At 38.8% G+C, this 105,450-nt stretch overlaps 3 protein-coding genes across 3 annotated transcripts; 1 reads left to right on the top strand and 2 right to left on the bottom strand.

Annotated features, from left to right (window-relative positions):
- The first annotated feature begins 7,873 nt into the window (after positions 1–7,873).
- Positions 7,874–68,431, top strand: KIAA2026 (KIAA2026 ortholog). Its single transcript, XM_042877395.1, has 8 exons — positions 7,874–8,490; positions 12,789–12,989; positions 16,500–17,927; positions 35,220–35,295; positions 40,074–40,163; positions 56,655–56,770; positions 60,148–60,335; positions 64,230–68,431. The coding sequence occupies exons 1-8, from the start codon at positions 7,874–7,876 to the stop codon at positions 67,865–67,867; spliced, it is 6,354 nt and encodes a 2,117-aa protein (XP_042733329.1). The 3' UTR covers positions 67,868–68,431.
- A 6,519-nt stretch (positions 68,432–74,950) lies between these two features.
- MLANA (melan-A) lies at positions 74,951–79,062 on the bottom strand. Its single transcript, XM_042877564.1, has 4 exons — positions 78,989–79,062; positions 77,328–77,424; positions 75,891–75,992; positions 74,951–75,019 (listed from the first exon to the last, which is right to left on the bottom strand). The coding sequence occupies exons 1-4, from the start codon at positions 79,060–79,062 to the stop codon at positions 74,951–74,953; spliced, it is 342 nt and encodes a 113-aa protein (XP_042733498.1).
- A 5,808-nt stretch (positions 79,063–84,870) lies between these two features.
- LOC122183413 (monocarboxylate transporter 13-like) lies at positions 84,871–88,925 on the bottom strand. Its single transcript, XM_042877312.1, is given in 4 exon segments — positions 84,871–85,097; positions 86,800–87,600; positions 88,537–88,906; positions 88,908–88,925. Coding segments are annotated over 4 exon segments (1,416 nt in total).
- Positions 88,926–105,450: the final 16,525 nt, after the last annotated feature.

The raw sequence follows: 105,450 nt of genomic DNA, 5'->3' as shown, positions 1-105,450 counted from the left end.
AAACCTTATCTGTTTCCCTCCCCGGGGTGACGTTTAACACGATCTGAGTGGAGAGCTGAGTACAACAGGCATGTATGCTTAGCATGTTCTTAAAGCTCATTGTAATTCTAAGAGTTAAATTTTAATACTAATTTCGAGGTTAACGAAGCAAAACTCTGGCACTGTGGCCTTAGCGACTCTTTGTTGAAACTGTTTATCTCCTTATTCCTGCAAGCTTTTGCCTAACTAGGATTGTCTTGCCACTGCTGGACTCCCTGCATTTGGCTGTTTTTCACACCAGCCTTTCCATTTCCATTTCATGGTTTATGAAAGAAATAAGCAGGCTCCTGCATTTTATTGCCTTATGTGAAAATCTCACGTCTATAGAAATTGTGGATGCTTTCATACTCAGCCTAAAATATTCTATTCAGATCCCTGAATTTGACCTGCTAGGTTTCACTTTACCCAGAAGTCAGAGGCAGGGAATACTGGTCATGTCTGATAGGTGCCTTTTATCCTCTATCCTTTGTGAACTGCAACTACAGTTTACAGTGTTTGTTTGTTTGTTTGTTTTTAAATATTTTGTTTCTTTTCATTTGCTTGTTTGTTTAACTAGAAGAATATTCCTCCCAAAGCATAACTCACATTTCTCCCGTATGGCAAACCTTTATCCATGTGATATTTGAACTTTCCCCTAAAACTTCACGTGTTGTGGATAACAGAAAAATTTCCTGCCATTTTCTTCTGATTCCTTAAGGGTGAGTTCATCCCGTGTAACATTCTGTCTTTCAGAGGAGATCATGCAGACTCACATTTTCAATTTCTTTTTAATCGTTAAAATGATACAAATCTGTACAATGGCATTTTACAAAACTTGCACATCTAATTTCTATTTTATTTTATTTTTGGAAACAAACCAGTGTATATTTGCTTCAAGCATTAAATTCAGCAATTATGTTTATACATTTATTCTTAACTATGTTTCTTCTGGTAGGTGAGTGATAGCTCACACAGTTAATACCTGATGTGGCAAAACACAAATCTTTTTTGTTACATGTCTTCTGCAGTCCGTTTGCTTTTGCTGGCAATGGGGTTCCAAGTCTAACTGAAAGTAGGACATGATTATAATGCCACAGTGCACTCCTGTGGCAAGACTTTCAAGTACAATGATGGACTATTTTGGGATTGGTCAAAGTGAAATATTTTTTCTTTTTCAGTCTAGAAGGCAAAATAACACATTAAGATCGCTATAGTTAGATACTGTATTCTGTTTTCTAGTATAATTCATTTTAGATACTTTTTTTTTCTACTCTTTTATCCTAATTTGAGTGCTTACCTTGAAAAATTTATCTTTTAAACACTCTCTGTGATAAAAGTGTCAATTCCCAATAAGGGTAATTGTCTTTTCTTGCAATCTTCTTCCTTAATCCAGCCCCATTCTTTACTGTAAATTTAATTCCAGAATATAATCTTGATATTTATATTTCACTCACCACCACAGACTGAACATGTTTTCTAAGAAAGTTGCCTGTAGCTGAGATGCTATCACACCACAAACTGGGGACATCAATTTTTATGGTGTCTTGGGTATTTATTCATGAATTGTATGTGAAAATCTGACAAAAATTCTCACAGTCTGAACACAGGGATAGATATTAGCTAGGAGCATTAACTTTTATTAGGCTACTTCATATTACTGGAGAACGTATAAATGAAATTTCAGGCAAAGAGGCCCTTCTTCAAATTAAAATAAAAATAAAAATTAAACAACCCTACAAAGTTGAATATGCTAGATATCATGAAGAAATTCTTTACTGTGAAAGTGGTGAGACACTGGAATAGGTTGCCCAGTGAGGTTGTGGATGCCCACTTCCTCGAAGCACTCAAGGCCAGGCTAAATGGGACTTTAAGCAACCTGCTGTAGAGGGAGGTGTGCCTGCCTACCCCACGGGATCTGGAACTAGATGGTCCCTTCCAACACAAATCATTCTATGATTCTATTTTGTCTCAGTCCTTTTCCCAGGTGAGACCTACAAAACACTTAAAGAATATAAGCATAGAATTAAAACACACATATAACTTGTTGGAATACATAAAAAAGGTGAAAAACAGACACAAGCTATGTAGTTCGTTACAATTCCTCCCCCATCACAAAAACGCATATTTGAGAGCTCACAAATTCTATTTTTGGTTTTCATTAAGAAAACACCCACCTTAAAGAAACCGTGATAGGCACCTGCACGTTGAGAGCCTTTAGGTGGCTGGAAAGATGATAATAGATTACATGATTCAAGTTGAAAGAACTTTTTTGTTGACATTAAGAATCTTTGTGATGTAGTGTTTCTAGTGTTTCCGGAAGAGGCCTTTGGAGTACATGTGCCATACATGGCAATTGTAAGAGGGTGTAGATTGATGTATGTCAGTGAGCAGCTTCACAGCAGACAGATGGCCAGGAGCAAAGAGACACAAGGCACACAGGGCAGAGTCCAAACAAGTCACGGCTACACCACACTAACAAGAGAAACACGAGACATATGATCACAAAAAGTTAGATAATCTAGTTCTAGCCACTCTGCCATGGGCAGGGCTGCCGCCCACCAGCTCAGGCTGCCCAGAGCCCCATCCAACCTGGCCTTGAACACCTCCAGAGATGGGACATCCACAGCTTGTCTGGGCAGCTGAGCCAGCACCTCACTGACCTCATTGTGAAGGATTCCCTCCGAACATCTAATCTACATCACCCCTCATCTACTGTAAAAACGTTCTCCCTTGTTCATCTCGTGGCCCTCCTCTGAACTTGCTCCAACAGCCTTCTTGTGTTGGGCCTCCAAACCTGGATGGCGTAGAGCAGAGGAGAGGAGCATCTGAGGAGGATAAACATCCCTTGCCCTGCTGGCCACTTCATACGTCTCTGCCCTGATGCTAAGAAGCGTCACGGGCTAACTGAGATAGAAATAATTCACCCTTAGTATGCCAGTCCAGATCCACCTGGCACTGGTGAGGATCCACCTGGAGAACTGTGTTCACTTTTCAGCCCCTCAATACAAGAAAAACATTGAGGCCTTGGAGCACGTCCAAAGAAGGGCATCAAAGCTGCTGAAGGGTCTCAAGCACAAGTCTTATGAAGAGAGGCTGAGGGAACTGGGATTATTTAGTTCAGAGAAGAGGAGGCTCAGGAGAGACCTTGTTGCCCTTGATAACTGCCTGAAAGGAGGTTGTGGTGAGGTACCTCTCCTCACTGGTAAACAGTGATAGGACTAGAGGTAATGGCCTTAAGTTGCACCAGGGGAGGTTCAGATTGGATATTAAGAAGTTCATATCAGAAAAAGTGGTAATGCATTGGAACAGGCTGCATTCCATCCCTGGAGGTTTTCAAGAAAAGGATAGACGTTGCACTTACAGACACAGTGTAGTGGGCACGGTGGTGACAGGCTGATGACTGGTCTACATTGTCTTAGTAGTCTTTTCCTAAATTAATGATATTAAGATTTCATTATTGAGTCTTAGCAACCTGATCCACGTGGTGTAGTCAGGTGTTTTTCTGATGTTTTTCAGTGGTATAACTCTTGGGTACTTGGGCATCTGCTTGACGTACTTCTACAACCCATGCAGTGTTTCTATTTGTTGCCCAAATAGGTTTGCATTTGCACTACCAACTGCTGTAACAAATGGGGCACCTGACACTACCATGAGTAGAGGTAGAACACAGGCCACACAGGACTGTTAAAAGGTGAATTAACTCTTGCTGATCAAAATCAGCTTATGTATGGGGATCAGCTTATGTATGGGGATCGGGGAGTCTCAGCACCACCAGTGCACTGTGGTAGTGATCAGCACTTCCAGTTCTATTCTTAGCAACCCCACACAGAAGGGTTCTCTAAGAGATCAGGCAAAGTAGACAGCTGTCTGATGTTCTCCATCTCCAAGGCAGCTATACTAAGAGGGTTCACAGTGGTACTCTTTTGGGCCCTTGAAGAATCCACTCCTGAGGTAATCTATACCAAGGATGCACAGAGCCTCTGGGACAGTCACAGTAGTTTACTTCTGCCACTCATTCCCAATTAGGCTCAATTCAGCTTCCAACAGCTGTTGAGATCCCTCTGTCAGTCCAGAACTAGAGATGTGTTCTGCCCCTTTGTATCTTCATGACACTAGGGTACACTGTATGTCAATGCCCGCTAGACCCTTATACTCCTGTACAAGGCCATCAAATCCACACAGTCCAATAAATTCGATTGTGTCTTTCCTTCACCTGGCTGGAGGCAGGACCTCTCTAATCCTAGTCATTGTATTCATTACTCACTTCATGTGGATGCAAACCAAAAAGTTTGTTATCAAGCTCAGAAATAAGATCAGTCCATCATCTGTGTCTTGGAGACTGCTCACTGGAAACTGGAGTGGCCATTTTCCTGGAATAATCTCCTTTTACAGTTGTTCTTCCTTGCAGCTCATGTTCCCATGCCTCTAGGATTTTCCGTCCTACTTCATATTTTCTCCATGTTCACAAGGTAAAACTATGTGGTGGCACTTGGTGTGTACCCACTGTATCTTCTCAACTGAACTGAAAAATGCTTGCTTCTGCTAACTGAGATGCTGGTATGTGCAGGTGGGGAGAAAGATATATTCCATATGAGTTGCAGAATCTCCTGGGACACCTTATCCACAACTGAAATGCAGACCCATTTGAAAGAAGAGAGATTTTCTTTGTATTGTCAGAGTTGGTCACCAATTCCTTCCCTGTTTGTTCGTCTCTATCTTTCCAGGTCATTACTGCCAGTGAGTTGGCATTAAGCAATGGTGAACTCTGTACAAACTTCCACCACACAGTCTGCATGCACCAGATGCTACCTGAATTTGAGGATAATTGATAGTTGTTCAGGTCAACATTATATACCATCCTCAGCACAGCTAATTCCCTCAGATACTGGATGTTGCTTTCCATAGTGACCAAGTTGCCTGGCTGACATGTAATATTGTCCCTGCAGGAGTATCTTCTTTCTCAGCTGACAAGAGTTGTATCAAGAGGAGGAGAAATCTTTCATATTTTGCAAACACTCTGTCAATGTCCCCTTCCCTAAAAAGGAATCCCAGCTGCCTGGCTTCCATGCTCACTAAGTCCATGTTATTATCCCTGCTGTCCCAGCATCAGAGCAGCCAAGTGACAATGTACTTGCCTGGATAACAGTGAAATCTTCCTGCATATCTCACAGCTCACCTAGGGACAGGAATCGAAGTTACTGACTCAACTATAACTTCTGCCTCTTCCTTCAATTTTCATGATGAACCTGCTATGGATTAGCCTTCCTCATTCTCCCTTCCATAGTAATGAGTTGATTTTCACATCCATTGTTTCTTCTTGTGGTCAGGGGTGATGGATGCTGGCACAGGTTGGTTCTCTGGTTCGACCGCAGAGCCTGTCATGGGGATCAAGTCAGATCCAAAGGGATTTTTTTCCTTTTGAGGATGCAGAATAGTGTTGAACAGTGTTTGGAAGGTGCAGGCCAGAGCCCCTACACAGTGCAGGTAGCTATAAATCTTTGGCATTGAAAAGCTCAGGACATTCATTTTTAAAACATTCTGTCAGCTTTTTAGGATTCTGCACTGGCCTTTTTAATCCTTTTTAGGATTCTGGCCTTTTGGGATGCAAGTGCAGACTGCTGGCTTGTGTCTAGCTTTTCATTCACCAGAAGTTCCAAATCTTTCTCACCAGAGCTGCTCTCAGTGCATTCTTCTGTTTGTATACTCTTCTCTGGAACTGACCTAACCCCAGTGCAAAACCTTGCACATGACCTTATCGAACCTCACATGGTCCCAGTTTGAAGCTTGTCCAGGTATCTTTGGATAGACCCATTTAAGCTCCATATGTCTTGCAGGAAGAACACCACTTCAAAAGGTAACCTTGCATACCGTAGCATCAAATGGGCCCTCAATTAGGACATTATCATACCATGCAAACCCTGTCTGTGGAAGTGCTATTCCACATTTAGTTATTCAAGCTATTACAAGATTTTCTTACAACACTAACAAAGAAACAAAGAATAAATTCCCTAATAGTCACTTCTACTGTCAAACAGAATACTAACATGAGAACTTACTGCTGCAGATTTAGATAAAGGCAACACCAAGCAGATAGCATAATTACTTGCACAACATAAGTGGAAGCCAAGCGTTATGTGTCTCTATGGTATGCCCTCGGACTATGGGATACGCATAGGACAAGCACCATGCAAAATGCACATGGTTACACTCAGGTCAACTGTTCTATGGATTCCTAATTACTTGATGCACAATGGTCTTCCAGTGAGGATCACAGTGTCACCCTCCAGTGTGGAGGTATGCTACTTTCTCTGCTCTACTATCAGAACAAATTTTGTGATGTCTGATTTCATTTGAGCTCTTAATTCAAGAGGAGGTTTTGGAGGAATAACCTGGATAGTTATAATATCAGCAACCAAAAGTGATCTGAAGAGATAGGATCTAGATGAAATAACCTTGTTGGTTATAGTCAGAGACTAAGGTTAGGGAAAACAAGGCTATAGGGGCCTTCTGCCAATCTTCATGTTCTCAGAATCCTGACCTGTATCCAAAAAATATCCAAAACCTGCCTGGGAAGAGCAGCACTGTGAGCTCGGTACTGAGTACCACAGACTCTGCTCTTCTAGGAACATAGCTTGAGAGAAGCATCTATGAAAGCTGGCTGTGACCAAGCATGGGTGAACAGAGGGAGATTTCATGGTGTCCGTAAAGAGTGCAGTAAGGACAGGGATAGTTCTGCAATACTTTGCCACAAAGCTTGTTTTGCTCCTGCCAGGACGGTGTCATGTTTGTTTTCTGCAGCGACCACGCAGAATGAACGATGGTGACCTGAGGGAGGAGCAGAGGACTGCTCAAGTAGAACGTTTCTGGTGTTGTTTCTTTTTGTACATTCGTTGTCTATCGCATAGCAAGGTACTCTATGTTCATGCAGGTTCAACGCTGCGAGCACCAACACATTTCCCAGATATTTAATACTGCCGTGTCCAAGTGACGTTCCCCAGTTCGCTGCTGCCTGTCACAGCGCAGTGGCACTGGAGAGTGTCCACGCGTTCACAGAATACGAGCACCTTCAGGACGGCTCAGAGCTGGCAACCACCGGTCCCGATCCCCCCCGTGCCTAAAGCAACCCCCCGCCCCAGCCCACGGCCGGCACTTTCCCCGCGCCAAACAACCGCGACTTCGCCTGTGCCAACGGCAGCCGCGCGCGGGCGCTCCGAGCGCGTCGCCCCCTGATGACGCCAGCTCACCTGGCGCCCAAAACACCCATCCCCCGCTCGAGCGCATGCGTTCTACGTGAGACGCCGCGTCTCTTTCTCTCGCGCCTCTCCGCGGCCGCAGCGCCCCCTTCCCCCCTCCCCCGGCGCGTCGCCAACGGTCAGCAACGGCTGCCGCCAGCCGTCGCTGTGGGGTGGGCCGCACCGTGAGGCGAGGAGGCGGGAAGGGGAGGTGCTGACGCGAGGGCCGCCCGGCGCCGTGAGCGCTGGCGCCTCGCCCGCCTCCCTTCTTCCCGTCGCTCGCGGGGGATCGGCGGGGGGCTCGGGGCGGGGTATGCGCCGTGCCCGTCGCCGGGGGCGGCCCCTGAAGGCGAGGGCGCGGCTGAGTGGCGGGCGGGGCCGTGCGCGCGGGTCCGGGCACGCCAGGCGAAGGCCGGGGAGAGGCGGGCCCAGCCGGCTGCCGGCCGCCGCCGCTTCCTTCTCGTTCTCCTCTTCCTCGGTGGCCGCCGTCCTCCCCTCGGTGGCGGGGGGCAGGGCTGGGGCCGCCGCTAGGGAGAGCGGCGAGGGCTGAACCGCGTCTCTCTGCCTAGGTGAGCCCGATGTGGATCCCGCGGCCGGGCTCGGGGCAGCGCGGCCCCTAGCTGATGCTGAAGAGCCTGCCCGCGGCTGGCGGCGCCCCTGCAGCCGCCGAGGACCTGTGCGCGCGCGGGGCGGCAGACATGGACTCGGCGCGGCCTGCCGACGTCGCGGAGCGGACAGCGGGGCTCGCCGCGGGCGGAGACCTTTCGACGGAGCGGGCCTCGGTCGGCCGTCCTCGGCGCCGGGAGGAGCGGCGGGACGAGGATGGAAGCGTCGCGGGAGGGGAGAGCGGCGGCTGCTCCTGGGAACAGAGCCTGAGCCCCGAGCTGCAGCAGGGATACCGCATCCTGCGCGAGTTCCTGCTAGAGAAGTACCGGCCTCTGACAGCGCCGTTTTTAAAGCCGCTCACGGATCAGGAATGCGTGAGGGAAGAAGGAGGAGCTGGCTCCCTCTCGGGTCATAATAGCAGCCGCTCTGCTCAGCAGTCACCAACTGGAATGTGGCTGCTGAAAATGGAAGAGAAATTTTCCAGCGGGCAGTACGCAGGGATAGCAGATTTCGTGGGTGACTTCCGGCAGATGCTGGAGACGTGTTACCGGTTGCACGGAGTGGATCACTGGCTGTCCAAACAGGCTCAGAAGCTGGAGATGATGCTGGAACAGAAGCTGGCGTTGCTGTCCCGGTAAGTGTGGAAAAACTGTCGAGGATCTGGCATATGCCGTTTACATAAAGTAGATTATGCAGATGTATTTCTTTTTGGAAAGTAACCTTCTGTTCCTCTTCACATTCAAAACAAACAAACAAACAAAAAACAAAAACAAAATAACCCAGAAACCTGAACTCCAGAACCACGAATGGTTTTAAAAAAACATGTGAGTGATTCCCAGTAGGATCAAACCTTCAAACTCTCAGTACTACCACAAAGAGGAATGGTGCCTACTGGCACCAATTAGGTCTTAATTCAAAATGTTTTGGAGTTTCTGAAGCTTGACATACTAAAATGCAAAGTAGGGCTTAGCATTTCCTGACTAAGATTTTGCATCTGAAAGAAGCCTTTTAGGAACATGGAGACTCAGTTGTTTGGACAAGATGTCAAATGCTCCTTTCTTTATTTTTTGCTGGCAGAAACAAGTGCTGCCCGTGTATGACTGCCTCTGTATGACCGTCTATTTAAAATTAATACCAATCTCAGTTAAAAATACATGATGATTTTTACGCAATTTTTGTGGTCTGCGAAATTTGTAATGCCTTTAAGTAGGAATAAAATGTTGGGCCAAAGTACCTGCTTTGAAATGGATAATTTAGTGTCCCTATTTTTGGAAATAAGGAAATGGAAAATAACACCTAGCATTTATAAACACAGATTTAAATAACAAAATACAAATTGTGATATGTTTAAGCATAAATTCCTTCCTTGGTTTTAAGCCAAAGCAGCTGAGTGTGGAAACATTTCAAGCCATATAGTACAAAGTCCAATCTAAATCAAACTGAAATATGTTTTCCCTTCAGTTTGACACAGGCCAGTCACATTAAAGCTGTGGTGTCTTTTTACCCTGAAATTTCTACTGGTTTTCTGTATGACTTTAGTGTTTTACATGTTAAAATTCCCAAAAGATTTTTGGGAGAGGCTGAAGGTGAACAAGAAGGAACGGTATTAGCAGATATGTAAAGCTGTTCATGTCCATCAAGCTTAAACTTGCTAGTGACACAGGGTATTAGTGCCAGCTGGTAAGAAAAACCTGTCTTGGGTAGTGGGAACACTTGAGGAGTATGGGGAAGAGCTCAACTGAATAAGTGACTGTGAGTATGAACTGTGTTGGTGTATCAGCACTACACGTTTGAAACGGTTGTGCCTAACAGCAGTTAGGAGTAGAATGAAGTAGCTGTGCATAATAGAGTGTGATTGGCTCAAGAAAACCAACTATATTGATTAAAAAAAAAAAGAATCGTGTCTTAAAACTATTAACCCTGGAAAATAGATACCTAATCCAACAGGATTTGAAAGGTTTATTCTAGATTAATCTCTGTATGTAGTATGACACAACATCTCAGCAATATTGAGCACAGGAGTGTTTTGTGGAAGCCTCTGCTGAATTATGTTACTCTCATTGGACTTGATAGGATGTGAGAGAGCTCAGTGCTTTTTATTCGAGATTACATAAGAAAGCAAAGGCAAATTGTGCACAGTGCCATCATATAGTCATACTTATGTTTACTAAAAAATGCAGTTGCTGTTGTCATTCTTTCAGAAATGCAAATGCTTTGGTTCAAATACAAAATATTGAACAGGCTAAAACTTATTCTAGCCTTATCTGTAGGGTATACTACAGATGTACTACTGTGTTAGTGTACTCTTATACTAACACATCAGAGATTTATAAGGATACATCTTTAAAGTTTCTATGTGCGTGGTAAAAGTCATTGGCAGGGCTGCTGCCCACCAGCTGAGGCTCCCCAGGGCCCCATCCAACCTGGCCTTAAATGCTTCAGGGGATGAGGCATCCACAGCTTCTGTGCCAGTGCTACACCGTCTTCTGTGTAAAAATTTTACTCTCAACATCTAACCTTAATCTTTTAGTTTAAAACCATTCTCCCTTGTCCTGTCACTATCAGTCCATGTGAAAAGTTGATTTCCCTCATGGTTGTAAGATCTCTTTAAGTACTGGAAGGCCACAGTGAGGACTTCCTGGAGCCTTCTCCAGATGGTACAAGCCCAGATCCTTCAGCCTTTCTTTGTAGGAGTGCTGCTCCAGCACTCTGATAATTTTTGTGGCCCTGCTTTGGATCTTCTCGAAGAGCTCCATATTTTTAATGTCTTGGGGACACCAGGCTTGGATGCAGTGCTCCAGTTGGGTCCATATGAGATCAGAGCAGAGGAGGACAATTGCCTCCCTGGCCTGCTGACCACCCGTGTCCTGATGCAGCTTGGGATACTGTTGGTACACACTGTTGACTCTCATTGTGCTTTTCAACCACCAGAACCCCTAAGTCTTTCTTGCCATGCTGCTCTCAGTGAATTGGCTGTGGATGCTCTGTCTCTGGAGGTATTCAAGGCCAGATTGGATAGAGCCCTGGGCAACTTGGCCTAGTGCCAGATCTGGAGCTTGATGTCCCTGCTGGTGGTAGGGATGTTGGAATTTAATGATTCTTGAGGACTTTCAACCCGAGCCATTCTATGATGCTTTGAGTTTTCCCCACCTGTATACATATCTGGGATTGCCCTCCTTTAAGTGCGACACCTTGCACTTGGCTTGTTGAATCTCTCTGGGTTTGTGTGGGCCCACTTTTCAAGCTTGTCCAGGTCCTTTGGGTGGCATCCTTTCCCTTTTTAGTATCAACTGCATCACTCAGTATCATTAGCAAACTTGCTGAGAATGCACTCAAACCTTTTTTCTAGATCATTGATTAAGATGTTGAGGAGCTCCTGTCCCAAGGCAGACCCCTGGGGACGCCACTCTTGACTTCCTTCACGTGGACAGAGAGACATTTACTATAACCTTCTGGCTGCAACAATACAGTCAATTCCTTATCCACTGTATAGTCCACCCTTCATATCTCTTCAAGCTGGGGATAAGGATGTGGAGTCAGAGGCCTCCAGGCAGGCAATGTCATTTGAGCTTCCTCTTCCTACTGATGTTGTCAGTCCATTGTAGTCCAGGTTGGTCAGGCACAACCTGCCCTTGGTGGAGCCATGCTGGCAGTTGCAGGTCTCCTCCTTGTCTTGCACGTGCTTTAACACAGCCTCCAGGAGGATCTTTTCTGTGATCTCCTCGTGCACGTTTGTGAGGTTCACTGGTCTGTTACTCCATGCTTCCTTGCACTGTCCCATTCTTAAAAAATAGTAGTGATGTTTCCCTTTTCTCCAGTCACTGAGGGCTTCACCTGACAGCCATGACTTTTTGATTTATGGTGAAGAATAGCTTGGCAACCACATCAGCCTGTTCTTTCAGGACCCTGGGATGCATATCATTGGGACCCATAAGCATGTTTACTCTCATCAAGGTGGTTTTGAGCTTGCTTTTTCCTTACTGCGGGAGTGATTTTGTTCTCCCAAAGTCCACCTAGAGGTTCAGGGGTGGGAGAGTGGTGGGAGGACTGATTTGCAATGAAGGGTAAGGCAAAGGCCTTGTTCAATACTTCAGTTTTCTACACATATTTTGTTGCCATTTCCCTTTTTGTTTGTGTTATATTCTTATCAGTGTACCTGTGGAATCTCTTGATATTTTGACATCCCATGCCAAGTTCAGTTCCTTTGGTGCATGGGCTTTCCCTATCCCAGTTGGCTTCACGGTGATATTTATTCAGTCTTCTTCATCAAGTAGTTCAGGTGCAGCAATGTTGAATGTATGATTTTCAGTTACTACAAACTAAAGAGTATTACCTCAAAGTAGGGAGTAATTTTAAGAGGAGGTTGGATTTTGTTTTCTTCCCTCTTGTTTTCAGAGTATGTGATAAATGTCGCTTAGAGCATTTTCACTGCATTACTTTGAAATACAGCATAGTATGAAATGTTACTGCTCAACCACCTATGCTGTGCTGTTTTACAACTTCTTTTAAAAAATATTTAATAGTAATAAGCTGCTGTTTGAAGAAAGTGACAACAAAAAAAAAACATTTTTTCAGTATTTTTAGATATCTTCTAAAAAGTGTGATTTCTTAAGTATTGCAGAAGTATTTTCTTTCCAAATATTTATCTAATTCTATGACTTAAGGATTAAAAAATGGATTTAAGCCTCCAAATAGTACTTGATTCCTTGAGATAACTACCCATCATTTTTAAGAGACATGAACATATATGTATGTTAGTCTATTAGTCTTAAATTATACAATTTTGCAAAGGTATTTCTGAAGGCAGTCCTAGTGATACCAAGAGAAGAAGTCCTGACTAAATATTCTTGACCTATGGGTGGTGGTGTAGGCATTGTAGTGCAGTAGTAAAGGAAAATTATAATTGTGGATTGACTTTGTTTTCCTTTCTAGGCATTTAAGAGAGAAGACATCAATAGCAGTAACATCTAGAGGATCCTATGGTCTAGAAGATGAGAAAGGAACACCGTGCACTTCAACACGACGTCGTTCCACACCTCGCAATTTAGTAGGCTTGTCAACGGGCATGTTCGAGTCTGTGATGGTTCAGGTTCTAAGGCAAGAGGAACAGCTCAGAGCAAAAGAAGAGAAGAGGTAAAAGGAAAAACTGTGTTTTGGTAAAATAATCATGCCATCTTAATACTTGAGACTCCTTTGCATCACTAAACTTGGTAGTATTATTTGTCTTTAGTAAATGAATGAAGCCAGCCTTCAGTATAGTGTATCCATGGAGAAAGGAATTAGTTTTTAATTTATCACCTTCTTGGAAAAAATACTAAAGCATTATAATCTTTGTAAGTAATTTAAGGCTGCTGTTGTTTTTGAACTGTAAAATTTTTAATAGTAACTGAAAGCATCTACAGCCCAGTCATGGTTTATCCTACTTCTTAATGGTCTTTTTCCTATACAAAAAGCCAAACTAACAAAAAAACAACTACCAATATGGTCACAGAAATAGACTGTAATTACGCTTGTTTGTACTTACCTCACTGATGGCCAGAGGCAAACTTCTTCTGCAAGTGCCATTCCTATTATCTCACCAGTTTGGCATTTTACCTTTTTCGTTAGGTAAAAAATTTACAGTTTGTGTGTAGTTAACTCTGAGGGATTTTGCAGTTACCAAATGTGATAAACATGGAGGGTAGTGATAAGAACTTAGCTTTAGGAGATGAAATGCTTCTAAATTTTTTCAAATCTAAAGGTTTTAGAGATTTTTCCCGTATGTAATGAAAGCATTCTCAGTTTGCAGGTAAAAATTTTTAACAGATCTGAAGCCATACAGTTTGGGCTGTGTTGCATGCTAACCAGTACTTCTTCCCTAGATATGATTGAGTCTTTCTTGTGATTCAACTCATTTTCAACTTCAAAAAAGTAAAGATTAGTAGAGATTTTATTTCTCTGGTGAATTCCCTTGAGCAGTGTTCAACTTTGCATTCCATTTCTCTGAACTTGATGTACTTTTTTTATGAAAAGGTTATGGAAATTGAAAAGGCCTGTCAAATTAGCAATACATTATTAATGGAGATCCATATAATATTGATATCATGTGTATTTTTCACAGTATTTTTATCTATAAATACGCATACTTGAAACACTACGTTGACATACCATTTTTCTTCAAAAGTATATTACAAATTCCTGTGCTTACGTTGGATTATTGATAAAATATAGATGATGTTGTGTATATTCCATCTGTTATGAAAAAAATAGCTGTTCACCTTCTTTTTCCAGAAATCTGATACCCCAAGTTGCTACAGAGTATATACTTACCAAAAGGAGATATAAAACTTCTGCCTTGGGTGGTTTATTGCAGCTTACAGTGCCTTACTTTTAGTAAAGCCATTGAAGTGTTCCTTAGAGCTACAAACTTGATCCACTGGCAAATACGCATTTTACTGAATTTGCCTTTCACTCGTTCTTCATTTTTTGTAATCATGTTGAAGTTTGTTCACCTGAAATTGCATTTAAATCTATTTAAAGCTTGTACTGAATTGATTGGGAAAATTCAGTTAAAATATGGGTTAGCAAACAATTATCCATGTTTTTCAGGCCTAATTGTCGTGGTGTATTTTTGTTAAATTTGTGGTATTAACTCTAGTCTCAGAACTAAAGCACTACCTTAGTAGATACAAATTAATCATTTGAGTCTTATTACTATTACAAAAAAAAAAGCATCCAAATCTGTTGCTGTAATACTGGCTATTCTGTGTCTAATTGTGAGTGGGTAAAGTATTTAAGATTTTAATTTCCACTGTATCAAACTGTGCCTTCCTCCCAGTCTTGCTATACTACTGATTTTTCCCATGAAATGGTGTGCAGTTCAACAGCGTAACTTGCTTGTGTGCTGTCAAATCAGTTTTGAGCCGCTGTTTACCTAGCTTGCAAGTGAGTGGTCTGCTGAATAAAAACATATTCCTTTTCTGGCAGTGCATCCAGTGAGTCAGCATGCATTCTTTCTAGTTATCAAGCATATTAGTTGAGTCTCTTGAACTGCTTGAGTTACTAACTTGCAGCGCTAGGATAGGTGAAGTTGCTGATGCTGGCGCCTTGCTAGAAAACACCCTCATACCTAAAGAAATTGGCTGCTGAAATCCAAGTTAATGTCTAAATCTTTGTTCTAGGTACTTAGCTAGTCTTACAAGACGCAGGCATTTTATGAAATGGATTTTTTTTTTTTTTTAGATCATAGAATCATTAAGGTCAGAAAAGACCTCTAAGATCATGAAGTCCAACCGTCAACCCATCACCACCATGCCCACTAAACCATGTTCAAGATTTTCTTAAGCTGCATATTTTGGAAGACTGAAACACTTTTTTTTTTTTCTTTTCTGTAGTTAATTTTGTGGAATTCCTACTCTGTCTATTCATTATCTTTTTATGGGTATAGTTTGTAGATAATTTTCTTCCTTGTTGTCTATTCATGCCTTGTACAATCTATTTTATCTATCAATTGATGGTTCCTTTTATAACCTCACCTAAGTCATACATTAATTGAGGTAAACTTGATTTAGAACATGCCTTTGCAGCTATTAGTTTTATGTGGCAGCAAAAGACTTTTTTTTTTTCCTCTCCTCCCAAGCGTACTTACAAAAACAACCTTTGGAGAAAAAACGATGAGAAGCTTGGGAATAGCTCTGTAAAAAATTTCCTACAAGTATGGTTGTATCCTAGTTCTAACGGTTGGAATCTGGTCATGGTATGAAGCAAAAATGTGTCTTTACCATTAAAACTTAAATTCTTCTTACTATTAACAGCTGTTGGTGCTGATATGATTAATGATGATGTCCTGTTAGTTACTCTAGAACTAAATTAACATGTCTTGTGATCTAGTAAATTAGGTAGTAAGGTAATGGCTATCTGAAGTGGAAGCATTTCTTCCTCTTCAACTTGTTGCTTTTGACTGTCATGATAAATTTACAAGTAAGAGGAAATTGTTCTGTATATTGTGGTCATGTTTTTCTCTTGCTAATGTTTTGTATGGAGTCTGAAATTTTAAAGGAGTTTAACAGGACTCGTATTGCCAATAACCTCTTCCTCTGAATACCCACTATTTCTGCTCTATCCTTTTCTTAGATAGGGGACCAGAACTGAATACAATTTTTCAGGTGAGGGCAAACCACTTATTAATGTAATGACATCTTATTTCTAATGTCTTTTTCCATCACATTCTTCATATAATGTAATATATTTCCTTTTTGACCACTGTTGTACACAAGCTAATAAACAAGCCTCTACATGGGAGGGATTTTCACATTCCTGCATGTGAATGAAGCACTTAAGTTAGACAGAAACAAGGAGATTACAAGTTAGGTGACACAAGCCACATGACAATTTGGAATTAAGTTACCTAGCATTTATATTAAGAGATGTTTATATGGGTGGATGACAAGTAAAATACTGTTAATTGGAAATACTGAAACACAGCAAAAATAAGGGATTTGAGAACTAAAGAGGGATATGTTTTATAAATAACCAAATATTGGTATGTATTGTGTTCCTTATTCCTTCAAGATGTGTATATCATACTGGAGTTATGATTTTTTTTTCTCCTGTTTCTTTTAATTCAACTGATACCTGTTTTTTTTGTGGACTTTCTCCTAATAGGATGAGAGAGCAAGAAAGAAAAGAAGCAGAAGAAGCTAGTCAGAAGGAAATAGAAGAATGGGAAAAGTCACTTTTAGCTCAAGCAGCACCTACGAGGATGGAGACGATGTGGGAGATTCCAGCTATTGGTCATTTCCTTTGTTTAGCACAACAGATTTTAAACTTACCTGAGATAGTGTTCTATGAATTGGAACGCTGTCTTCTCATGCCTCAGTGTAATGCTTTTTTATCTAAAATAATGACTTCTTTGTTAAGTCCTCCACATCGCAGATCTACATTACATCGTAGGCCAACACTTTCTTACAGGGCTTGGGAAGCAGCACTAAGACAGAAAGTCCAACACTGGTATAATGTTGTAGGGCAGACTGACAATCCTAATAGCTCTGCAGAAAAACTTGGATTGTGTCCACAGTTTTTTAAAGTCCTTGGAGAAGTTAATCCCTTACAGGAAAAACCGTTTCATGAACTACCATTCTACCAAAAAGTGTGGCTGCTTAAAGGTCTCTGTGATTTTGTCTATGAAACACAAAAGGATGTTCAAGACGCTGTTCTGGGTCAACCTATTCATGAATGCAGAGAAGTAATTCTTGGTTATGACTACTTAGAAAATGCATATGTTCATTTTCCACAGTTTTGTGGTGCAGATGTTCGTATTTACAAACAGAAACCTTTTCAGGCTCCTGAGTTTCCATCTCCTCCCATCAAAGTAAAAAAAGTGCCACGTACAAAGGTAGAGAAGGTAAAACATGAGTATGTAAGCAAAAGTAATGGAGCTGTCAGCTCTGGCAATAGAGGAGATCTGCTACCTCGTTCCAAGTCAGAAGTAGGGAAAAGTATGGGTTCCATTGCTGGCTGCCCAGAAAAAGATACACGTTTAGATAGCTTTAGTGTCACTACAGAGATTAAGATTAACTGTGAAATGAAGACCTCAGGAGTCTGTGATATTAAAAAAACTTGTTATAAAGAGAACTTGAGGCATTTAATTAGTTCAGGAGAGATTGTGAGCATGGCTGATCACTTTAGTTCAGGAGAGAGAAAGCCTGCAGAGAACGGACAGGGTTGCGCAGAAATGGCCAGAGTAAAAGTTGAGATCAGTCCATTCAAAGAGAACACACTGAAAGCTTGTCAAGTGCTTGTCAATGGCACTCATAATGACAACCAAGACACAGACTACAACAAATCTGCTAAAGAAATAACGCTGGAGAACTCACTTCGAAGTAATAACAATAAACTAATTAAGTTGCGGGCAAAGAAGAAGAAAAAGAAAAAAAAGAAATTGAAGGATATTTTAAATGAAAATCTGCAGAAAAAACTTGATGACTTGCAAAGACGACGTGAGGTTCATCTTTATCCATTCAAATCTTACAAATCTGAGATCCAGAGCAAGTTATTCAAAAAGAAAGCGAAACACAAGAAACACAAGTCAGGTGAGTTGACATTTTTACCTATAGTAAAAACTAATGAAATACTGATTTTTTTTTTTGTTTGTTTTGAAATTTGCTTAGCTGATCATTCTGCATTTTGATTCTCGAAACTGGACAGCATTATTGCTTTACCTTGTTCAGATACCAACTTTTTGGTGAGAGTTTCCCTTTCAGTTACGCAGGCATATATTACAGGCTTGCAAGGTGATTGAACTGTGATTAATTTACGTAATATGTCTAGAGAGAGTGTAACTTGTAAGAATTTGTGTGTTACAAATAAAATTTAGGTGAGTAAATCTGATTGATTAGCTTCAGAGAGATCAAACAAGCTTGAACTTGTTTTTTGCTATGCTATCTCACAGCAATATTACCCCTTTCTGGTAATATTACTTTATTTGTGTTCAGAAGAATACAGAGTAAATGTGTGATATGATGATTCTAAAATCATCACTCCTAGAGATATACAGTGTTAGGTTTGGTTTGTACAGGTATTGGTTTGACTGGGCATTAATCATGCTTCTGCTTAATCAAGCAAATAGGATTGAGAATTTTTGCAGTTGACATTTTTGTCATGTATGTGGACACCACGTAGTTAAATGCTGGAGGATTTCAGTTAACTCACTGAAAAACTTAAAAACAATTTTAAATTAGTGAAGGTACACAGTTGTTGCATCACTTCAAATTATTGGGTGGCTGCTGTATTTTTTTGTGAGCTACTATAAAGCAGTTTTGAGTCATGAGCTTAGCTGTGAATGTAAGATTTTAGCAGGCTGCTTCAAACACTGCAGCAGGCCTAGTTTCAGAACAGTGTCAACTTGCAGGTAAATACTCATTTTCAGCCATAAAGTTAAGCAACAAAAGATCTGTGTTTAGCCTAACAGCTTGTGAAGGACAAGTGCATTCAGAAAATTGTTGCCAGTGTAGTTTAGTTAGAGCTTGCATGGAAATTTAAATCTAAGAAGACAGGTAACTTTTTTAGATCCTCAGTATCTGTGCAGAATATTCAAAACAACTGTCTTACTATATCAATCAGTCATAAACCCCTCCCTCCAAAAAACTTCAGTGAACATAAATTTCATCTGAACATGAATTTTAATAGTTGCAGTTCAGTTTCATATACGTAGTGTTTAGCAGCAATAATGTATTTTGCATTGTTAGCTTTCCAAATGTGTTACTGTTTTCATTTACTTTAAAAACAAACAACAAAATTAATAACAACCTAAATTGTAGGTGAGGGTTTTTAATTTAGATAACTATTGTTTAAAAGTTCCAGGCTGGATGTGGCTCTGGGCAGCTTGGTCTAGTGGTTGGCATCCCTGCCCATGGCAGGGGGGTTGAAACTACATGATCTTTATGGTTCTTTTCAGCCCAGGCCATTCTATGATTCTATGATTTTATGAAAAGTAAATAAATAAACAGATTTCTGTGACTGTATTTAAGTTACATTGCAGTTTTTGCTGTAGATGTTATTTTACAATGCATACTTTAAAATCTTCTTTCTATGAATCGTTGTTTTGAATGACAATCGCCATTAGCAAAACATTATAAAATGTGTGGAAGTAGCTTTTGAAACTGCTTTATAGAGGTGATGTTTATTGTGCTAACTGCTTTTCTTATATGCCATTTATAAAAAGAAGGCTTCAAAAATGCATGTTTGCCTCAGTTTTGATATTAGATATACTTAGTGGCATGTTAGCAGAATTTTTTTATACTTACAAATCATTTTATTAAAACTGAGAAGAGGAGAAAAAACTGAAGTGGTGTTAAATGAGATGTAAATATCTCTAAGTTGCTTTTTAAGAAGGGCATTACTAGCAGCTCTCACAGAATAATTGTATTTATAAGAAAAATACATTGTAAAATAATTGGAGCACTGGTGAAGTCATCTGTGGAGACTCAGCTGAACACCTACCTGGGTTACATGTTGTAGGGTACTTGCTTTAGCAGAGGATTGGACTCAGTGATCTCTTGAGATCCCTTACAACCCCTGTAATGTGCTTTTTTTTTTTTTTTTTTTAATTTCTGGTTTCTGGTCTGTAATGTTAAAGAATTCTTGCTCCTGCGTAGATCAAAAGCTTAATCCTGCCCTGGAAGTAGAAACAGATGTGGTGAACAGCAATTTTAAAATATTTTATATGTACACAATTATTATATGTAATATATATATATAATTCCTGTCCTTCAGTTGATATTCTCTCAAGAACAAACTGTCTTCCAGTGAGTTTTTGAGTCTAACATATAGTTATGAATAATGAATGAAATAATGAATAATAATGAATGAAAATAATGAAAGTAATGAATAGTGAAAATGAAGGTAGACATGCCTGGCTTTTCATTACTTAGTTATCTTATTTATGATAACCAATACAGCTATAACTTCATTTGTTTTCTGAAGTGTTAAAAAAAAGTTTGGATTTTGTTTGGATCTTTTTTCCAAAGACTTTGCTATTACAAGACTTTATTGCAAGATTTACCTAATATTGCTTTGATACTGGAATATAACTGAGATTATTTACACAGGCATCATACTTTGTGCTTTATGCTGAAGTTCTTTAGAATGTATTTTAGGACACAAATATGTTTCACAACCTAGCACTCTATGCCACTAAACACAGGGGAGCTAAAACTATTATTCTTTCAATGCTGTGTGTGTTTGTCCATGACCTGAACAGTAAATTCAGCTGTAGGATGCTGGGTACTTCTGTTTTTCCAGTTCCTTGTTGTATTGTAAGGAATTTAATATTGTCAAAAGTTGTTTAATGCAAATAATAGTGTAAAAAAAAAAAAAAAAAAATTGTTAGGAGTGAGTTTCTGTAACAGTAGACCAGTATATATGGAGAAATAATACCATCAGTTATCTGAACTTAGGTTTTAATTATACATACTTTTGTTTTTGGGAACGCTGTGGATTTATAGTTACTTACTTTCATTATCAGTTCAGACAGGCGGAGAATTGTCGTAGAAGGAAATCCAGAAGAGATGACCAAAGCTTTCTGCTACATGTTCTAATGGTGTTTGCACAGAGCTCATGTTTGTCTGTTGAATGAGAAACAACAGAAATGCCTCTTATCTACTTTCACTTTTCTTGTCTCTACTATTTAGTCTAATTTATGCTGAGGTGGGGAGAGTAAGACAACGTTCAGACATTCCTCATCTGTAAATAAGAGGCATTCCTAAGCATGTTATGAAGAGTCTTACCTCATTTGATGTTTTCTTCTTTCTCTCTCAAACTTCGGGGAATTTCCCGCATTATTCTGACCTTGCTGGAGAAAAAATTTCCTAGGTGATTAAATATTATGTGATAGAGCTTATGTTCCTTTGCCTATGAAGTACACATATGTACTCAGCTGAAATGGATAAGGAAGAATTGGATTACAGGAATGAACTCACACTAGTACCATGCTACAGAAATTGCTATTCACTGTTTTGTCACTTTTTAGTTTAAATAGCATTCCTCAAAGTTCTTCTGAAATTTGTTCTTTTCTTGAGGATGTCATTACAGCGTACAGTAAAAGAGACTTAGTATAGCCACTCTGAATTCACAAAAAACATTAATTTAAATATGATCATAGCAATCACTGTTCTTCACTATGTTCCTTTGTATAATCAATGAATATAAAGATGTTACAGTTATGAAATAAACAAGAGAGTTAGACAAAGCAGGTCATAATAACAAAAAGAGAATAGATAGGACACTTACCCCTATCCTGGGCTCACTTGTGAAACTCCAGCAGAGCAGATCTCCAGAAGAGATCCTTCCCCACTGGTAGCCAGCTCTTAAATGGGTCTAGGAGAAGTGGAGCCAGGCTCTGCCCCTTCTTGGCAGCACAACTGAATTCCCTTCACCTGTGCTGCCATGGCTGACCCAGTGCTCGCCTCAGGTGATCAATCAGAGGTTCAGGCCATGATTCAGCAGTTCCCATAGATCCTCAAAAGTAGTGTGTAGAACAGATAATGATAAATGGAAAGTTTGCTTTAGCAAGATGCATTTTTTACATATAGATGGATTGGGTTGTTTTTAGCTGAAAGCTTCACGCAATCACAAAGTCTTACAGGTTGGAAAGAATCTAGATATCATCTAGTCCCGCTCAACTGCTAAAGAAGTTTCCCTAGGGTAGTGTGCACAGGAAAAGGAATATTTTTAATATCTCCAGAGAAGGAAACTTCACAATACCTCTGGGCAGCATTTTCCAGTGCTCTGTCTCCTTTAAAAGAAAAAAATCTTTTCCCCATGTTCAGATGGAAGTTGCTCTGTTCTAGTTTGTGCCTGCTGACCCTTGTCCTGTCGCTGGGCACCATTGAAAGGAGGTGAATGTCATTGTCTTGGCACTCACCCTTCAGCTATTTATAAGCTTGCATAAGATTCCCTCTTGGTCTTCTTCTGGTTGAACAGTCCCAGGTCTCCCAGCCTTTCCTCATGAGAGTGATTCTCCCAGATCCTAATCTGCTTTGTAGCCTTCCCCTTGACTCTCAGGTAGTTCCCTATCTTTCTCTAACTGCGGAGCAGAGACCTGGATGCAGTATTCCAGATGTGACCACTCCAGAATAGAATAGAGGGGGAGGATCCACCTTCTGCTGGCCACACTCTGTAATGCAACCCAGCATATCATGGCCTTCTTGGCATCATGGGCACATTGCTTGCTAATGTCCTGGTGTCAACCAGGACACCTAGCTCCCTGTCTGCTGAGCTCTCTTCCAGCAGCTCAGTCCTTAACCTGTACTGATGATGCAGTTATTCCTGCCCAAGTGTAGGACTCTGCACTTGTCCTTGTTGAATCTCCTAAGTTTCCTCCGTAATCAGCTCTCCGACCTGTGCAGGTCTTGCTGAATGGCAGCACAGCTTTCTGGTGTGTCAGCCACTCCTCCCAGCTTTCTATCATCAGCAAACTTGCTGAGAGTGCACTTTCCATAACTACTGTGAGGAAAACTACTGGAAAATGCAACCATATTGTAAGCATTACAATAAGTAAGGAACTTCTTTATAAGTTATGAAAAGAAGAACGTAATCACTTTATTGAGTCTTTGCAACGTGGTAACTGTGTCAATATTACTGATAGAATAGTACTGAATATGATTGTATGTGTAATCAAGATCTAAGCTTGAACTAGATCAGTGTTTAGTGCTCTGAAGTAAGAATTTCACTTCCCAACATTTTTACATTCGCAAGTATTAACATTCTTCTGGGCTTAATCAATTTTTGTCTTGCTGTACATAGAGACTAGATGTGAAATGGCATCTAAACTACAAACAACCTCATGTTTCAAGATAATGAATTCTGAGTGGTTGACAAGTGAATGTCTTCCTTCCTTGACAGGGAATAGACTCTTTAGCAGAATCTGTTGTGATAGGGCAAGAGGAAATAGTTTCAAACTAAAAGAGTGGAAATTTAAATTGGATATAAGGAATAAATTTTTTACTATAAGGGTGGTAAGGCACTTGAACAGGTTTCCCAGAGATGCAGTGGATGCTCCGTCTGTGGAGACATACAAGATTAGTCTGGATGGGGCTCTGAACAACCTGAGCTAGCTGTAGATGTTTCTCTTCATTGCAGGAGAGTTGGACTAGGTGATTTTTTAAGGTCCCATCCAACTCAAATGATTCAATGATTCTGTAATTCTTGGCTTTCCTGTTCCTATCTCTGCTTGTCTGGACAGCATTCCTATATTCTTCCTGAGCCATGTATCCCTGCTTCAGTTACCTGTGTGCTTCCTTTTTATCCCTCTGCTTGACCAGCAGGTTGTTTTTCCAGCTATATTGATTTCCCGCTCTTCCTGCTTTGTTTCGAGCACTGGGGGATCTACAACTCTTGTGCTCTTAGAAAGGCATCATTAAGCTCTGCTCTGTTCCTTTGTCCCTAAAGAGCTTCCCAGGCAATCTTATCCAATAATTCCTTAACCAGCTGGAAGTTAATTTATTTGAAGTTTGGTGTCTTGACGTAGCTCTTTACCAGGCCCATATTCCTCGAGATCACAAACGCCTCTAGGACATCATTTCTACATCCCAGTCCACCTCCAGTCTTAACCTCTTTAATGAGTTTGTCTGTATTGGTGAATAGCAGGTCCATAGCACTTCTCCTCTGATTGGTTTATCTAGTACCTGGAGCAGGAAGTTACCCTCATTGCACTCCAGGAGTCTCTTGGATTGCTTGCAGCCTGCTGAGTTGCTTTCCCAGGAAGTACTTAGTGGTGGAAATGTCCCATAGAGATGAGAGACTATGTGCACAGTGACTCTTGTAGCTAAGCAAAAAGGCCTTGTCACCAAGCTCCTCTAGGGCCTGTAGTAGATCCTACCACCAGGTGTCCTTTATTGGTCTTGTCCTTAATTTTTACCCATAAGCTCTTAATATATTCGTGACTGTTTCTCAGAGGTAGCTCTTTGCAATCTATCAGTTGGTTAACATGTAGGGCAACTCAACTGCCCCTATTTCTAAAAAGCTTGTATCCCATTGATGCCTTGTATCCCTACAAATAGTGTTCTGGTCGTGTAGTTTGTAGAATAGCTTGTGTTGGAAAGGACTTTAAAGACCATCTACCCCATTGTGGGCAGGATTGGCAACCTCCACATTTCTAAGAGCAATTAGGACATAGTTTTCTAATTACACTATGGTTTCCAACTCCTCCTGCTTATTTCCCATGCTGTATACGTTGGTGTAGTGGCATTTCAGCTGGCCTATGGGGAGTGCTACCTTCTTGGAGGAGCCCTCCCTAATGGCTTTGGAACAAATCTGAGGTTTTTTTTTCCTCCTGCTTCCTTAAGTGACAGAGTTCCCTGGTTCTTTTTTGTAACTCATTTTTTGTAACTAAAGAGGTACATTCCCTTTTCCCATCAAACCTAGTTTAAAGGTTTGCTAATTCAGTGCAGTCAGATTCCTGCCTATCTGGTCAGTTGTGTCCCATCTGACATCATGTCCTGGTCTATCCAAGATGCATCCACTATCACAGAAGTCAAAGCCCTTTGTGTGGCACCATCCATGCACCCAGATGTACCTGTTAAGACAGTGAGGCACATCAAGCATTGTAGTGCAAGGCACAATATAACAACATAGGAATTTTGACTTTGCTTGGAATGCAGACTGGGTGAAACTGAACATGTGCACAGGGGTGATAAAAAAGAAAGGATGAGAGTCTGACTGAAGTAACTCCAGGTGCCTGAAGCAGAGGTTGAAGTAAGTGTGAGTTCAATCATCTCTTTAATGATTAATAATTCAATTTGTGTAGAGAACACCTTTATAGCATACATTTGCTGTAACCACAGTGATTTGTTGAAATGTTATCCTTTAGAAGAACTTCAGTGTAAATACTGTACCTGTGGTTTAAAAGATTCATAGCTATTTATCTTCTTAAACTTTATTTCACAGTATATTTTATTTCTTTGAAGTATCGTTAAGTTTTGTGTGCAAAGTCAACATTTGCTTGAGTGAGAAGGAATGAATTTAACAGCCTGGCAGCTGTTTTGTAGTAGCTGGTATGTTTTTGTCTTCAGAATAGTAAAGACTTCGTTGTAGGTGTCTGACTTCTTTGTGTGGAACAACCTGTTAACAGTGTTTAAAATAGTACATGTGGTTTCTTTTCTTTTGTAAGTCGCAACCAGATTCTCAGTGCATCAAGCTGTAGTGCCAGTCAAGTTTAGTAATTCTGGACACGTGCCTCTGTTGTGGGTTTATTTGCATTGTTCTTTAAATCACCATAATTAATGCATTTGTTCAGATCTGCTTTGCCATTGTAACTTTATAAAAACATTCTCTATGCCAACATGGAAGATCTAAAAAGTCTGTAGTAATGCTTCATTTTCTAGATAATTGCATGTGATATTTTCTAGAAGGGGGAGCTGTTGGGATCAACATTGAAGATGAGTACCGCAAAGTCGGGACATGCTCAGTTTTGCCAAACCTTTCAAATGTGTGAAAATGTATCTTAAGTGTTTGTGAAGAGGAAAACTCTTGCGAGTTTTTCCATTTTAGATCAGTGGAGTTGCATATAGAATGGGATGAGCAAGCAGGAATTTTTTTTGACTTTATCATGGTGAGTATTGGTGATGTAGGGTAAAATACCAGCTTTTTTGTCCCCAGGGAGATTGCTGCTGTGTTGCATATGCTGCAAAAATTGCATTACTGCTGTATGATGATGTCACTTCGTAATTTGTAGCACAGATTGTTACCTTCAAACAAGAGCCACAAGATCTCACAAGAAGTTTTACTAGCTCTTTAGATATGTTCCTCTTTTCAAGTAAAAATGATTTATGTTTGCTAACTAATAAATGGTCTGTATTACTCTTGATGAAGTGATTTAAGACTGTCAAGAGCATTTCTAAGAATTTTCTTAGTGTTGCTGGGGGAGCTGTTAGCTAATAAGGTTGATTTCCAGTAAGTCTTTGAACAGAAGTATTTAAACAGCATTGTTATTTAAAGTGAGTAAATGCTGGAAGATCTGTAAATGTGAACTTTTTTTTTTTTTTTTTTAAACTTTTTCACTCCTAGCTATCACTTTGATTAGCAAAAGGCTTGATCACAAACCATAATTACATAGAATCACAGAATGTTAGAGCTTGGAAAGCACCCATGGAAGTCATCTTGTCCAACCCCTGGATACGAACAGGGCCACCTTGAGCAGGTTGCAAGTAGTCACCTACACAGTAAAAATAAAAATTCTACTGATATTCAGACAGGGAATTTTTTGTTTCCCTTTGTGCCCATTGCCTCTTGTCATGTCTCTGGGAATCATTGAATTGGACTTGGTTGTTTTCTTTGCAAGTGCCATTCTGGTACTTACATACATTAATGAGATCCCTCCTACCCTTCTCTAGGCTGAGCAGTCTCAAGTTTCTCAGCCTGTCTTTATAGTAATGATGCTCTAGTCCCTTCATCATTTTCATGGCTCTTTTGTTGCACTCTGATGTACCCTCATCTGTCTTTTACTGGGGAACCACAGTGTTCCAGCTGTAGTCTCGTTAGCCCCCAAAGAGAGGAGAAGGGCCACCTCCCTTGACCTTACTGTCCATACTTTGTCTAACGTAGTCCAGGATACCATTAGCCTTCTTTGCTACAAAGGTATATAGTTGGCGTGTGTTCAAGCAGCTGCTTTCCTTTGAGGTAGCCCCCAGCACTGTCTGGTGCTTGGGATTGTTCTTAACAAAGTGCAGGTCTTTGTACATCCCCCCCTTGCTGAACTTCCCTTGTTTCCTGTCAGCACATTTCTCCAGACAGTCCAAATCCCTTTGGATACGAGCATGATGCTCTGCCCTATCAGCTCCACCTCCCCATTTTGTGTCATCTGCACATTTACTGTGTGTACACTTCACCCTATCATCCAGATCGTGAATTATCATACAGAACAGTATTGCTGACTGCAAGGTTCACCACCAGTTACTGGCCTCCACACAGACTTCATTCCACTAACTACCACTCTTTGGGCCTGGCCACTTAGCCAGTTTTCAACCCATCTCACTGTGTGGCCATCCACCTCATAAAACAATATCTTTTCTTTGCAGACCTTATGGGAGGCAGGGTCAAAGGCCCTACAGAAATTCCCTGCTTTTCCCACAATTAGCAGGCTGATCACTTCATCATAGAAGTCTGTCACACTGATTGAACATGATTTCTCCTTCGTGAATTCCTGCCGGCTATGAGGAAAGAAGCGATGAAGGAAAATAAGTAACAATCAGCACTTAATTGTCTATCAAAAGTATAACATTATTATACGTTGGAATTGAGATTTGAATGAACAAATTCATTCAAGACAGAATGAATTCGTGGAAGTCATATTTCTTCGGCTTCACTTACTATGATGATTCTTCACTATTAATTGAGAATTAACAAAACAGCAATGTAAAACTATTCAGTTTTTAATTATATTACTAATTTATTTTGGTTTAGTTTTATGTTTGTTATATAAAATACTGTCTTTGGCTGAGGAGCCAGGTATACATCAAACCTGGAATAAATTGTTTCAAGCAGCATCTCAGTCATACAAAGAACATTAACCTCCTTTGAAATCAACTTTTCTAGAGAACAGTGTTTATTTAATATTCATTTTAGTGCTTTCAGCTATCTCTTTTTCTCATTATACAATGCACAAATTTCCTTCTTCATAATCCTTCAAAAACCAAGCCATGACAAGAGGACAGGAGAGTATCCAAGTTAAACATTACTTGCATGTGCTCAGCATACATGTGCTCTGGCCCCTTCTGCAGGTGAGTAGGGGTATGCTCTGTGGGTGTATAATCAACAAATATAAAGATGCTATAATCGTGAAATAAACAAGAGAGTTAGACAAAGCAGGTCATAATAACAAAAAGAGAATAGATAGGACACTTACCCCTATCCTGGGCTCACTTGTGAAACTCCAGCAGAGCAGATCTCCAGAAGAGATCCTTTCCCACTGGTAGCCAGCTCTTAAATGGGTCTAGGAGAAGTGGAGCCAGGCTCTGCCCCTTCCAGCAGCACAACTGAATTGATCAATCAGAGGTTCAGGCCGTTATTCAGCAGTTCCCGTACAGTGGGAAGGCCTGTATTTACTGCATTCCTGATGCAAGATGGAGTTTGTTTTCATTCAGAAAAGCAAACAAGGAAATGATAGATGAAGTGTTACTCAACTGTACAGCCCTTATTGCCGATTGTGTGCATTTTGACAGGAGGTTTGTGTTAACAGGTAAAGTCAGGTAGTATACAAATCAAGCTTTTCTACTGTGATGCTGCCAGGTCTAGGTGTAGATTTGCATCTTTTATTTATGAGAAATACTATCTACTATTAATAAAATTTTTGTTTTATATCCATACATACCTGGACTATAGTTTCATTTAGGGTAACGTGTTGTAGTTTACTTGAAGATTAAGGCAAAGTGTTTTCCCTGTATTCTCTGGTGGAGAGTTAAAAGAGTCCTTCTGTGCTAAATGAACAGGGCTCTTGCCTTAAATGTTTGTAGTTTTTACCTCTCTAACCTCAGGAATGTCTTAATTCTGTCTGTTTTGGGAGTGGTATAAAAAAGAATTGATTCTCTCCTGCACTATCGGAGGGAGAAAAGAGATGAGAAAAGCTGCTTTTGTCCGGGGTAAGATGTCTTATATCCACTTCTCTGAACTGAAACCCCAGTGAGATGTGAAGCCTGCTGGAAGAAGCATTGTGGAGACATTAGTAATTGTGGCCCATGTTAGTGGGTGAATAAAAGATTAGGCAGGAATAATGCCGGCTGACATTTCCTAGTTTCACAATTCTTTTATTGTAGCAAAGTAGAATTTTATTAATATAGTTTTGATAAGTGTATATTTGAAAACAAGTCAGTTTCCTTTGTTTAGTAATATTGTATAATTTTGATAAAAGGCAAAAAGTTTTTTTTTCTTTTTAAAGAAATATTGTCATATTTGAAATTAAACTTTATATAAAAAGTAAAATTTTAATCTTATTAGGAGTATTGCCATGTGGTGCTAGCAAAAGCGAGGATAAATCAGTATTTACTTATTCATCTTTATAAAGATTAATCTTTATAAAGATTGAGGTTCTGGAGCAGATGCAAAGAAGAGCATCAAGGCTTGTGAAGGGCTTGTAGGGTATGTCCTATGAGGAGAGACTGAAGGATCTGCAGCTGTTTAGTCTGGGAAAGAGGAGGCTGAGGGGAGACCTTATTGCTCTCTTCAATATCTGAAAGGTGATTATAGTGGGAGTGGGGTTGGTCTCTTCTCACTGGTGATAGGTGACAGGATGAGGGGAATGAGGGAGGTGGTTGAGTCGCCATCCCTGGATGTGTTTATAAACTGTTTGGATGTGGTGCTCAGGGACATGATTTAGCAGAGGGTTGTTAGTTAGGGTAGTATGGCTAGGTTGTGGTTGGACTCGATGATCTTGAAGGTCTTTTCCAACCTGAGCGATTCTATGATTCTATAAAACATTTATCAAATACTTGTAAGTATTTCTCTGCTGTGCAAAAAAAAAAAAAAATAATCTGTTGTAGCTGTTGGATTGGGAGACCATTGGGAGACCACTGTTAATTCTTCAAGATAGTAGTAGCAACAGCCTTTGTGAAGTTGCAACTGTTGAGGAGAAGACCTCTTCAGAAGTTTCTAGATCATTATTTTACATGGACTTCTTGTTGTAGTTTGGGTAATAATTTATTTTGAAGGGAAACTATTTCATGTTTTTATCTTTTCATTCTTAACATGATTGGAGAAGACAACTGTGAAACTGGACAAAACATTTTCTGATTTATCTTCCATCTGCGCATTGCACTCTAGCACTATTGATTGCTATGTGTTTGTTATAGCATGTGTATTTTCTACAAGGCAGTCTTTTATAAGCAGCACAGTGATAGAAAAGTTGGTTGGAAGGAATTTCTGGAGGCCACATAGTTTGGCTCCTTGTTGGAAGCAGCACTTTTAAAAATGGTCACGTTGGCTGCGACTTGTCTACCTATTTCTTGAAGACATCTAAAGGTAGAAGTCTATCTATTGAGTCACCTCATCCCTTTATGAGAATGTTTCTACCGAAATGACTGCACATTCACTGACACTGGCTACCCAGAAGTCGTGGAATCTGCTTCTTGGGGACGTTCAGAAGATGCCTGAATGTGGAACTGGGCACCCTGCTCTCATGTTTCTACTTGAAAAGGACTTCAAACAGATGGAACCAAAAGTCCCTGCCAACTTCAGTCATTCTGTGATTCTATGATTATTTCTTTAGTCTGTGTGTTGAATTATTGCTAAATGGCTTCTAAATCACATCTAGTAAAAGCGAGAGACTGAGAACTGGGAGATAGGGAGGTCACATTGAATCACTATAGGTAATTTAATGAAACAATGTGTATCAACTTTTTCATTAGATGTTTTTTTCCTTCTTTATTTTTCATATTTGTTTTTCCAGCTGTGATTGCTTAAATATATTTGTACATTGAGCGTGGTCTAAAGGGTACAGTGTGCTATGACTCAAAATACACTTAGCATCTCTCAGTAGCATTACTTCTATCTTTGAAGTGAGTAATTTAAACTATTTTAAACAGTCTCTTTAGCTAAGATCACGGGCAAAGGAGCTCTAGCAGATGATACTGGAGTAGTTTGAGAAATTGCTACTCACAATAGTAATCTGTTCAACCCTTTACTGATTTTACTGTCCATACAGAATCTATGCCCACCTCAGCCTGGCAGTTCAAGACAAGCAGCTATGCTTTGTGGTGGCATGACTTCAGTATTAGCGTGACTATTTTTGTATGTGACAGGGCCAATATGAAGCAGCTGGTAGGGGCAGCCATATCTTACAATCGCTGTTGTCTATGCAGAACATACTTGTTTATCAGTTCGTAGTTTCAGATTGTGTGGATTGTGTGGATTTATTCTGTGGAAGACTAATTTTTCATAACTTCAGAAGATTTTCACTTCAAAATATTCAAATTCACTTACACTAAGGTACCGAAGGTAGTCCGGAAAAAGGGCACATGAGTAAGTGCAGCTGCATTGTCTCAGGAAGTACTGAAGAAAAGTTCCTTTAAATGCTTATTTTATCATGTTTTGTTTGTTTGTTTTTTATTTTTTTGACAAGCTATTAGAGCAAAAATTTCCTTTGTAACTTAGTGACTAAGGAATGCTTTTTTTTTTTTTTTTGAAAACCGGAGATTACTCTTAACCAAAAAAAAAAAAATATATCATTATTGCAACAATAGCTTCTTTCTATCAAATTTGAAATTGTTATTTTATAAGGATGTTATTAAAATAGACAATGACTTTCCCAAAGTTAGTTTGTTATACATAATGATTTTCTAACATAGTGCAAATATTTGTTCAGTTTTCTTTTTCGGTGCTGGCACCACAGGACGTCTGGTGTTTATAGTCTCCAAATGGTAAAGAGAGTATGGTGCTGTGCAGTACAAATATCTTACTAATTCGCAGAGTTATGTCAGCTTGTTAAATAATTATTAGTCTTATGTATGTATATTTTATTAGACAGCCATTGATCACCCTTATGTCAGACTTTTCTTTCTTTAGCAAAAAGAAAGAAAATGAAATTTTTAACCCTGATTCAGATTAAAAGCAGGTAAGAGGTAATCTTCAAAATGTTTGTAATCAAATTTTCAATTCTTGCTTTATTTGCTATCCCAATCTTTTCAATTTCAGATGTTTCTGAAAATAATAAATATTTACTTGGTCTTTTGGTATTTAATTATAAATCTTCCTAATTATTTTTGCCCTTTTTTTGGAAGTCAGTACTGGTGCTAAGAGAGAATATATTTCTGTTACCACTTACTTTTTCAAAGTATGCTGCATCATACAATATCTCATGTTGAAAATATTCAAGCAAATATTAATTAAAAAACGTTATGTTGAAAATATTCAAAACTAGATGTTTCTTTTTGACCATTCAGAACTATCTTTATATAAAGAAAGATAATGTAGGATTGCCTGGCAGCCTCATGTTTTTATCCCTTCATGCTCGTGCCAGATAACATTCTTTTACAGCATTAGGTAACCACTGTGTGTCCAGACATCTTCAGAGTTTGTCACAAAACTTGTATTAGATGTCTGCTTTAACTCATTTAATGAACAGCACTGTTTTCAATCATACCAAGTATGTTTTTAATGCATCTGAATCCCTAAAATGTGTACTAAAAATGTTGATATTTTGGATTTTTTTTTCATGTTTTCAACATGTGTAGGTCATTGTTTTAATAAAGATGCACCTATACCTTCATCACTCTTCTCTAATGTTAAGTCTTTGAGTGTTGACTTTTGGTAGCTGAGGACTCTTTAAATTTTCATGCATTTTATTAAGTGGATTTTCAGGTCTAGGTTTATAGCAGCAGTCTGTCCAATCCTGTACCCTGCCCTAGCGCTGTTCTGTGTCAGATTCAGCTAGAGTGTTTTGGAAATCACATAGAATAGTAAACTAAAAATAAAATTTTGATTTTTCTGTTCCCATTGTTTTGGTTAATGATTGATAGAGTGTCTTGAGATATGATCAGTATCTCAATGTATTCTGTTTAAATTGCCTCTATACCTACGTTGGTCACTGTGAAAGTAAAGCCTCCTATTTATTTCCATGGGAACTACAACAGATATAAAGAGCACGATAATACTATTCAGTAGAGCTACAAAATGCTGTTTTTCAACAAAGGCACTACCATTAGCTGTGCATTTTGTGAACAACAGCCTAAATACCATGCTTGTAAAAATTGGCTCCAGCAGAGGTGACCCACTGTTTCTTAGCAACTCGTTGCTAAGAAGATGTTGCCGTCATCTTTCATCAGAAAAATAGATGGAAGTGAGAAGGCATCAAATCTGGACTGTGCAGGAGGTGTGAATAGGACAGTTTAGGCAAGGTTCGCATTGTGCTTCATGGTCTTCAGATTACTATAGGGCCTGGTGTTAGTTACTGTATTGCATGAGAAAGGTAGTCTTCTCTGGAAGTTCAAGCCTTTAGCTTAGTCAGGGCTGTGGTCTAGTGATCAGAGTTCATTTGTCTAAGTTCCAGGATATCCAGAAGGATATCCCTTTCCTATCCCAAAAGAGATAGTGCACATCACTACCCACACAGGACTGTGTTCTGAACATGTTCTGTGTTGGGGAATGTAGTTGTTCACTCCATGGTTTGCTGTTTTGACTGCAGCTCGTAGTGGTGACATCACATGTCATCATCAGTTATGATGCAATCCACAAAACTGCCATCTTCAGCCTTATATCGGTTCAGTAGGACCTGACAAACTTGAATATAATGTTATTTCTGTTACCATGTGAGCATTCATGGGACCACTTGGCACAAACTTTGCAATATTCAAATTTTGTCACCATTGTTTCCAACGCACTGAAGCTCATACTGAGCTTTGTATAGTTCCCTTATCATAAGCTGCTGATTGTACAGGTGAGCTGATTGAGAAGCTCTTCCTTTGGTGATGCGACAGCTATGCATGGCTGTCAGGAACGTGGCTTACTTTTCATGCCACTGTCATTACAGCTGAAGCACACTACTGACCACCTCAACCATTCTCACATTTGCTGTTTGATCTCCACAAACATTTGTCAAATGTTAGTGAAAGTCCATGGGTGCCATTTGTTCCACATGGAGGACACACCTTTGCTTTACACGCATTTCCATGTCAGATGCCATTTTGTCAGACTGCCCCTCTGCTGCCATCTGTTGCACAGCAATAACATAGCAGAATGTTGGTGGAAAAGTTTAGCCTTCAGAGCCATACTACTGACAAAAACTTGTGTCATGGGTCAATATAATAAAATATGAGGCATTACTGTTGGAGTTGTTTTCATATAACTTCATGTGTGTATTTGCACATACATGTATTAGGAAAAAAAACACCACAATTCTGGACAGTATTTTCAAAATTAAAAAATTAGTTTTTTTTTTTTTTTTTTTTTTAAACCAGGTACCATGTGATGACTACGTCTAACAATAAATTCAGCATATGTCATGTGACTCTTTAGGTTTCTAGATGATGTTTAGAATGTGAGCATGGTGGTAATCTTACAGTGGTGGTTTTAGTTTAAATGAACTTGTCAGAAGAGGACTTGTTGCAGTTTACCGTATAAATGTAGGAATAAGGAAGTCACTTACATGAAGCATACATAATTCTGGGTGATGCAACTGCTTGATGTGAGAAGTGTTCACGAACTATCAATCCTGATACTTCAGGCATTACACCACTTGTGTTGCCTAAAGGAAAGTTAATTGTTATATCTGTATTACAATATGGCACAATTGTGTGGTGAGAACAGGAGGTTTCTTCTAAAATATTATGCTTTGCCACTGCCAGAATAACCCTGTGAGTATTCTGATTTCACTGAGAACTTCACTATATCCATTTGGCAATTTCTATATATTGTTTGTTCTTTGAGGATGTTTTTTAGTGTAACATGTAGATGTCGCAGACCCTAATGTATGATTCACTTTGCAGTGTCAGAGAACATACCTTGCAGGTGAGATACTGTATTTCTTAAGTTTGTGGCATAAATTCTGGATTTTGCTCCTTTCAGAACAGTGATGTGAACATTTCTTCTATGACTTAAATAATTTCTTGCAGGGTTCTCGTAATTTTTAGGTGGCATATTATGAGCACTGTAATGAGTTTGTTCTTTTCTCTTTTTTTTTCGTGTGTGTGTGTGTGTGTGTGTGAAAGAACTGCCCCACAGATACGTGTAGTTTAATGTTTGCTCTTGCTGAGTCTAGCTCTGATTCGTTGTGTTTACATGACGCACTCGTTAGCAATCTGGTAGTTACAGTTTAACTTTAAAGTCTGTATGTAATTTGGTTTTATTAATGAAGTACAACAAACAGCATTATGAAGCTTTTCTCTTTTAATCTTAAAAGGAAAAAAAATCGGTTTCTAAAAAAGCAATCACAAAGAAGAGGAAAGGTGTCACAAAGTCTGCCATACCAGAATTTCAGGTAAGTGATTTTAATTCTTGTTCTAAGTTCTTGAAACCTGAATACCTGTCCCTCAAATTAAGTCCCTCATTGTCTGACATAGGTCTTGTAAATCCTAGTCGAGAGATGGATTTTCCTTTTCTCGATTAAAAGGTGTGCTTCCAGTAGTGTTTTTAAACACACACTTCACATTTTCTTGGTAGAGAATGTTTTAGCATTTTTTATTATATGCATCTTATATAGTACATAAAAAGTTTTAAGATCTCAGGTAAGTATGATGCAGGACCAAACCTGGAAAACAGAAGTTGATGATGTAATTTGTAAGATACAATCTAGGATAAAATTACTAGTGTTTTTACTGGTTTGGTTTGGTACGGTTTAATGATATGTTTCACTGTGCCCCTTGAATTGAAATCTAGCTTAATTTATTCAAGAACTTGGAAAAAATCTGTACCTTCACATGTTCATCTTGTCTGTAACTGTTACCTCTTATCTGCGCATGAACTTTAGACCAGAAAGCACAAAGAAGAGAGTGGTGGTTATAACAATGTATTTTTTATGGTGCTGTAACAGAAGTATGAAAGCATTTAAGTTGTAAGTCACAGTTTATATATCCATACCTACTTGAATTAAATGTCTCTTTTGGTGGCATTTTTTAAGAAAAACTTATTTTTGAGATAGCAGTCTGTGCTATTCTAAGCAGTCAAACCTCATAAAACTACAACTGTCGTGTAGACAGTGTCTAAAAAAGTGTGTTTTTCTCAATGCATTCCCTGCATGCTGTGAGTATATGTAGTTTAGTTACAAATTGTCTAAAATGTTGTCTAAAGCTTGGCCTAATTTTATATCTAACCAAAGTAAACTGTTTGTTTATGTATCCATTTAAAAGCTAAATTAACATTTTATGCTTACCTATATAAAATGTTAATTAAAATGTAACTGAGTAATTTCAGCTCTTTTGATAAAAACTAGGCTTTAAATCTGTTTTAGATGAAGGTAAGATATATCGTCAGTGTGGGCAGTTTAATCTTTTTAGGGAACTTTTTAATTATTTATCTGCTTTTTTTAGGAGGATAGATAGGGCTAGTATGACTGTGTTTCAAATGTTTTCATATTTTATACCATATTTGCAGATGTGAAACTTCTAAAGCAGTGTAAAAGGTGTCTTGATATTCTTTTCCACATGCATGAATTGCCAGATACAACGTAATTATTTAAAGTAGAGAATATGTTTTAAAATATTTAATGAAACAAGTTTATACAGTGAGATATGCAAGGGAGGGTACAACTGCAAAAATATTGCTATTCATATGTAAATAGCAGCTGTTTTAGGAAGAAGCAAATAATTGAAACCTTTTCAAAAATTTATAATTTCTTTTATATGCCTTCAGTGTACAAATGTAAGAAAGAAAGTAATAAAATAAAAATAGCCACAATGGATCTTATTGCCTAGGAGTAGATCCTATGCTTCAGTATAAATGTGGAAATTTTTTTAAGATCAAAATGCAGCATTAATGCTGAGAAAATTTATTACGTATTTTAATATTTTCAATCACAGAGAACAAATGACAAACTGTGCATTAAAACCAGTTACTAACAAAAAAAAAAAACAAAAAACCAAAAAAAAAAAAAAACAACCAAAAAAAAAACCAAACCGAAACAAAATCAACAGCAGAATATATATAAGTATGCTAACTAATCCTAATATTCACAATGCCAGTTTTAAATATCTTTTTGAGGAAATAAATCATGTGAGTTTTCTGTTCACTTTCGTAGTTCAAATGTCATGGCAAGACGTAAAAAGCACAGATCAGTGCCATTTTCAAGGCATTTTCAGACCTTATACTGAGTTCTTAACTGAAAGCTGTTTAAAAATAATAATAAAAAAAGAAGCAGATGTAAATTAAATTATTTTTTTTACCAAATAAAAGCACAAAAAAGTGCTGTTTTTAATATTATGGAAATTATTTTAAAAAGTGAGTTGACAGCTCATGAGTTTGTAAGTTGGGTTCTACAGTTTTTTCTTTTAATAGAAATTCTCATTTCCAAGTTTATACTAATGTTTCCTGTTAATGTTTAAAAAAAAAAAAGACAATAATTATACTTCTGTACTAAAAGGTTACTAAGTTGGTGTTGTTGTTTCTCTTCCTGACCCATGTCTACTAATGTATTGTTCTAAGTGCTTTCTCTCATTCTTTCCTTCTTTTCCTGTGCACATATATACGTGCAGCTACATAGACTTACATGTATCATAACCAAAGAAGGAACACGCATTGTAAGGAGCTGGGCTAATGTTTTGGCTTTTCTGTGACCGTGTTTAACAGTCTTAACTTTCATCAGCTGTGGTCTGCAATAAATACAGATCTCAAATGGAGAATATCTGGATATTTTCCACTATGAAATGGTTTCAGTAAAAGAACAGTTTAGTGAGAAGTTAAAGTATAACTTAAAATCATTATGCAGACAACCTGAAGTTGGGAGCAAAACTGCACTAAAGTGCATTATGTTTAAAAAGGTTGGCTGAAGTTCCAGCTGGTTAAAGAGAACCAAGGATGAGGCATCCATAATCCAGGGGTGTACACAAGGTGTATATTTACAAACAGATTTACAGATTGCACTTCTAAAAGAATGATAAAAGTTTCATTCGTAAACTCTGAGAGATCACTCAGAATGGTAGTAAGTTAGAATGGTACTCAGATTTCCTTGCAAAAATCTGGAGAGATGTTTTATTCTTGCCATTCCTCCTTGAAGATCCAATGAGATTCTTGGGGAGATTACTAAGATCTGAGATTGTATCTAGTGGGAAAGGTTCAACACTGAATTTGAACATGTACTGGAAAACAGAATTTCTGAAGTTTCCTTTATATTCAACTGAAAAACAGAATACTTATTTCCTGCGAAAATGCAGTCCTGTGCTTGATCTGAAAATGCCTGTGTCAAAGTGAGCATGTACATGATCAGTGTGCAGGACATGTACATTAACGGAAATGCTAGCACCCCGGAAAGTTAGGATACTGCGTAGTATTTTAGAGAATAGGGACTAACTTTTCACTACCTTCAAGTAATAAGCATGTATTTCTCTTTAAGATTATTTTTCTCATGATGCGTAATTAGAACGCATGTTCTCCGAGAGAGATAGGAAGATTAGATTGTAACTTTAGTATGTTTCTTATTATGATCACATAACTCACTTGTAAAAACATACAAACCAATTCAGAATATCAGTGTTCCTTGCTGGAAGTTGAATTGCTGCATTCTGGCAGTTAACAGCCACGAGCAAAGAGCAGTGAAACATCAGCGTGTCACACTGTGAGACACAATAATGTCACATTATGAGACACAACAGGAAATACCTGCTGTCGTGTAGGAGCTCTGTTGTAAAGATACAGTATTTCACCAACACAGTTGGTATTTTCAGGACAGCGTTCAACTGATAACATCCTTAAAATCTTAAGAGGAAATCATCCTTAAAAGGAAATCATCCTTAAAAACTCTTGCCTTACTATATATAAATCTCTAAGCAGAGAGTTGGATTAATGATATCTTCCTTTGGTTCGTAGTTCTGCTTTGTCTTTGGTCATTGACTCATAATACAGTGGGAGAACACAAAAGGCAATGATGCAATTTGAAAAATGAATTCCAAAGGAATGGATTAAAATTGTGTAAGGGAATTCTCTGTGTATGTCTTTCTTTACTTACCAGGGATGTGACAAACTTGTAGATTTTTGCATAATTACAATGTATCATAGATTTGCTTGCCAGCTAGGTGGAAGAAGAAAAATCATTAATTTGCCTTCTGCTTTGCAGTTACGTAATTGGAACTTCCTTCCATGCAGCACGTGTCTGTTCTATGTTATAGTAATGAAAGAACCTGATGTGCTTTTTTAAATGAACTTGTTCCAAATCTAGAAATTATAGTATTTAATGTATAATTGAAGTTAAGATGTATTGTTGTGAATCACTAATAGGGGGTAAAAATTGTATCATGGTAGCATATTGGTGGTTCTTTTTCCTATTTGGATTTGACTTTTCTTATGTTATTTCAAAGATTTTTTTCAATTCTAATGAAAACACTTCTACATAGAGATGTTCAGAAATAAGCAAGTCCTAACTTACAGTGACCTGAATGAACCTGACAGCTTAATAATTTCCAGTTTAGTAAGTCTGTAATTGCTGTAAGTGACAGTAAGCCAAAACTTAAAGATCATTATTGTTTCTTTGAAAATTTGTTAAAGTAAATAACAGACATTTTGTTACAGGAAGAATGTAAAAAGCTGTTTTTTAAGGACAGAAATAAGAAGAAATTTGAGAGCACTAGATATACTGCTTTTACTGAAAGAGATAGATTTTATAGTTTATAGGTTATGAATTCTGCACGTAAAATAGATGAGGTTCTGTTCAGGTGAAAGTTGTAACAAGAGCAGCAACATTATAAGAACAGCATAGTGCAAAGCTAGTACACTTAATTCTGCAGGCTTTTGTTTGATACTCAAACCTGTTCCAGCTCACTGCTGTACTTGAGACAAATCTGGTAACTTGTTTCATTCACTGCAGCTTGGAGGAAAAACCTACACTGTGAAAAGGAGGCTCATATACAGAGATATATGGTTTGTATCTGAAGTGTGTTCATTTCAATAAGATCTTTAAAAAAAAAAATAATGCTCTAAGAAAATAAAAACCAAATGGTTGGCACTGTATAATAACATGAGCTTTTAGATTTTATTTAACTTCATTGTGTATTTTTCAAGTCCTACATTACCAAGTGTTTGTGTTCATTTTTTTTTTGTTTTTTTTTTTAGCTTATTTGCACTAATCTTGATGAACTCAGGGAATTAATCACAAAGATTGAGAATGAACTCAAAGATCTGGAGGACATTAAAAAGAAATCGGTATGTGACATAAGTTTTCTCTTGTATGAATGTGAAACTGTGCCAGTCAGCTGAAGATTTTTTGCCTTCTCATTGATTGCATGAAGCCTCAGTATGGTTGGTGCCTGTATACTCTAATCTTAATCTTTTCTGTATGTATTGTTCTGTTCGCAATTTTCTTAAAAGGGAATTCATTAACTATATTTTAACACTTCTCACTGCCAGAAAAAAAATTGCAAGCAGTTGTGATACCTTAGAAGAAGCAGTCTATTTCTATTAAATGTGTGCCCTCTTCCCTTAAGACAAACTCTTACCAGCAAGTAATTACAAGGCAGAGTTCTCAAATCTATCAGATCTTCCCTGAAACCTCTAAGATGCATATTAGGATTCCTAACCCTGTTTATTTTTTTGAATAAGCTATTAAAATAGGCTTTGCTGAAGTGTTCCAGCAACTCAATATCTTTTTTTGCAATGAGAGGCCCAAAACTGGGCACAGTATTCAAGATGTATTCTCATCAGTGCTGAGTGCAGAAGGAAAAGTCACTTCCATGGTCCTGCTGACATCGGTATTCCTGATGCGGGTTAGGATGCCATTTACATTTTTAAGCCACTTGGGCATACTGCTGTAATCATGTTCAGCCAGCTGCCAGCCAGCACCCTTTGGTCATTTTCTGCCAGGCAGCTTTCCAGCCAATCTTCCACAAACTGATGTTTGTCTGGAGAAGAGAATGCTCATTGTTCTCGACAACTACCTGAAAGGAGGTTGCAGTGAAGATGTGACAAGTGACAGGATGCAAGAAAGCATCCTCAAATTGCTCTAGCAGAGCTTTACATTGAACATAGGAAGAATTTGTTCATGGAAAGGCTGGCAAAGCTCTCAAATTGGCTGCTTAGGGAAGTGGTGAAGTCACTATCCCTGGAGGTGTTTAAGCATGTTTATGCATGGATTTGTTTTTTAGGGATGTAATTTGGAGGTGAACTTGATAGTGTTAGATTGACCTTTGGCTTTGTGGTCTTCAGGGGCTTTTCTAACTTAAATGATTCTATGATTCTGTGTTTTGTATGGAAATAGGTTGAATAGGAGAGTATATCTAATTTAAATGGTCCCCTACAGCCAATTCTTTCTAATACTGATTTTTTTTTTTCTATTAAACTTTTGGGAGAAGTTTCTGTGACATTTCTATGGATAGTAGTGGTTAAAAATTTTGCTTTTTCTGTACCTTGGATATTTCGTCACTAAGTTGTGTGAATGCCCTTAGTCTGGATCAGAAGTAACTTATATTTTTAATTATATGAGTATTGGAGAGATGGTAGAGGAGTATAAGTGTAATAGCTGTTACAATATCTAAAGGAATAAAGATAGATGACACTTGAAGTTAAAGTTGCTAAATTGCAAATTTGTTTTAATGTAGGATTGTCCAGTGATTGTCAAACAGACTGTGTCAACCATAGAAGAAAAAGACAAAAATGAGAGTACACATTAGCATACTAATAATACTATTATAGATGAGACTTCTCCTACTGGTAGAATTATACCAACAAGACTTCTTCAAGGGTATACAAATGCTAAATATGTCATAATCGCTCTTTGAACTGAAATCTGATAATGTCATTATGTAAATAAGTTGCATGACTTCAGCAGGAATACTATGTTTAGTTCTAATCACACCATCTTAGACAACCAACAAGCTCTTAAATACAGGGTTACGATACAACTCATTCAGTGGTCAGAAGTTGTGAGGTAAGAACAATTTTTCTGTGTGCTCACACATTTCTGTGTTTTGAGTCTTTAAACATCTATGGTGTTAGAAATATTATGTGAAGAAATAAGAGTAGGATTAATTGCTGAAGAATTGATTAAAAAGGAACAGTGAAATGTTGATTTTAAAAATCATTCAGATTGCATACTTTAAAAAAATACAAAGATTTTAAGTTAGGTGAGTAGTCAGCAAACTTGGCTAGACATTTTGCAAGGGAGGTTATTAAAGTTGCATTTTGTATGTCAATAACACCATGCATAATTAAGTTAGGTAACTTCAAATCTGGAGGAGATGCAGATTTTCTTTATTCATCTTTGATGTAATTGACAGTGGCATCCATAACAGAGTTTCTTGCAGGTTTTCTGAAGTTCCTAATGTTTTTCGTAAAACATAGCTCTCTCATAATGCAAATTTGGCTTAATGTGAAAATGTATTTTAATATGATATATTATGATAATTTTGAGGCTTTCATGGCCTTTTTTCTTTTTTGGACCTGAAGATGATGAAAATGGTGGTGGTCTCACTGTATTACTGCTTCGTAGTAGTTGTTTTGATGACATAAAAGAAATCTCTACTCCAGAACGTGGAAGTATTGGAGGCTGTAACAGAGGAGCTGAGCTGTAAGACTTCTTTAACATGAGTAAACATGCTGTTTGCTGGCAATTTTTGTACATAGTTGGACTGGTGGTATCTGACACTTCTCAGAAATGAGCTTGGAATGACATGAGATTCTTAGTTCAAACAAGTTTTGTTTGGCAGAAGGAGCACAAATTAGATCAAGGTTTTGTAATGGAAGGATATGGATAATTGTAGATGTGAGCATTACTACCAATTCCTCCCACAGCAGTGAAATAATAAACCTGTTTGAAATGATGTTCACTGTTTGGCTGATTAAAACAGTTCAATTCTGTACTCACTTGAACATCTCCAATGCTTTTTGAATTAACTGTAATACAACATTTAAAAAGTTTACATTTCTGTTTGATTGCTGATGAGTTCATTATAACAACTATAAGATTTGCATTACTACAAGCTTGAAGTAACTGTTTAGAGAAGAAAATGAGGTTTGACCTCAACTCTTCAACATTAAGCTGAGTCTTAGTTTTAGCTCTTTCCAGGCTACTTCACTCTTGAACTCTAGCCACAGCTCTGACATGAGGCTGCAATTTCACATATGCCTTCAACTGACATAAGCAAAAACTGCTGCCAAAAAACAGTTCCTATTCTCCATGTCTCTGGCAGCTTCTGTTTTCTCTACCACCCTGTAAGGGAGTGTAGAAAAATTCTTTGTTCAACTGCATGAGAGTCTGTTAGTATCCTTGAGCAGTTTATCCTGGAGTTGCACAAATAACCACTTGTGTCCTGCCACAGCTCAAAGGATCATTCTGAGGACAGAACTGAGCATCTGCAGGCAAAAAGAAGTCAAACTGCCTTTTGCAGAAGTGCTTTTCTGTGGCAGTTGTAGTAGTTACTGATATTACAGTCTGAGCCACGGGTATTCTGAAGTTCTCAATCCCTTCAGCTACTAAACAGTTCAACTCCTTACCACCTAATAAATTTCAGGATGGAGAGAAGAAACTAAGTTAAGCTGATTTATTATTTATTTGACTTCCTTGATGGAAAAAAGTAAGCTGAAGATGCAGAAGGAGGACTTACTTGACTTGAATCAAATGGAAGAAGTATAAGTTCTGAGCATCATCTAGTAAAACGATGGAGGATTGCTTTACAAAGAGTGTGTAAGATACAGTGTCTTACAGCTTTGGTGCTTTGCTGCTTGTCATAAGTAATGTGTTCTGTTACATCTGTTGTGTGAGGAGCACTGTAAGGGAAAACAAAGGGAAAATGGCATATTAGAACTTGAGAGAATACTTCAGGAGTTGCCCTGTGGAAAGGTTCCATCTCTTACATAATTGGTAGAACTTTTCCAAGGGCATCTCCTGAAGTCTAGGCAAAGGATCTGCCCACACTGTATTCTGAAATGATATGATATGTCATTGCAATTGTAAAGAATTTGTTTTGAGTAGTGAAGATCTAAGTTTTTAGTCTACCTTTACAGGAAAGTACACAATACTGGATCTTACTTTTCCATTTCCTTATTCTTATGATTCTCTTAGAATGTCTTAAAGTTTTCATCAGGTCAAATGTAGCATGCAGTGTGGAGGCGTGTCACAAATGAGTGCCAGCACTGAAATAGTAGAGCTTTTTGTCTCTGCCTCTATTTAGTAGCCTTGCTCACTGCTAAAATGCAATTATATTTTGGGTCTCTAGTGCATCTATTACACTCAGTTATCATTGAGTGCTAGGTTTCATTGGGATAGTATCTTAGATGATGGCTTTTAAACTGTTCTCTCATGCCACTGCTTGGCATGGTGGAGCACAACAAGTTTTTTAACCGGGGAGTTACAGTCAGTCAGACCTTGGTCAATTGCCTTAAAACTGTTGATGTAAGCTAAATTTCTGGTAGTTTTAATTTTGCTGCGTAGAAAATGTTTTATATTTAAAGGAAATGTAAAACTGTACCCTAGTGCTTTTTATTTCCCCTGAGGTGTGCTAATTTGTTAAGAAGCCATTTGTCAATTGCTGTGTTTTTTATTTGGTTTTGTTTGTTTCCTGTAGTTTATCTGAAAAGTTAGGAAATAAGGAACTGTTTTAAATGAGGAACTTGCATTTTTAAAAAATTAGAAAGTGTTATTTATTTTTGTGGGCTTTGTGTGTGTGCATGCTGGTGTAAATGCCACATATTTTTAAAAAATTCATCTTGCTGTGCTTTTTCTGTGTTACATTTGATAATTAACATCCTTTCATTTTAAAGCAGTGTGAATAAAAAGTAGCATAAAAATTGAATGGATAGGGAAATAAATTACAAGAGAAAAATCAGATTCAAATAAAAACTTTCTGCTATGTTGCTAATACTGTGGTGGTTAACATGCAGTGGAAGTTACCACTAGTCAGTAGACAGCCATAACTGAAGTAGAGTGTGCTGGCTAGAGACATTTCCCTGGAGATTGTACACTGTTTTTACCTTGAGTTTGCTGAAAATTTGGACTGTACATATAAACACGACAGTTCATTTGAATTTAGACATTTAGACAGTTAGGCATTTAGACATGTGCTGTACGTAGCAAATGAATTAAGAAATGCAAAACAGCACTTTCTGTCCTGATAAGTACACAAGATAACTATTGTTTTTTGACATTTTGAATCCTTTTTTTTTTTTTTTTAGTATATTTTCTGATTTGTCAGGTAAAATCAGATGAAGGTGCGAATGGAAATTTCTTTGCTGCCATTCAGATAATTCAAATAATAACTTCTTTAGACATCTGGAGTCACTGGAGTTTGCTTGTGTGAAAATGTTAAGATGCTCTGTAAATCAGTTCTGTGTATTTAACTGTTTTATATTACAGCACGATTTAAATAATCTTTATGATTTCTTGCTATTGTTTAATATGAAACTGTGACAAGTATCAAGTAGTGAACTTTTTTTTTTTTTTTTAAGATGTTATTTTGAACCTAACTTTATGGTTAACATGTTTGTAGTAAAATGAACAGGGCTGTGACAATGTTAGTCAATTCTAGACACTGCTCTATGTTTATGTTAGAACACAGATCACCTGGAGGAAGCATAAACACTTACAGATTCTGTGTTTCCTGAAATGCAAAACTGTATTTTAGTAGCACCATTGGATTTGAATCATTACTTGCAAGCCTGATGGTAAGTGTCTTTTGAGGGTGAAGAGAAGCTGGAGCCCAGGATTCCCATGGTTAAGTACATAAAGTTAAAACGATAAAAGGCAGGGTTTCCCAGAGTAGAAGGCACCAGACTGTCCCTGCAGGAAACATCAGACAAAGGTGAGAGGAAGGATAGAGAGTCAAGTTCACGATTAACTAGGGTTTGTAGCAAAAAGACTGGAAGTTGTATTATTTTGCAGAGATGTGTAACAAGCTTGTGTTCTTGACTTCATAGTAAAAAAAAAGATAAAAACCTCCTTTATGAAGGTTTTGGGTTTTTTCTTTTTTTCTAATGTTGTTCATCAAGGTTTCAGTTAGTCAGCTGTACTGCCCATCACAGATGAACATCTTTATCTGTACTTTCAAACAGTGAATATCTTTTAAGTAGATGAGTCTTGGAAGTGCAGAATGCACACTTAGGCTCTGTGCAGCCCTTAAATCCATACCAGCTATGGAAATCTGTATTTGGGAGTGCATCTGAAGATTCAAAAACCCACTCATTCAGATCAGAAGTTTCTAGAACTTCAGACATGAAATAGTTTGTGAGGTCACAGAGGAATCCCACAGGAATACGTTGGGCCAGGGTAGAACAGTATCTTCTCTGTCTGCTGATGGTTTGCTTTTTTTTGAAATTTGAAACAGGCTGTTGTTAAATTTGCTCATAGGAAACGCAAGTATCCAAAGTAAGGGAAGAGTATTTTCTTTTTTCACTGATTTGCATCATATTACTTTAAAAATACAATGGCAAAAATAATGCAAATTGGCTAATTTACTAAATGAGTTTTTAAAACGTTCTCTCTGTGTAAAAAAATAGGAAATATTACCGTCTGTTGGTGGTAGAGGCACTGTGTTACTACAAGGTTGCGCAGGGATTTTACTGGGTTAAATTTTCTTCAGTTTCTAGCTTGATTTAAGCTTCTTTTCCATATTCTTTTCCCTTCTCATTCCTTCCTTCTTATTCCTTCGCCAGTGAAATATGAGGGCTGCTCCAAAAGTAATACTCCTATTTTATTATATTGTCCCACAATATCATAGGCAGGTGTTGGTGGTACAGCAGTAGAGCTTGCACCTTTCCTCCAGTATTCCATTACGTGTTGTTGCCCTGTGACAGATGTCAGCAGAGGGGCACTCTGACAAAATGGCGTCTGGCATGGATGCGCTTACAGAGCAAAGTTGTGGAATTGAATTTCTCCATGCATTGATATTCATTCGTTCAGTACTCATTGATATTCATAGACACTTGCTGAATGCTTATGGAGATGAAGCAGTGGATGTGAGCACAGTGAGGTAGCGTGTGGTGCATTTCAGCAATGGTGACAGCACAACTAGGTCACTTCCATTAGTGCAGATTTTTATGAGCACGACATGCAGCCTCCTGTTAATCACTGCCAAAGATGCATACCTATTGGTGTTGACTGTGTTGAAATCCAGTATTTTGTAGCTGAGAATTTGCTATATCAAATAATTTTATTGTACTGTGTTGTGGTTTCCATGGAAATAAACAGGAGGCATTATTTTTTGGAGCAACCTATGCATATACTGTACTTGAAAATTTTGAATGTAAGGAGCCTCTGCTATACTTGTTTGCATTATATTACTTTATTAATGTACATGCAAACAAATAATATAGTATGAGAAATCTGTGTTTGCTATTAGTTTAAACTTTAGATTAAGAGATCTTTGTTGCAAGTCTTTATGGAAATAACATAGTTTTAATAGACCTGCTTGTAGTCTTGCACCTCAAACAAACTGTTTTAATTTCAGCCTATGTTCTGTATTGCTATGCAGCTTCTATTGTAATGGATCTAATTCTCATTTTCCAGCCTTTCTCCTAAAAACTTGATTTGTATTTTAATCACTTCCATAATAGTTTCTTATTACTTCTTTCTGATTTGCTTGCCTCTTTAAAGGACTCATAGGAGTCCAAAATGTTGAATTTGGAGTCTGAAATAAGATTTTTCAATTCACTTTTACATTCACACAGTTCTGCATATTTCTGAGGAGAAATTGAGATGTACAGTTTTTGAAAAACCAGTTGGCTAATTAGTTGCACACTTTGAAGGAATATAACGAATTTTAGGCTTCAGATTTTTAAAGCTTTCCACAGAATTACTCCCCTGCTATTTCTATCTTCTACATATCATTTCCACACTTTTGTCTTATTCTTCAGTTTTTCTTAGCTCCTTCAGTACCTCTTCAGCGCTACCTGTAGTAAGTGTATTTTTTTTCACAATTGCTTTATCTTCACACAATTTTTTATGCCTTTCCTGGTATATAGATTAGTCTGCAAATAAATGTTTGCTAATATTCTTCACCTAGGCCACTTCTATCACATATATTTCACAATTCTAGATGTGTAGATACGAATTCTGCCAAACATAAGAGTAGGTAGTCATGCATTTAATGTGAACATTTTCATCATAGAGATACTGCCGTGTATTCAGAATATTTTGTAGTGCTTTGGATTTCGATCAACCAGAATATTTTGAAATATCAGGTAAGACCTGTCAGCACGCACGGGTAGTTAAAACAGCTGGCTTTAACATGGTCTGCTGAAGAATACTGAAATGTTTGTATATCTACAGTTAAGAAAGATGAAATTAGTGATAAACAGTTAATAATTAATAGCTTAAAAGAGAAAGTGGCTTTTTTGTAAACAAGATGTTGTATGCATACAGTTTCCTGATGCATTATGGAAGTATAGGTTAGTATATATAAGCTCTCATACTTAAGAGTGAAATGTGATAGTTCAGTGGTGCTTAATTTCAGCGTTCTGAGTTAGTTTGGAAAAAGCAGTGAAATCATGCTGGTAATGAATTTTAAATTTGGGAGATGATCAATGCAGTGATAATCTAGTAGTAATTTTGCCCAAATGACTAAATGTCTGTCTAATGAGCATTTCATAGAGTTGTTTGAGTTGGAAAGGACCCTTAAAAATCATCTATTCCAACTCCCCTCCAAATAAACAGGGACATAGTAATGAAGTAAATAATGAGATGAGGACATGCCAATTAGCAAGAATTATTATTTTTTCTTAGGATATTGTATGTTTATTTTCTCATTTATTTGCAATATTTGACAAGAGAGTCTGGGATACCATTCCAGGATATACTTTGGTTGGATTCCTGTAATGGAAGTGCAAGCTGAAGTCTTGCAAAATAGCAACAAAAAATTTGCGTGCTGACGTAAGATGTTCACCAGTCTCTTTGTTGGTTATAGATAAATGCTCAAAGATATAATTGATAAAGAGGTGTCATGAATGATTTTGTTTTGTGCTTTTCCGCCAGCCATTCTTCCTTACTGTTCCATCACAGTCTTCTAATAATGCCAGAGGCTAGCTGTTGGTAGATAAAATGCTCAGAAGGACTTGCCAAGGGTAAATACAAGTCTTTGACTTGAAGGAAGTTGAACTTTAAAAAGTAACACTTAAACTTTTTCAAAATGAAAACATACTGTATTACAGATGTGGTTGCATAGTGTGAGTGATGTCATTTATTCCTTTTTTTTCATCAAAGTTGTCACTGAAGTTCTGAAATACCACAATATGGCCTATAAATTGATTAAGAGGAGCATTCAGTATCAACCAATCTTTGAATTGAAGAAAGTTATTAATCTCTTTTCTTTAGGTATCTGATGTCCAAAGCAGCTGCAGATCAACTCCCTCTCCATGTGACATCACTAGAAAACGCTAGACTGGTGATGTCACATATACCACAGAACCCCGCTGCAGAATGGAGCAGGCCTATTAAGGGTAAGGTAAGTTTTCTCCCTCCACCACCACCCCTTTTCAACAATATTGCATGGTTTTATAAGATTTCTAATTTTCTTAATTTTATATCCGCAGGATATAAAGTAAAGACTAAAGAAAATCTTATAAAACTGCATAATATTGTGGTTGTGTGTGTGTGTGTTTATTTAAACAACAACAACAACAAAAAACAAAACAAAACAAAACAAAAAAACCTCCCCTATAAAGTTCAGTCCTTACCCCATATATCAGTATCCTGGCTCCAGTCTGCTTTGGGGTTCCATGATGAGTATGCCAGAATAGTGTATGTTGGGACATCACGGAGAGTGGAGTCAGCATTCCCTGGCTGCTCTGGATGTCAGAAACCTAATTTTAAAAGGTAAGTTTTCAGTTCAAAATGTGTTGAATGTCTCTGTGTGCACATATGGAAACATTCAGCACATTTCTTCAATTTTTTTTGTATTTGTGTTTTAAAATTTTAGTTGTAGAACGGGGTACGAGTTACATCTTGTCCTCTGTCTAGGCCATTGTTGTTTTGTACTCAATGCCATGCGTTGTATTTCTGGAGGAAAGTACACGGTTTTGCTCATCACTATTTGAAAGAAAATAGTAATTAGCAGTTCAGATTAATGTATAGAAGCAGTGCTATTGGGAATGTAAATTACAAGCCACACAAGAGCATAATTCTGCACACATCCAAGTTAGTACTGGATATTTCTGCTTACATATTTGGCTTGGAATGTAGACTGTTCAAGCTTAACGAAACTTAAAATTAGTTCCAGTACACTGAAGAGGAACAGTTTCTTCACACATATTAAAAGCAATATCTTCATTGACAGAGAACTTTTTCCAGCAAAGACTATCTTGGGTTGATGTGATTGAGTATTTTTATTTCATGTCTACTAATAAAGCCCTATTGGATTTCATAGACAAGTAAGGTAGTGCATCCAGATCTGCAGATCTGCATGCCAACCATTTATGAGAGAACTGAATTGTGAAGCTGTAATAGCTATTTAATTGTATAAAATCTTCTGTTCCACTACTTCACTCATTGTTGAATTTCATATGCAACTACATTTTTATGTCTTTGAGTAGAAAGTTCTTTGCTGTTCTGTGCTGGTAAGTACCTTTCGTACCCTGAGGTGTTGCATTCTATTTATTTGTTAATCTCGTTACCACATCAAGTCATATTCAGAGGCTTTGTCTTTCATCTGAAGGAATCCACTAGAGAGGGACCACTGCAGGTCTCCCTACCTTGAGAAAGCACTATTACTGTTTATGCAGCAGGTCAGCCAAGGCCTGATAAGCTGAAATCTGAAAGCAAAATGAAATGGAAACTCAGCAGCTTTTCTGGGGCAAGCTGTTCTAACGCTGTAGGTTTCTGATGAAAGTATGTCTTCTAAATTCCAACCTAAACCTTACCTAAGTTTCAGTTTGTGGATGTTTTCCTGCACTTACATCATTTACTGTAACTGAGAAGAGTCTGCAACATATCTATTTGTAAAGGAACGTTTATGTTCTGTAGAAAGTAAGCTGATATGTATTACTGAAGTGAGAGTTAAGTTGCAGCTTCATCAGTCATTGATTAGCTTTTTACCTGGAGAAACACTGGGCTATGTGTTGTGGTTTAACCCAGTAGGAAGTGAAGCACCACACAGCCCTTTGCTCCCTCCCTCCACACAAGTGGAATAGGGGAGAGAATAAAGGTAGAGAGGAATGTAAAACGTATGGGTTGAAATAAGGACAGTTCTACCAGAAAGAGAACAGAAAATAAAAGGATGTGCAAAAAAAGTGATAACACAGTGTGACTGCTCACCAACACTGACCAAAGCACAGCCAGTCCATGAATAATGGTACTCTCTGCCCTCAGTGAGCTCCCCACAGTTTCATTCTGAGCACTGCCCTTACTGCTTCTGAGTAAAGGGTATTATAATTTGTGTGTTGTGTGTATGCCAGAGTAATAAAGTAATAGTAAGAAGTGAGTAGTTAAGATACAGGAAAATAATTAATTTTTAAAAAGTTATTGTGTTGGTACATAACTGCATTAAAAAGGTTTGGAAGCATATGTGGAATTCCAGATTTAAGATTACACTTAACATTTGCTACAGTTTTCAGGAAAAGCCTATCCATAGCATTGTGTTTCTGTCTTTTTATTTTTCAAGTAAGGAGAAAAGTAGCCTGTAGTAACAGCCTTTTTTGAAGTGATAATGAAGGCAGTAACATTTTAAGACTCGTTGTTGACTAAGCCCTATGCTTGTGTCAGGCTATTCAATGCATGATACTGTTATCATTTCAAAGCTTACTCAATGATTCAGCTGGTATTTATCAGGCTCATAAATGCTCCCTTTTCTCTTCTTAAACCAAGATCTTACTTTCATTTAAAAATAAATTAGCTTCTCAGAAATTGACTATTTCCTGTGAACTCTGTAGTTGTTCTTAGTGTAACTGTTCTTGTTATATACTGCGTTTTAATACGTACCATTCTTTGCTTTATTGGATGCAGGTACAGCATTTCCACACCTTGACAGTAGTGGCATCATTCATATTTTGCTTTGGCAAAAGTGTGAAAATTAATTCATTTTACAACTTCCTGTAAAATGTTTTTTATATATCACAGGAAAAATAAATCTGTGCACTAATTCTCTCACACATTTAATTCTCTCATAGCAATTAATTGTATTTACTTCTGGTATTAAGAAATTATAACAAATGCCTTTTGTAAGCTGCAGTATGCACAAGAACGGTTTTCTGTTGCAGTGCTCAGTGGCAAGTTTTATGCTGCACTGTGTTGTTTGTGCAAATCTGACTGGCCAGAAATTGAAGAAAGTAGAACGCAGTTTCCTAGCTTGTCTGTGGGCTCAGCACTAAGTGTTACGTTGTAATGTGGCATAATTTCGTACTTAAAACCTTTTGATTTTTTTTTATTTTAATTGGAGAATGAAAGAAGAGCTGTTCATTTTGTAATGTAACATGTAAATTATTACCCATAAAAATAACAAAGATACCTGATCTCCAAAGCATTCAACCTGATTCATTTTGCTGCACTTTGGAGAGATCAGCTGAAATTGATAGAAAGGAATTATTCCGTAGTCCATAGAGATGTCATTATTGCAGACTGCTGAAAGGCAGTTAAGTTGACATTTATGTTGTCTTTCCTGCCATAGGTTTCTTTCTATGCTGGACCGCAGGAAGCCGTTAAAGATAAGAGTTCTATCAAAAGGAAAATATATGTATAAAAGAAATAACTTCCCAAGTGTTACTTCTTTTTCATGCTGAACCATAATCTATTTACTGTCTTAACATTTTCTCAGACAAGTCAAGAGAGAAAATCCTCATTTATGTAAAATGCACAAAATTTGTAGAGTGGCAGAAGAACTGACGAATACCACATCCCTTTTTATAGCTGCTTGTATGTCACAGAATCATAGAATATCCCAATTTGGACGGGACTACCCAGAATTCAAATCATATTTCTGAGAGTGCTGTCCAGACACTTTCTGAACTCCTGAAGTCTTGGTGTTGTAATCTCTGCCATTCCTGGGCCATTTCTGACCACCCTCATGGTAAAAAAAAACTTGCCTAATACCTAACCTGACCCTTCCCTGTTGCATCTCCGTGCCATTCCCTCAGGTCCTGTCTCTCTTACCAGAGAGCAGAGGTCAATGGCTGCCCTTCCATTCCCCTTGTGAGTAGGCTGCCATGAGGCTTCCCTCAGTCTCTACTTAACTGAACTAACCTAGGGACATCAGCTGCTGCTTATATGTCTTCTCCTTTAAACATTCCACTATCCTTGTTGCCTGCACTAGTTTTATGACTTCATATTTTGGCACCCAAAATGCCATATAGTTCTTAAGTTGAGGCTGCAGCAGTGCAGAGTAGTGTTACATTCACTTGTCTTGACCAGCTAGCAGTGCTGAGCCAAATGCATCCTAGGATATAGTTGGTCCTTTTGGCTTCCAGGGCACGTCGAGTCATGTTCATCTTGCCATCAGCTAAAATCCCCAGATCCATTCCTGTGGGGTCGCTTTCCAGCCTTTTTTACCCCAGCCTTTGCTGGGATTGTCCCATCTCAAATGCAGAATCTACCACTTGCTCCTGTTAAGTTTCACACAGTTGGTGATTGCCCATCTCTCTAAACTGTATTGTCAAGGGATTCAGCAGCTCCTTATTTAGTTTCGTCTGTAGACTAATGCAGTATACATTCAACTCCTGCATCCAGGTTGTTTATAAAAATGCACAGGAGAACTAGCCCTAAAACGAAGTCCTGTGGAACTCCACCAGTGACTGGCCATCAGCATGATGAAGTCCTCTTTAACCCTTTCAACCTGACCCATCAGCCTATTGCCCACCCACTGCATTACATATTTGTCTAATTGTATGCTGGACCTTTTATCTAGTACAATATTGGAGAAAGAGTATCAAAAGATTTTCTTAAATCAAAAAAGATTACATCAACTGTCATCCCTGAGTCTGCTATGTGTGTAACCTTGTCATGAAAAGATATTAAGTTTGTTAAATAGAACTCTCCCTTCCACGAGCCTGTCTTGGCTATGACCAATAACTGCATTGTCTTTCAGGTGTTTTTCAGAACCTTCAGAATAATCTTCTTCATAATTTTAACAGATGCTGAAGTGAGACTGACAAACCTGCAGTTACCAGGGTCTTCTTTGTAATTCTACTTGAAAACCGTGACATTTGTCAGCTTCCAGTTTACTGGGACTTCTTTTACTGGGACTTCTCCAGATTGCCAAGATCACTGACAAGTGATTGAGGTCTTGTGGTGACATTGGCCAGCAATTTGAGGATCCTGGGATGAATTCCATTGTTCTCCATAGACTTGTACACATATGGTCAGAGCAGAAATTTCCAACAAATGCAGGGTTGACTGGGAGTTTATCATTACTGCAGTAATCATCCTCTACCTCAGAGCCCATCATCCGTGCCGAAGGCAGAGGTGAAAAATACATTAATTGTCCCTGCTTTATCTGTGTCCTTATTTATGAGATGACCATCCTCATCGTGTAATAGACTGATGTTACGTCTGGCCCTCCAGTCCTGTTTTTGCTTACATATTTTAAATACCCTTTTTGTTTTGTCTTATAGTACCAGCCAACTTCAGCTCTCAGTGATGTTTGGCTGCATTGATTTTTTCCATGCAGTGGCAAACAGCAGCTCTGTAGCTCACCTTATCACCTGATGTTACTTCCAGTGTCCATACATTTTCCTTTTCTGTCAGAGCTTGAGAAGAAAATTCCTGCTGAGTCAATCCAGACATTTATCTTACTTTAAATGACTTCTGATATTTGGAATTACCTCCTGCCCTCTTAGAAGATGGTTGTTAAAAAGCAATCAGCACCGTTAAATCCCTGTACCTTCAGAAGCATATGTCCAGAGGACCTGGTTAACTAGTTCTTTAAGCAACCGTAGCCTACTCTCTCCATATCCAGCACCGAAATTTTGCTGGAAAAATTCAGTCCTTTGTGTAATAAAGTTAGAGAATTATTGGGAAAAATTCTTAGGAAAGAGTATGGATTTAATGCTGTTTAGAAAGGTGTTTGGCACTATTACAAATACTGTGTTTCCTTCTCTTGCATTTTCCCTATTTAAGTGAATTACAAGAGAAAATAGAATCATAGAATGTCACAGAATCATAAAACAGAAAAAGTCCCAAGCTGGAAGGGACCTCGTGGATGATAGAATCATGTGTTGGTCACTCTGAAAGTAATGTCTTCTGTTTATTTCCATGGAAACTACAAAAGGTAACAAAGAGCACAGTAACACTGTTTGAAAGAGAAAACTTTCAGCTATGAAACAGTCAAAACAGAGTCGCCACTATTAGCAAAGTGTTTTTACCAGTGATAAATAAGAGCCTTCATGCCACAGTTGTAAAAATCTGCACGGCCATCTGGAACATGGCTTGTCTTTAACATTGCTGTCTTTAACACTGCTGAAATGGACGATCCGCCACCTCACTGTACTCACATCTACTGTTTGATCTCCACAAACATTCTCAGCAAATGTCAATGAATGTCAGTGGGTGGAATTTTTTCTGCGTGGAGGAACTGGATTCCACACCTCAGCTTCATACGCACTTCCATGTCAGACGTCATTTTGTCAGACTGTCCCTCTGCTGCATGAGTTGCACAGCAACAAAATGTAATGGAATATTGGTGGGATCATTCAACCTCTACTGCCATATCACCATCTGCCTCTAATGTGGTGGGCCAACAAAGCCAAACAGGAGACATTAATTTTGGAACAGCTCTCATAGGATGGCTTGGGTTGGAAGAATCCTGCAGGAGTCATCAAGTCAACTCCTGGCTTCACATGGGACTACAGGACTACCTGAAATGAGGCCATATTTCTTGCTGTCCAAATATTTCTTGAACTCCAGCAGCATGAGGCTGTGACCACAGCCATGGGCAGCTTGATGCATGCCCACCATTCTGTGGTGGACAACCTTTTCTAACCCCCACCTGACCCACCCCTCTCAGCTCTGTGCCATTCGCTGGGGTCCAGTCACTGTCAGAGAGCAGAACTCAGCACTGCCCCTCTGCTCCCCTCATGAGGAGCTATAGCTGCCACGAGGCCTCCTGTCAGCCTCCTCTGCTTTTGGCTGAACAAACCCAGGGTCCTCAGCTGATCCCCCTGCATCTTGCAAAAATATATTTTTCCCTGAATATGTTTTATCCTCATTCAGCCTTTCCAGACTGATCAAACATGAAGATGGAAGATGGAAGATGATAAGAATACTGAATGAAATACAAAAATATAATGCAAAAACTGTTTTCTCCCTGAGAACTATAGTAAATTATTTTTGCAAGTAAAAATATAAATGATATCGTTTAAGTTAAATGAATTTATTGTAAGCTTTACTGTATAAATTTAATAATTGAAAGTGTAATTATATGGTTGGCTTCCCCGACTGGAGTGGACAACTATACATGTCAGTTACCAACATAAGTAGTTTTAAATACGTAGTGTGTTTGTAGGGTTCTGTTTCAATTTTAATTTTAGCTGTAAAAAAATGAACATTGTTATTATATTACTTTTTTAAGTAGGATGTTATCTCTCTGTAATACAGAAAATACAGAAATACTCTTTTGTCTTACATACACTAAGGGTAGAAAAAGCTGTGGAACTTATTAATGTTTTTTTTCAGGTTACTTTCTTTCAATACTGCATTAACATGTACCAGGATTATTGTAGGACTGATGCACAATAACAAGATTCAGATTTAATGCAATGATAAATAGATTATATTTATGTTTGCAGGGAAGATGGTACCACCGAAAACAAGCAGTAAAGGAGTTGCATGGTACGTTGATACGACTGCTTAATGAACTGTTGCCATGGGAACCAAAGCTAATGAAAGCATTTCAGAGGAACAGGTAATCAGCTACTCTTTTTTTTGTTAACAATGGTGCATGTAATAAAAACAGGACAAAATTCACCTTTTGAAAATAATATTAGTTGACCTCTCAAAGAAACTGAAGAGAAAACAGGGAGGCATAGTCAGTGCTTTGGTTCAAAGGTTTTTTTGTATTCCAGATCTAGTGTCTCTTAAGCAAAATTAAAGTTAACCCCAAATATTTTTTTCTCTAAAATGTTCTAAAATCCTTAATCATGCATAACTTGGTAGTTATAACACTACGAAGTAGGACTTGTATTGCTGTTTATTTGATACATCAATGAATGAGGACTTACTGTGGCACTTTGTGTCTGACTACATACTGTATTAACCTATCTAAATGAGTTGCTGATGAATTCTCTGCAAAGCAATTCAAAGCAATTATTAAAACATCTTTATAGAGCTGCAAGTTTAGAATTCATCTAGAATGAGATATAACTGAGAAATATCAGACAAGTAAGGAAAATTGTTAGCAGCAGTTAAGATAGATGTGTAGCATCTAAATTCTAAGCCCTGGGGAGACTTGATAGTGATTTTATGTGGTCATTTTATCTTGAATTGTGGTGCCACTGTTGTCTGTTAGGTGTATAGTTGTTGCTAAAATCACATATCTGTTTTATCACATAGACACAGAAAGAGTAGATAATGATTTAGAAGCGTGTGTCAAATGATTGGGAAAGTTGGGCTGCTGCTAATATGTTAAATGTGAAGGAAACAACTTAAATAGTTACATGGTGCAGAACTAATTCTGAAAATGTAATAGGTATTACATTAGAAAAAAACCAAAGCAACACAGAGACAGTAAGAGTTGGTTCCTTAGTAGCTCAGTTCATGGGCATCACACATGAACGAAGATCCTTATTTGAAATCTAGGATGTTGTTAAACATTTTACTTTATATAATAGTCCGAAGTGCAAGTTTTGCTCTTTCCTATTCTTTTTGAGTTTCTATTCATTTTTCTTAGCTGTTCTTTTCTGCTTGTGTGTAGCAATTCAGACTCCTTCAGAAATGTGCCAGGTGTATTATTAAAAGAATTCCATTTTCCAGAGTACGGGCTCTCTTTTATTCCCTCATGCAAATTATCCTTCAGGTAAATTCTATTGTGGAATAGGTTTTGTTTATCAACTGTGGTGCTCAAGTGAGCGGCCACATAATGTGGAAGCAGAACTATCATTTGTAAGGTGTATTCATAGGAGTACTGTATATGAGTAGGTCTGACCAGTTTTTATAAGTGATCTGGATGGCTAAAGTCTAGCATATGTATGTGCTGGTAGCTAAGGAAACATGCATTTCATGTAGAGAATTGTTTCTCAAATGAACTTAACTCATCTTCCTCAATGTGGTTTAGGCTGAAACCCAAATTTCTTCATCTAGCCTAGTCATTTCTGAGACAGAACTATTTGGACGGAGACATAGCGTACTTTTGAAAAGCTTGAAAAACAATCTTTACAAATTGAGAGGAGAGAGAGATGGATTGGGGAAGGCTAATTCAGTGTCCTGTTTCATTATGCAGCTGCTAGGCAACAGTGTAGTGCAAATGACAAGTGGTGAAAAAAGGTATCCTGAAAGAGAGAGCTCAACTGAATAAAGGTTGCTTATGCTAGTATAAGCAGCAGCACCATTACAACTCTAGCTGCAGTTGCATTGTGTCATCCAGTTAACTCTGCTAATTACATGACAGTCTTGGCCTTCTTGGTTGCTGAGGGCTGTGCAGAACTCCTTCCATCATTGCAAGACCTCCATGTGGATTAAAAGTTCGGAGTTTTACCTCTTCTTCTTTGTAGTCTTGAAATAGTAGAAGTACTCTTTATGGCTGAAATCCATTTTTAAATTTTAATACAATAGTTGTTAACTTGGATCATTCTGTAGTTCCCTAGTGTACTTCTGCATCTGGACTTAAAGTTTGAAGTCCTAATGACAGAGCTGATGAAGTATCTCACCCTCACTACATCTTACATAATCTTCAAGGTTGTCTTATCAGTGAGAGTGTGAAAGCTACGATATATTTATAGGTCTTTCTAGGTCATATTACATGCCATGGGCCCAGAACCCCAATTTCAATTCATTCTGCAGCCTTTAACCTCTACCATAGGAATGCTAGTTTCCTGCTCAACTACAGCAGTGCCCCTGCTTGGCCATGGGTCTTGCTGATCTGGCCTGACTTCAGCCTGACCTCAGACCTGCATCATCAACTTGGGCCTGCTCAACAATCACAGGACTAAGTAGCCATCACTGGATCCAGTCCTGACCAAAAACAGTGAATTGACTTCCCAGCTTAACCTCAGACCCACCTCATCACCAAGAACTTATCTGTAGATTTGAGCTCTTGATTGAAACCAGCTACCATCTCCAGGACTGCCTTGTACCCTCACTTAGACACAGTGGGATGATGTTTTGACCTGTGAGTTTTCTGCTCTATCAGCTGTAATACTCTGTTTAGCTCTTCCTCCCAACCCCCACCTCTTAGGGAGCAGCTAGACATTGCTGCACTCAATGCAAAGAATTGCAATTTTAACCCGTAAAAATGGGTAAAATTAAGATCTTAATATCACAGAGACTGACTTTAGGTGCAAACAGGAGTCTAGATTCTCTTCCACACAGAATACTAATTGCTATCATCTCTTTATTCTTTTGCTGATTAATCCTCCTGGATATTGTGTTGGTTACCACCAGCTGAATCATGCAGTTCACTGTATTTGTACGCTAAAATATCCCTAGATCTCATCTAAACAATGGCGTAGAAGAAGGGACAATGGAAATACGCAGCAGTTTAGGAGTATCAAGATAAGTGTGCTATAAAGTGGATGTGTTTCTGAAGAGTGTTCAAGTGAGTAAAGCAGCTATGTAATTCCATCATATGTACATTCTTAGCGGAGTGTGAGCCTGTGAAAATGACAGTGGCAGCTGTTCAGTTGACCCAGAAAATAAAAGGTTGTCTTAAAGGAGCAAGTTACATTATGGTCCCATAGCCGAGCCAAAAGCATGATGCTTTCAAGAAAACAAGGTTTACCTAATTTGTCTAGTTGAAGCTGTTTTCAGAGGCAAGATTAGTCTTGTTGCATTTAATACTCAATATTCTTGTCACAGTGCAAGATGAATTAAGAAACAGAAAATAAATGCAGTTTAACAGTGATGGTCATATTTGACTCAGTCTTTTTTGCTTATTGTTTAAGGATTTAATGGCATACAATTCAATTTTGGCAAGGAAAGGGATGTTACTGTCACTTTACATTTTCTGGGTTTTAGAGACTTGCAGAGCTACCCTGAAAATTTCTTCTTCTGTGGCAGCAAATGCAATTAAGAGAATTTTAAAAGAGAGTAATATTTTTTTGTAAAGTTAGTTTTGTTACTTTCAAGGTCTAGATTGAAGAAGGACTACGATGAATTTAAAAGACATCCAGACCATGATAAATTTACCAGAGAATTGTGGAGTAATGATGAAAGTGAGGTTGATGCTGGCAAAGATTGTTTTGCAATAGTAAGCAGTAAATCTTCAGAGTCTGCAGAATATGTGGAAATTCCCAGAAAAGATCACCCAGACAATGGTAAGCATTTACTGGAATTTGATAGCCTGAACTTGATCCAGGAGCTGAACGAAATTGACTAAGGAGCTGAATTTTTCCATCTGGGCTTACGTTATATTTTTTTCCTTAGCTACCATTGTGATAATACTGAAATATATTTTGATTTATGTCTGACAGGTGTGAAATAGGAGGGTGCAGACATGATCGAGATGAAAATTTTGATTCGTGGAAAGTTACTATTTTATTGTTTAACTATTTATGTGATCACGTAATGTATCTGTTCAAAATTTACCTTTATGGTGGGATGACTCCAGCAGCCCACCCAGCCACTCTCTCACTCCCTGTTCTCAGTAAGACAGGGTAGAAGATAAGATGGGAGATCTTATGGGTCAAACTAAAGAGAAGAATAGACTAAACATGTAGAAGATCAACTGATTTCCAGTTGGAGAAGGATGGTCAGAAACAAAGATAAAACCTTGACCATGTCCATCCCTAACTGAGCTTTTTTAATTCCCACATACTCCTTCCCTGCACTGAGTGGCACAGTGGTGATGGAGAATGGCGGTTACAGTCAGTTCATAGTAGTTTGTCTTTCCTTGCTCCACCTTTATTCAGCTCTAGTACAGGTTGTTCTCATGGGCTGCAGCTCATTGAATTGCAGGATGGTCTGGGATTGAAGGGACTTAAAAGCCCATGCAGTTCCAGCCCCAGTGCCTTGGCCAGGGTTGTCATCCACTAGATCAAGTTGCTTTAAGTCCCATCCAAACTGTCCTTGAAAACCTCCAGAGATGGACACCCACAACTTCTCTGGTTAACCAGGTCCTGGTACCTCACCACCCTCTCAGTAAAAAATTTCTTCCTAACATCTAACCTAAATCTTTCCTCTTACAGTTTAAAACCATTCCACCTTGTCCTGTCATTATCAGACTTTATAAGAAGTTGGTCACCCTCCTATTTCATAAGCACCCTTAAGTACTGGAAGGCTGCAGTGAAGTCTCTCCAAGTCTCCTCCAGCCCAACTCCTCAATCTTTCTTCATAAGAGAGATGCTTCAACCTTTAGATCACCTTCATGGCTCTCCTCTGGACCAACAGCTGTGGGCCCAGGCTTGGATGTGGTACTCCGAGTGGGACCTCACCGGAGCAGAACAGAATGGAACAATCACCTCTTTCACCCTGCTGACTACCCCTTTTTTAATGCAGCCTAGGATACAGTTGGCCTTCTAGGCAACAAGTGAACACCACTGGCTCATGTCAAGCTTTTCATCCACCAGAACTTCCAAGGTCTTCTCTGCAGGGCTGTCATCAAGGAGTTTTTTTCCCGGTCTTCAGTCATGTCTTGGATTGCCCCAACCTGAGGTCCACAACACCTTGCATTTGGCCATGTTGAACCTCATTAGGTTCACTTTTCAAATTTGTCCAGGTCCCACTGGATAGCATCCCCTCCTATTGTATCAACTGCTCCACTCAGTCTCATCAGCAAACATGACTGAGGGTGCACTCAGTTCCACTGTCAAGGTCATTAATACAGAAGAGCACTGGTCTCAAAGCAGACCTCTTGGATACACCCCTTGTCACCAGCCTGGAAATAGAACTGTTGACCACAACCCTCTGGCTATGACCATCCAATTTCTTATCGACTGAAACTCCATCTTCCAAATCCATATCTTTCTAATGTAGAGATGAGAAGTTCTTCAAGAGCTGTTACAGTATGAGTCCACAGGTTACTATCTTTCGGAATAAGAATGCTCCAAAATCAGTCTTATTCTTCATGGGTCCCAAAATGTATGAGGAGCCTAATCCAGTGTGAGCACTCCAAGGGCTGCTATTTCCTTCAGGCCATCTGAACCTGCTGCAGTGTGGGATCTTCCATGGACTACATGGTCCCAGCTGTATTTGGCACAGGGGCAGCTCTTGCCTGTTCTCTGTGAGGCCAGTCCTGCAGCTTCCCCACTACCAAAACCTTATTATGTGAAACTGGTACATCACTGAACTGGAAACAACAGTCATCACCTCAGAAACTGTTCTTCATAGTTATCGTGGCAAATGCTCATTTGGTTGTTAGGAGCACATCTGCCTCCTCCAGCAACCCAACCCAGGAGTCACTTGTGTTGGGCCACTGAAGCCAGTCCAGTTCACCCAGGGACTCCTGGTCTCTGGTCAGGCTGAGAGGTGCAACTACTAGTGTCCTGTTTGCAAGTTGAACCAGTGGCAAAGTTGAGCATGCATCCCAGAGAGGGAGATGCATATGCACACAACAGTGACACAGCCGGTCATGCAGACTGCCACAGACAAGATGCAACTTTGTTAGGGACTCAGATAGAACATAAGCAGACATCTGCTTTTTAGTTGGTAGATGCTTACTGATGAAAACACATACATGAAATGCTCTAGGTTAACAAATACACGTTTGCCGATTCCCTCAGTGCTGGCGTATCCCCCTCTGTCCACATGCCTGAATCCTGGGTCCCTTTAGTCACCTCACGCTTTCCCCCTGCTCTGTAACTGGTCCAGCTTGATACTTGCTCCAAACACTTAGCACTCATATACATTTGTTTTGCAGGTACTCTACACTTGTTAGTTTCCCTGGATATACAGCACAAACCTTTCACCCACCTGATACCATAGGCTGGACCTTAACCTCCTTCAGATCCAGCCTGAAGTTTGCTGTGAATTAGCAGTGCATATCCCTGTGCACATCCTGTTTGGGGAAGATGAAGATGCTTGGGCCTTCTTTCACAGTGGTTGTTAGCAGGCACATGGGCTGTGATGTGTGGAGCAGTGTGGACCCCTAACTCACACCAGTTTCCTCAGTCATTGATTTTCAGGACACACACACCGTTCCCACCCACTGGCCACACTTACTCCAGTATCTGACACTGCAGGCTTAAGATATGTACACCAACAGTCTGACTCCAGTAGTTAACTTCAAATCCACTCACATTGGTATTCCCAGTAGCTGGCACTCTGGGACACAAATTCTGCAGGATCCTCTCTAGATCCATGTGTCTATGGCCCCTCCAGCTAGTTATGCTAGGAGCCCTGCTCCCCCAGTCAGCGTTGCCTACTGCCATGGTCTAAGATCTCATTCACAAATACGTCTCACTGCTAGGTGTCAGTTGGTCCTTGCAGCATAGACACACACGGATGGGAGTGAGATTATACAAAGAGATAGTTACGAAAGGATTTAACAAAAAGATCTAAGAAGGTAGGACTGTCTGTGGCGATCAGACACAGCACTCAGTCAAATGAGAGTACGGACCACATTTTAGACATGCTGACCTCTTCTATTCACTTTCCTGCCCAGCCTCACATCCCCTACCTTGTTCCCTATCGTTCCTATCAGCCCCTTCTCCAGAATGCTTCTTTCATGGACTTGTCCAGCTCAATTTCCTCACTCCAGCATTATGTCCGTGATTTTACCAGTCGCAGAGTCCAGACTGGTCTCTCTCAAAGTGGCACATTCTTGAGAGCCCAGGGGATCAGTGAGATTGTTTCTGGTCATTGTCCCTTTGTTTTGTTTGGTCTGTGTATATTTTATTTCTGGTTTTCTAGTTTTCCCTACCTGTCCCAACTGACCAGGTCCCCAGTCGGATAACCTTCCTGGAAGAAACATTCTCACATTTTCACAGGCCTTCACCAATTAATACAAAGTTTGATTTTCCTCAGTTTCCCCAGTGCTGGTCAGGTTGTGTCTCTGTATGTTATTCCTTACAGCTTCCTCCTTTTCTTGTTATCCTCATTTTGCACTGGAAAAAGTCCTTGACCAGATGCCTTTAAAGGAGCAGACAGTTATCCTGCCCCTATCCTTACACTTAAACTAGAATTTTGCCTTCAGTTAAACACTATTAATTTCGTGTATAGAGATACCATTTGCAAACTTGTAAAATGTGATTTCTGATTTAATATCCTTGCAGGTGAAATGAAGCTATTAGAGATGAATTTACCTGCTGGGAAAAGTAAACTTCTGAAAAAAGAATCAACTTCTAAAGAAATACACAGGACACTGCTCAAATCTGTTAAACGGCAGTCCAAGCAAAACAGTTGTCTGGATCAAAACACTAATGAGCTTTCACCAAGAAAGAAAGCTAAGCTGAGCACTAGTGAGGATGCAGTACAGAGTTCAGAAAGTAGCCTACAGACAGACAGTTGTTCGACTGATCTGAAGCAACTTGAAGAATCATCTCCAGAATCATTGTCTTTGGCAGATCCTGCAACATCAGTATCAAGCTTTCTGAAAGGGACCAAACCCATTCAGGCCTTGCTTGCCAAGAATATTGGGAACAAAGTGACCTTAACAAATCAACTGTCACCTCCACCAGGTGTAAATGTATCTACTTCTGAAAAGCCAGTTTTATCACCTGTTGAATCATCACTGATAAAACCAGCATTGCCGTGTCAGACAGGTTCAAAGACTCCTTTACAGATGGTATACAAAATGCCAAATGGACACTGTGTACCAGTAGACCTTCACAACAGCTCCGTGAAAATTCAAATGCAACCTGTGGTTGACCCTAAAACTGGAGAAAAAGTTATGCAACAAATTCTTATCTTACCTAAGAATTTTCTTTTGCAGCAGAAAGAAGGAAAAGTCATGTCCAAGGATAGTAATTTACTCCAGCAGAACTCTTCTGAACTGCACTCTGCAACTTTGCCGGAATTAACAAATGTCAACGTATCTTTAACATCTGTCCTGGTAACAACACCTGCAAATGTTACCTCTCACTCAACAAGTACAGTTTTTAACAAGAGTATTAGCAACGTGTCACAAGGGACTGGTTCCACCAGCAGTACACAAACGTTGCCTGCTACCACAAGTAACTTGGTATCACCAACAGTGAAGGGGTGCCAAACTGAACATGTCCGGCGTGGGACTGAAGTTTCAACTGCCACATTCCCAGTGTTTTTGTCTTCACCTAGTATTTCCTCAGCTGCTCAGTCTCTGATATCAGCAACAGCATTAAGTGCATCTACAAACACTGCTACTGCCTTTCATTGTCTTGCATCACAGCAAGCAACTGAATCCTTTGAAACTAGGCAAGAGTTGAAAACCGTGTGTATAAGAGAGTCACAATCTATTCTTGTCACAACACGAGGTGGAAACACGGGAATTGTTAAAGTACAGACAAACCCAGACCAAATTTCACCTACTAGTATATCTTCTAGTTCAGTTTTGACATATGCATCTCAATTTAAGGCTTTTTTGGTGCCAAAAACCACAGCATTATCAACTTCTACGCTTCCATCTGTAGCAGCAGCCACATCTAGTCTCCCACATTTTGGACAATCATGTATTTCTGGATTTGCCCCCTCAGCAGGTTCGTCTTTTAACACTCAATCTTTCCCAGCTGATTTTAACAAGGCAATGGATAAAAGTATCAAATTCACATTACAGCAGCCAACTATTGGAAGCACTTTGGGTCAAGTAGGAGAGAACACCTGCCAGGTGTCCTGTCCTTCTTCATCCTGCATTTCGTCAGCTAGTAGCTCAATACCTGGAACTCCAAACAGTCCCATTAGAGTGACTAGCACTGGACAAAACAACACAGTTGTAACTGCAAATTCTTCTGTACAGCAGCAGTGTGATACTAAAACTAAAACAAATTCTGTTATTCAGTCGGAGTCTAGTTCAGTAATAAATGGAGATTTTATCAGTGGTACTCCAGTACAGAAACTTACTTTAGTCACAAATCCACCTATTTTATCCCCCTGTGGTGCATCAGGAGTCAGTGTTATACCATCTCTAGCATCTACTGGTGTTAGTGCTCAGAAGTTAGTTTTCATTAACACGCCAATTCCCAATGGACCTTCAGCCACTAGCCTTGTAGCAGAGTCTCTGAAACATAACCTTCCTTCTATAAGCAAAACCTTTGTTAGCACCACAGAGCAACCGCAATTGGTTCTGATTCCATCTACAAAGGGAGCACCAATAAGAATAAATTCATCACCAACCATTGCTCAGGTAAAAGATGTGAAAATCGGACTCAATATCGGTCAAACTATTGTAAATACTAAAGGTAATGCACAGCAGACTCCACCAGTTAGTATATTGCACTCTGCGATTTCTAAAGGAGAAGACAAAAAAAACATAGGCTTGGCTTTATCGTTGACAAGTACTAGTAGTTTTGTTCCCGTGTGTTCAAGTTTTATGAGTCAGAGTGCTGTGTCAATTAATGAATCTCTGTGTATTGCAGCAAAGGCTACGAATTCTTTTTCAGTTCCAACAGCAAATGCATGTCCAGAGTCTGTTTCAGTAGCACCAAGTGGGACTTCTGGGACACGGCCTACTGTCTTGAGTGGTGGAAGTGATCCCTCAAGAGTAAGGCCAGTTCTGGGTAATCGACTGTGTACAGCAACCATTGGGAATACTGTAGGTATATCAACTGTGAAAACAGGACATCTTGCTTCATCTGTGCTAATTTCAACAACTCAGCCAATGGTATCTTCTCAGAACTTAACATCTGCCTTGCCGTTTCCAGTCATTAGCTTGTCTGGATCTGTAGCCACCCCACGCAAAATGTTACATACAGTTCCTCAGTTGGCAGCAGTTCCAGCTCCTTCTCCGATACCAAAAAGCCAGCTGCCCACACTGATGCAGTTTCAGTCATCCGGAGTTACAGTTGCTGGGCCAAGTAATGCAGGTACTCAGAAACCTCAAAGTTTGTTGACCCCTGCCTCACCAAACACAGGCAAAGTCGTTAGTTTCCCAAGTTTTTCATCACTGCAATGCCAGCAGGTGCCTCCCAGTCTAGAGAAACAAAATCCTGCCCACACTGTTGCGTCTACCGTTCAGATGTGTGCGGCTTCACCAGCTATAACAAGCAAGACAGGAGGTCAACTGAACGAACCTTGCATTCAACAGAAGATAGTCATCAACACTTGTATGCCTTTGGCACCTGGAACTCAGATAATGATTAATGGTACTTGCTTTGTTGTTCCACCACAAGGCCTTGGAGCTGGCAGCCATGTCCTTCTTCTCTCTTACAACACGAAACAGACTCCTCCTTTAAACATTAACCATGGCCCAGAGGCTCAAGGTGTACCAGCGGTTAATCCAATGACCTCAAAAATCATTCTAGCACCAAGTAATTCACTAAGTTGGCAAACATCACAACGACTTTTGAAAAACTCTACAAAAATTGTGAACTCTTTTGGGTCTGCAGATGCACTACCCATTGTACATGCAACACCACAGATACTTAGCACTCCATCTAGCTCGTGTACTCCGCTACCTGCAGCAACTCTGTCTATGTCTTCAGTGATAAAACCTCCTGCTAATGTTCCAACTACATCTTCTGTGGTTTCTGCTGTTCATCCTTCAAACTCTCATTTACCCAGCAACACTTCAGTGTTTCAGTTGGACACTTCTATCAAGAAACTGTTGGTCAGTCCAGAAGGAGCCATTCTGAATGCTATAAATACTCCAGCGTCAAAAGTTTCTTCGCTGTCTTCATCACTGCCTCCTGTTGTTGTGTCCACAAGCAAAATTTCTACTGCTGCCTTCCCTATATCTCAGTCATCTTGCCTTGATAAGCCTGATAACGCTGCATCCTGAATTTAGAGCAAATGAGCCACTTGGAAATTGTGGCACATTCTTTTGACTCTAGAAGTTACAAGTGTTGAATGATTTCTTACAAACAGTTGATTTGCTCAAAAGTACTTAAGATTACACTTTCCAGTTTACCTATGGGGATAAGAAATAAAAATATATTTAGTTTGTCGGAGAGTTGTTTAGTAAAAAGGTCAGAAATGACCAATGAGTTCATTAAACAGTTTTGAAAAATCTAGCTTTTTGCACATATTCCATCTTACAATATGGACTTTTTGGCAGTGTGTCTATGACAGTGTGTGTCTCCTTTTTATTTGTCAAATTTATTTTTGATTTGTTTCTGTAAAAAAATATTTATGCATTGTTAAAATGCAGTCTATCGTATAGAACTGTAAATATTCATGAATTCCTAACAATCTGTACTAAACTATATGTACAAAGAACTATGCTGTCTTATTTATGTTTTGTTTACATAATGTATAGTTTTTTAAGTATTTTAGTAACTTTGGACCAGTGTACTGTTTAGCAACAATGCAAAAGAATCTGCATATAATAAATCAAGTTGCTGTACTCTGTGGTGTTGCGTGTAGTTTAAAGATACGTGTATCTGTTATGATGGCAGAATACATATATATACACATCAGAATGCAGGGTTTTTTTAATATAGTCAAATGAAATTAGTATCTTCTGCTTCTCAACATGGCTTACATTTCACATGGTATGCTCAGAGTTGGAGAGAGGACATTCTTATTGAATCCTTCTGACACAGAGAGGGGTAACCGCTGGTTAATTGCCTGACATCTTCTATGAAAGGGTAAGACTGGAAATGGTTTCCCAAACACCATTCTAAATCACACTGATTGCTGTTCAGGACTACCAAATTTTGTCATAAAGCTTTTAGCTATCTTGAAAATTCATTACTGTCTTTCTTTTGCAGGTATATGCATTTCCATGTGTGTGGTAACAGTAACGAGGTGGCTCTTTAATCTCCTGTATAGTGAGATTAAGCTATGCTCTTTTTTTTTTTTTTTTTTTTTTTTTTTTCCAGTCATGCTTTCTAGATATGTATTTTTTTCTTTAATTTTTGATTGGTCCAAGTCTTTATGAAAGGATAATGCTAAAACATCACCTCATATTAAAGGGAACATTGTTACTATTGCATACATTTCTTTTCTACGAACGGTATTCAGTATTTTATGTTGTAGGTTCAGCATTTGGTGTCATAAAACCATTTCATTTCCAGCAGCTCAGCTACATTCATAAGTGCCTGCTGCAGTGCACATGGAAATGGAGAAGTTTTTTATTACCTTTTAAGATTTTTATGTGTCTTCTAGCATACAAAAAAAGGATTCCTTAGGCCAAATAACTTTGTACATGCAGAGTGTTGTTTTTATTCATTTGTTTTAAGAATAATGTAGAGCAGAGGATTTAAATACTTGTGAATGTCAGTTATCTTTTTAATAGTACTGACTTCTAAATGGAAGTAAAACTTGGATATCTTCCTCTAGCACTATTCTTGGGCTGATCTTTTTCAAAGACAAGGCCTAAGCTTTTCTTCCTCATCTTCTCCAGTTTTCTCCTTCTCCTCTTCATTTACTGCTCACAGTTTGCTTCCCATTTTGGTATGAAGAATAAACCCACAGATTCCTATGTGTCAACTGCACTTCATTCTATTCTGGAAAGTAATTTGGTAATTGGTCAACTAGAGTTCTGGGGAAGTACTGGCAAGAAAATCTTATACGTTCCATAGATACCTTCCCTTTCTTCACTAATAAATATATATATTTGGAAATAGCCATTTTCTTTATCTGCAATATCTATCTTATTTGAGGGTTGAAAAAGAGAAATTGTTGTTTTGGGGAGTGTGAGGATGTTTGCTTTCATTTCAGAAACAGTGATCTAGTACTCCTCACCTATTAGTCATTAAAGGCTTATAATCTCTTTTGAAGGTTCCTATTAGAAGAAGATGCCTGCATGCTGGACTTTGCAGTACTGAGGCTGTTTTAAACTAATTGCATTGTGCAGTTGAATGTGATAGGTGACTTCTTTTTATGCAGAGGAAAGTGGCAGAGGATGGCACCTTGGGTACTATGAAAGTATATATTGCAGCAACGCATTTTATTGACATTTCAGTGATGGAAGGGACCAATCTTCATGGATTTCTCTTTCCTCCTAGAATGTTTGTTTTCCTCTTATTTTTGCATTAGAATCAGTATCTGTGTTACTTAGAACACAAAAGAGTAGTTGGTAGGAGAAACAGATCTTGCCTGATGTTTTTGTTTGCCAATAATGTAGAAGGATACACAATATTATTCATTCTAATGAAGAGCGAATTAGAAAAAGCTTTACTGCAGAACTCAGAAGTCAAGTTATTTACGTAAATGATTTGTTAGATTTTTTTATGATTTTTTTATAAACACTTTATAATTTGACAAGTATAACCCTGTGCAAAGTTTGCTTCAGTCTGTTTGGAATTCTAATGAACTTTTATGCTCTACTGCACACATATTCAGATCCCAAATACTATTGGAGAAAGGCTGGATACTACTATGCAATAACTTTGAATGACTTTATTTTGTAGAAAAAAATTTTTTGCTCATTTTTGTAAATGGAATTCATCTTCCCATCACCTTTCCCTGATATATTGGTCAGAGGAAAGCTTTCTTTCAAAGAAAAGTGAATTTCCATCAGAAGTTTGGAATGTCCCACTTCTTCTTTGTACCGAATACTTCATATTTACACAAATAATACACAAAAATTGAAGAAAAAAACAAAACATTGTATTTGATGGGAAATGTAAAAGCCCTTTTAAATGAAGTTTTAAAGAAATGTGATCACATATGTGACCTTATAAGCTACGTACAAATCAATCTGTGAAGAGAACATGTTCAAAGCTTGTAAAATGCCTTGCATTTAAACCATCTCATCACTCCCTACAGCTGCCTGAAAGGAGGCTGCAGTGAGGAGGGTGTCGATCTCTCCTCAGGCTACGTGTTATAGGATGCAAGGAAATAGCCTCCAGGAGAAAGCTTAGATTGAGCACCAGGAAGAGTTTCTTCACAGAAAGGCTGGCAAGGCATTGGAAGTGGCCACCCAGGGAAGTGGTGAAGTTGCCATCCCTGGAGGTGTTCAAGAGGCGTGTGGGTGTGGGTCTAGGGACGTGGTTTAGTGATGGAACTTCATAGGTCAGGTTGACAGCTGAGCAAGATGAACTGAATGGTCTTTTATTTTGTTGTTCTCTACTGAAACATAGCAGCTAATCACCCTAAGCAAACAGGTGGTTTTGTGACTCCCACTGAGTGCTGGATCCAAATAGTAAGTGCTGGATCGAGTAAAGGTCCATCTTTTTTAGTATCGTGCCTTGGAGCCATACACAGCAGTGATTCAAATCCGTGTAAGAAGGAAAATAGCTGCTGACACATTTCTGAACACTCCGATAGTATCCAGTAATCTGAACCAGCATTTCTTTCAACAAATTTATTATCGTTGTAATTGTTTGTTTTGGTTGTGGATGGTTTTTGTTCATTTTGTCCTAGGGTTTTGTATTTTTTGTTATTTTGTATTTATTTAAGAGACGTTAAAGTGCTTTTGATGATGAAATTGATCAACCTCTTAAATTCTTGTGGAGTTTTACCATCCCCAGCATCCTGCGATGAAGAGTTTTTCACATAGTATGCATATTATCACTTTTTTTTCTGAACATGGTAACTGCTTATTTCACACTCAGAGTATTAATAGTGGGACTCTGTATTCATTTCTCCATGCAGCTGATGTGGACCTTTGCCATGTTGGTTGTCTCTTTTTTCGAATGAAGAGACGTGGTCAGTTCAGCTATTTCCTTCATGGGAGTGATCTGTTACTGCCATTTTCAATTTTACTATATCCTTGAGACGTGGGAACAGAATTCACAGTTCTAAAGACAAAGGAGCACTGTGACTCTGTTCTGTACAAATCTTTTCACAGGATTATCAACTACAAACCCAACATTTCACTGCCAAAAAAAGATACATCTCCTCCTACTCAAAAATTGCATGATTTTAAAGGAATGACATTTAAAGGAGATTACTGAAACCAGTGCAAGTCTGTCACTCCTCTCTGCAGTCCCTGCTAGTGTTGGTTTTAGCATCTTCACTGTGGTGACCAATAGGGAACAGTGGTGGAAAGAAGAAAAGTTAATTTCCAGGAGAGTTGAGAGAACTCAGCCAGGAAATCAGGGTCAAGGAAAAAAGGTGAGCAGTAATCTGGAGAAGCGGAGCAGAAATAACTGGGCATAAAAACAGAAACTATTCTTTCATCTGCAGAAATGATGAGAGAGGTATATGAATGACTGCTAAAAAAACTCACGTTTTATGCAAGGATTTGACCATGAGACATTGTCGTGATCCTCCCTATTGGTGAGGCCAAACACTGTATGTGTAGAGCGCATGGACAGCATATGCAGGGGTGTCCCAAGGTTGTAAGAACCACAGCCTTAAATCTGTGTTGACTCTAGAAATGTTCAGGAAGTAGTTTCCAGAGATGCTGATGTAGGAGTAACATACTGCAATTCACAGATGGGGCATCTTCCAGCCTTTGCTAGGATGTCTTTCCAGGAGGTTAATATTCAGAAGTATTCACACATGCCATACGATTCTGTTGTTTTGGCAAATATTCTGAAGAGATTCAAAAGTTCTGAAAGCACAGTTAACAGACAAACAACAAGCCTAAAGTTCCTACTGCAAATAACTGCAGACAGTAGATCCAGCACTGAGCAGTGTTAGCCTAGACTTGAGTGAGGCCTTTGACACTGTCCTCCGTAACACCGTCATAGACAAGATGGGGCTGGACAAGAAGAGAGTGAGATGGACTGAAAACTGACTGAGATTCTGTATCTAAAATGGGGGCTGTTTTTCTCCTGAGTGTCAGTAAAGAGTTACTTGGGGCATAAGTGATGGCATAGAAAAAGAAATAAATTGCCTCTAACAAGGTAATTGCCAATTACCAATTGCCTCTAATTGGTAAAAGGCGAACTGGCAGATGTTGAAAGATTAAACCTTTTTCTTAGAAAAAACTCTCCAGAAAATATGAGTCTGTTCCTTTCCCAAATAGCTGCAAGAATGAAGATAATGATAACAAGGATAATTCAGATACGAACCAGGAGGAGGAAGGCTGGTTTTCTGTATAAGCGGAGAATACTGTGAGCACAATGTGCAGCACAGGAGTCTGTTCCTTCCATCCAGAAATGAGAGTGAGCTGAGCTGAACAGTCCTGACAAAATCAGTAGTGAAAGACTAAATTATTCATATTAGACAATCACTTTTGGTCCTGTTCTGATCTGTACTTCGCTCACACAGGGAAAGTACAAAAGCAGCATGTGGTTCAGTCATGTGATCAGTACCATAGCAATAAAATGGTTTGGAAATGTGGAAGGACATCTGCTGCTCAAGCACTGCTGCAGTGCTTGGGTTCTGTGAGCCCAGCAAGAGTGGAGTGCAGCACTGTCAGCAAGCAAGAATTTTGTGGAGGAACTGGAGAAGGCACTAACTATATTTTGCAGCTTAGATGTTTAAGATGTTAAGAGTTGGATTCTGTGTTCTGCTCTTTTTCTCTGGTGAAACAGGGGTCAGTAATCTGTATCTGCCTTTTGATGAGGAAATTTGAGAGAGTTCAGCCTTGCCTGTCCCTCATATTCTCATATTCAGCGGGGAAACCGCTGCCCCAGCATCTTTTGCAACTTCTTTTGCATTGGCCCAAGAGTGAAGCACACAGGGACAAAATTTACTGAAGAACTGTAGTTGTGCATTTGGAGAAGCAGTTCATTCTGTTTATCCAAACCTTCTCTCAGATTGGACTTTCTAGTGCTGTGTTTGATAGGACAAACCCTTGGATAGGAAACAGCAGATTACAGAGCCGCAAAAAAACCATCAGCTTCAAGCTTGCCAGTTCTGCAAAAAATGTATGGAGCACATTCTGTTCTACATCTGGTGCCTACCAGCTCCAAGCTGGCATTTGGCATGTTTTCCTGTGCGTTCTTCTTCCTGTCACTAAGCAAGTCCACAGAATTTTTTCCTGCACAGAGTCACAGAATGGCCAGGGTTGGAAGAGACCTCAAGGATCATGAATCTCCAACCCCTTGCTTCATGCAGGGCCACCAACCTCCCCATTTAATACTAGACCAGGCTGCCCAGGGAGTGTGCTGAAAATGACAACTTTAAGACAACATTTTGAGTTTAAGTACTTCTCTACATTTCTAAATACATATATCAAATCACTATAAAAATAAATAACTTTAAACTTTCACAGAATTCACAGATATTTATTACCTTTGAACAAGTATCTGCCTAATGAGTATACCTTAATCTAGATGTATTGCCGTTCTTTGTTTTCTGTGACTGCTCTGCTTTCTTACCAGTAGGTCACGAAATGTGATTGCTGTTATATGCACTGACAAGTATGAAAGAACATGGATTATAAGCAGAAATTCTCAAGTTACGTGGATAAAACTTTGTTATTTCATGAGGGATTGGTTAATTACAGATACATAAACAAGTGCTGTGAGGTATATGGCTGCTGTAAAATACAGTCTCCTTTTGCAGATTAATTTTTAGGGTGGCAGGGAAAATGGTTATTTTTCATATCAGCACATGTAATCAAATATTTCCGCCCACATTATTCTTACAGATTCTTGTACATTGCCTTCTATGGAATAGATTGTTTCTCTCTCTCTTTTTTTTTTTTTAAATAAAGGGAGAGAAAATGTGGAAGATGAATGTGCAGCTGCCTACACTTGTCAATCCAGTTGATACCCAGTGGTGTGTTCTTAATACTGGTACTTCTGTGAAGCATGCAAGAAGCCAAAACCCGAACAAAATGTCTTAATCCGAACACAATAAATGGAGAACATAAAACAGAAGCACAGTCAGCTTTATTATAGTGTTTCATGAACTACTTTAAATTGAGCAAGAGTAATTTTCAGCAATTGCTTATGAAAGCATGTTAGTTAATTTTTTATTGCAGTTTTAGCTTTCAGAAAGTTAAGAATGTATAGGAAATAAAGAGGGAGCATGAAGAAATTGAATGGATGTGCTCAGAGTTTGAGACTTATTGCTATCATGGTGAATAAGGAGGTGGTGACTGCTCTGCAGCAATTTTGTCATAGGCTGGTGGAGCATCAGGTACCTGTGGTAAGAAAATCAGTGTGAAAGACTGAAAAGACAATTGAGAAGCCATGAAATGACATGAGATATGCAAGGAGTTATCTGCTTTCATATCAGACGTGGCACTGCAGCTTAAAATAGCTGAGCTGATTCACAGCGTCTTCACATTGTTTTCATTTTTCTTAACATGTTTCCAGGTCTTGCATCAGATTAATTTATATGTATGTGTATGTATGTATAATTCATTGTACAGGAATTTTAAACAGAAGATATTTTACCTACTGAGATTTCAACTCCATCTAGAACTTCAGGAGTCTTGATGAATGCTTATTTCCAGTGACAACAATTAGGGTGGCTTATTTACAATTGTAAGTTACCCTTTTCCCTATTTTCAGTCTGTTTAAACACAACTGTATCTTGATCTATATATTTTTCAAGCAAGCTATTTTAAGTTTTTAAAATAATTATGGTTCCATAGTGTTTAGAGGGTCTACAACCCTGAAGTTTTGTGGTGCTCCCAGACACAATCTATTTGTCATCTACAAGAATGGTAGGGTATCTGTTAGAGCTGCATATATTTCAGCATTACCTCATACGTTACCTTAAGAATAATGATGATACAATTTCAGAATAAAGGTGGGTGAAAGTACAGGGATTTTTTTTAGAAGTATTGGGGTTATATTTAATTAAAAACAAAACAAAACAAAACAAAAAAAAACCCCACACCTTCTCAGAGTTAAAAATGTGCAAAACTATTTTTAAGAGTTAGAGTTATTGCAGACTCAGCCTCGAGAGCACGAACCAAGAAAGAAACCATCAAGTGAATATTTACCAAGATTATCTCACCATGTCTTATTGTATTTAAAGTAAATGAAGCTCAAGCTTTAACTTACCACAGAACTAAAGTTCCTGTACTCTTGCAGAGCCGTTTTGCAGTCTGGTGTTGCTCCCTCACCTACCGCAGTTCGTATGGTGCCCATACTGATGCCTTTGCTCTGTGAGAGATCATAAAAAAATAAGAAGTCAAAGTAAAACTGAACATGAACATGAATCTGGGGCGCACTTCATATAAGTATGACTTAGTATTTATGCAGCATTTGTTAGGATGTGGGATTAGGACTGGGCACAACAGCAATAACTAAGAAGAGCAATCTACCCATTGCTTTTTGCTGTCTCTCCTGAAACATGCTCTCCCTCCTGTATCATGCATTGCGTTGTCAGCAAAAATGAGGATTGCATTTATTTTTTCTGGCCTGCAGTTACTTCTTGGACACCTTCTTTGCTATAAGAAGGTCACCTCCTTTTCTTTTTCCCATTCCTTTTCTTAATCTCAAACTCCTTTCTTTACCATTTCCCACTTCTTTTTGTACACCCTGCACTAGTTCTCCTCCTTCCAAAAAGCCTAACAAATTGTGAGGTTTTCAAAACCACAAAACGTCAGCTGTTAGATGGAATTGGAAAGGAAGTTGTGCTGTGCACAAAGAAAGCATTAAAGATGTGATGGTGTATGTATTGGATCTGTCAGTGGGAAGGTAGCAGGGCAGTTATCAGAACAGCGAGGAAAGGGATTTGCTGGTGAGTTACAGCTTTTAATTCAAAACAGTCACATCTTTTTGGAAAGGTTAGAAAAGCTAATATTGGGAAACCGGGTTTCCAAAAAGCCTTCACTTTGCATGGTTAAAAACTGCCTCCATTTCACAGCAAGAATGCTCTTCAGTGCCAAAGATGAAGATTTGAATGTTCCAACACCACAGTGTTGTGGGACAGACCTAATTTGATTTTTCAAACATTTCTGAAGAGGGCAAGAAATAGCATTTTTAAGCAGTAATTTTTAGAAAGTAAACCTCAAAATCTGTCTTGCTTTTTTTGCAAATAATGTTTAACTTTTATAAGAAAGTATTCTTGGTCAAAGTATTCACTAGCACAAGTGTCACATTTACTAAATTAATTGTAACAGCTGTTTTTTTTTTTTTGCTTCCTAGGCTTACTCCAATTGCATCTGTTCTTAGATGTTTTTGAGCAGCGAAAATGTTGTTTTATTCAAATGAAAAATTGACAGAATATGTGTAGATTTAAATATGCTTTCTAGAGACTAGATTTTTCTGTCGTCATGTTGTGAAAAATTGAGCAATTGTCTCCACTTCCTTATGCTTCTGTTTTCTCTGATCTACTTGCAACTTTTACTGCATTTCATATTCCGTGTTTTCACCTGTTAATATGTCTGAAACAAGGACATCTAATGGTAGCTGTAGTGTTGTCAGCATTAATGTAATGCAAATAATGATGGTATGTTGTCAGAATAACGTGTGAAAGCGAGCTGCCATGCTTACCTGTAGTCTTTTATAGCCACTACGCCTTTTGTAAAACCAGCATCCAAAGATAAGCAACATAGCCAGCACCAAAATGAAGATCCCAATTCCAAGGGCTCTGTGAAAAGAAAAAAAGATAAGAAAAAATAAGTAACAGTAGAACTGGGTGCATTCTTTTGGGAGCAAGAATGGTTAGATCAGGAGCTTATATCTCTGTTCCTTTGCCAGAGGGAGGGATGAAGCAGGATATACCTCAGATAATAAAGCATCGGTAGCTTAATCCAGTCTCTGTAGATTAAGCTGCTAGATAAATTCTCTGCCCAGATCTAAAATATTCTAAAAATGAGAAATATTCGTATCTTTGAAGATAATAATCTACCAACAACCCATGCTTCTAAAATATCCTTATGTGTAAATTCAGCAAACTGCTGAATTATGAATTATGAATTATGATTTTGGAAGGGAACAAGAAGTAAAATAGGTGCCAAGCCTGCTGAGGCGTGTCATGTTTGTTAAGTTTTTCCAGGCAGTAAGAATTGAGAGATGTATCCCAACTTGCATCATCCTGCAATAAATTCTGGCGACACAATTTTTAAAATTATTTGTAAAACACAGCACAGTTTCAAAAACCTAGTAAGAAACTTCAGTATTTTTTTTTTCATAAACAGCTCTGTATTTACTTAGTTCTTGTCCTATGACACAGCAGGTACTGTGTTGATGTCACTGGGTCATTTTGGGGAATATAGGTTCTGCACACTGTGCTGTAGGACATCTTTCCCACTGTTTAGGATATTAAAGAAGCAAAATGACAAAGTTACTGTAGCTTCTTAGTCTCAAAAAACTTGCTGTGCTAACGTGCTTTCTGTTAAGGCACTGAGCATTCACTCCTCATTTCTGTGATCTTTGAACACTGAGGAACAGAAAAGTCTGGGAAAGCCCAGAGGGATAAGTTGGCAGGAAAAGAAGAACAAAAGATGATATGAGTGAGGATAAATCTATCCCAGCACGCAGCCGTGTGTCGGGTACCCAGTTTCTCCAAAGTAAACCCTCGGGTTTTCCCACTGGGACCGAGGTGTGGGGAACGTCACGCATCAGAGACCTTTAACATTTACCTGCCCTCTTTTTCTATGATTCGGTGTTCCGTGGAGCATTCTTTCTTATGACCTGAGGGCTCCGAATATGTGGTTCTTAATGGAGTTTCGCTCAGAAATGATTTAGTGAGAGTCACATCGTGTGCGCTGTTGTCTCCATCTGCTTTTAGGAGATGTACCTGGGGTTTCCACTGATATTATTCTTTAGGGTATTCCTTAGAGCAAAGCATTGTTTCTTTGAAGTTCTAAAGGGACATAAATCTTACTGAAAGATTGCACTGTTGCAACCTCCAATATGTAATTCCAAATGAGCCTCAACAACCCTGGTAACGTTATCATAAAGGTTAATATGAATTGTGAGCATCGGACCAAGCTCTACATTCTTGAATTCTGCAGTTCTGATTATTCTTAACCATCGACTGCTCTTTTGGATAATTCCATGACAAACATTTCAAGGAACCATGAAACGACCAAAATACATTTTTTCTTTGTACAGCCCTGATTTTTATTTATGTACTATCCTGGAAATTTCTGTTCAGTATAAGTTTTCTTTCCACACACATGCTAAAATAGGTTTTGCTTTATGCTTACTCTTCTGCTGTGAAATAGGTCCGTCCTTTTCCTCTAAAGAAGTTTCCATCTTGACGGTGGCTTCCTCTGGGCATTTTGAGATCCTACCTCTGTGCAAAACCACATATTAGAGCACAATAGAAATATCTGTATATGTTGATAAGTACTATCAAATTTTTGTTTCAGTGGGGGCATTTTAGAGAGGTAGAACAGTATGCTATTCTCAGAATTAAGCAGACTGTTCCAATTTAAAAACTCAGAAACGCGAAACTCAAAGCTATGAGCAGTTCCACGTGAGTGCAGCAGGCTGTGATTTAAGATGATCATTTCAGGCACTAAGCAGTGACTGATTTATGAAGCGAAGTCTCACAGGGATATAGAAAAAAAAAAAATAAAGACAATTTGCCTGGACAAGGAAAAATATTTGAAATCAAGAAAAATAATATTATGCACATACACATGTTTCTGTAGTTCTGTTACACCCTGTAAGAGTTCAAAGAGTTGGTCAGCACAAACTGTCACAGACCTGTTGGTTTTCAGATGATTACTATTTTATGTTGGCCAACAAGCACAGAGAATTTATAATCCTAATTCTCAGTTTCAAGAGAACAATCATCCAACTAAAAATAATCTGAACATTACAGAGGAAGAATCCACAAGTAATCATGTCTCTGTCACGTAAGCAGATCAACAGATTCTACTTGATAGCATCCAATTCATCTACTATCTCATACTGGGGTAAAGTGAGTGTAAAGAGCAGTGAATTTGCCAAAGAAACTTCTATCCAAGGAATCAAAGCATTTTCAGACTTTCACTAAGAGTCTGTTAAGTCTCCACTAAAGCGTAATTTTTAAGCAACATAGAATAGTTTGGGTTTAGGTAGAATAAAAAATGCAAGCCTTACCTTCTTCAGACCTGTACTCTGTTAACTAAAGGCATGTACAGCTTTCCTTTCCTTGACTTACTCTGTTTTTTTCCTTCTTTGATCTGTTCTCTTATGACTATCACGAGTTTAAATTCCTTTTAGTACAGCTTCTGAATGCATTAATTAGCATGAAAGGGGCCAGGAGACAACTTTCTTCTCACAGCCTGCATCTTTCCCTCCTAATAAGCACCTCAGAAATCAGTTATTTCTTCATGAGATTACCTACCTTGCTAGAAGGGGCTCAGCACCACTCTGCCTGCATGAACTCCTCAAGTGGGCAGCCTGATACTCAATAAAAGCATGTTTTGATTTGGGGCTGGTTGTTCTGTGGCTCCTGTCTGACAGAGTCAAGGGACTCATTTAACTAAAGCTTTGCTTATCCACATTTTATGTCATTGTAACACCGTGTAGAGGCCAAGACTGTTGGAGCAAAACTTAAAGATGACACTGTTACACCATGGTGGAAGCCTCTTAGTTTATAGCAAGTAGTTTGATTCTGTACTGGCTAGGAAATGCTGCAACAGACTGTTCTGTGTGCTGCAGAACTAATGGAGCCCGGTTCCCAGTGGATTTGTGTGAATTGTCGTTGTGCTCACACACACACAGGCTGTAATAACTGCATTCAGAACATCAGGCAAGAAACAGCAGCCTGTGATGAATCCAGAACTCTGGGTTCTGTGGTGGGTCAGAAGTGTTAGTTACTGACAAAGGCAAAAAAGATACAAGGACCATGAAGGACCATGTTCTGTTTGACATCTCTCTCAGTGAATCATTTGGGCCTCTCTATCCTGCAAAACTTCCTGTTTTAGTTTGGAATACTCTGGTTACCTTTGAGTAAGAACAACAACACTGGCTCCAGACTTGGTTGAGAAATGGCTGTTTCCAGAAATGAGCAGAAAAGAAGTGATAGTGTGAGAGGTCAACGTCTATTTCTTCAGGGAATTGGTTGAAAAGTCTTAACATCAATATTTCTAGTGAGCTCAGGGCTGGGAAGAGCTGGACCATTTCATCTGTTTACAGACTACACAGCTTTTTTCCAGCAGTGTTAAAAATCTTACCTTGCCTCAACGCAATCTCTGTTTGGGCAGCTCTCCCCAGTGGTGCCCAGTGCCAGGGCAAGAGGCGGTGGGCACCAACTGGAATGCAGGAGCCTCGCTCTGAATGCCAGGCAGTGCTTCTGTGTTGTGCAGGTGCTGTAGATGGCACAGGCTGCCCGGGGGCTGTGGATCTCCTCCTGGGAGATCTTCAAATGCTGCCCAGGCATGGCTCTGGGCACCCTGCTCTGGGTGTCCCTGCTTGAGCAGGGTTTGGACCAGATGGACCCAGATGTCCCTGCCACCCTCAGCCATTCTGTTACTCTGATTTTTTACTTGACAACTTAAGACCAAAATCTGAAATGACCTTTTTTCTAGAGTAAAGAAAGTCAAGGGAAGAAGAGAAACAACTGTGAAAAGCATAAATCTTCCTTATTTAGGTAAATTATTAAGTGTTTCTTTTACATAATCCCAGATGAATCTAGTGGGAGTTTCAAAGGTGAATGAGATATAGAGAAACTTGCTGTAGATAGTCATGAGTGTAAAACAGTAAGCATACACTATCACAGTCCAGTAAATTCCTGAAGAAGCATGCCAGCTCTTGTGTAATGCGTTGAAAATGTCACAGAATACCTTACTGAGACATGTGCTTTCCTGAAAAAAAAGGTTTAAGTTCTGTGAGGGGATGCTCACTGAAGACTACTGTTTGTTCTTTCAGAGTTGAAGCTGATACATACAGAAAATCCATGTGATACCAAAATCAGCGCATCTCTGCCCCTTCCTTGCCTCAAGCAGTGCAGAGGAGAAAATGTCAATTGATGGAATGGTTTGTGTTCTGAAAGAATTTCTTGTTAATAGTATAACAAAGGGATGTGGGAGAAAACTTTGTCATAGATCAGTGGTGCCATCTGTTATCTAAATACACAGTGCTGCTATTGAGAAACTGGGTGGGTGGGAAGGTGAAACACCATGTCCTGGTTCTGATCTCAGTTCTTTTACTAAACCTTGTTTCTCTAAAGTGGCATTGCTAACTCTGTGAGTGCAAAGTCAAAGGAATTTATGTGTGAATTCTACAGGTATTACCTTTTTAAATACTGTATTTCAGGAGAAGATGATGTAAGCCCCATACAAGCCTGGCCATTTCTTTTAGCCAGCAGCCCGTGGGAACCTAGGACACTCTGATAAATCTCTATGATAGGTATGAAATGAATGCTCTAGTCTAACTGAAAATAACATGCCTGACCTTCTAAAACTAATGACTTCTTTTTTTATTCTGTTGATAAATGTGATTCCATCATTCCAGGATGACTTCATTTTTCCCTTCACAGTATCACAGAGCCCTGCTGCTCCTGCTGAGCCCACATGAAGGTCTCCAGTCCTGCCCTGCCTGGAGCATGACTCTTCATGGTCAGGCTGGGCTGCTCATAGCCTCACACTGGAGCAACGGGGTCCTCAGGCCAAAACCAGCCCAAACTGCCTGGGCCCTGGCTCCATAGCCCAGCCATCCTGGTGGGAAGAATCTTCTTCTCACCTCCAGCTTGAGCATTTCACTCAGTTTTTTCTGTTCTTCTCACCCTCCCACCATGTACCCAGTGCAGAACCCAGCTGTGTCTCCTCTGTCCCCTGTTGCTGGTGCTGGGATTTCTGCTGGGTCCCCAGAGCCACCCCACTCCACACCTGAAGTATCCCACAGCCCCCCTGTAGCCCCAAGCTGAACTCAGTCATGCTTGTCCATTTCCTTACAGTACCGGGTGCCTCCAAAATGGATGCAACCAGTGCTGAGCGGTGCATCTTCATCTGACCCAGAGCCCAGGAAGCTATCAGCCTTCTGCACTGCCACTGGCAGATCTCAGGATGCACCCAAACATGGAAATCAGTGACAGGGACTGTAATTAAAATACACAAGTTTAATGGAGAATACTGAATTGCAATAGAAAGGTAATGTCCTATATTAAGTGTCTCCCCATTATTTTTCCTCTCACACAATTCCCCTGTGTTTCAAATGACAAGAAATAAAAATAAAAATGAAGGGTTCTTTTGAACATCAGGATACTGAAGTAACAAAAGAAAAGAAAACTCTTTCAATAGAAATCTAAGTTTTAAATTGGCACAATTGACATAACTGGCACGTTATTTTTCTGGAAATTCCTAATCCTTGCTACAGACCTTACACTGCAGGTTGTGCCCCTTCCACTGTGTGCTCTGTAATCAAGCCCTTGCAGATAGTTGGTATATGAATAGCTGAGTTAATTTCCTGTAAATTAAATTAAAATTTTGGGTTAATTTTCATGGGACGGGAAATAAATACTTCAGATGAGCAAATGATGTTAAACTCAGCTACACAGATAAAATGTTTGACTGGAAAAATATTCTGAAGTTCATAAATGAGGCAGCTATAAATGCAGAGTAGCTTGGAAGTTTCTAAGTCCTATATTTTTTCCTCTCTTACTGTTTGTTTGTTTGTTTGTTTTTGCTTTCTTCTTAATGTGATCCAGTCCTAACTCTCTTTTCTTCTCTTTCCCAGGTAAAATAAAACTACAAAAAATGTGATTTGGGTATAGATTCCTCTTAATCTAACAAATCAAGTGTTTTCTTTCTTCAAGAGCATTAGGATAACTGAAAGATACTACTGAACAGTTCAGTATATTTAAATTCTCAAGTCTCATCTATTCTCTGATATCTCTCTGTTTCTGTAGCCTCCTATGGTCTATTTCTATGATTAGTGTCTAGAATTAGAAAGTCTTTTTCCCATGAGATATCTCTGCCTTGCTGTGAGTTATAGAATCATATCGTAGAATCATAGAATGGCCTGGGTTGAAAAGAACCACCATGATCATGTTGTTTCAACCCCCTGCTATGTGCAGGGTTGCCAACCAGCAGACCAGGCTGCCCAGAGCCACATCCAGCCTGGCCTTGAATGCCTCCAGGGATGGGGCATCCACAGCCTCCTTGGGCAACCTGTTCTGTGTGTCACCACTCTCTGTGTGAAAAACTTCCTCCTAATATCTAACCTAAACCTCCCCTTATATCAATTTCTAATTGTCTATACAAGAAAATGAAATAATTGTGCCTACCATATCTCAACCTATTACAGATTTGAAGACTGTTTTCATTTTCAGTATAACATTTTGTTTTCTAAATTGGACAGACCTTTTCTTCTGGCACTTTATTTTTAACACTTATCATTCTTGTTACACTTCAACCTCTGCATTTTATGCACCCCTTCTAGTTAAAGCCTTGCAAGCATTGTTCTCTCAGTTATCATACTATTGCACAAAGAAATATTTATTAGTTTTAATATACAGTTACATTTGAGAGTCTTGTTTTGTTTGAAGTCCACCATAATTTCAGGTGTTCTACTGTTAATTGTCAGTCCTCCATTTTATGTAAGTGCACTTTTCTTACTGCTTCAGATACTTAGGACTACATTTCTCTTTGCTGAATTATATAATTGATGTAATTTTCTCCATTTACGATGTTTGTTTAGATTCCAGGCCTGCTCTGTAGAATAAGTGTAAGCTATTATCTCAAAGCTAAATTCATGTACTCCTGGTTTTATATCCAGTCTGTTCAGTGATCACTCTGAATACTGCTTCTCCAGGCTAAACATCTGTGAGCTGGTGTCTTTTTCTATTTGAAAGTGATGGCTGTGGCCTGTATTTCGAGGGGAAGGTTTCTGCCTGCTGCGAAAAGCTTCGTGGTAATTTTGTTTAGATCATAGCCTCTCTATCACAGCCTTGTGGGGCTGCGTTGAAGACTTGTAAAGTCAAAACGCAGCTGCAACATCAAAATAACATTGTGGCAGTGGTTGCAGGTGTTGTTTGCTTGTGAACTAGCGACTTTCTTCCTCAGTTTTACACACTCCTACTCAAAACATCCACTATTAAAAAGAATCCTAATATCCTAATATTGATTTTCAAGAAGTTGCATGATGTCCAGTGTAATCACACCGCTACATCATGGTCTTGGTACCTTCTTTTCTGAAGTTTCAGAAAATGGAAGGAAGTGTAAGGTAATGATAATTTTTCTGATTTAGTACTCGTATGGTTTCCTTTTTCACTTCGTTGTTGAAACTGATCTAAAACAACTAAAAATACAGCTGCTAGGATGAGAGTGGCTCCTGCCATGTAGAAGCCTGCTCTGTAGTCTCCAGCCATGTCCACAATCAGACCTGGATAGGAAAAAAAAAGAGACAGTAATGTGGCTGACAGAAAACAGGCCAATGTGAATTAGCTCATCAGTGTGAACACGTCCTCTCATAAAGGGAGCACCCTGACTACATACCTTTCTTGCAGCTTTCTGCACTATGGAAGCATAAAGCGTTGCCACGTTATTGCACTTGAAAATTTCACAGAAAATTCTCTGTCCATCTACCTTGCAGACACAGATTGTGAAACAAAGTGCTGCTTAGTTTGAAACACTTTCCAACTCAAAATTTATCGGGCGATAAAAACAATGGCGGAAAAATAAATTAATCATGCGGCTTTGTGTCTTAGGATCTTCACATTTAACAGTCGCGGTAAGTTGGACAACTGTAGAGCATGGGAGTTTAAAAAAGGAAAGAAGAGGCCCTCTGGTGGCGACAGACTCTGGTGAGTCACCTACGGCGTTAATGGCTTCCCCGTTAATCGCTTTTCAAAAAATCGTCGACGTTATCAAAAGAAAAGACCTCCGTTTTTACACAGCTTTTATGCACACAACACACCTGAGACATCGTGCGCTGTACTGAAGGAACAGAAGCACAGTAGTAGTGCTGTAGCAGTGCACGTGGTAGCACTGGCTGCTCAGTGCTCACAGCTACAGGTTCACCTGGGGCTGGCAAAGGCTTCTTCTTTGTTCAGCCTCTATCCAGTAGCAGGACCATTGCATGTACTGCCTATTCTCCAGCCCTCACTCCAATCTAACATCAGTCCTGCTAGGCAAAACATCTTTGAAATAAAATCTTTTAGGTATTACTCTGAAAGTAAGAGAGAAGAGCTAGGTAAGCACCAAGGTTTCTCTCCTCTTCCGCACTTTCTTTTCAGCTTGCTACACATACACAAAGCGTCACATTGATACCCAAATAATCAGTGCTGATGAGCAGGCATTATTTCTGCAAGTCTCGTTACTGTGGTACTTTATTCAGATCTTCCCTGACTAAATCTGATACCACTCTCTTTCAAATCCTCTATAAAACTTCCTAGTCCTTGTGCTTTAAAGTTGAATTAAAATATTACAGTATTCAGTTTGACCCATTTGTACCCTATTACACGCTGTCATTGCCACAGAAATCACAGTAGGCTGTGAAGTCCCTGATTTTATTCAGTGCACTTTGGATGAAGACTCAGATTCACATGTTACGTCAGTCATTTTTCTACCATACCACTTAGTAAATTTCCTACAGCCAGCAGCTAATTTCTCTTGCATTTTCCAAGATGAACACTGTAGTGCTGCTAACAAATAAAAACCATATGCAATCTCACTGTCTGCTTTCTCTTCCCACTGCTTTTTTTGTACTGATTCCCCATACACTATTACACTGTTCAGCTGAAATGCTGTCTGAAAACAGCAGCATCTTTGTGAATATTTCCTTCAGGTACACATAGCTCAACGTTTCAAGCCATTCAAGTGTGACCTTCTGTGGAAACCTTCCAAGCAATTAGCAACATTTATGCAGAATGATTATTCTCAAATTCCAAAAAAACTCAGCTGCTTTTTCTATGAAAGTATGGATCTGTTGTTTGTCCCAAATATGTATTTTCATTATTTACTTGTTTGTCCAGGCATTCCTGAGCTAATGGAGAAAGAAATCTGGCTCCAGCTCTAAATATTTCAGTTTGGGTAACCATTCCTCATTATTCATGTAAACTGTATTTAGCAGAGTATACACTTACCAGCAAGAGGAGGCCCCAAAAATCCTCCAGTGCTTCGAATAAGCATGAAAAGCCCTAAAGCACTGTCAAAATCTGACATGCCCACAACTTCTGCTAGCACTGTAATGTGAACAGCAACTGTTGTGCCAAAGAAGAATCCATAGAAGCCAGTGAATATTGCCAAGGACAGGTAGTTGTTAGCCAGTGGCAGAAGCATCAAGGAAGTACTGATCAAGGTGATTGTCATTGTCAGTAAGTGAATAGTTTTCGTAAGGTGGAGATTGGCATACCAGCCACATAGCAGTCTGCCTGCAAAATCCACCATAGCCAGAATGGATAGGAGAGATGCAGTCCAAGATTCGTCTATTCCCAGGCTGTAGCTTAGTGGAACTAAAAATAACGGAGGAACAAAGAAACTCATTGCAGCTAGTATGCCAAACATGGCGTAAAGCACAAATTCTGCCCTCCTCAGAAGCATCCAGTTGAAGGTTCTGTGTGTGATGATAGACTTCCCTTCTTTGTCTGTCTTAGATGCACCACTGCCAGGTGTTGGTTCAGGATGGCTCACCTCAGGGTGGAAGCTGCTTGTCAGGGGTCGCATTAGTATTCCACAGACACAGATGTTGAGTTGGGTGCCACCTATGATCAAGAGGGCACCTTTCCATCCATACTGACCAATCAGCCACTGGAAAAATGGCCCAAATGTAAACGCAAACACACATTCTCCAGCACTGGCAATAGCATTGGCCAGAGCTCTTTTCTTGGAAAAATAATGGCTAACAATGCTGATGGCTGGTGTCCATGAAAAGGAAATCCCAAGTCCTGAAAAACACCAATATGAATACCATCAGTTAGATAGTGCTGAAGTATTCTGTTAAGATGGAAATTAAAATGGTCAGTGCTCCTATGTTTGTGAAGACAGTAACTGGGAAAATAAAAATATTTTCTTGCCTAGTGAATCAGCTCATTATATACTACAGTGTATATTTGTGGCACTTCTGTAAGAATAGGTTGTAAGATAAGAAAAGAAAAAAATAAAGAGGAGAATGATGTATACACAATTATATTCTTACCATGAAAAAAATAGCAACAGTTGTTCAGACAAATTTGAAGATGTTCCTAGATTAGATCTCTGGGTTAAGCTCAGCTGTGCTCAGTGCCAGAAAGTGAGGGATAACGTGAAGGAAGCTGGTAGCACACCAGCTATGGGTACTGCTCACTGTCTTGCCAGGCTGCTTGGTTTCAAACCTACTCTCATTTACTTTAATTTTAATGGCTCTCTATAATTATTTAGCAGGCCAAAGAACTCTAATTCCACACATTTTCAAGTATCCAGCATAGAACTGGGAATGTTACTTTGTTAAAAATGCTAAAAATGCTCAACATGTAAGATCATGTAATAGAAAGCACAGCGTCTGGGAACTCTAGGTCCATGTACTTCAGTATGCTTTAGATTCCTCAGGCCTTCACAGAACTATCAGCCTCTGATAAAACAGTATTCTTTTCATTTTCTGGTTGCATATAATTTGCAGATACAAATTACTAGTATCGGTTTTCTACTTTGTCATGCAATTTTCTAGCACAGATTCTTACATCCAGAGTGGGAGAAGAGGGAAACAACCTTCAAATATGGACATTGGTTTTAGATGTTTATAAAATCAAAACAGAAATCAGATTTTAAAACTCCTGCAATTAGCATCCTCGAGTAAGGGCTCTGAGTTGCTAGTGCAAGAAACCTGTAAAGCCACAAAGACATACCTTGTAGGAAGCCAGTTGTTGCATACATCCAGATCATGTTGAGCCCAAGACATCCCAGGGCCATTCCTGAAAATGCAAGGAGACCTCCAGTGATCACAACAGCACGGTGGGTGTATTTTACACATAGTGAGCTGGCAACGGGGGCTAAATCAACAGCAAACAGGAGCAAGAGACACGTTAGAGAGCAGAATGGCATGTCAGAGCAATCAAGTAAAGCATGTGAAGAAGTAATATCTTTACTGTACATGTTAAACCCAATGGCTGTCACACACGTATGAGGGAGAGATGGCCTACTTTTGTTGTATTCTGCTGTACAGGAGGGTAGGTCGATATCTGGGCTGATAGAGAAAAGGCAGCACAAATTTAAATAACAAAACTCCCAAATTCATTCCAACTATCACCCGTTCTTTGGCGGTGTTTCCTGCCAGCAGGATATATGCCTTTTGTGAAGCAAGAATTACCACTAGATGGAGCCCAAGTAACACAAATCACCTCTCGTTCCGTTCGCCTTCTTGGAGGATACACTTATCTGCTTCATGTAAACCACCCGTATTTTGGAAACGAGTTCCGAGATATAAAGAAATTCACTTAATTAGAGTTTTGTTCACAAAATGAAAGAGGGTGGGAGACAAAGAATAGATGGCACTCAGAAAAGGAGGTTTTATAGTAACTTGTAGGGGCAGGCTATTGTACTTTCACCTGTGTTAAGAAGAAGTGACTTTGATAAATAAAAAAAGTAAAGTAAACCTGGCTGAGAAGTATTAACAGCCACAGAAGCTGCAGGACATATGCTGTCTGATAGAAGAAGTGCAAACAAACATTATTTCAGCATTTGCATCAAAATTACAAGGATTTGGTAAGCATGTAGAGATGTTAAGATAATTCAGTAATGTTCTGTCAGAAACAGTGGAAGGGATGAAGCAAGAAAATGTGTATACAGCTGGAGACTCATACAATGAGCAAAACTGGGAAAAGTAGTCTGAGGACAACAAGAGGTATCCATGAAAGTTCTTAATGATGGAAGTAAAATCTGCAGCTGGAGAAGAGTCAACACACAGGGCAATTTATTTATTTATTTATTTTTTTAGAGAATGAGAAAAAACAGGCAGAGATTGAATATGGGGTAGCAGGACGAAGAAAGGAGCTAGCCACAGAACTGGAAATGAAGAAAATAACAAGGGAACAGAGTCTGGAAGGATAAAGGGCAATACTCAGAAAACTTGTAATCACAGTGCCAGAGAGAGAGGAGATGGAAGAGGCACACTAATACCAAAAGGAGGCCTATGTGATGGGGAAAATTCTTGCTCTTGGTAAACCAAACAGCTTGTTGCAGATGCAGATCCTCAGACAGAAACAAGGTCTCCTCCTATGCAAGATGCAGAGATGCTGTTGAAAATATCCAAATGGGAAAAATTAATAATTCACTGATCATCCTTCATAGTGAGCCAAATGACATTGAAGGTTTCACAGTGGAACGTGTTAGGAAGAGCTAAGCAAGGCCAGGAAAGATGCTTAAGGAACTGGAGGCTCAGGTGATCTTCATCAGTAAGTCTTCTGGTCCCTATAAATGAAGCAAAGGCAGAAGGAAAATTACTGAATGATGCAATAATTCATAAACTGCTGTATGGAAGAGTTTTAGAATGTTTGATCATCAAGCTCAATTCACTGGAAGAGGATTATTTTCAAATGATTTCAAAGAATGAGGAGCGGTTTCTGCTGAAAACCATAACCATTTTCTTTAAAGTACACTAGACTAAGACCTATTTAGGCTACTGCAATTTTGCTGGTATATAAAAAACAAAAATAAAAATAATAATTTATAAAACTATGAGATCTGGAGTTCTTTCATCCTCCTACATTGCCTTTTTTTTCTTGCTGCTCTAAGTTCTTATGTCTGAACGACATAATAGTATCACAATTAGGTCAGCGGTAAGTCTGATTTGTAAGCCAAGTAGATTTCCATAGAAATGGATGAAAAAGCAAGGACTTTTCAAATAATTATTTCTGTCAGAATGAAAGAACACTGCAAATCAAGCTTCAAGTGTAACACCTTATGGAACTAATAAAAACTTGGCAGTGCATGATTTGCTTTATCTTTTGACTCTAAATTTGAATGATAGTTTTGTTCCTAATATTTTTTCCAAGAAAGATCAGCTCTTGAAAGTCTTTGTAAGCACTAGGCGTGGACTGAGTAGGATGTATATAATTACACAGTATCTATGCAATGAAGTGTCTCCACAAACAAAATTGTAATAAAATTTATTATGTAAGGATACTTACTTATTGCAGTTACATTTCTACATGAGAATATCTGGACAGGATTTCTCAAATTCTGTGCAGTTCTTGCCTGCACATGTTTGAAAGCTTTACCACTATGGTAAAGCATGATCCAGATCACAATGGCACAAAAGGCTCTGATTAGTAAAGTGAAGAGCCAAATGCAGTATATTTTATTTTCTTCACTTCTTGCTTTGGTAAATGGAGTATTTAACCTGATCCAATTGCTCACGGTATTTGGCTGATTTATAGTTCTCTCTTTATTCCCTTATTGTCTGCTTACTCTCTGTATGGTCTTCTCTACAGATGAATTGATTTTTTTTTTTTCCTTTTAATCTCATGAGATTTCTGTTAGATAGGGAACAAGGAATTACTTTAAGGGAGGAAGGAGAGCCAGAACTGGGATTAGGCACAAGGAGAGGGAAGTTTTGTGGAGTAAAAAAGGAGAAGGAATGGGGGAATTGATGTCACCGTTGTGGTAGCATACAGCTTATCTAGTAGGCAGGATCACCGTCCTTAGGTCTTAAAGCACTTGGAAAAATGGTAGTCACTGTAAAAATCAGTGAACTCACACAAACTGGTTTAGAATTTGATTCAACAATCTCTGAAGTTCTTAGGATTATCATCCCTGAGTTTGATACAAAGTCTGTAGGAAAACTGAATTATGAGACTAGGTACATAGAGTTCTCTAAGATAACCAAATTTCAGTGCATGTACACAGAGTACTCACTGTATCACTTAATGTCTGAGGCATGGATACATTTTTATAAGAGGAAGCAAATGCCAATTTTTTGAAGAGAAGAAAGAAGCATTGTTCCTGCATGTCTTTATTTTGTAGTCAGAATTTAAAACCAAAATGCTGAAGGGAAACTTTCACCTACCTCCTAAATGAAAGGTGGCAATAGTTATCGATGTGATCCAAGAAATGGTGCTTGCAAGCTCATCAAAGTGCTCCTGGATTTCAACAAAGAAGAGACCAAAAGTCTTGAGGACAGCAGCAGTGAGGCCCATCACTATGAAGGCTGACACTACCACAACCCATCCGTAGCCACCATCTGGTGGACTGATGTCTTTGGTCTGCATTTTTCTGCTTCTCAAATCTTCTCTCAGTTGTGATTTGGTTTTGTTTTGTTTTGTTTTGTTTTGTTTTAGTAGCAGTTGTGACAAGGATCTTTAAGAGATCTGCAAATCAGTAGAAGGCCAAGAATTAAACAAGTGAATTTGAATAGTCTTGGAATTTTTTATACAAATAATTATCAAGTGAAAATAAATTATGCATTGCAGTAGTTAGATTGAAAATACTAACTGGCAAACAGGTGCCATAGGACACAGAAAGAGGAGTAGAAAGTACAAGGAAGAAAGTTTAGAAGTTACAAAAAATATTCAGGCGAGAAATGTTACAAAAATAAATCATGACAAAATTGAAGTGGGTCAGAAGACCATGACAGGCTGTGCTGAATGGCACATTGATTGGCTCTATGGCACTATGATTGAGCAATGTGGTCCCGCAGAAAGCATTCCTGCACATAGCAGGTAGGTTAGAACTGGATAATCTTATGGTCCTCTCCAGCCCAAACTACTCTGTGACTCTGTGATGACAGATGTAAGTTCCAGGAATATAGCAAATCCTTTTTTTTTTTTTAAAGTTGTGCTTTGGTTCTAAAATTCCATGTGATGTGGCAACTTTGACTAAGGAGTGTAATTGTATAAACCTAACACAAACTCATGAAGATTATTTAGAATAATGCTTTTGAATTTTTATATTACTCTCTGTGTTTCAAATTCAAAGCCATTGCATAATTTCTCAGTAATTCCAGGGGCAGTTTATCTTCTGTCTACATAAACAAGACGTATGCAATCTCAAAAAATTATATTAATATGAAACTGCATGTTATTCTGGTCTCTAAGCCACACCTTAAAGAACCAGGACTAGATGTGGCAGTGGAACTCTAAATGCTAACTGTACATCTTCAGATTTTAGAGAACCTCTTCACAGCATGCAAAGGGTACTAACATTTTTCCTGAATACCACAGATAAAACTGTGTGGCAGAAACCTTTGGAGGAATATTTTAAAAAGGTCTTTGTCTCAGGAAATCTCTAAGCTGCAAGTTGTCAGAAACTTTATGCTTATGCTGTTCTTTTACAAAAACACCTTATTTAGACCTGAACCAGACATTTTCATAGTGTGAGTAAAATTGCAAGGAGTAACGTGTAAGAATTTTGGAGTGATCTTTGTAATACTTGCACATTTATAAATATGGATGGTTCCAGAACTGCTAAGATTTTGAATAAAAATATGGGGCATTTGTCTACTTGTGAAAACTTCCTAATAGGCAGGTACATCTTAATTAATACAAAACTGAAAAAAGCACTGTTAAATTTTTGTTACATACTTGGAGAAACCATGCAGTACACAGAAGATGTAGGATCTGTCTGTGAGAAGGATTCTTCGTGGATATTAAAAACAACCACAAGCGTGTATCTTATACTAAATGCATGAAACCAAAAAAAAACAAAGAGACATTGCACAAGAAACAGCTTTATTCTAAGAGGGAGAATGAGAGTTAAAAACGATCATTAAGTACTTACGTTTATCTTTGTTGTGTGCAGCAAGAGTTTAGGGAATCCATACCACTAGAAGCCATCCAGCACAAAGCAAAAGCCACCATTCCAGGAGAACCTAAATAACGGCAAAAAAGGTTGGGGTGAACAGGCTGTCAGACCTTTGTAGGAATCAGGAGCAAAAACATCCTGCTGCCTGGTGTCTGGCTCAAGCTTCTGGCTCACACATGGCACTGGCTGCATTTGCATGACAGACATAGCCAGACACATTCATCAGTTGTGGAAGGCCTCAGAAACATCCTGAAAAATCTTAAAACTCAGACACAAGAGAGGAAAGAATGTCTTGTGCTTGGGCCTACGTGAAGGAATCTGGTTTTAATTCCCAATTTCTGGGTGACCTTGAGCAAAACATTTGCTCTTGCTATATTCTCCCAGTTGTCTAATGCAGATGATACTCTCTACGGTCATGGATTTTGCAACACTAAAAACGTTAACACTTGTATTAATGCTCAGGTGCTCCAAGAAAATACAGGAACTTTATTAAGCTGTAGCCACGTCCTATACTGCTGTGTTGAAGTGTCCAGGTCATGATTTGTTCTGAGGTACTGGAAAAACACACACAAAAATGATGCAGCAACACTCGGGCGAAAGAAGCTTCTTATGCAGAGTGATCACGATACTGCTGCACTCCGCATGGACATTCCAGGGAAAGGATTATGACTTGTGCCTCAAGACAGATATAAGAAATCCTGCTATTTACCTGGCAGCACCTTGAACTAAAACAAGCATAATAAATCTACTACTTCCTGACACCACCCAAAGCTCTTCACCTTCATTAGGCAAACTCTGCCCTAGGAGGAGTATAAATCAGGCTTTGCTGCTCATAAGACTTAAAAGAAAAGCTTTTTTTCTTATTACAAACATATCTTCTATGTCACTGTTCAGAATTCAGTCTCCAGTCTGTTTTAATGATCACGGTCTTACATGTAACTCCAAAATGAAATTGCTATTCTAGTGAAATTTCAGTTGCTTCCAAAGTGGAATTGCTATTCTGGTCACTTGATTAATTAACATTTTTGTCTCCTAGGTGCCCTACATATTTGGAAGTAGTGCAGGTACATAAGTAGGGAATTGCTGAAATGCCTGAGCTGAGTAAAAGAAGGCTTAGATGTTGCAACGGGTGGACACATTCCTGAGCACCATATTCTGCTTTCTTCATTCTTTCAGTTGAAAGTTGGCTAGAAGCATGTAAGAAAAACACCCTGGATTTCTTTTTACTCTAGACTATTCAGCAATGTTAAGCAGTAAGTTTTTAATATTTTCACTTTTTCCCCTTGCCCCTGAAAAAGACTTACACAGGAAAGACCTGGAGGTAAAACTGCAGTTGTCCATACAGGATATCACTTATGACTGTAAAGCCCTGTGTGGAAGAACTAGTACACTCCCTAGCATCTCATTGCCTCTGATCTCCAAGCTTTCTCATGGCTGTTAGAATGCATGCCCTGTGAGACAGGAGCTATGGCTGTTTTGATGACAGTGGAGTGTACATCAGGAAGAGCAGACATGCCAGCAGTAGCAGCCACCTGATGGTGAAACTTGTCAGCAAGGATGCACTGGCAAAACGTAACCTATTTGCAGTCAAATGTCTACAAAAGTGCTCACACTGCATGAGTAGAGGAGTTATCTATTCACATTCTTTCAGTTCTCTGAGATGCTTCTGCTTTTATTCGTGTTTGCTTGATAATAATATTGATAATAGAAGATTGATAATAATAAATATGAATATTGTTTGTTTGCATTTTAGTGCCATATAATGTTGTGAAGACTGATTATTGATTATTTAGTTGAGTTTTGTGGTCTAATTTGCATACTACAGAATAACACAACAGTTCGATGTCAGAGAACATGTATATCACAGAACAACCTGATAGTGGAACCACAGAAAGACTATTGTTGCCAGGAACTTCTGGTCTTCTTGTTTAAGCAATGCATAAACCCCCAAAATAATTGTACATTTTCAGTCTTTCTTAGAGGCTGGATGGACTCCCTAAGAGAACAGCACTTTGCAGAAGAGCACTAGTAAGGCAAGTATTACCTTTTTGCATGCTCAGATGAAGAAACATCACTTGCAACTTGTTTTTTTGGTTTTATCTTTCAGTACAAATGTGGTACTTGACAATGGATTTGGACTTAAAAATTAAAAATAAGAGAAAAGAAAAAGGAAAAATAAAATAAAAATGATACTAAGCTATGTAAACAAAGGCTAAACTATTTCCTCTAAAGGCTAGCACTGAGATACAGCTACTACTAGAATGAATTAGATGTTGCCCTTCCTAATACTATTTAGTACATTTTGGCTTTAGGAGAAAAACAATATTGATAATACACCAATGTTTTAGTGCTGTGCAGAGCCAAGGATATTTCAGTTTTGATCTTCTCATATTGTCCTGACAGCAAAAGCAGCTAGGGAGCACACGGAGCTGGGAGGAGACAGAACTGAAACAAATGACCCAAGCTGTCAAAAGGGATATTCCATACCATATGGCATCATGTGAACTGGCTGGGCATCAGCTTGCAGGTGATGAGCAATTGCATTGTGCATCACTTGTTTTGTAAATATATACATATATAATGATCATTACTATTATTTCTATTTTTTTTTTGTTGTTGTTTATTAATAGTTTTCATCTCAACCTACAAGCTCTACTTCTTTATTTCTGACTTTCTTCCTCATCCCATTGGGCAGGGGTGTGAGGGAAAGGTTGTGTGGTGCTTTCTGGGTTAAACTCCAGCAGATCTTCCACATGTGTTAAGAACAGACTAAAATCATAATTTTTAAAAATATTATATTAAAAGAAAGATTGAAAGAATTAAGGAGACAAATGGTAATTTATACTGAAACTTTACGTATGTGCCTTCGTACAGAATGATGGAACAGGTACTTATTATGTTTGCCAAACTCAGATACCTTCTGTTCTTCATCTAAAGCTCATACTGATCTGCTGATGCACACACACCACTGCAATTCCAAATACACCAGAGCTGTGCTAGTTACTGCTCTTCAAATAGAAAATCAAGAGAACCTCTCCACAAAAATATCCTCTCTAACGTCATTAGCATCATCTTGGTAAGAGCATAATGAATATCATCTGTAACACAATTTACTGTCATATCACATCAAGACGGAACGAATGCTCTAGCAGCCAGTTTGAAGTAACAAAAATTAAGTACTGCATAAAGAAATTACCTTACTCAGATAACCCAGATTTGTGCAGGAAAAGTTCTTCTTTTATCTTGTAGTTGCATGTGTGCTCTTGGGTGGTGCTGCAGACCACTGGGTCATCTTATGCACTGTTCCTTGTGTGCACAATGTAGATGAACAAGCCAATCCATCGCAGTCAGGATGGGTAAGTTGTTTGACTTTTTAAGAGGAGCCCATGACCACTCCCCAGAATACATTTGGCTCCACCTCCACTCAGAAAAGCCAAGTTCTGTCACGAACCAGAGATTAGAGAAATTAAAATCAGGAAGGAGTGAAGGGAATGGTGTGAAAAGCCAAACTTCATTGTATATCTATACTGCATTGTTACTAGACTTGAACTGCTGTCCTAAGTTTTTATCAAACTTAGTTATGCAGCCAATCAAGCCATTCAGATTTGTCATCCAGCTCACTCTCCCTAGTATTTTGGGGCAGTTACTGCTAGTATTTGTTCAAATATGAAATTAATTTGTCATTTCTCTCCTGTTGTGCTCTTGGACAGATCTTGGTTACAGTCGAGCATCATATAGCCTGCATCAGCTACAGATTCCAAGCCTGCAACATGCATGATCAGAACATTCTGCTGCATTCTTCAGGCATATTTGCCTTTGTTGCCTGATTTTTCTATAATCTTTTTTTTTTTTCGTATGAATCCCAGTTCCTGAAATACTGTACTGCTGTTATGGATTTCAGAAAGCTTTTAGATCTCAGCTATTTTATGGAGATTACTTTTGTATTTTCTAACAATCTGCCTTGTACTGTACTCCTGCCTGTATTATAGACTACTACTGTAATAGTTTGGGGGTGGGAGTGAAGAGAGGTTTGTTGCAGTAGTTGGTCACTTTGTGTCATCCTTTTGTTTATGTGTTATTCTGTTTATCTTATGACTTGACAAGTTATCTCTGTGCTTTGTGTGAATTAAGGAGGAGGGTGAGTGTACAAGTTGGCCAGTTGAATTACATACTTAAAACAGATAAATATTCTTAGATTCATGTTTTTTTATCCTGTGATGTACAGCATGAGAGACAAAGAGCTCCATAACTTCGGGGCTTACATTTGAGATGCTAAACAGGAAAGGAAAAGCATTTGTAGTTTTCAGTCTGAGGACTGATAAAACATACCAGCTGCCATCAGACTGAATGTTTTGTAAGGCTGGAGAAGTCAAAGAAGGAGCAAAGAAAGATTGCATAATTTTATAGTTTTTAAGTTTGTTAAAATGTCCAGTGCTGACAGAATATTTGCTGCCATCCCACTCTCACCTTGCTGCTGCCATGTGGACTTTTACACAGTGAACCAGATGAGTGAACAGATCTATCTGGGGAAAACACACATAGGAGTAGTTCTTCAATTTGGAGAAATTCATTCTGTGCCTTTACAAGGCAGAAGGCAGAGAATAGTGGCCATGAAGTAAACCTAGTGGATAAGGTTGTTTAATCCAATGCAGAGAATCACTTGGGAAATGTAGGACTGTTGGTGTATTAATGCACTCTGTGAATCTATGAAGCTGTTAGTCTAAGAAAGTAGTCGGCTCTGGAGGTACAGATTTAGATTATTAACTGAACTGTGAACATACTTTAAGACAAAGTTTCAAAGTAATCTGTGAGCACCAATACTTCCCATGCCTCCTCTCACCTTCCTTACTCCTTGTGTTGGAGAAAAATAGGTGTAATGCTGCAACACTTCTATCTGCAAGCCTGAGAGGCCTTCAGTTGAAGATATCTCTATGCTAGATAGCCATATATATATATGCATATATATATGCATACATATATCTACTGGATTGGTAGGTCTTGCTCTTGCAGAGAAGATTCTTGCCCTCCTAACCATGTTGACCAGCATTACCTTTTGGAGTCCCACTGTGATAAAATTTATCATCCAGCAACTGTATGCACATAGGTGTGTGAAGCCATAGACTGTTATGCATGTGAGGACTGTGATAAACAAAGCTGCATCTCACTTAGAGCTAGAAGCCAGATGGAAACATACAACAATACAACTGTTTATTATTCTTCATAGCAGAGATGGACATTCTATAGTCTCTCTGGACAGTCTGTGCTAGTGTTCTACCACTTTCATAGTGATTTTACTTTTCCCAACATCTGGTTCGAATTTTTCTTGTTGCAGCTCATGACTTAAGCTTGTAGACCTTTTGCTGTGCCACTAAATGGAAAGCAAAAAACAATTCTTTATATAACCACTGCAGGACAACTGGGGTTTTGAGGGACTATTTTACCCTCATCATCTGTTTTCTTCACATTTTAAATTTCAAAATTAAATCTGGATGGTCTACCAAATGAAGATCTCAATTAAAAAAAAAAAAAAAAAATTATGTGGTAAAATACTTGGAACAAGAACAGGATTCTTTGTGGCAAAGTGTTGGAAAGACATGCATGCTGAGTTTTTTATTCATGCAGATCTATTCATAACTCCACCACTTTTACACACTTTAATCATGGAATTTCAAGCCTATACACAAAACTGTAATCACAGAAATGGTGCACCAGTCAGTCCATGTGGTTACTTCCAATGTTCTGTTCATTGAAATTATAGGAGGTTCTGTGTGTGAGGGAAAATTCCCATGATTGTGGCTTAAAACCAGAATATTCCTATTGATAATGCATTGAATACTCACTTTCTATGGTCCATCTTATTACATACATTTCATTTTTAGTTATAGCACATAATATGAGTAATCCAGAACTACTTTCATATCACTATCATGTTACTATTACTATCAGAACAGATTTTTGCTCAGTTTATCAAAAAATAAACTAAAATGTCATTTACACAATTCTCCGTCAGTATAGTTTATATTATGTGTGCAGCTCTGTATGATACTTCTCCCTAAACATCTGTTTTCTTCACATTTTGAATTTCAAAATTAAATCTAAGACTCTCATTTCACCCCAAGAAATAAGAAAAAAAATCACTTCTATAAATGCAGCTTACATTTTTTTCTGTTTAGAAAATGGTTGTCTGAGAGAGCTTTCAGTTTTCAGTTCATACACTGAAGAAAGCAGTTTATTCCAGGTGGCAAGAAGTTTGTTTTCTATTTAGATTTAGTTTGTCAGTTTAGCTCACACTAAGCCAGAGTGTTAGTTTCCACTTTAAGTGCTTGAGTAAGCACAAAATGTGTTCATAGGTGGACTGCTACGTTGAATACGTATTTGGTGTGAATTGAAATGAGAAACTGCCTGGAACACCTGCACTTCAGAGAACAGTGATGATTCAGAGGTGATTATACTTAAACTTTGCCCAGTGATGTCACAAAAAATTATTTAACCATTCAGGAGTTATCTGGTGCCTTGGATTTTAACAGCAGGTTTGTAGAAAACAAACAAACAAACAAATTGTAAAGAGTTTAAACATAAGCTGGCTTAGATGTTCTTTTTGAAATGCTTTTTATTGCTGGTCTGAAAACTGCAATTGATGAATCAATTCTCTGTTGCCATAATTGGTTGCATTTCCACCAGTTTCAAAGGTGCTTCACCATTTTCACCCCCCAGAAATTGTCTTCATTGATTTCTCTACGGGAACAGGGATGCCTTCATGGAAGATACAATCTATCTATCTATTGGCTTTTTGCTATTTTCATAGAATATGAGAGATGTAGCATAGAATAGAGAGATGTATACAAGTCTCTGAAGTACAGTTTTTATTTAAATAAACTTCACTAACACAAAAGGCCAGCCTGCTATAAATACTCACACAATCTAGAAAAGTCAGCTTTACTCAGGTGAAAGAACAGAGATCTAAGGAAACGTGACTCCTATGTTCAGCAGTCATTGATAGTGATCGTTCTCATCTCTCCATATGGAACTATTGGCTCTGATTGTCCTTTTTTTTTTTTTACTAAAACCCTACAGAGAGTATTGTACAAACAGATAGTAAGCCAAGATAAAAGGTAGTAAAGCCACATGATTTCTTAATTAAAGAGCATATTTATCAAAACAACTGAATCAAAATGACTTTACCTTTGGTATGCGATGAATTGTCTGAGGAAAGATACTAGCATGCAGAAGAATTAGAAGAATACACAGAAGAGATCAACAGGCTGACAAAAGAGCTAACAGAATGCAAATCCAAATTGGGTAAAAAACATGAGTGCGGTGTGGCTTGCAGTCTTGAAGGAAAACCAAAGAAAGAGTTTAATCTTGATGTGAATGAAGAAGGCACCAGGGAGGTGATTCGGTTGCATAAAGTCACAAAGTTGATGGATGAAGGTGGTAATTTCCATGCTTGTTTATTTTTTAATGTATTTATTATTTTTGGGGGTAGATAGGACAGCTGGCAGTTAAAATACTGAAGCAGAAAGGTAGCAATCTATTTATTGAGTGATTAAGGTTTGGCAGAAGCTGTCAGATTGCACAAGAAAGTGAGATATTTAATAGATAATAGAAGAAAATATTGTTTGCATTTGGGCTGGGTTCAGATTATCATATTTGCTTCACAGAATCACAGAAAGGTTGATGTTGGAAGGGACCTTCAAATCATCTAGACCAACCTTCTTGCTCAAGCAGATACCTAGAGGAGGTTACTCAGCTTAACCAACTATCATTACTTTAAAACTGACTGAACATTTCCAGGCTGAGGTCAAACAAAAAAAACCTTCTGTCATGGGATCACAGCAGATATGCTACCTCTACTTCTCTGCCCCTTCCTCTTCTTCACTGACCATTCTCCAGCAAGACCTTGCCTCCCTTTAATATCAAAAGGAATGGTGAGACTGAATGAAAGTGTATCCTATCCACAGAGAGATGAGTGACATAAAGGTTGAGATGAAAGGATATATCTACCTGAAGAAAAGTGGTTTGGGTTTCTGACAAGCAACAGTGATTTTTTTCTGATTATAGGCTATGATTACAGCTCCCATTACACAATAAGCAAGTAAGGGAGAGAGTACAGAAAATACGTATCATTAAACAAGAGTGAAAAGCACTGTTTAAGCTTAATGGCTAAGCACAGTGTCAATGCAAACTACCACCTACCTGTGCCCTATCAGTCTAAAAGCTGCGATTTTTTCCCCCCACTCCCAGTTCCTGAATGAGTGATCATGATATTACCATTCTGCTTTAATTACAGGATGAAGGTAGTAATGTCCAATTCTTGGGGATGTGTGGAAGGCTGATGAGACATTTGCTGCTGTTGCATCTTGAGAAAGAGATGAACTTGTTTAGCTAAATGGACTCTAAATGTCCTCTGGTTGATGCTTGGGTAAGATTTTACAAGGATTCAGTTGAAAGTACAGACATCAAGGGAAACCAGCTTGTTAAATTCCCTGTGCTGTCTTCTTATTACAGTGTCGTGTCATACTCAATGCCATCCATGGGCTTGATGCTGTACTGTAGGGTTGTGCAATATAGTGAGGCAGCAAAGACAAAGAAGAAGAAATGTAAACTTTCTTGGTAACATGAAGTGCGCCTGTGTAGAATAGTTTTCAAAGAGAACACCTGGTTATACTTGAACTGAATAAATTACCAGCAGTCCCAGGTAAGTGGAGAGGTCCCTAGAGGCTGGTTCATGCAGCTCCAATTTACAAGAAGGGTAGGAAGAATGGTCCAGGAATTAAAGGCCTGTCAGCACGTAGAGGACAGTTGAGTGATTAGAAGCAGCTAGCATGGGTTTATGAAGTGCAAGGTCTGCCTTACTAACATGACCTCCTTCTATGACAAGATGATCTGCTTAATAGATGAGGGAAAAGCTTTGGATGTCATTTATCTGGATTTCTATAAAATATTTCACACTGTTTCTGACTGCATTCAGCTAGAGAAACTAGCTGCTTGTGCTTTGGACAACTGTACAGTTTGCAAAGTGAAGAACTGACTGGATGGCCAGGCCGAAAGAGTTGTTGTGAATGGAGCTGAAGTTTAGATTGATGGCCTGAGTCCAATCACCTAACATTCAACAAGGGTTAATGGTGTGCAACTTGGGACACAACAGCCCCGTGCAGCCCTGTAGCTTTGGGAAGGAAGAACTGGAATGTTTCTGGCAGAAAAGGACCTGGGGATGCCAGCTGACAGTTGAACATGAACCAGTAGTGTGCCCAGGTGGCCAAGAAGGCCAACAGCATCCTGGCCTGCATCAGCAGCAGTGTGGCCAGCAGAAATAGGGAAGCTATTTTTTCCTTGTATGCAACACTGGTGAGAATAGTACCTTAATATTTCATCCCCTTACCACAGGGATTTGCTCTGTACTGTGCGGAGAAGAGCAGTGAAGCTGGTGTAGGGACTAGAAAACAAGACACATGAGGAGCGGCTGAGAGAACTGAGGTTGTTTAGTCTGGAGAAGAGGAGGCTGAGGGGAGACTTTATCACTCCCTACAGCTACCTGAAAGGAAGCTGCAGTGAGCAGGTGTTGATCTCTCTTCTCAGGTGACAATAATATGCAAAGAAATGGTTTCAAGTTGCACTACAGGAAGCTTATAGTGGACATCAGAAAGAATTTTTTCATGAAGAGGATGGCCAAGTGTAGGAACTATCTGCCCAGGCGAGTGGTGGAGTTGCCACTCCTGGAGGTATTTAAGAGGCTTGTGGGTGTGGTGCTGCTCAGGGACGTGGTTTAGTGATAAGACTTGTTAGGTTGGGTTGACTGTTGGATTGGGTGATCTTGAAGGCCTTTTCCAACCTAGATAACTCTACAACTTAGGATTCAATACAGGTTATACAGGACTGCCCAGTACTACTGCTAAGGTAGATATTAGTAATGAGTTCTTACAGTGTACTTTCTGCTTTTAAGACCAGGATAGATACAGAATATGATCAGCTGTTGATTCAGAGCAATGTTGAATGTTTACAGTTTGCAAGATGAATACTATAAAGATTACAGCATGTATAATCAGAGGCAGACTACAGTTAATGCAAGGAAATTAAACCTTGGGAAGTAATGACCAAAAAAACTTGAAGAAATGATGGATACTAAACTCCTATTTATTTCCATGGAAATTGCAACAGATACAAAGTACACAATAATGCTATTTTATAGAGCACATTCGCAGCTACAAAAATACTATTGCCATGCAAATAGTATTTTCACCAGTGATTAATAACAGCCTGAATGTCATGCTCATAAAAATTTGCACCAGCAGAGGTGACTCACTGTCACTGTTGCCACTGCTAAAATGCAACACCCACTGCCTAACTATGCTTCACATCCACTCTTCTGTCTTCAGAAATGTTCAGCAAGTGTCAGTGAATATCAGTGGGCACCATTTTTTCCACATGGAGGAATTCAATGACATAACTTTGCTTTGTTTGCACTTCCATGTCAGACACCGTTTTGCCAGACTGCCCCTTTGCTGCCATCTGTCACACAGCAACAAATGACAGAATATTGGTGGGAATGTTCAACCCCCACTGCCATTTGTTCATTTCTTAAGCAAGAAGAAAGTGTCCTACTGTCTAGCTTTGTTTTGCAAGTAAATTAGAAAGCAAAGCTTGAGTCCCTCTAGATGAGATGAGGTGCTGGATTTTTAACTCTTCTTCTTTTAAGGAGAAAGAAAACTGTTTCTTACCTTGCCCAGTGACCAGGGGATTTTCCCATTTTGTCATAAGATTTAAGAACTAGGTCAAGTATCTTCTAAACACAAAATCAAACAGAATATATGCTGAATCGTTTGCTTGGAAATTGGATCCAATAATCTTAAATTGGTCATTCCAGACTAACAGAGCAATAGAGGACACTATATTTGTTAAGAAGTTTGACGTATCATTCATGTCAAAACCTGTACACACTATACTTCCAGCTGAATTCACAGGGCACAGTGCCCTACCAAATGCTGTACTCAGAACAGATCAAACAAGGGCTGTCAGTACTCCATATCAGAAGACTTTCTGACCTAAATAAGAAAATTACTTCTGCATTTTGGATTGACAGAACATTAAAAGACGTTTTCACCTGTACATCATGATTTTCACCAAAGTTGGTAGAATCAGATCTCTCTCTTAACCAAGGGTTCTTAATATCCAAATGTTGTCCAAAGAATGAAGGGAAAATGACCACTAGAGAAAGGATGAATGTCTTTTACTTACTTGAGTTCTAATCAGCAAGTAAGCATACAAGCAAAGTAAATGAATAACGTGTAGCTCTTGTTTTCTCATATTGTGCATCACCTCTGAGACCAATAATGTAGAGCCCGTTCTAATGTAGTCAAATTTGAGACTTGTAGTCAAATTTCAGCAGCATGTATTACTGGAGAGGTACAGTCCCTGCGTAGAAGTGCATAATTGAGTGTTTCAGGAGTGGTGGCCCCCAGTGCTTTAGCACTGATGATATTACACATGAAATGGAAATAGAAAATGAGAAAAATCCATACCTAGTTCCTTGTTTGATTTCTCCACACAGATGTAGGACCTACTTAAGAATTTCAAATGTGAAATGCAAATCTACTCTGAATACCTGGCCACATATTTTTAAAACCACAACTTCTTTGCCTTATTACCAGTATGCAGCTTATTAAGATGACATTTTCAAAGAGAGGCTTGAATATTTGTATTACAAGCATTGCATCAGACTGATTATGCACTTATATGCTTAAGAAAACATTTGCATTGGAACATTTTAGAGTAGAGCTATTTCTAGTGTAAAATCTTCTGTTAAGCACCAAGCCTGGGTGTCTGTTTGTCCTGATAACACCGAGTCATTAAGACAGAGGTAACAACGTAAGCGAAAGAAATGAAGCAGGAATTAAAAGTAAACGAAGGAGAAAAGGAACCTCTCAGCCTACAAGGGCTGCCTGAAAGTAATGCCTCCTATGTGTTACGTTGTTTCACAACGTCAAAGGTGGATGTTGGTGGTATGGCAGCAGAGGCTGAACCTT

Source organism: Lagopus leucura, unplaced genomic scaffold (assembly GCF_019238085.1).
Source record: "Lagopus leucura isolate 7727_CA_CO unplaced genomic scaffold, USGS_WTPT01 Super-Scaffold_100018, whole genome shotgun sequence".
Classification (NCBI taxonomy): Eukaryota; Metazoa; Chordata; class Aves; order Galliformes; family Phasianidae; genus Lagopus; species Lagopus leucura.
The sequence above is the reverse complement of the archived record's forward strand: the minus strand, read 5'-3'. Positions and strand labels throughout refer to the sequence as shown.

Coding starts and splice junctions, on each gene's coding strand:
- KIAA2026 (XM_042877395.1), top strand. CDS start 7,874: ATGCTGAAGAGCCTGCCCGCGGCTGGCGGCGCCCCTGCAGCCGCCGAG. Junction 17,928..35,219: donor CACAAGAAACACAAGTCAGG/TGAGTTGACATT, acceptor ATCTTAAAAGGA/AAAAAAATCGGTTTCTAAAA. Junction 60,336..64,229: donor AAAAGATCACCCAGACAATG/GTAAGCATTTAC, acceptor ATATCCTTGCAG/GTGAAATGAAGCTATTAGAG.
- MLANA (XM_042877564.1), bottom strand. CDS start 79,062: ATGCCCAGAGGAAGCCACCGTCAAGATGGAAACTTCTTTAGAGGAAAA. Junction 77,425..78,988: donor ACCTATTTCACAGCAGAAGA/GTAAGCATAAAG, acceptor TTCTTTTCACAG/AGCCCTTGGAATTGGGATCT. Junction 75,020..75,890: donor ACAGGAACTTTAGTTCTGTG/GTAAGTTAAAGC, acceptor TTCTTACCACAG/GTACCTGATGCTCCACCAGC.